General features: G+C 36.6%; 3 protein-coding genes across 12 annotated transcripts; all 3 read right to left on the reverse strand.

Annotated features, from left to right (window-relative positions):
* Positions 1-8,023: 8,023 nt before the first annotated feature.
* Positions 8,024-10,654, reverse strand: LOC120107424 (transcription factor LAF1-like). Its single transcript, XM_039120695.2, has 3 exons — positions 10,404-10,654; positions 9,925-10,054; positions 8,024-8,959 (listed from the first exon to the last, which is right to left on the reverse strand). Exons 1-3 carry the CDS (start codon positions 10,537-10,539, stop codon positions 8,416-8,418), a joined length of 810 nt encoding a protein of 269 aa, XP_038976623.1. The 5' UTR covers positions 10,540-10,654; the 3' UTR covers positions 8,024-8,415.
* Positions 10,655-31,730: 21,076 nt separating this feature from the next.
* LOC103710557 (pre-mRNA cleavage factor Im 25 kDa subunit 2) lies at positions 31,731-43,882 on the reverse strand. Of its 2 annotated transcripts, XM_026805999.3 has the most exons (8): positions 43,640-43,777; positions 40,283-40,358; positions 39,314-39,359; positions 34,910-35,003; positions 34,709-34,782; positions 32,954-33,040; positions 32,752-32,862; positions 31,731-32,130 (listed from the first exon to the last, which is right to left on the reverse strand). In XM_026805999.3, exons 2-8 carry the CDS (start codon positions 40,312-40,314, stop codon positions 32,059-32,061), a joined length of 516 nt encoding a protein of 171 aa, XP_026661800.1. In that variant the 5' UTR covers positions 40,315-40,358; positions 43,640-43,777; the 3' UTR covers positions 31,731-32,058. The 2 variants fall into 2 exon arrangements, with proteins under 2 accessions (XP_026661800.1, XP_008794550.1); XM_008796328.5 differs by lacking the exon at positions 40,283-40,358 and having other exon boundaries at positions 43,640-43,882.
* A 1,301-nt stretch (positions 43,883-45,183) lies between these two features.
* Positions 45,184-84,239, reverse strand: LOC103710558 (uncharacterized). 9 transcript variants are annotated; one of them, XR_003386347.3, is made up of 19 exons: positions 83,858-84,239; positions 79,747-79,856; positions 79,435-79,593; positions 72,215-72,277; positions 72,036-72,125; positions 71,562-71,855; positions 71,276-71,373; positions 69,030-69,065; positions 68,613-68,733; positions 68,267-68,503; positions 63,668-63,763; positions 63,483-63,548; positions 63,231-63,269; positions 62,999-63,133; positions 56,738-57,102; positions 51,284-51,381; positions 50,691-50,882; positions 47,364-47,485; positions 45,184-45,523 (listed from the first exon to the last, which is right to left on the reverse strand). XR_003386347.3 is itself a non-coding variant. In XM_008796332.5 (19 exons), exons 2-18 carry the CDS (start codon positions 79,843-79,845, stop codon positions 47,387-47,389), a joined length of 2,283 nt encoding a protein of 760 aa, XP_008794554.1. In that variant the 5' UTR covers positions 79,846-79,856; positions 83,858-84,239; the 3' UTR covers positions 45,184-45,491; positions 47,364-47,386. The 9 variants fall into 9 exon arrangements, 6 of the variants coding, with proteins under 6 accessions (XP_008794554.1, XP_026661801.1, XP_008794553.1 ...); XM_008796332.5 differs by having other exon boundaries at positions 45,184-45,491; positions 51,288-51,381; XM_026806000.3 differs by having other exon boundaries at positions 45,184-45,498; positions 51,288-51,381.
* Positions 84,240-107,005: the final 22,766 nt, after the last annotated feature.

The following is a 107,005-nucleotide window of genomic DNA, read 5'->3' on the forward strand; positions in this document are numbered from 1 at the left end:
TTAACTAAACATGTTAGACATGTTATTATAATGATAATAATTATTTTAAGATATGTCATGTAATTTGGAAAACATGATAGTTTATCCACAATAGTATTTTAATTTTGCTTGGCTTCTAAGATAATAATAAAGTTAATTATATTTTAATGATATTAAAGCATGCGAACCTAATCTGTCTATCTGAAGTGGGATTTTGAAACAAAAGAAAGTAAGTAACCTAATGCTTAAAATTATGTTTTCTGACTTTTGGTAAAGTTACAATTAGTTTGTTATCTTTGAATATAATCTTTATTTTATACTTAATTAAATGGGTCATACATGTTATTATAATGATAATAATTGTTTTAAGATATGTTATGTGATTTAGAAAATATGACTGATAAATTAAAAAATTTGTTTTATATGTATGTATTCTCAGCACGACTATGATCGAACCCCACCAATGGAATTATTCTTTGGCCCTGTCAACTTGTAATCTAAAAAACTGGTTTCGACATTGAGCCACCGGTGATTAGAATAGTGACATCTGGCACTTTGTGCTTTCTATCTCTGACCCATGCCACTAGGTTACGTGGCCATAGTCTGATGTTGGGTTTCTATTATCAGTTTATGAAAATAATAATAAATTTCAAAAGAGATACACGTATTATTCGAAAATTGATTTATTCCTAGTCATCGTCATGTTCTTTAATTATTTATTTATTTAGTATGCTTAGATTTCATTTTTTGGTGTTATGTTGCTTATTGGGCTAGTGTAGCTCATTATTCTTTCTTTCTCTATTTCTTAGATTCCGAATCATGATTGCTCGAAACTTGGAGAAGTGCACTAAATCTTCGAAAGATATTCATAATTATTGGAGCTCTAGTTTAGACTAGTGTAATTAGAATATTTTATTTGATTTGAATTAGTTAACATATTTTGACTTATGTCACTCTAGAACAATTGATTATGAGAATAATTTGTTTTAGATCACAATTAAATAAATTTTCAAGAGTCGAAGAATTATTATTGCTCTAAGATTATGATACGATCTGTAGCCATACATGCTTGAATGGTCCGCCATGCACGTATGCAGTGTCTGTTATGCTTTGAGTTTAGGGCATGACACATAGGGTGCATGCGCAATCTATATCACCATCCACGTGCAGCAGCACTTGTCACCCTGTGGCAACCCAACTCATTTCCGAGAAAGAGCCAAGCATATCATTAATTGAAATTTGGTAAGGTGCATGATTCCAAAAAAAAATCCATCTATTCTTCCATAATAAAGGAAACCTGTTTCATTTTACATCAATTGATAGAGCTTGTTTTCCTTCCATAACTCAAATTCAGATTGAGTTATATTTGGGACAAAATTAGTTGAATTTTATGCCCAGTTAGAGTTTGCAGACCCTTGATTCATATTTGAGCCATGACGGAAGGGACATGTTCAAGTTTGGGAGTTAAAACTGTGCAGTTTCTTGCTTTGATAGATCTGAATTTGAGACAAAATTACAAGCACCAGGGAAAAACAGAACTTTCCCAAACTTCTGGTCCCTCCCACCCAAGATCGATTTTGGCTTCATGAAGGCATAACTACAAGGGCGGAGCTCACAACAATTCCATTCCACCACTAAGAATTTTCGAAATAGAATTTTTTTAGAATTTGCAATTTTTTTTAATTTTTTTTTTTTTTACAACGGCTGTTCATCCTACTCTCCACTCTAGTGTAGGACCAGCCAACAGAATTAGAGACTAGAACCTGGCTCAGGTGCGAAGAAGCCCCCCCCCCCCCCCCGACCCGATGTGGCTAAAATACCTCTCCTAAGTGCTGCGCAGCGTAAGATACAACCCAGTCTACGATCCTGTTTGTCTTCCAGTGTACGTGCACTATCTGGAAGGCGTTGCAATGAGAAAATCCAAATAATTATTTAAAAACTATCCAAATAATTATAAACTTAAAATAACGCAGTAAAAATATAAAATTATTGACATTTCTGGGTATACTAATCCTGATTCATGTGCATGTGTTTGTGCTTTTTTAAAAGGAAAAAATAAACCATTAAATGGTTGGTTTGAGCCAGCCCTCATCATCCCCATGCTTTCTAAATGCAAGGTGTTAATTAATCAACTTTAAAGGCAAAGGAACTCCAACACCGAGCAATTCCACCTAACGGTTCCCATGCAACTCTAATATATTTGCACAGATAAACCTCTGAGCTGGATTTTCTTTTTTAAAATAAAGTATAACTGTTATGATGGCTGTTGTTATTACCTATAGTTGAAAACAATAAGTAAATGGAAAATCCTGTCATAATGTAAAATTTTACATTTGATTCCATGAACTACTTGAGGAGAGAGAAACAATTTTTCGTATATAACTTAACCAGAGTCTTTTTAAACTATTACAAAAACCAATTTTCAAGTCCAACATTGTTAGCTATATCTTCTCCAAACTGCATAGAATATGAACCCAAAATCTCCTCTTGCTTTCATATCACATGTAATAGAAGTATCCAAGGATATATTCCTACCACCTACCAATGGTTGTACCAATTTAATGTCCACTCCTGTACCATGTCAGATTGCTAGATGAAGTTTTGCTATAGACTTCTGATTAAGCTTGACTTTGTTTAGCATAATATGCAGCTAACAATATAAGATAGACCTATTTCCATGCTCTTGTGATACACATGTGAGTGGTGTATGCTTATTTGTCTCCTGTAACTGTTAAGAGGTTTCTATTGCAATGCAGCTACTAGCTCCTCATTTTACCAAAAAAAAAAAAACATAACATAGAGCTAACCAACCAAACCCAAGTTGGCTCCTCATTTTACATTAGAACTGGAAAAAGACTAGCTTTCCCTCTTCTACAGATACATAAAAAGCTTAATGATATACATATTCGATGCTAGATATCAACCTTTCGAGCAGAATGAGGGGGATCAAACTCTGCGCCTGAAATTCGCAACCTCTGAAATAATCCTATCAGTAGAATCTGTATTTGGTTTGCTTCTCCATGACTTGTTCTTGAACTTCTGACCAAATCCATAATAAAGAACTGAGCATTTAGGTATTCATCCTGCATAATATTAGTTTGGGTTCTGAGAAATACATAAAGCAAGAATCTAGTTAGAAGACTGCGTTAAATCAGGTTGGAACTCAAAATATTCTGTCTACGAGAAGCCCAAAAACATATTATGGAGTTTGAGATAATTATTACCTAGTACACATATCACCAAAATATGAAATGAAAGCTGGTCCATAACTGTCTACCCAACTAAAGAAAAGATAACCTCTCTATCAGAATTCACTATTAAGTAGCATAAATACTATAATACAAGATATAAATAAACAACATAAGATCCTTAGGCAGCACATAACCATAACCATATATAATATATTCTTATCCCAACTATTCAGCATCAGCTTTATGCATCTTATTCACTGAGCTTTTTCTCTTTAGGACCAACCTCTGATGCTTTGCTTGGGTAACTCAAAGAAACCTTGACGGATCTTTTATAAAAGCTTCTTGGTGTAGCATGCTATGAGCAAGGTTTTCAAAGATGTGATGCAATCGTCTCAGTAGGCGACTGATGCCAAGCTGAACCAAATATCTGATTATCTTGGCTGAGACAGAAAAGATGGGGAAATTTTGGAATGGGCCTAGATCTTCTAAGAGATGGATAGGCATTTAGGAACCAAATCGATATCTCGGCTGATATAATAAAACCAAATCTACTACCACTTGAAGACATTTATGTTGCTATTTTTGTATACCAGAAGAGTTATTGAAGTAATAAAAAAAATGAGGGAATAATCTATATTGTGTCGATTTATATATCATGACACATTCATTAATACTAGCTGAGATGATAAGGTGCCAACGTTTGAATATATTGTACTGGTGGGTGCTCAACACTGATACAAAATGATATCTCGGTCAAGATCTCAATCAAAACAAAAACTGGGTTATATACAAAAGAAAATAACGAAAAATATTTCCCTAAAAACATGGAAATAAGACAGATAAAGAACAAAACATTAGCAATCCTGCAACTTTAATATCATATATTGGTGATGAGTAACATGGGATAACGAGCTAATTAATAAAGCATAGTGCATCTTGCAGAGTCAAAATCTCAACCCAATGAAACTACACTTGCCAAAGGAAAAGAAGAAAGTTAGGTAATAGATATTTTAATTGAAGCAATGCAAAGACAAAAGTATTAAATTCTTGCAGCTTTGCCACAGTGTATCAAATAAGTAGAAACCTTATGAATTCACTAGGAACATAAAAGGATATTACTTATCCATATAAAACATTACAAACTCAATAACCTAAGAAAACTTCTCTTGAAATAAAGATAAGAAAGTCTTAAACAATTATGTTTCTGGAATTTTACTTCTTAAGTACTCATTATTAAAGATAGAGAATGGTATGTATGTACCCAAATTTCTAATATTTAGGGAGCAAGTAATCTTGGGCAAGGTATGCTGAACCGACCGAAAAGCCTGTACCGAACCGGTGCCGACGTGCACCGGTACGGTACAGCATATAAAAACAGTTCCGTACTTGTACCGGTGCGAACCGGGCCGGAGTTTGGATCGGAACCGGTTGGTTCCTTACTTGTACCGGTGCAAACTGGGCCAGTTCGCACCGGCCTAATTACTTTTTCCCCAAGCACTCACGCGCAGGAAAGCGCGCTCGAAATGTACCCACCATAGGATATATGTAACAACCAGGACCTTACCCAAAATGGCTAGCCGAAAGATATTATTTAGGTTTCTTGATCCCGTATAAATACTTAAGATCTACCTAACGAATAACCGATGTGGGACTAAACATACGCTCGCACGGGTCCTCACATACTCCCTCCGTTAAATTCTGACGTTCTCATCAGATTAAGGATTTAAATTTAATCACAAGCACTACAATCGGCCCGTGGTCAACCCCAATGAATCTGTGGTGCAGTATTTCCTAGTCCATATAGGTTATGGGCCAGATCTATTGTGATGCCATTTGTCATAACCCAGGACCTCACCCAAAAAGGCTAGTTGGAAAGTATTTTTGGGTTCCTTGATCCTATATAAATAATCAAGATATATCCACCAAATAACCAATGTGGGACTAAACATATGATCGCACGGTCCTCACATAATAAGTATCTAAGATCTTTTCAGCGAATAACTGATGTAGGACTACGCACATGCCCACACGAGTCCTCACATACTCCTTCCGTTCAAGCCCTAACGTCCTCGTCATGCTAAGGATTCAAATGTATTTAAATCTAATAACAAGCACCACAATCAACCCATGGTCAGCCTTCATGAATCTGTATTGCAGTGTCCTTTAGTCCACATAGGCTATAGGCCGAATTCGCTCTGATACCATTTGTAACAAGTCAGGATCTCACCCATAATAGCTAGCCGGAAGGTATTATTTGGATTTCTTAATCTTGTATAAATACTCAAGATCTACCCAGCGAATAACCAATGTGGGACTAAACACACGCTCGCATGGGTCCTCACAATATAAATGTAGTATTCTGGCCAACTCCGCAGTGTGGTATTCTGGCCCACTCTATAGGGTATAAGTGTTGGTATACTAGCCCACTTCGTAGGGTATAAGTATGGTATTCTAGCCCACGCTACAAGGTATAAGTGCTGTATTCTGGCCCATTTCGCAAGGTATAAATGCAGTTCTATTTTTAGCCTAGCCATAGGATATAAGTATGGCTATAGTTTAAGGCTGTTGAGTTGAATATGAATATTTGAAATATATGAATTTTAATGGATTTGTGTTTTAAAACAGAATTAATTATATCTCTGTACTGATTCACTGTAATTTATATTTATATTTTATGTTATTACATGAATTGTCTAGTTAAGGTATTCATTATTTACTGGGTTGTCTAGCTCATTATATAATTTCTTACTATTTTAACAGATCCAAAGAATTAGCTTGACTAGAAAATTTATCATGGAAGAGTGATTAGAGACAAGATTTTGATATCTTTATTTAAACTAAATTTTATTTTAGAGTTGGTGCAAGATTTTAAAATATCAATATTGGTTTTGTAAGACTTTTAGTTTTATTATTTAATTAGCATTTGAACATTATTATTTAAATTATTTCTACTACTTGTTTATGATATCATGATCAGAATGCCTTATATGCTCATGGAAAGAGTTTTCTATAAATGTACGGTTGTAGCTGTGACCCCGAGCTCACGTTCTCGGATCGAGGGGGTGATGTTATATGCCCCTTTATTTTATAAGGCTGGATGGACATGGTATTATCCTTTCCAATACATGGGTAGAAGCTAATCCCCGTGTGTGTCATTTTTTCTCCGTGTTACATTTAAGTTTGAATAATACTGCATATTTAGGGTGTAGAGAGATACTCACAAAGTGGACTAGAAATGACTCAGATATGTCAACTTCTAGTGATTTTAATTAGGTTGCTATATCTCTCATTTCCGTCTTATGCTCATGCCCATCAGTAACGCCATCATATTTCATGGGTGAGAGTTTGAACAGTAGGATGCCTGTACATGCCTTGTTAAAGATAATAATATCCACTTGTACAGTAGAATTCTTTTGCAATTCTTGTGCGATAGGATTTTCCCTACCGTTTTGTTCAAAAAAAAAAGAAAAAAGGATAAGAATTGTTGGCCTGACGAGCTTGAAAAAAATACCTCGCTCATGCTGAAGCTAGGATGAACAAAGGTTTGAAATGGAAAACCACTACATTCTTAAACTAAATGCAATATCATTATTTACATAATATACTAAATTCTTAACCATCAACACTGACCAGAACATATCAGCGGAAAACTTCAAATTTTAACCATGCATGCTCAGCAGCTCAGGCACTGCTTATAATCTGTTTTTACTTCATATACATATGTATAAATAACTATAGTCCGTTGTACTAAGTACTCTTTGGTGTAGACATGGATGCAATCTTTAATGTAGCTCATCATTAAAGGATTAGATCTTTGCATGCCATCTCTTTTCATTAGTCTAAATGGAACATAATTTTATCATTTGAAAGGCTACTTTCCTTTTCCTAAAAAAATAAAGACTAGTTTTTGTTTCATCATCCGATTGGCTTCAATTATATAAGATTGGCTATAGAACCACAATTTGGAAGATTAGTGTTCTTTGCAACATCGGTTGCCCCATCATAGTTTGACACGGAATTACAGATCGAATATACAACCATGTCTATCTCTGATTCATAGGGTATTCTAGTCTGCATTATAAGCTTCTTTTTATGAGGCAGGTGAATAATATTAGATTACTCTTCCTTTCGGGTGGACTTCATTCCCACATACCTATCACCTTTTGTTTCTAAAACAATTTACTGATCCCATCCATTGTTCTTGAGAAAAAACAATTATGTATAGTTAGAATCGTGAACATTTTTTTTTCTCAAAAAAGAATTCTGAACACTTGAATTGAATTTGTTCTCTTATTATATAACCAGCAAAGCATAGGCGAAACTTGGCTGTTTGGGAACTGTTCATCATGTTCTTCAAGAGACAAATAGATGGCCTTCTGAGCCAAAACTATTCAACCATCCAACTCTCACAAATGAGTAGTAAATAATATTTCTTTCTTGCATCTCTCTAACACTTCATTTTTTAAAGTAGTTTGTCATATTATTTAAGGGGATTTTTGTGGTCCCTTAACTACTAGTCTTTTTAGAAAAAGGAATGATGAGATGGATGCACGCTGAAACTAAAATATGTGACGAGAGTTGAAATACTCTTTACCAACTCTTTCATAAAAAATGAGCCCTTTATTTCTCATTATCATTCATAATAATTATTCAATGCCTATTATTTATACAGCGGTTCCCATAAAAAAAAAAAGGTACTGAACCAGTAATATATGCACCAACATGCTAATGAAGGGAATAGTTTCTATATGAGAGTTGGTAGGTAAAGAAAGTAAAGCCACTGATAATTCTGAATACTTACTATGACAAATGATAGAAGAATTTATGCTCATGGAAGATGAAGCTATCTTTTGGCAAGGAATGACGAAAGAATTTATAAAATGCAACCAATTTTTCCCATCCAATTTTGATCCCTAATTCATGTTTCTTGCAAGTATGAGAAATGAAAGAATTTATAAAATACAACCAATTTTTCCCATCCAATTTTGATCCCTAATTCATGTTTCTTGCAAGTGTGAGAAATTTTTTCCTTGATATATTATATCCTTTCCCATGCTTCCTGCAGAAAGCTAGTTCTGAGATAGCAGTATTTGTACATTCTCTCTCATAAAATGCATTGATGGTAAACTCTCTCTCTCTCTCACACACACACACACACAAAAAAAAAAAAAGTCAATGTGACATCTACTAACAAGTAGAACATTTGATCTCAGCTCTTACTACATTCATAATCTTATGTGATGAATCAAGTAAAACTAACCCCATTATCATCCATGGACAGATAATTGTAACATGCACCTCCCAGGATCTGACCTCCATGCTCAAACTGTAACTGAAACTCCCCACAGATGCTGCTGTCTCCAAATCCATGAAGAAAATCACTGCTAGGTGGATCATCAACTTGAAATGAACCATACTGGAAAACATCAGCATTCGAATTGGAGTCCAGTTGGCAATTCATTCCAGCATTCGAGTTTAGCAAGCTCTGGCTGGTGGTATGGTCCATGGATAACCAATCTGCAAACAGAACTTTGGGAAAGGGCGGAAGTTGTGTCCCTTCAAAAGAATCATGGTCGATACTACCTTGCATGGGTGGCTCCAGTGGCTCAAGAGATTCAGAAATCTGCCTCATCTCTGGGCTTTGGTTAGCTGAGTCTTGAGATTTGGTTGTTGAGGCATGAGAATTTGATCCCTCTAACTTTACAACCTTCTTCTTAAGGTAGGAGTTCCAGTAGTTCTTCACTTCATTATCCGTTCTTCCCGGTAGGTGCATCGCTATCTGAGACCACCTATGAGACCAAACGCTGATATCATTAAGCCGGTTTGCTCATATTGCAGTAATTTTCATAACAAAAACAAGAGATGGCATGATAGATGAATGGACATGGTGTCTTTATCACTCAGGAGGGAGAGCTATACGCGCGACTCAGCATATACATAAAGATATAAAAAGATCTTTGGAAGATCAATATCGATTGAAAGGACACTATCAGAAAAACAATGAAAGGGAGTCCAATCAGGTTGCTTAACATGGCAACTTTTATTCATTTGAAAATGAAAAATAGCTAATGAAATAAGATGAAGCTTTCGAACAATAGTCCATTCAGCTTTTTCAAACTGCATGCCGGACTAAAAATTACGATCTGTAATAAAAAAAAAGTATATTTCTGTATTTGTTAGGCTAGAGTTGCTTTTTTTTTTCTTTTTATTTTGTTTTCGGAGAAGAAGGATGGGAAGAACCCAGCCGAGATCAGGGTGAGGGTGGGATCAAACCTAGGTAGGTCACTGGCGTCCGTCATCCAGTGACTCTTGCAAATCCAAGTAAGTTCTTTTATCTTTCAAGGAACCTAGCAAACTCATTATTTATCTTAACCCTCTTAAACTCTGTCATGTATCTATCATTTTCAAAACTTTAACATCACCACAAGTGTTTAATTGGATCATGAGACTCAAACTTGGCCCCTCTCCATAGCATGTGGTAAGGAGAGAGCTGCCAACCGGCAGACTAAAGTCCGGTCGACATTTCTGGGAAGAACTAGTCCTGTCCCATGATCAAATCGTATGTTTCAATGATCTCAAACGAAGAGCGTTGCAATTCTTTAGGTAAGATCATATCTTTTCTGAAACGAGAAAAAAGAAGGAAAAGGGAGGAGGGGGAGGAAGAAGAAAGTTAAACTTGGTAACACGTAAGTGTTAACTGGTCTTGGTTAAACAGAAGACTTGGAGAGATCAGATACACTTGAGAACTGCTTACTTGTTGCCCAATATGGCATGAAGCTTTATAACTGTTTCCTCTTCCTCAGCGGAGAAAATGCCACGCTTTAGTCCTGGCCTCAGGTAGTTGATCCACCTCAATCTGCAGCTCTTTCCATTTCGTTGTAAGCCTTGAAAAGAAAAGAGAACTGGTGAGTTTCGCAGACATTGTTTGTTAAATATTATTTCAGCTGAGATTCTCAGTTCTGTCGGTTATCTCAAATCCTTCTATAAGTTCATCAACAAATAAAGCAGACTGCTCTATTTTTCATGGCAAAGACAAAGGGCTAAAGGATGGTCAATGGACCAGCTTCATGCAATCTATATCAAATACCCAAGTACAATACGTAGATAATTAAATTGGTTCTTTATGATGCAAATGAAAGCAAGTTCATCACATTGGATCTCTTGAAACATGTTTCTGAAGCAAAAGTTATTGCTGACTACCTGGAAGGCTTCGATGGAAATGGGTAGACTCACCGGCTTTGGCAGAAACAGTGCTCCAGCAGCCATGGCCATGCTTGAGGATGTAATCCCTCAGCTTCTGGTCCTCATCCGGCGACCACAACCCCTTCCGATAGCTTACCTTTGGTTTCTCGCATGTCTTGCATCTCATTGCCGCTAAATGCCTGTAGGCCAGCTATCCAATATGGATAGTTGAGCAAGTATGAGATAACTCAGCCTTTCGTGATGCACTCGGAGAAGATGGCTACAATTTAAAGGGCGATCGATCCTAGGATGGAGAATTTTCGTAACACAATAACAAATTAAACAATTACATGGAAATAAAACAATGCAATGAGAAACGAGGGAAGAAGTCTTCTGACAGTTTTAGCCACTCTTTGCACAGCACGTCTCGGAGTTTGTTTTTCCGCATTCCGTGGTTTGCGAAAGAAAAATAGATGAATATGACCTCGTTGCACATATTAAATCTAGTGTTTGTGGTCAGTCATTGTGGGGATTATCCAGCTGCTATGATGCTCGATGCCGCTTTTTAAAATGTTTCTAAACTTTCGGACTTTTAATACAAAAATAGATGGAATCTTAGGAACAAGCATAGGCGTGCTAGTTGACAAAGAGCATTTACAAAAAGAACCCACGAGCATATACTGAAGTGACTTGTAAGGCCAACTCTGTACTTCATCGTCTGTCTTTTGATGATAAGGGAGGCCAAAAAAAAAAAAATAAGGCCACCCAGTATTTCATCCAAGACAAAAACATCACCCTCCAACTAATCTCTGTGCCTTTTTATAAATTTTCACTTCAGATGCCCTCCGAATACATACTGCCGTTTGGTTACTAGAAAATATTATAGATTGTCCTCATCGACAAGGAAAATCTACCTGTCATTCTTGTCATGTCCTGAACCTACGACTTGAGCTACATGCATATGTGACATCTTATTCCTGTCATAGCTTAAATCTATGATTTGAGTTTAGCACATGTTACATAGCCATATATTCCATAAAGCCTGAGTCGAAAAAATATGCAAGTTCTAAGAAAATTCTTAATAGTATTGGAGAAGATATAAAGTATAAATATTATTTCAAAATAAAACAACCGTACTCCACCACTAACTGATAAATATATATTAACTAACAAAAAAGATTTCAAAATTTCAAAGGTTAACTAACGGATTCTAAAGATTTCTTCATTCACTAGAAATCCAAGGCCATGGAAGAGTATCTTGTTGCTCTAAAAAATTAATATTAGCGAAAAGTATGAGTTTCACAGCTCAGTAAGAATCTTCATATACAAACGTAAATTTAAATTTAAGAATTAATAACAACCATCCTACAAACAAGATAAAAATGAAAATATGATTATAGTTCCATTTACATGAAAGTTCACATGCCAGTTAACCAGTATTTGAATTATCATATCAACTACTCAAAATGTCATGATATTCGGATTGGCTCTTGTTCGTTTAGAAAATGCGGTTCGAGGAACTATATGTGGCTCCCGCCGTCTCAGCGTAAGCTACCTCACGATACTTGGAAAGCTTGGCGAAGTCAGTCTGAGACTTTCCTCGTACGTAGACAGTAAAAAGAGCCGGAATCTTCCTCAAATGAGCTTACGAAGCGGTACCGACATGGGGAAGACAGATCGATCGGAAGCGTATCATCCCTCCTGGAGATTGAAATAATAGCTGTTATTGAAATGCCACTTTCAGTGGAAGAAAAATCACAACTTGGAAAAACCAGTAGACAGACGGAAGATAAAATAACGACTTAGCAGACAGACGGAAGATACAGTAACGACTTTTTCATTATCCCCACGGTCACCGAGGGTGACCGCCCGTACAATGAGCGCTTGCTGTTTGCATCTCACACATCCAAAATCATAACTAAATTCAGCAGTTGTTCGAGTAGAGGGTTTATTGTTATTTCTTTCTGATAGGGTTCAAATTTAGTAAGACATTCCAAGAGTGTATAGAAAGAAAATTAAGAACTTTTAGCATGAGACTATCTGTGATCATGTTTCTAGCCCATGATGGGGTAATGTATACGCCACATTTTCAGCCTATAACGGATAATGGTAATGTCATATTTCCAACTTGTGATGGGGTAAAAATTATACCATATTTTTTCATTGTGATAGGGAGATATGAGTAGTAGTATAGAGCTCATACACAACCTGTCCATTCACATCATTTACAATTCTCTTTCAAATACTTGAGAAAAGACCCATCATTGTCAACATTATCAAAAACAAGAATATAATTATTTTCTATGCATTGTCAAGTTACATTTAGTGTTTCCCAATTTCATTACATTACAACAAGACTCAGGAATATTCATAAGCATTCAGAGTCAATAAGCGACATGATTTCCAAACCATAAATTTAAGGTTGGGGAATCTTGTTTTACTACAACAAGCCAAGTCAAGACAATTCGTAAGAACTCACCATCAAGAGTCATAACTAATTACACTTATATATGTGTGTGTGTGTGTGTGTGTGTGTGTGTGTGTGAAGGTTTGTCAAATTGATACCATGACCTACACCAGTCGGCTACTAGTACGATATGGTATTCGTTCGTACCATGCCATGCCAGAGTATATCAAAATAGGAGGGAGAAGGAGCAGGAAGAAGAGAGAGAAGGATGGAGAGGGGAGGAGGAAGAAGGAGATGAAGGGGGAGAGAGAGAGAAAGAAAGGGGGAGAGAGGCTTTTGCTCACTAGAAAGAGAGAGAGAATGGTCCAATATTTCAAGGAGCGAGTGGAGGCAAGGGTAGCAATATCATTAACAAGGATGAGGTTGAGGAGCAATTAAGGAGTAAATGCATGCGGATTGACATCAAGATGAAACCCTAGAGGAAAGAGAGGGAGAGGGGGAGTGGTAAAAGGAGAGGAAGGGATAGAGAGGGGGAGAGAGGGCTCTGCTCACATGAAAGAGAGGATGGTCTGATGCCATCAGGGAGCAGGATGGAGGTGAGGGTGGTGATGTCATCAATGAGGACAAGGTCGGGGAGCAATCGGAGAGCAATCATGCATAGCTTGATGTCGATATGAGATTCTAGATGAGGGATCAATTGCCGGCGATGAGTAGGACCCAACAGAGAAAGTCGTAAGTTGGTGCGAGGTGGAGAGTCTTGGAGAGAAAGCCCTCTAAGACACTCGAAGAGGTTTGAATGTCTTAGTAAAAAAAAAACATCAGAGCGATATATTTATAACCCAAACCAACCTACACAATTGAACTACCAAGTCAGTGTTGGTTTAGTTTGTTACAAGCCAAACCACCCAGTTAGGATTGATTCGACATTCCTTGGTGTATTTAATATAAGACTGCATATCTACACTCAGAAAACATAGAAAAATGATTCTTACCCATATTAGACAACAACATCCATGTGCTAATTAGTCGAAACATACACCTAACATGTCCAATTAAATTATTATTAACATTGAGTATGATTATGAAATTAAATTTTCTCATGAAATTTGAGGACCAATACAATCACCAAAATGAATACAAATCCATACGAACAAGCATAACAAATTTAATTAACTAGTTACCACTCTTCTCCAATATTTCTAATCCCAAAATCTAGGTTTCCAAAGTCAAACATAGCCCTAAGATTGCTCTGATCCCAACCTAAACCACACTATCTACACAAAATAAAAAAATAGTACTTCAAGAGTTTGCCTCAATTAAAAGCCTAAGAAGATAATGAGGTTTCGAGCTTCCTTCCTTCTTGATCCAAAAATTGCTCCTCTATGCACATCAATCACCAATAAGAATTAGGGTAAATAAAATGTAAAGAAAATTTGAGAGTAATAGAGGAAGAAGATTGAGGGATAGAGAAGAAAAATTAGACAATGGATGAGAAGAACAAGGTTTGGAAAATGTTTAGTAAAAAGGAAGGAAAGGTAGTTTGCAGATAGGAGAGAACGAGCATTAGGCGAAGGGAGAGAGAGAGCAACAAATTAGCAAATGACGAACGGTGAGAGAGAAAATGGTCAAGAGCTTAGGGAGGCTTGCACATGGGACAAGAAAGCATGAAGAGGGCCTCTCAATAGGAGAAGAAAAGAAAAGAAAGGGAGAGGTGTTGCGGGATGTGGGCCTATCAATAGGAGAAGAAAAGAAAAGAAAGGGAGAGGTGTTGCAGGATGGGAGGAAACAGAGAAAGAAAGGAAGGAGGGGAGTCGAGAGAAGCATTGCTTTGCCTCCTGGCCCGCTTGCCTAGCTTAGATCTCACCTAGGTCAACCCTAACTAAGTTGAACTTGGGCCTACAACCTTCTCTCCTCAAAAGAATTTCATCATCGAAATTGACATTCTTGAACCTTCAAAAAGCTGAGAGAAGTTAGTTCTCATCTTATCTCTGAGCTTCCAAGTAGCCTCTCTCTTAGGATAATTGCCCCATTGAATCTTAAAATAAGGAATATGGTGATATGTAAAGAATTGACATCAGTAACCACCCTTTGAAGCAAGACAACAATAAGGGGAATGGTAGCAGAGGCCTAAGACCCAATAGGATTCCAGCGTTCTTACCCTGTGATGATAGATATTATAATCAATTTGTTATTTCTACCTTTATATTTACACATGTTGTTTGATTTTCATATAGGATTCCAATGAAGGATTTCTCAGTTGTTCTTATGAGAAAGCTCAAAAGCCAATGAGATGGTATGCCCCTCAGGGCGGAGAGCAATGACACGATATGCGCGTCGTGGTGGAAAAATATGGGTACCTCCCATAGCGGTCCTTGCTTTTATTTAAGAAAGCTCTACGGGGCCAATTTATCGTACTTGCTCAGTGTGCCCCCCTTTCGTCGAGTGCCCCGCCGCTGACGTTCGACTAGCTTTCCTTTCACATGGTTCAATCTTGGTGTGAACAAAAGGCGTAAGCGCAGTTCTCTCGTTCCGGCTTAGCCTACCATGGGAAGGAACGAGCTGTGTTCAAACTTAGATAAAGAATAGAGTCAATAACAAAAAATATGATTTGTGACAAATATTATCAGGGTGTCATCTGTTTATACCTATATTTTATTTGATTTTGGTGCTACAAATTATTTTATATTTGTTAGCTGTGCTAAGAGAAATGGCATGATATTGTTTGTAACATTAGAGTTTGAATTGTGTATCCCTATCCTAAATGGAGGTACTATTTTGGTAGACTTAATTTGTAGGTTTTGTGCTATAAGTATTTGGGACACGAAGATGACGATAAATATGTAGGTCCTAGATATAGCCTTTATTGTGATCCTTAGAATGAATTAGTTGGTTGTATATTATACCACAATGGATTATTTTGGAAAGACTGTGAACTTTCAAATTCCTGAGTTTTATTTTGTGGACAACAAATTGAGTTCTTCATTTAAGATGATTTTAGCTCTGCAAATTGAATGACTCCTAAGAAAGAGTGCAAAAGATTTTTCGTCAATGTGAAAGACACTCAACAAGAAGAGTTGAAGTTGGAGGACATGCTTATAATGAGAAAATTTCCATCTTTCTTTTCAGAGGATTTGTTAGGCTACACCCATATAGGGTGAGTTCTTCATCGATTTGGTTTTAGGCACTGGCCCAATTTCTAAGGCTCCATATAGAATGGCTTCAACTGAGTTGGAGTTATTGGGTAGGAACTTCATCAAGTCCAGTGTTTCTCCTTGAGACGATTCTGTGTTATTTGTAAAGAAGAAGGATGGAGGGTTTCTCTCTATTGATTATCAGAAGCTAAACAGAATAATAGTTTAAGATATGTACCTCTTTCTAGAAATTGATAATATTTTGATTAATTGCAGGGAACATAGTTCTTCTCCAAGATTGACCTTCAATCTAGCTACTACCACCTTTAAAATAAAATATGAGAAAGTACCCAAAACAACCTTTAGAACAAGCTAGAGTGGTGATGCTGCTTGGGTTAATAAATACACTTGCAACATTTATATATCTCAAATCCTTTTTGAACCAATTGTAGTGGTATTCATTGATGATATATTGGTATATTCCAGGAGCCAAAAAAGAGCATAAGAAGGATTTGAGGATAGAGTTGCAAATTCTCAGAGTGAATAAGCTTTATGTGAAGATATAAAAATACAAGTTTTGATTATATAGTGTTTCCTTTCTTGGACATGTTATTTCCCAAAATAACATTTAGTAGATAATCTCAATACTGGCTATTCCATATAGGACAAGAGGTTTCACCATTTAAAATGATGCATCTTGAAAGAGTTTGGGATGTGTTCTAATACAAAATGAAAAAATAGTAGCTTATGCTTTTAGACAATTGAAGTTGTACGAGTGGAATTATCTGATGAATAACTTAAAGCTACTTGCTATAGTTTTTAAAATATAGAGATAATATCTGTATGGCAAAACCTGTGATATATTTTTTGATGACAAGGTCTGAAATTTATTTTCAATCAAAAGGAGTCGAACTTAAGGCAGAGGAGATGGTTAGAGCTGTTAAAGAATGATACATACCATTATTTATCACTTGAGGAAGTCAAATATTATGGTAGATGCTTTAATCAAGAAATCCTCGAATGGCTTAGTAGCTCTAATTGCTTGAAGGAAGCATATTTTGAAAGATCTGAAAAGATTGGGAATTAAGTTGTTATAGCACAATCCTGATACTCAGCTTGCTACCCTCAAAGTGCAACTTATCTTGATCAAGAGGATCAAAGCATCTAAGGAAAGAGATCCAAAATTGTAGAAAAGGGGTAAAATCTAGTACTCAATTATAATTCAGATTCGATGAGGATAGTTCCTCGGGATTTGGTAACATATATATGTTCACAAGATTCTAGGGTTGAAGAAAAAGATTTTGGAGGAGGCTCACAACTCTATTAAACCATAAAATAAGGAGGCACCAAAATGTATAGAGATTTGAGGAAGAATTTGTAGTGTAATGGAATGAAGAGGGAGATTGCCGAAAATGTCATACAATATTTGCCAAACAACATCGTTACCTAGAGGTTCTATGCAAACCAGTCACAAAGCCTATGATAATGTTCTTCTATTTCCACTAAGCAATATGGAGAGACAACAATGACCTTGCAAATTTGCATACTAGGTAACTGATAAAGAAGGTACAATTTTACTTTTCAAAATTAGTTTGTTCATGCAAAGATTGGCAAACTTGTATACAAAGTAGATCGTGAAGTCGCATGAGTTTCTAGTAATTATTGTATTGAACAAGGATACTGGATTTACATGTTATACTAGAAGAGCCTGCATAATTCCATGAGGACTAAAGTAAATTTTAGTGCAGCCTTTGACTCACAAACTGGTAGATAGATAGAGAGGACCAATTAGATCCTAGAGCACATGTTGAGAGCATATGTCTTAGACTTGCGAAGTGCATGGAATAATCCTTTGTCTCTGGTAGAATTTACTTACGATAATAGTTACCAAGCTAGTATTCAAATGGCTGCTTTTGACGTCTTTTATAACAAAAAATGTAGGTCCCCTATCTACCTGAATGATGCTGGTGAGATAAAATTGTTGGGACATGAGGTAGTGCAATAAAATATGGAAAATGTTTGGGTAATTAAAGAGTGGCTGCATATAGCTTAAAGTAGGTAGAAAAGCTATATAAATAATAGAAGGAGAGAGTTAGAACTTGAAAGAGGGTGCCACATTGTTTTGAAGGTGTTTCTTACCAAGGATGTGATGAGGTTCGAAATTCGGGACAAGTTGAGTACCTGATATTTGGGTCAATTCAAAATTTTGGATGGAGTGGTAGAAATAGAATCATGATTAGAATTACAATATGCCCTATATGGAGTGCAAGATATATTTCATGTATTAGTATTAATAAAGTATGTGTCATACCCTAGTCATGTAGTGGAGCTTAAATAATTGCAGCTTTAAGAGGATCTGATTTATGAATAGCATCCTATACGAATTGTAGACAAGAAGGAACGAGTCTCGAGATGCTGCATTATTCCTAGTATCAAGATTCAATAGAGTAATCTCACCAAGAGAGAGGCTACTTGGAAGCTGGAAGATGTGATGTGGACTCAGTATCTCAACTTTTTGATGATCCAAGTATGTCATTTTGAGGATGAAATTCTTTTAAGGAGAAAAGGATGTGAGAACTAGGCCCAGCTTTCGAGCTATCCTAGATATAGCTTTGAAAGACTAGGCAAGCGAGCTAAGGGCTTGACTGGGTGAGAACCCTTGCCTTTAAACCTCCTAGTCTTTTCTTTTCATCTCGTCCTCAATCTCTTCCTTTATTTATTCTTCTCCTCTTCTCTAGCTTCCTCACTCTTACCCCCCTCTATTATCATCATGATCTCACCAATCTTCATCTATCCCTTATCGATCTTCATTGCTGGCCACACTCAGACTGGTGAATCTATTTTCTAATCCTCGCTACTCTCTCCTACTCTCTTCTCCTCACTACCCAGTGCTATCTTACCTCTTTTGGAGCCTCCTCCACTTCGATCCAACTGGTCTTTTTATCCATTTGGCTGATCTTCACTACCAATCACCCTCAGTTAGGTAAACCCTCTCTCCGGAGCTTATTCACCTTTTTCTACTCTATTTTTCTCATCCTAGCTCACTCTCGTTGGTGCCAACCTTTTCCTTGATCTTGCTAGTTTCCCTCTTAACCTTGCCACATCTTGCAATCTAGTGCATCCAGCCATGCCTTTTGCTCCCATATCTCCACCAAGTTCCATTCCTAGGGCCATTTGACCATCACTGCCTTTCTCTCTCCCCTCCACCAACAACCCGTGCTCGGGTTCATTTAGGGCCTTAATCCTTATAAATCCTCTCCATCCTAAGTTTTTTTTGCTGAATGGTCGCCTAGAGTGGTCCAGTTGCTAGGAATTCCAATTGTCCCTAAATGCTTGCTTATTGCTTGCTTGATATTTAACCTCTTGGTCGTGAGAGGGCTAGGAAGGTCCAATTGCTAGGAACCCAGTTTCCTCAAAGTCCCTACAATATCTGCTCGCTAGAAAGCTTTTTTATTAGATACCTTTAGTTATTGTGGTAGCCAGCTTAGAGCCCTACCTTTTAAAGCTGGTTGCATATGTTGATTTTAGAAATATTATCAGATCTTGGATTTTGCAAAGCATATAAATTTGTATAATCTTGCTAGTTATTAATATTAATTTTATTGGATATGTGTAGGTGCATTGTTGGGTTGTTTGGAACATCGGGTGTTGCACATTAAATATAAAAAATTCTTTTGTATATTTTCTTAGTATAGATATGCAATCTTGTATTATGTAAATATATAATTTAATGAGTGAAATTTGTCATAACTCCTATTGATTATGAATGCTTATGAATGGTTTTGATATAGGATGTAGCAATAGAACAAAATTTCTCAACTTTAAATTATGATATGGAAACCATGCTTCTTATTGAATTTAGATACTTGTGAGTAGCCCTGAATTGAAGCGGTTATGATGGAATGGAAAATTCCAATCTGGAAATTATATTTTGGAACCCTGAATGTGATTGTGTAATGCATAGTATGGTTCTTGTATTTATCTTGGTAAAGCTAAGTGATAGGGGGCGAAATGGATCGTCCAGCCCACAGCTAAAAGACCGCCTAGTTTTGGCCCAATAAATGCCAACACCGACCGGTTAAATCCTCGGTCCAGCCCATAATCAGTTCGGCCTCGGACTCTGCCAAAAGCTCCATCGGCCTCGGATATTCACCGACTCGTCCGACCAAGTTCGGGGCATCTCTAATGTTCACCGACCCGCCTCGACCGAGCTCGGAGCGCTCACTTTAGTAATACGCCTCGACCCTCGAGCTCAGGGCGCTCCACCGAGCACACTTTTGAATCCGGAGAGCCGAGCTACCCTCAACATCTGTCTAGCCACCTCGCCAAACACATGATGCGACCTCTCAACGGTAGGGATGGCAATTGAGTCGGGTCAGGCATAAACAGGTCGGGTCAAATACAGGTCGGGTCAGAAAACTATAAATCTGAACCCGACCTGTTTATTAAACGGGTCAGAAATTGCAAACCTGAACCTGACCTGTTTATTAAACAGGTAACCCGACCCGACCCGTTTAACCTGTTTAATAAACAGGTAACCTGTTTACCCAACCCGACCTGACCTGTTTAACCTGTTTGCCCAACCTGACCCGTTTAACCTGTTTAGACCTGTTTAATCTGTCCAACCCAACCTATTTAACCTGCCTAACCCGACCTGTTTAGACCTGTTTAGATCCGTTTAACCTGTTTAACCCGTTTAACCTGTTTAGATCTGTTTAACCTGCCCAACAGTTAAACGGGTTAAACGGTTTAAACGGGTCAGACATCTAAAACCCATATCCGACCCAATTAATAAACAGGTTAAACGGGTCGACCTGTTTACGATCCGAACCTGTTTAGGTCAAATCCAAACCTGTTTATGTTGGGTCGAACACGGGTCGGGTTGGCGGGTCGGGTCATATTTTGCCACCCCTACTCAACGGGTTCGGCCTCGCCAACAACCACACCCATGTGTGCGCCCACGCCCTCCTACGTGGTCGTACATTACAATGCCACCACGCCACGCTTTGATAGCTGGCCCTCAACAGTCAAAGGACAACACCATGACTACTCCGACCATACCCTGCTACAACTATCGATACCTTACCGTTCTCGAAAACGGACAGCACCACACGCCATCGGCCAGCCTTAGTTGTGCGCCATTCGATTCAGAGCCACCCCCCTCTCATGATGAGGGTGGACAATACCTCTGCCACCTGGGCCTCTCCACCAAAACTATAAATAGCCCGGTCAAGTAACTTCTAAAGAACTTTTTGGCTGGACCAAATTTATCCCACTTTAACTTGATCGTCGGAGGGTCCTCAATGAAACACCGGTGAGGCTTTGTGCAGGTCCGCCGATGCCGTCGTGCAGGAAATGGCCCCCGTCTTCTTCCTCCAACCATCGGTAGCTCCCTCGATTCCACCAGTATGGTCGCCCTCGGGCCAAATTTGAACCACAACACTAAGAGTGATGGGTTGCTTGCAAACTAATATAAATGAGAACTGGACTAGCCATATTATTGCTATTGCCTTATCACAGGCTCAAATATAGCATTATCATTCCATCATAGGATGGACATGTGGCACTATGGTTGCCTCATCACACATAGCACCCCCCTTAAGGATTGAAAATTTATGATGATGGATAGTCCAAAGTTGAAAATTTCTTAATTTTCTTATTATATACTCTTTGAATATATTGTTGCACTTGAACCCTGTTAAAGATTTATGATAGTGATCCATCTACTCGAACAACTACTAAATGATGAAGGTATTATTTTGGTTATATGGGATGCACTAATAAATGGTGACACGTTGGATAGTTTATTGGGAATTCAAGTATTGGTTAATTGGCATATGACAATTCATGTAACTACTATTTTTTTTATTATTGTGTTCGAGAAATTTTACTTTGATGTTAAGTTCATATTTTTTCTTCTATAATTTTTTAAGGCCACAAGATATGCAGTATTTTTCTTTGCAGGAACCTCATAGAATGTATCAAATACCTTTTAGAATATTGGAATCATTGTTGTTAGTCAACTTATGTAGAGCGGTTCTTGGTGGAGTTTAGTTGCATTATTTTTGAAATAATATTTGCACTTTATACCTTCTCCAAGATTTTGTGAGATATCAGAACTTGTATATTCCCTGTGTAACGCCTTATGGAATGTGTGGCCAGGAAAAGTAGCAGGCGGATGGATCGAAGAGAGAGAGGGAGAGAATGAGAGGGAGCGAGAGAGAACGGTGGATTAGCTGTGGCCGGCGGTGGAAGAGAAGATGGCCGGCACCGTTGTGAGGTGGTGGTTGAGGAGGCTTGCAAACAGGAGGGGAGAAGAAAAGAAAGCACCGACGAGAGCTCCCAAGTAGAAAGAAAATTAAAGAATGGAGGCGTAATGAGAGGAAAGAGAGACAGGAAAAAAAAATAACTATCTTAATTCTTATGTCTAGGGAGTATAAGATTTCGTAGAATTGCTACTTCTTGGCTTAAAGTAGATATCGTAGATTACTTCAATGGCACTCCAATCCAAATCTTCAGATATGGGCACGAACTCTCTGGTGGTACTTTTTGACATCTTCTTGGATATTGGACTATTATTTGTATACAGCATGAAGCAGGAGATCTTTCTAATCTCAATTTCAATGCAAATATAAGCTGGTGAGTTGTATCTCGTAAAAAAAGAGAAAAAAAAAAAAACTTTTGTAGACTTAATTCCCAACAAAATTTTCTTCTCAGGATATCAAAACAGTTCTAAATTGCCTCGTGCATATATCTGACGGTTCACCAACATTACAACCTACCGTCTACATGCTTGCAAGAACAACCACTATTTCGGTGAGTCTCTTCCAATCGGGCCCTCTATTCTATATCTGTAGAGTCCTCTATTCATAGTCCAAATGCGTGAGCAATACAAGCAAGCTATGATGATTCATCTCTTGAATCACTGAACAAAAGTTCATATACTTATACTGCCGTAAAGCAAATTACTAAAGCTCTTCAGCCACACCGAGCTACGAACACACGAATAACTGATCTCCAAGCCTATGACTCTGATACCATGTAGAACAGTATGGTCGATCTACTCCGCATAGCATGCCGTTCATGCGATTTGACTTTCCGATATGACAGATCTCGCTCTTAGATTCTGTCCAGCCCTGCTTGTAATGGCAAAAGTGATCCATATCGAGTTAAAGAATTCTCTTGGATCAAACAAAGTGCTCCGAATTAATCCACTGTTAGTTATAATCTGCGCTATGCTTCAACTTGAGTTAGTTGCTTCTATGGTTTCATTGTGTAACTTAACATTGTCGAGAGAGAGGAAAAAGTTTTTAAATATGTCACGTATTTGACTTCAGTGGAACTTCAGTACAGATTCTGAAAAGATGCAGCCAAAGTTAATATTGCTGACGGTCTCAAGATGGGAGCTGGGTCAAGTCATGCAGTGGAAGAGTAGGCAAATTATATATTTTTCCGATTCAGGTTGCTTTTTTTAATAACCAATCAACTTGCATTTAGATAAATTAGCAAACTACATGCTCAATTATGTGCAATGCTCATGACGACCTTCTTTAATTTTTTTTTCCTCCAATCAAAACTGGGTCTTGTGGGAACAGATCATAAAAGAAAACTAGAAAAAACAAGAAATTGACACCAAAGAATGAGAGCTAATTTACATGTGACTTGTAAAATATTTTGACGCCTTTCAGACAACTGCCATGCCGTATTTTATGATTTGGAAAATCTACACGATCCAAGATTTCTGAATTTTATAATGACTATAAACTCTAGAAAGAATTGAAGAGCATTGTGGAAGCTAGTTTTTCATGCTATTGGTTCTATCTTCTACTTGTCAATAAAACAATGGCATATCCTAACTGCAAATTAAAACTATGGGAGCAGTCTTACCTTATTCTTATTAAATTCACAAATAAAAGAAGATGTTGACTTGATTTTCCCATTATCAAGTGCTATCACCTACTCATTGAAAAAATGGACAAGCTACCACACTAAGCTATTTTCTTTGAAAGGCGACTGATTAAATAAGTGGTTTCCACTTTGCTAATGAAAAGGAATTTATTGGGGAGCTTTTGATCAATGGAAGAATTTCAGTGCCCATCATAGTTTGAGAATTTGTTGACTTATACACATTCCATGTTTATAATATGATTTTAATATGATTGCCCATTTTTGTTGAAGAATAAATTAAGGAGTTAACAACACTTAAGATATTTAGAAAGGAATTGACACTTAGAGGCCTCAAAAGTATGATCTTCTAGATAGTTTAGATGTCAAAAACCTATGAATATGTGATATTAGGAATGTGGTATCAATCCAAATTAACCTTTGTTGTTGTATTGACTATTCTGCTGCTTCAATAAAACTAATTGTCATCATGACGATGGTGGGCTTGATTATTGATCTAAACCCTATTTTAAAGATTCTCAACAATTTGTTCGTAATTTGGGGCTCACTGAGATGCATGGATTGGCTCATTTAATTTAAAGCTAAGTTTCATAAAGGAAAAAAAAATTGTGGTTGAAATTGTTCATGACAAGTTGGCTGTTCATTCTGGAATTGTTTCATTCTTAGAGCAAGATTTTTCCCATGGGTTCTCTCTGAAGTTTTAGCGATCCTCGGATCGAGAGAAGGATTATTAATGTATCTTCATTAAGAAATATTTGGGAGGCAGAAATTAAGAAATCTCCTACATCTAGTGTGAAAATCATGTTTCTTACATGACTGGTACATTTGGAAGGAATAAAAACAAAATCACTTCTTAAAAAGCTTAAGTAACTCAATGGCCTTTGACATGATTTCTCCAAGGATATTGAGGAAGATGTTGCCCAATTCAAACTTATCAATTCTCCTCACCTATTTTTTTTTTTTTTTCATTCAAAGATATTATCCAATTAATATGATCCTCATTGTTAATCCTGAACCTTTTTGGACAAGGATGCCTCCTCTCTTCAGAAATTATAAACATTACATATATATTTTTTATTTTGTGTTGTTTTTTGTATTGGAAGTTTGGAAGAACTGGTGGTCCCAAGATATAAATCATATAGTTTTATGTAAGACTAAAAATCAACTTGTGCGTGCGAATCATCATATCTAATATCAACATATGTTAAAACTTGAATTGGTAGAAATCAATTACCTTTGTCTATCCAAATGATGGAACTTCACATAATTTGTTTTCTCATAAAAAAATTGTGCATTTTGTGATAATATTTTCTCTTTGACCATAGTTAGCCTTTACCAGTCCTGATCATTGACCATGTCCATCCATAATTGAAAGCATATGTTGGTATCCCATATTCTTTCTTTGTTTTTCGATAGAAGACCAATATTCTTTCTTTTTAATCTGAGTAACAGTAATTAATCAATGTTTTTTGAGGGAAAGTAATTTATCAGAGTTGACATGCCATTTTGTTGCTTATGGAAGTCATGCTGAATACTTGGAATTAGAATGAGGATCCATAGAAATTTCTTCTATCACTTTACGCATAAATGCAATCACATAAGCCGCTAGAGAGTGGAGTGAGGATTCATTTAGTTCACAGGAAGATTTTTTTCTCACTGAAATGTCTTTTCTAAAAAGATTTCTAGAAATATGATGCCTGAAAAAATGGTTTTAGCATATTTTGTTGGTTATAAAAAAGTGACACATATCAGAGTGGCTTATATTTGATTGAGCATCTACTTTTTTAAAAAAGTTGTATGAAATACCTATTATACTCTTAATAAAAGTAAAGATCTTATTCATGGATTTTGATATCTTGAGGATCCTTTTGAAAAAAAAAAAAAGACTTCAATTCTAAACCGGTAGAAAAGTAGCTTTCCTATGTCCTCCATGAGTTTTTCTTTTCCATATCCTCCACTTGTTTTTCTTTCTCATGAAATATGGAAATCTTATCCCTATAGAAATGCTTTTTTTCTCATCTCTCTTCTTTGAAAACTCGAACCAAATAAGAGGTATTTCTTTATTTTCCAGTTGACCATATTTTTCCTCCTTTTTCTACAAACCAAACGAGTCCTAAATTTCTAGCATAAGAAAAAAAATATTCTCTCATTATGCATAGGCTAAAACGATTAAACAGTCAAAAAGAATCAAAGAAAAGGGTACAAAATGTTTGCATATTATGATACAGGTAATCAACTTGGCAGCATGATTGGACATTTAAGCACTTTGGGAGAGGGATAGTTGAAGGAGAAAATGAGGATCTTCTGAATATTTCACTCGCTACTGTTTCTTCTTGACACTGCTCAAAAACTTTATTATTACATAACGCGCACAGCAAACACCAGCTCTTCTTTGGAGAGAGAGGAAGTGTTTAGAAACCCACACCAGGATTTGCTGATCAAATGTCTACATGTGTTGCTTGGGAAGGTTTGTCTTATAGGACTACTGTACTTACCATTATATTGGATGATGACTTGAAAACTGTGATTAACTAGATCAAAGCCAGATGCTCATGTGAATGGTACCACCTGTTACTTTATAATATTTAGAGGGTTGCATCTTCTCTAAGTTTCTCTGGGTTGACATGTATCTACAGAGAGTTTAATAGTGCTATAGATTGGGTCGCATTGTCTGCGAACCATTCGAAATGTGTCCTCTGGTACTCTTCCTCCTCTGTTCCCCATCAGCTTTATAAACGTATAGTGTATGACTCTAATGGATGTACTTACACTAGAGTTGTATAATATATTAGTTTATCAAAAAAGCAAGTCGAGAGTAACGGGTTAATACGCAACCACCTCTTAAGGTTATACATTAAACATTCTCAAAGGGTAGAATTTTCGAGTCGTAGAAGAAAAATAAATCGAGTGCAACCTCACAGTGGGAGATGATATGCATCCAATCCTTTTTTTCATGGAACATTATTGGAATTTTATAGTTATTAATTCGAATTTTCAATGTTGTTATAATTCAAAATTTCTATTATTTTGTATTTTATATTTTATATTTTGTAGGATGCTTATCGTTGGAGAATATTGTAGTTATTCTCCTATCTTTCCTTCTTGTGACAGCTTTTATTTATTTAAAGAATTGCATAATGAGATTCTTCTAAAACATCACCTTTTAACATTTCTCCATTTTGAAACCTACAAATAGGGGGTTATAGCTAGGATAGCATTAGTATGACCAATGAGAGATAAAAAGAAACAAGAGGTATTTCTTTATTTTCTTGTTGACCATATTTTTTTCATCTTTTTCTACGAATCAAATGAGTCCTAAATACCTATTTAGTGGTGCAGACACCAGTTCCAGATCATCGATCAGACACGTGTACAGCGTAGGCATAGAAGGGCAGCCCACCCAGGGACACTTTGGCTAGGTGAGATTATGAGAGAATTTTTTTTTTATGTTTTATTTGTTGGGTACGGAATATTTTGGTTTGACTTTTCTTTTTAATTTTTGCTTGCATGAAGGCTTGTAAGACTTTGTTAAAGGGATGATGATTAGTTTTGAGAGTTTCCTCATATTTTTTTTATTAGTGGATTCCAACACTCCGTTGATGGATTCCGCGAGTTTAGTTACCAGTGTTCGGTGAATTCCGGACGCCCTATTGGTAAATTTCTAAAATTTGCATCGTCCGAGACGTTGTTCTACATCATTTAGCCTATGTGGATAGAGATTTCACAAAACGGCAATGCAAACAGAAGCTAAGGCATCAGGGAACTGCTGCTATTACCACTGCATTCCCTGTTTGTTCCATGTGGCAGTCGGGGATTGGTTCGAGACACAAGAAGATTAGTATCATTGCGAGTTGGGCCATTCTAAAAGTGCCACACCAGCAGTGAGGAACGGGGAGGTTGGTATTTTTCAGGATATAATTGAGAAGATCCAAAGGGCAGGCCAGAACAATATCAGTTGGGTAGCTGATGTAGCAGGGAAAAAAAAAAAGGGAGCTCGGTTATTGTTTAAATACTAACGAAATTGATAAACTATCAAGACTAACAAGAATATCGTAGCCTAAAATTTCAATGTCTGAACGCTGGAAAGCTGTTACACGACCTGATACCTGACCTGGTTTCCAGCGTTCAGCACCTGACACCTGACCTGCTTCTATCCCATATCGAATATTTACCGTGTAGATCTTGGATACTTATATAGGATCAAGAAACCTAAATAATACCTTATGGCTAACCTTTTTGAGTAAGGTCCTGGATTGTTACAAATAATATAAGAGCAAATTCAACCCATAACGTATATGGACTAAGAAATACTGCAGCACGGATTCATTAGGGTTGACTACAAGCCGATCATGGTGCTTGTGATTAGATTTGAATGGATTTGAATCCTTAGCCTGACGAGGACGTCAGAGCTTAAACGGGAGAGTATGTAAGGCCCCATGCAGGCATGTATTTAGTCTCGCATCAGTTATTCGCTGAATAGATCTTGGGTACTTATGCAGAATCATGGAACTCAAATAATACCTTCTAACTAGCCTTTTTAGATGAGGTCTTAAGTTTTTATACATCTCCTACGAACGACTTGTTATTCATTGCATGGTATTTCTATTCATCATGGTAGGATGGTTATGCGAAAAATTTTAAAAGAGGTTCAAAATCAGAACTGGGGCATTGATAATGAGATTGGAAATGAACTAGTAAATCCTAGTTCTGTTGCTATTATTGGAATTATGATCATGTGCTTATGCATCCTACATTTGTAATTGGTTGATGCCTATCGTGGGACAAATTATGACAATTGCCTGATACTTGTCACGGTGCAAATTGTGAGACCTGATTAATTGTTGTATACTTGTATCTCATTTATTTGTGCCATAAAATAGAAACTATAAGTTATTTTGCTTGTCAACACAGTGGTAAAATATATATTGTATTCAAAATATATTATTGTATTATGTATCTTATGATTTAAAAAGGGAGAAGTGTGTTCCAATTGATTAATCTCATATATGATTGCTTCGATTTTTTTTGTTTTTAAGTGGTGAGTACGTGTGGTTGATTGAGAATTTACCAGGGGTAAAACGTAGAGATTGCTATTGAAGTGATAAGCGGCATAGCTGAGATAAATATTGATCTTTTCTTTCATTTGAGAATTTATTGAACCTTGTGTTGAAGTAGCTTCATTGGCATTATGTTTCTTGTGGAATTATGAGTTAGAAACTATCATGAATCATATTTGGAATTCTTTTGATTTCATTGGACATTGAGTTATACTTGTTGACTTTTTTTTAACTCTTTTTTATTTTTGTAGCATTGACCGTTGAACCTTGTAAAAAGCCTTGCGAGTATCCAAGTTGGAATTCGATCAAGATGGAATCCCTGAGTTCTCATCATGCTGCTCGATATGCTCAACTAGATTTGAGCGAAGAAAGAAACGATCACCAAATTTGAGCAAAGAAAGCGATATCACATATCCTTGAGCATAATCATGTCATTCGCAATGTTATCTTCTTCATCGTCTCATTTTATAAGAATCTTAATACTTCTTGAAACATACCGAACTTAATTTCAACTACAAATCTAAAATAGTGAACAGATTAAGTTATTCACAAAATTTTGGTTTCATCCAATATTTCACAACTTGTTCTACAATGAACAATCTTATGAATTGAAACATTAAAAATGTTTGGTAAACACTACTTGTAAGGAAGAATACATAAGAAAGTTTTTTGAAAGTTCATTGTTGCAGATTTTAACTTCCCCAACAATATCTTACAAAGTAATTTTTGAATAGTAAATTCCATTATTTTGTAAAATGCAAAAACTCGTGCTAAATAAATTAAGCAATCATACTAAAGAAATGACCAAATAAGAAACACGCGTTATTGTAGAGTTATGACATTCTTACTCGGGCAAATTTGTCAGTTGGCAAATAACAAATTTGCCTCCTACGTATTTCATTCCGCGTCTGCCATTAAAGTATTGAAAGATGAAGCTATTACTGTCAAACAATGACAGGCATATCCCAAATGACAAAAATAACCCATGCATGCAATATAACGAAGGAAGTAACTTGTGGTCTAGTAATGCAATTACCCCTTGCTTAATCAAAAGTTTTAAACCTCCCGGATGAGTTTAGAACTAAAACATTGTATGATTGCTACTTTTTTTTTTTTTGTTGCTAAAATAAAGAGGAAGAGGGAGGAAGGGACAAGCCCACCCCCGCGTAGCAGCCCCCACCCCATCAGGAGAATGTTCGATGTGGGCAGAAATAACCGTGGGCCGGCTCGTTACTCTTCTAGGCTCCGACACAGTTACCCTCTGTTTGAGTATGTCACACCTAGTACCATCGAGGCTACCAGCGGACCAATAAGTCCTCCCAAATTTCGTATCCGAGCAGGAAGTATCCGATCGCCACAATTTAATCGACGCCCGCGCGTTTCGAACTCGGAACCACTTAGTTAGAAGTAAGGCCCAGTTCCACTGAGCTACTACCTCAATGGCATGTTTTCTACTTGACCTAGCCAAATTATAAAATATTACACCTGAAATAGGACAAATATTAGATGACATGATTTCATCGAGGTGGTCTATCTAAACTGACTCAACCTAAAATCTATTGGCTTTGAAATCCCTAACCTTTTGCTATTATGTTGGATATTAAGGCTTTCTATTCTAAATAGAGTCAAGAAAAGTTGAGGTTACTTTAGGTATTAAGTATTAAGGTCTATTTTGGAAAATTTTTGGAGGGTCAAAAAGTACTTTCCAACCATCAAAAAATACTTTTAGATGAAATAGAGATATTTGGTAATATTTTTGGAAAGCTGTGAAAGTTAAAACAGCTTTTTGGAAGAAGCTCCATGATAGAACTTCTCTGAAAAAACACTTTTAAAAATTGTCAGAAAGCTATTTTGAGTTATAACATTTTTTTTGGACCAAAATACCTATAATAAAATAAAAAAATTACAAAAAATGTATTATATGATATAATTATCATATTTTATACCTTTATTATTATATTATACTATAAATGTTATATTATATTAGATTATAATATATTAATATGTTATGTTAAATAATTTAATATTACGTTATATCATCCCATAGTCATCAAGAGATAGAAAATTAATTTACGCTAATAATTATAATATTTTATACCTTTATTATTATATTATACTCTAAATATAATATTATATTACATTAAATCATAATACATTAATATGTTATGTTAAATAATTTAATATTATATTAAATTATTATGCTATACTATACAATATTATATTACTATATTATAATAGCATGATATTATATTATATTAATATTATACTATATCATATATTTATGTATTAATATATATTATATTTTATTATGCTCTGTTGTAATAATGGATCATCTAAATTCATATGACTGATCTAGAGTTGCACCCCTAAAAATGTTCAGAAAATAATAGTCATATCTTTGAGACAGTTCTAATCATGCATCAAGAGGATACAAAAATGGACCATACTAGCTGTGTTATTACGCAAAAATAAATAGTTGAAAAGCTAGGAAACCATGCTAATTAGTTTTGCAGACGGGCTTCGCATCTCAGAGACTGGCTCTTTGTGGTTTCTTAAGAAAACCAAATTTATTTTCCTATACCATCCCTTAAAAGATCCATGCCAATTCCCTTCTCTCGTCTCTCCCAGAAACCAAGAACTAATCAGTCATGACTGCCTATTGATCTACCTTTTCCTGTAGCAGAGAGTATTTCGTCCATGGCAAGTAGATATGGACTGCACATGAAAAGAAGAAAAGCAACGGGCAAGGGGTGGATCTTTTGAGGGATAATATATATAGGAAGGAACATGGAAGCTCCTGCAATACAACTTCCAAAGTTTCTCCAACCAGTTCCCATCCAACACCAGAAGCTAAATTAACATTATAGCTTACCAAGGATAAGTGAACTGATCATAAGGCGATCAGTGATTTGCACTTAATGATTCCTATAAACACCATCACAAATACAGGCCTTCTTAGGCATTCATAATGTGGTCTTTGTTTGCTAAATAATCCAACCTTCCAACGCATGGAACGTGGAGGATAAACAAGAGTTATGAACCAACTAAAAATCAATCTGCAATTATACGTGCATACAAGTAAGATGCAATACTAACCAAACACTATATTTATTTGAGAAGCTCCGATATTTGCATCATCTTGACAGTCAAACTTCGATATCTTTGTCAAATAACCTTGCAAAATTTCCTCTTTACCCTCCCCAGTTTCATGCATTAACCATGTTGAACTGGAACCTAGACAATTGTTGTGGAATTGTGGAAATAACAGGCCCATATCTCTGCATCCATGTTAGAAAAGTACTTTAGAAGGCATAATATCAGAGCTTTGAACATTTTAAGATAAGTTCTGGCATCTAAAAGAGAATATATATATATATATATAATAATAATAATAAAAAATTTAATTAGAACTATATGATAATGATTGCAGTGATGTTCTATAATTATTATTATAGGATAATGATTGCAAGTGTGTTCTACCTTCCCAACTGACCAAACATCATGCAGCTTTAGATTTAGGATGAACAAATAAAAGCAAAGGCTACTAATATAATTATTATTATATGAACCAAAACTGAGGTTAAAAATCCAAAGTACATAGACATAAACTGAAGTGCATGACATGCAAGCTGGGCCTTCCACCAATCTAATTCAAGGTTGACTATTTTACTAAATGATTGCACGGATTGAATGTAAAAATGATGCAAGAAACTGCATTCATTTTAAGAGGGAGAAAAAGAACCCCGCCACCCATCATAGAGAAGTTCATGGTTAAACCAAGTAAAATCAGGAAATCAACTAATATCTTCATGGGCATTTAGAAAGGCAAGCCTTACAAAAGAAGAAAAGATTTCACCAAGTGTAGGTTGTGCTAGAGGAGGAAAGATGATGAATGATACCTGAACATTGTCATAGAGCTCAAACAATGGAACAGCAAGCAATTTCAAGTTTTTGGGTACAGCAAAATATTCCCTTTCAGACAAGTGAACAAGGAAGAGCTTCTTACACTCCTGAAGACAGGAAAATAAATTCTGATTTAGGAATAGTTAGCCACAAGTATTAAAAGCAATGTAGGGCCTTTAAGCTCCAAATTAAGTTTACCTTTGGCTTGGTGATGTGGGGAGGACAGTATGGGTACATTACTGTTTCAAAGTTCGGCCTCCACCAGACAGCAACGCACTCTCCAACCTGCAAGTGGCATAGAGTTGTTGCAAATTAAGATATCCATCCATAATGGTCTTCAGTTAAGGCACTGTATGACATATCTCCACACGGCATCTCAACCAAACTAAATGGTGTCTATTTTTTTCAATTGTAAAAATAACAGAAGGTTGGGAGGCAACCACCATAATTTTTTTCTTCAGAAGGGACAATACAAAGAGATGGAATGCAGCACTACTGCACCAATTCAAACACGGTAACTTCTCAAAGATATGACCTTCGCAAGCAGAAAATACTAAGGCCAACATCAGCCCTACACAAAGCTGAACAATACAGGCCCGGCAACTTATAAAAACAGCAAGAGAAGAAAGCTAACCCTCTTAACATGAACAACCAAGAAAGAGCATTGCAAGCAATTCATTGAATTACAGAGCAACTGACCCACAACCCTTTCACTTTCAACACCGGAAAGAAGTCTACAATAACATGAAGACACCAAAATCTGAATTTGCTTTCAAGAAGCATTAACCAACAGAAGCACTTGAGCATAATGTCCTGAAGAGCGGGTTCATATTATAGATTGTAGAGGTGATTGGATAGGATCAGGTCATGAATAAGATTGCAGAACAAAGATTTTTTTTTCGATTTCTTCCCAATATTAATAAAGGTCAAAAAATGTGGCATGCAAGAAGCATGATTTTGGGTAAAAAAAAAAAAAGACATGCACTGATAAGGTTTAAACAATCAATTTACTCATACATGATTGTTGATATTACTTTTAAGACATTTAAACCGTAAAAACTAGGGTATGTCTGGCATATCTAATTTTATTTTCATAAAATAAGTTTTCAACATCTTAAGATTCTTAACTAATAGTTGAAAATTTGTTCTCCAAAACTTTTTCTTTTCATATTTTGAAATTGCTGAGCTACCACACTGCCCTGACCATACACCACTGCCGACTTTATCACTCCTGACGTCACCAGCAGCATGACACCATTACAGTTAGACACCACCATCACCACCACTGCCATCATCACCAGAACCACTACTTGCATCTTCACCGCCATCATTGTCACCACAACAATTATTGCTGCCATCCCACCATCACCATCACCATCAGCAATGCTACCAATGCCACCAATGCAGACACTGTCACACACCATTGTAGTTTCCATCACACCTTCCATCCCTTCTACCACCAAGAGTGTTTTTTCTACTCTTGAGACAATCAGGGAAGGCAACCAGAGCATATATTAAATGTCTTTTGCCTAGCAAGACACACCCAGCAGGATTTAGTGGCATGCAGTGATGTAGGGAAAGGAGAAACAACTTGCAGTTTCCAGGTGCAAAGTAGAAGCATCTCAGCATAGGGAGGAAGAGTAACAGATGGAAAACACAGGATACTATTGTAGGTGACACAATATGGTACGGCACAAGCCTGTAACCATTAGCATGAAGGTGCAGGGAAACTAGCAGAGTTACAGGATGATTACACAATCATACTCAAGCCTCACAGTTTTTAACTCCTAGGTACTCTGTGATGTCAGCTGGCTGGTGGATGAGCTAATTTAGTCTGGACAAGGAGTAATTAGCTGAAACACTAATACACTAGCAGTTGTTACCTGCAAACCTCGTTCCTTTTTTAATTCCAATAAGTCAAATGTATCAAGGTACATTTTAATAAAAGCGCACCTGCCAATTTGGCTGATGGGATGCTGAGTTAGCAGCAAGCTTACTAGACAGCTTTCGCTTCAAGCCCTCAATTTCTGCAAATTTCAGTCATATGAAGCCAACGTCACAAATTCATTGAAAAACTTCACATAGGTACAGCTTACATGTAGCACTCAAGCAAGCTCAAGTGGTTCAAATTGCAGTATAAACACAACATCCCACCATTCTCTCCAGGCTTCAGGCGTCCACCAGGGAGTTTACAAAATGTATTTCCAATTTGCAGTAACAATATATGAGGATGATTGTGCTCCTGTACCTGCAAATCAAGCCAATTTGTTAAACCTAAACATTAGGATCATATCTCATTACCAAAAAAATCGAAAAAAAAAAGAAAAAAAAACATTAGGGGCGTATCTGTCACAAGAACCAGGAGATATTGCAACTAGCATGCAGCTTTCAAGTTCATAACAACACACTCAAGGAAACCATTCTGGCAGTCATTTAAATAAAAACACATTGGAACAGAAACTGCTATGAGGAATTAACCAAGTCAAATCAGCCCCCTTCTTTTTGCCTTTTTTTAACAAGAAACAATGAATTTATTAAAGAGCAGAAGATATGGCAAAAGGTAAGCAAGCAAGACAACAAAGGGTGGACTCCTAGCAAGCCCGCTGCAAGCAATAAAAATCCAGGCGTAGGTCAGGAAACAGGAAAATATTATACTAGATACATAAGATTTATGAGTATCTATGGGATCATCACACCTTAAGCTATTTGTGAGCCATATGTTCCTAAGGTTAACCAAGCAATAGATATGTGATCCCACAAATACTGGCATGCTCAGCAGGTGGTGTCTCACCTTTAAGAGTAGAGGTAAGATGTCAAAAGAGAGGATGAGAGTACACAATCTTTTCATATCTCTAAGAGAACATTTATAAAAGATTTATAGATAACCACTTGGCAGCCGGTTATTTCATAGTTTGCTACTCTCCTTGCCACCCAATTACAAGAAAGCTTCTTTTAATCTCTTCAGATGAGTGGTTCTTCCCATCTTTGAAGAACAATTTCATAGTTTTTCTAACCATTAAAAGCCATAAGAACCTGCTTGAGATAGGTAATTTGGGACATAACACAACAAGAGCCATTAGATTCTAAGTGTTGCTTATACAGCTGTGAGATTGTAAGTTTCTTCCACAAGATTGTAAACATGTCTTCTAAAACATCATATTGTAAAAGCTCTTTTTAATAGCCCTTAGATTATAAGATTCATCTTATTAATTCAACACAATCCATTGGATCATAAGTAAAGCCTTCTATAAATGCAGGATGATAAGTTTCATCCAATAAATAGACCAGATAAATAAATTGGTCCATTGATTAATCCACAGGGCTCGTAGAACCACCATACTGAGTACCTTTAGTTTGATCCATTGATCGATTGTGCAGGGCTTTTAGAGGTATTGGATCAAAAGTGACCAATTAAATGAACCAAACAATTTTATCTGGTCCATTGACTGATCTACAAGGCTTTTAGAACCATCAGATCATAAGTGGCTTTAGTTAAATAAACCAAATGACTTTATCTGGTCCATTGATTAATCTGTAAGAAATTTTAGAGTCATTGTGTTGTGACTTTAGTTAAATAAACCAAATGACTTAATCTGATCCATTGATTGATCCTCATGGCTTTCATAAGTTATTTTAATTAGATGGACTAGATAAATTGATCTAGTCCATCCATTGACCCATAAGGCTTTCAGAGCCATGGGATCATAAGTTCTTTTTGTTGGTTATTGGTGATATGGCCTAATCTAGCACCTTCATCCATCTATATAGGTTTTTTTTTAAGCCAATGGGTAATAAGTTTCATCTATTAAAATAAATAAAGCTATCAAATCCACACCATTTATTCATTAGAAAGTTCCTAATGATCGTTGGATGATTAGTTTTGTATATAAGAAGATTAGATATAAATCCAAACCATCCATATCATCGCAGCAGTTGGATTTCATGAATCTGGTTATCCAATCATCCCAAACAGTCACATTTGCAAAATATCACATGTTAGTGGTGCTAACAGCCTATTAGTTAATGTTGTTGATAAATACTGAACATTTAACAGTAGATTAAATTAAAAAATCATTTTAAAATCAAAGCACAATCAATCAAAGATAGTCGGGTTAGATTTCAAACTGCCTCTATATTTAGATCTCAAGATATTGATTCCAAGAAATTGCAGAACATGTACCAGAAGATTTCTAAAGCAAAGTATCATACATATCTCTGAGATTGGTCAGGTTGCTGGTGCATGCAAAGTGCAAAACTTGTCAAAAACAGGTCAAATCCAAGCCTACTAAACTCATGTAACACCATAGCCTCAATAATTGCTCCTTTTTTTTTTTTGCTTAATAGGAGAACAGAAAATGTAGAATGACAAGATTTTAACTTTGTAGGTAAATGATGTGAGTAATTACCGAGAATGGACCCAAAAAGAGTGACATGATTTGGAATTCTTGATAGTGTTGAGCCAGATACTCAACCCATGTTTCTAGTTGGTCAATGGCTATGACATGAATCCTTTGGTGCAACAATGGCTAAAAATGGCTTAATGACTTGTCAAAAGAAATAACTTACTGAGACGAACGGACATTGTGCAATGGTTGAAGCACATAGTAAGTAGCTTAAATGAGTTTCTTATTGGAAAGCAGCTGCTCCAGAAAAGATTAAATCTTCTCCGTGCTACAATCAAAAACAAAATCCATGCTAAAAAAAATAAGAAATTATGGCAAGAAAAGGATGGGTTGTCCCAGGTGGTTGTATTTTACAAGGATTTTACAATGTTACAAGGATTTGGAGATCGTTGAAGCTCAAACTTGGGGTCCAAGGTCTCGCTCCATCCCTCCTTTGATTGTAGACTGAGTGGAAAAGAAGAAGAGTGCCTAAAGCTATTAGACTTGGTTGGGATCAACTGGTTATGGCTACCTGTTGGTACATGTGGAAGAGAAATAACAGCATTTTCTTGAGCAGAAATCATCAAAGAATCATCTTCCCGTATTTTGAAGAGTCTTCTCAGCTTAGTCAACAAATGGAAGAACTGCTTTAATTCTAAGAACCTACTAAGCTTTGAGAGGGTTATTCAGCTATTGGAGGTGTAATGTAGAGCTACTTTCTACCTCCCAATGGGAGTTTGTTGTATTCTTTTTATTCTTTAATAAATAGTGGACTTCGGCTCTCCTTTTTCCTTCCCAGAAGAAAAAAAAGAAGAAGTTACTTATGCTCAACCATTTATAAACAAAGCAAAGAACAAATAACCAATCCACACTTGTGGATAGAAGCTTATGCATCATTCATTTATCACTACAGATAGTTACTTTGGCACTAAAAGCATCTGCAACAAAATGCTGCCTTAATGTTTTTAAGCATAAATAAAATTTAACGTCCAGTAACAAAATAGACCAGTTTATGTTTTGCATGATGCCTCGTATTTATTTTTATACAATGTTTAAAAATAGATGCAACATGAACAACAGTTTTTCAGGCCAGTCATGCACTTGCTTAAGCAAAGCACATCTCTGGACAGGTAAGCTACACCATAATGAAATTCTTACCTTTCCAATTCAAATATCCAGAATATTTCTTAAGCAGCTCTCTTGACTTGCATGCAAGCCACTCCTTCATACTTAAGTAGCAATTACCATTTTGAATTAACTATCAACACTCATGAGATTTATAATCCACAGTTTCTACAAGTTTTTCTCTCGCTCAGGCAACAATACTCTTTTTTCCTCCAGAATTATTCATAGTTACCTCTCATCACACCAAAAAACCTACAAATGGATGTCACAATAAATTGATTTGGGAATCACCTGATGAAAACTGTGGTGGTTTATGACTTTATTTTCAGGTGATACCTTTGCTATGTTTGTAGAATAACAGCTTCACATTAATAAAATTGTTCCAAACACAGCCAAAGAGAATGTATCCTTCATCTTCCAACAATTACCTGCAACCCTTGGAGAAATTAAAGGTTCTCCTTTTTGCTAATAAATTGAAAGGTTCTTTTAGTTCCAGTTATTTTAAAAAAAAGGAATGATCTTAGGAACAACTCAGCAACCAAAAAAAGAAATAGTGTGGTCCTTTGCAAAGTTCTTTCGGAGAAAATTGGAAATAAACTGCCACAAAAATCCAAAGCCCTACACCTACTAGGTGAAAGAATCATGATAAGTTGATAACATCGATGGAATTGTTTCTCTTACAATACTAAGCATGTTACACAAAAATCTCTCAATATCTAAGCATGTTAATTCATCTCATAGAGATGTTGCATATCAATGTAAAACAAACTTCATATCATTTAATTGTTTCTCAATACTCCACTAGATGAGGGCAACAGTTTTTGCAAACATATCACAGTTGCTAAATCTATATCAATATATTTGTCTTTCTTTGAATTTACATATCATATCTTCTAGGCAGCCAGCTTACATCTTTGATATTTCAACTAGTGATTAACATGGCTGACAGAAAAGACAACACCAAATGAATGCCTTCTAGAACTAGGATATTATAATAGTCAAAAAAGGAAATTGTTTTAACCAACAATTCAACTAGATATAGGATATTTACCAGCAAAATTGCTTCCACACTTGTACGCATACCTTCTTTCATGTAACTGCCATCCAAAACAAAGAGGAATCAAATATCAACCGCATAGAAGCAGCACTCTCGAGCCTTCTCAAATCCAAATTGTCATGTCAACAATATGAGGTTTCAGCGAACATCAACTTATACAAGGTTATGTGAATAAAAAAGAAACCAATTTCAGTAAAGGGGTATCTGGACCAGAAAATTCATGATGTATTAATAAACTTTTCCATATTTTGTGCATTTAAATTATTCCAAAAGCATAAAATTTTATTTTATTAAAAAAATCTACTCTGATTAGAAGTCCATGAGTTCTATAAAATTTCTATGCCTTAGTCATCTTCAATTACTAGATGCAAGCAAACAACTAGCTTCTAGAAAGTCTCAACTTCTCAATCTCCTATAGTCTTTGAGCTCAATTCTGAATTCCAAATTATTAGGTTCAACAAACCCCAAAAGAAAAATCACCAATTTTGTTGTCTAAATAAGCAACAAGTTATTTTTTATCAATAGATAAAAGCGACATGATGAGGTAATGAGCTCTATTATCTAGCCATGGCATCTCTCTAGAATATGTAATATGTTTTACCCAATAATCCTACAAGAACAAGCATATAAAAGATGTCATTGTTAACATAAGACCTTAGGCAACTAAAAGAATGCGTCAATATTAACCTACAACATGAGACGACTAACAGCATCTTATGCAAGCATATGCTGTTCTAAACGACAGGTCGACACATATTGTTATGGTTGTAACATAGAAAAACACAAAAGCCTAGAAAAATTTAGAAAATTAAGAGGAAACAAAATTGGGAAGTCTGAAAATACTCAAGAAAGGCTGGTAAAAACAAAGTTCTAAATGCCGGTGGCATAGCAGGGCATCCCACTATCATGAGTGTCGAGATAGGACAAGTTAGGAAATGGATCAAAATAGGATGAGACATCCACCTTCCAGGGTGTTGGTACATGAGGCATCCCATTCCACAGAAAACCGGGAAGGGTCCCGTCTCACACAATTTAAAACCTTTGGTTAAAAAAAAAAAAGAAGCAAAGTTAATACTAGCATCATAAGATTATACCAAAATTCTATAATGCATATCATCATCAGATAAAGTTAAAGCGAAGTAAAGGAGGAAGGAGCAAACACACTTGATGGCATCAAATATAAGCAGCTACTATATGGTTCCAATTCCAATATGGGAAGCCCTTAGGCCAATGTAACTTTTTCCCCTCTTCATCACATTAAATTTGGATTTTTGGAAATCAAAAAGCAAGGGATGACAAGAAACATGCATTTACTTCATTTAGATATGAAATTCATAATTTTTCTTTTTAAAAAAAAACTTTAGAGAGAGAGCAAACAACAGTCACTCAAAACTCAGATACTAGAAAGGATTAAGTGCCCACTGAGCTGCAGAGCAAAATCCATTACAATTATAAGGCAATTCTAGGCCTCTTCAGTTAAAGATCTCAGCAAGACAGCCATATACTCTAACTTGAATGAGTGCAGGATTAACAAGGCCAGCTAGTGAAAAACTTGGAGAGAGATTTTTCCTTTTTTCTCCACAAACTACAGGATTTAAGGATCATAGGGCCAAGCATAGCTAATAATAAGTTTAGCATTGTATAAGACAATAATCAAGCAGTACACAACAGCAATACAAGTGGATAACAGTGATACAAGTAAAGCTATTGTATGACAACATGGGAGGAGAATGAGAGCAATTTTAAGTACTGGAGTGAGGAAAGGATGCTACAAAGTCAAAAAAAAAATATGACACCATGAAACCCTATGATGCTAGGAAAATAATATCAACGGGCGTTGTCCTCTTAAAATTAGTGGAAAGGGCAATGATTTTGTTACAGGTCTTTTGCTCGATCAAGAGCAATAAAATTCATTTTTATATAAACTGACTATTATATAGAGCTAGACAGAACTCATAGGTACTCTTCTAAACCTATAATATTTTTTTTCCCAAAGAAATGATTAAACTACATTACTTTCCCCATCCATCACTTTGAAATCAATCACCTCTCTCATTGGTAGTTATCTCGTTCATCCAAACATCATGGGCCTTCCTCCCAAAGCCCCACCTCTTCCATCACTTCCTTTTCGGCCAGCTCTTCAAGGCTTTCCACTCAATGACCCACCATCATCGTCAACAAGTATTATGGCTCCCTACCAACAACCTCTACAACTCGACCCAATACCTCTGCTTTCACTGTCACTGTCGTACCTTATTTCTGGCCCATCATCCCCATCATCCACCTCTACAAGGCCCAACATTTTACCCATCCATTTCCTCCCCTGCCTTCCGCACCACCAACTCCTTCCAAGGTATCCCCCCCCAATGGACCTCTTGCACTATCAAATGCTCTCGCTCAACCACCTTCTCGCCATATAGCAACTACTACTCTACCACTAAGCACCATTTCTTCGAGTCGTCCTTCTACCGTTGCCATTGCCATGTTATCCACTCCTTATACATCTCCCACCTCCTCGACAAGGATGCATGGCTTTGATTCAAGGCTACTGAAAGCTACTCTATGCCAATTATACCACCTAGAATGAAAGCATACCACCTGTGTCCTCCGTCCTCTTTGCACAACCCTTTGGAGGGTAACCCCAACCAATCATAATAATAGTGGTCATCTTTTCCTTTATCTTTTGGCTTTCTCTTCCTATATCAAATCAAGCAAACTGAAGTAGTTTTTGATGTAGCTGAAGTTAGAAGTATATAACACATAAATTGGTAAGGTGCATCACAAGAGAGAGAGAGAGAGAGAAGCTTAGAGAACAAGTGACATGAGAGAGAGGATGGAAAAGTACTGCTGACCGAACGCTCTTGGTCAAGTAGATGTGGTACACCACTGAGAAAGGCACCACCATGGGACGCCACTACCCTAAGGCTATAGTGAGCCTTCTCCCTCACTTTCCCCACTCTTTTCACCGACCCCTCCAAGGAAAGCCTGAAGGAGGCACCACCACACCAGAATCAGCAATGTGGCAAAAGGACAAAGGTGTTGGAGATAGCCTTTTACATACGAGTGAGCTCCGCAACATGGAGACAATGCGAATTGAGAGGGTGTCATGGAGCAGCCAATTGCCAATCGGAATGGTCACCAAAGGGGTAAGAGTGGTGCTATGGTCAATGGTCCTGCTAAGACACAGCAATTGGCTGGGAAGGAAGAGACAAATTTAAGAATTAAAAGAGACAAAATGGGTGGGAAGGAAGAGTAATTTAAGAATTAAATGAGACAAAAATCAGCCTTTTGCTTTGGAGGGCTATAATAGTCCATTTTCATAAGAATAAATATGGTTGCTCGAGAAGAGTGAAATAGATCTCAGCAATATCAATCCCCTTTAGATTACTTGGAAATTGTAGTCTAGCAAAAAACAAAGTCCAAGAGTCAAAATGGCAAAGATAAATTCATAACTCGACAAATAATATGGAGGAATGTTAATCAAATGTTGGAGATTCAGACTATTAGAAAATTGTCAATCTACACCACAACCATGCCTTTCTGAATGCAGTTTTGTAATAACTTTTGTGATTCATAAAATTCTTTTAATTCATAAAACCTGAAAAACAAGCTCAACCGAAAACAAGTCCCATCAGGTTTTTTATTCTGTAGGCTTTTGGATAACTTAAAAGCCTATCAAAGTACCACAGGTTCCAATAAGGGTGCAGTTTAATATCCAGGTTTGATTATCCAAAGAAAAAAGTTATCTGCAAATATCATGGCTAAGGAATTACACATTCAGGTAGACATATCAATACAACAAGAGAATTCATAAATCTCAATCGCAGTTCAAGAAACGCCTTTTCGTTCAAATTACAGCTATAATGGAATGAACAAAAAGGTTCAATTAGCAATTTCGCTGAGAACCTAATTTTTCGCACGCACCTCAAGCCACGTATAATGGGCCAAAACGGATTCTCACTACGTGACAACACTAATCCATAGGTTCAAATACATGTATAAGAACGAAAAACACACTACGGACTTTCTATATTTTATGTTTTCATATGTTGCACACTGAAAATTCTACATCATAAGCTAACGCGTTATTAACATTTTAAGAAGGAATAAAAAAAACGATTTCGATTCTAGATTCTGTCTCCAATCACAAAAGTTTCGATCCTTATTGGAATCCACTAAAAAAGAGCAAAGGAATTCATTCATGGCCCCATCTTCTCCAAATTAGAAAGAAATAACAGAAGGAAAGGGGAAAACCAAATCAAGTTAGGGTTTTTCCGAGTCCTTTCGATCTAGGGTTTTAGGGAATGGAAAGGAGCCCACTTGACTTTCATACGGGCGAGGCGATCGGCGACGGAGGTGTCCTTCTCCATCTTCGGCTCCTTCGTCCCGAACGTATAGCTCGACAGCGGGTATGTGTTCACCACCGGCAAGACTCCCATCTTTCACCCCTTCTTCGCCCCTCTCTCTCACTCTCTCTCTCTCTCAACCGAGGGACGGAACGCCGGAAAATAAGTCCGAAGGCAGCGCTTTTAGCTCTCGTTCGCGGAAATGGGAATCGTGGAGTCACGTGTAAGATTATTACTTTACTCCTTCAGCTTTCCTTAATGACGTTTAAGTCCTTTCTAGTTTCTTATCGTAAAAAGGGAGGAGTTCCAAAGGTAGAAACTAGGTCACCAAGATGGTAGCCTAGTGGTAGGGGGGCGATAATTCCACCCAAGTTGTTCAGGTTCGAAACATACAAACGTCGATTAAATTAGAAAACCGGATGCCCCACGTCCGGATGTCAAGGTGGCGCTTTGGATGACGTACCCACACGTGTGGTGGTGAGTCCACGGATTGGAGAAGGCACGCGAAACCTGCGACCTGTATCGAACATTTTCGGGTGGAAGGAGGTCTAGTGGGAGCTGCTACGCGGATGGGCTGGTCCCTCCCCCTCCCCTCCTATTTTTCACCAAAAAAAAAAAAAAAAAAGGTAGAAACTGGGACTTGGAAAAGAGAACACCATTATTATTGCTAAGCTATAAGATATTTCCATTTTAAAGTAGAAAGATTGTTCTGGGCCACCGGTTCGTCGTCCTTCTTGCCAAACTTACAGTCCTTGGCCATATGCATAAATCCGACCCCAAGAAAAGCAATAAATTGGTACATGTCCATAGGTGAACTGCTGCTGGAACTTCCCCTTCACTTCAAAGTCAATACGAGCCACTGGAGGCTCCGTCAAGGTTCACCAAGGCACAATCGCTCACATAATCCAATTTCAACAAAGTATCATTTCAGTTATTAAGCCACCATGTTCTGTTTCTCTTTTAGGGCTAGAGATGGCAATTGGGTTCGATTAGAGCAAATACGGGTTAGGTTAAATATATAATAGTTCAAAAATCTGCCAATCCGAATCCAACTTATTTATTAAATAGATCAAAAATTTACTCCTGAATCCGACTCTTTTATTAAATAGATAATATAATCTAATTTACAATGGGTTGAAATAAGTTAAATAAGTTAAATAGTTAAGTAGTGTCATCCTGGCAACAACTTGAAGGATGGTATCTCTTTTCCGGTATTCCAATAAGAGGTCAAAAAGATACATCCAAATAGTAGCTAGTTGATTAAAGAGATCAGGGCAATATTTTTCACATGAAAGAAAGAAGGATTTTCCTTCCTTCTTGCGAATCCATCACTAGATCCTGCAACGATCACTTCAAGTTTTGTGCAGGGAGATGGACGAAGGAGTTCGGAATACTTTGAGATCTATGCTGGATGCGATCCAGCAATCGATATTATGAAAGAAGGTCAATCATTCTTTGGCATGCAAGTTTTCATCATTATGAACTAAAAACCTGACCTCTTACCATGCAAGGACCATCTAGGAGGAATGATGACTATAAATTCATAAACAGAGAAATTCAGTGATGCTAAATGGCAAGAAATATTACAAAGAAAACAACTATTTTGAAGACCGTAGAAATTATCCGCCTTTGGCCCCCATCCCCATGGCCATGTCATTGTTGCCTTTGCCAGCCAAGTGCAAGTAAACCGACGAAAATGGCATGAAGAAGAAGCAATTAAGCGAGTGTTGGATGCCCGTCACTCTTCTGCTAGTTTATGGATGACATCCAGGGATTGCCCGCAGGAACTTAAAGAGAGTCCGTATTTTGATATTGCCCGGAAGTACCTATAGTCTCCATGTATGAATTGCAAGTCCATCTACCTCAGCAAAATAAAAATAAAAATAAAAATAAAAATAAAAGCAAACAATGGATCATACATATTTAGATGTCAAAAATTGTAAACTGTCAGTTTTTTCAGTACTTGGGCTGCTGGACATGCTTTAATGCATTTAGGAGAATTAAAAGACTAGATGTCTTAACATTTCAACAATCAGAAGGTCCCCAACTACAGGGCATGGATGTCCATAAAGTAGATCTTATATGCAATTATAGTTAGATTTCTTATAAATTGTTATTGCATCCCTCCCAGCCTTAGTTTGCCAAGTGTGAACATGCTTCCACCTAAGGCCAAATTTTTCATTTAATGCAGTGTTTAATAATGCTACCGAGACAAGCTGGCTAGATCACAAATTGGTAGTGGAAGATCGACCTGCAAGTCATACAGATTAAGCTGGATATCCAAATGGTCAGTCATCACAGATATTCTCTTGCCAGACATCTATTGGAAGACAAACTCCTATATTACAAAGAAGACAGACATTGAATTGTCTTCATTGAGATCAATCCAGCAGACTAGATGAGTGGTGCCCACTGAACTAGCAATCCAAGGGTAGGGGAACTGGTGGAACTTCCCAAGGGCAAACCATGCACTAGAGAGTTATCTCAAGATGTGCAGCCTGAATTTGTACGGGAGCGAGCACAATGGAGCACCCCAGATAGTACGACAAAAGTTCATCAAAATTCTTTTGCAACCCTATAAACTTGGGCCAAACAAGAAATATTCAAGTGCTATTTATTTCAAAGGAATTACTTTCATATGCTTGTTTTTAAACCTTCATTCACCACTAGGTAACTTTTGACATCATCTCTAGTCTCTTTTGAGATATTTGAACAATTCCTTGGCAACCCATAACTTTGTTGGCTCACAGTGCCCCAGTGTCTCCATGATTGAAACTGGGAGCTGTTTGGCTTGAGATGTTTTCCACAGGCCAAGGCCATGTAACCAAGCGAATGTGAGAATTGCAAGCCGCTAAAGTTAAGGCATGTGAAGCTTCCATGGCAACCCAATTGTAACTGGTAAAAAGAATAATGAGCTTCGTCTAAGGGCTTTTCAACATTTACATGAAAAATCAGTTGGGATGCAACCAGAAAGCATGCTTAAGGATGATTACATCAGGGATGATACATTCAAGCAAAGCAAGCTCTCCATCGCTAGCTGGACATCCCTAGCTTCACAAGCAACCACACAAACAGCGATAAGAGCAATATCAGGAATATCAGATGTGGAAACAAGTTAGGACGCAACATGTTGACTTTCTAATAGCGCATAACATAAAAACCTTGTGATTCAAGAATTGAAATATCAAGTGCTAGTGGTGTGCCAACCTTGCATTGACATGTTACATGCCATGCTGAGCCAGGCCATTCATTGGCACATACCCTGACACCACAGCATGCCCAAGTATTGGCATTCAACTAATACCATGTTAGTGCCATGTGCCATTGAGGCATTGGCATATGTATTGTGCAATGCCGTGCTGAATGGCACTCAAGTCCATGTCTGATTCATGTCATGAAATATCTTTTGTGCAGACAAGAATTGCTAAGCAGACAAATGGATGGAAGAGAGGTGGGAAGTGATTGGTGGAGGCGATTTTTCCTCAAAACTCAGGTTTCTGCGTACCAGATTATGCCTAATAAGATGATTCAAATAATCCTAAAAAATCTGAGACTCCAGGATCTTTGGCCTCCCATATTCTCTCTCTTTCCATATTCTCTCCATATTTTCCCACTCATAGAGGAAAGATCACATGGATAAACATTGTTAGACATCCAATTTGGCACTGAAATTGTTAGCAGATTTGAAATGCGCTAACCTTTCTGAAACCGATGTCCATAATCATCTGGTCTGCACCACTCTGTAATTGAGCACCAAATCTTCAGGCTTCTTCCATATGTAAGTTCTGACCGTGGCCAAACTCATTTCAGGTGATAAGACCTACATCATATGGAACTGCATTAGAAGTAGATCAAAGGGGGAAAAAATCTATGCAGCAAACAGAGAATGAAGACAATTTTAAGCTCACTATTTTTAAAACTTCACCCTTTTTAAAGGGAATTCAAGCATGCACCTTTACAAACCCAATACAGATTTCTGAGACGAAGGGAGACCCAACCACACTTAATTACCCAAGTCCATATTTTTGGGATGCCCCCCCAGACCCAACCCCACTTAATTACCCAAGTCCAGATTTTTGTGATGCACCACCCAAGAATCAAACCCAGAACCTCTTGTTGCTAAGCAGATGGGTGTAACCATTGGGGCAACCCCAGTTCACAAACCCAATAGAGATCATAGAGTACAAAATGCAATCATTTTTTATATGCTACATTTACTCTGCAGCATGTTCATATTCTAGCTTTTTTGGGAATGACTAATCAACGAACTTCAAAACTAAATGCCAAAATTAAAAGAACAAACTATGTTGATGTGTTCTCCAAATGCCTTAGGGTAATCATATATATTCCATGATATGGTAATACTTTCGATTCCTCATACTAACTCTATATTAACAACATAATAATATTATAAGTAGATATCAAAGATGAGAAATGAAAATGAATGATGAGCAAAGAATCAACATAGAGCAGACTAAACTAAAATTACGACAAATATCAATAGCAGAAGCACTTTATCAGTTACTATTAGAGCCAAAAATAGATCGAACACGGATATAAAATCAGATATCAGTCATATTCATATTTGTGAGAAACAGATATGAGCATGAGAAAAACAAATCAGATATAAGATGTATCCATATTCACTTGAAATAAATTCTGATATGATTCCAACATTAGTTACACTAATGTGCATTTTAGGTTATTGTTATTTGCGAAGTGCAACCTGAGAAGTATCATCTTAATAGTGGAATTATATTTGCATCAACGATACATTCTTAATATGAGAATCAACAAGGTTCACAATTCTAGTTTCTGTACCCATACCGGCACTATGGTGTTATAATGTTGATAAAGATTGGTTCCAACACATGGTACACTTTTTGTATTGAGTATTAATTCTTGTATGATATGATATGCTTGTTACAGAGCACTATGCACCAGTATAAAGAACCTTGCATGTCACAATCATATATTCCCATAAAAGTCACAAAATGAGTACATTTGTGAACTACCCGAACATAAAAATTAAAATTTTCTCCAATATAATCCCCATGCTCTCACACATTGGATCTCAACCCTAGATGTTAAATTTCATGAGAATCTCTCTGAGTCTGTAACATTGTTCGAAAGCAAAAATTAAATTTGTTTGATTTTTAAAACAACTGGAATGTGTTACATAATATTCAAGCCTTCACAGACTAAAAATTGCATTTCTAAGAAAATAACCTGACGAGTCAACTTATCCAAGACAGTATTTCAAAATTCTCTGGAAAATCAAAACAATCAAGACCACTCACATCAATTTCATCCAAATAGTCAAGTTTTTGTGCCCAAAACTCTTCATTCTGACTTTGCTTCTTTCTAGTCCTCTTGCAGAACTTTCTAACACCAAAAAAAAAAGAGAAAAAAACTAGGGCCTATCTGGCATTGCTTTCATTTCTTGTTTCATATTTTAAAAACAAAATTATAAAAATCAAGACAAAAAAAAACATGTTTAGTACTATTATTTTAATTTTCTATTTTTCAAAATCACCTTCATCATTTTCAGAAATAATGAAAGTAAGAAATCTTTCAATATTTTTAAAAATAAGAAATTCATTTTGTTTACCGCCACCTCCAACACTGTCGCCGCCACCATACCATTACTACCATTGTCGCTGCCTCCGCCATGTTGCCAGTGCCTCTACCACCACCACCACCACCATTGCCACCATTGTCATTGCCATCACCTCCTCTACCGCTATCATCACCATCGCCACCTCCACCACATCACTGCTGCCATCATTGTCGCCTTTGCCACATCATTGGCACCCTCGCCACCATACCATCACCTCCACCACACCACCGCCACCGCCATCATCACCCGCCACCACCATCGCCGCCTCCACCACACCGCCGCTGCCGCCATCATCACCCGCCACCACCATCGCCGCCTCCACCACACCACCGCTGCCACTGTTACCTCCACTATATCGCTGCCAAACTTGCTACCAACACTGACACTACCTCCACTGCAAGTACTGTCATCTTCATCATCATCATGTTTCTTTTTTAAAAAATATTTGAATATACCAAACATGTTTATAGTTCAAAAAATAGAAAAAGAGAAATAAAATTTTTATTTTTTGTTTCTGAAAATAGAAAAATGAAAATGATGCCAAATAGCACCCCAATATCCTCTTGTTTTTGAAAACTTCCAGAAGTTTCATTAATTTTCTAATATTGGTAATGCCATTGCACAAAACCAACTTCAATTCAAGACTCCCTTACCTCATTTCCCTCTCCCTTTAAATTAATATAACACTGGTACTATTTTGGTAAGAGCATTTTATTACGGTACTCCTTGCCCCAAACCTTCTTCCTCAAGAATGGTGAGGAGTGAACAGAAAGGATACGAGAGAGAATGGCATCAGTCTCCTGTAGATCAAGGACAAGGTGGAAGCAAATCTAAGTGTTCGAGCCTTTGGATACAAGGTTGGACAGAGCACAAACGAACACCAGAGTTAGAAGGGCTGTGGATGGAGGTTGGAGAGGATATGAATGGAATCTAGGGCAGAGGGAAGAAGTTGAGAAACAAAAGAGGAAAGGTCACAATCTGGCTAGTCATAGATCATATTTGTTATTTTTAAATATTCCATTTAGCTATGCAAAAAGATATTCAGATCTGATCAGGAAAAGACCCTTGGATTTGGTTCTGTATCTGGATCCAGGAATTCTACAAGGCCTCTAACCAGATCCATATCTGAATTTTAGCTTGGTTCATGAGTTCATGCCCATATTTGACCAATTCTGATACATAACCAGATTCAGCCAGAGTTTATCCATCCAGTTTCCAGTACTAGCTACGAAGAAAACGTTAAGCATCACGTTGTGGCCAACAATCTCGCTATTCAATTCTAGAATAGAGAAGCCTCAAGATGCCAATTTGTCTCATGACTGCAGTCAATAATCTCAGGGCTTTCAGTCCTATAACAGAAAACAAAGCCTTACAATTCCATTCTGGACAGTTTCTCCGAACTTGCCTGATTATTGCACAAGATTTCTATAGATGGCTTTAGCTTTTGCCGTGGCTTTGTCCCTGACCGTACATAGCCATCTGAAGTGGATGAAAGCTGCGATTGTCCAGTACTCAATCCCAAACCAACTGATCCATCAGAGCTACCACCATCAATTGGTTTATCAAGGACAATTTTCTCGGTCGCATAGTGTATCACCTACAGAGTAAAGAAAAGGCACCTGTCAATAACAAAACTAAGAAATGCACAGGAAGTTAACAAACAAATTTTAACCTACTGGAAAAGTCGGGGAAAAATAGGACTTCTCATAGAAAGGGGATAAGAAAAGGTCATATTAAGTAGCATGCTCATATTCGGCAATTATCACATGCTGATAGCATGCATGAAACAAACACGAGAATTGCAAAGCCTTTTAGAGTTGCCACTATTGCTAAAAAATTTGAATGCTTGATCGACAAAGTTAAGATTCTCCAGTTTCAGACAAATAATTTTCCCAACAAGATAGTTTAGGAAATATAGCTGGATAAATAACTCAGGCAACAGATCTTATGATAATGTAGTCAATGGGTGCTTAACAACCAAGGAAACCAACTGATTACCTACTTTGTGTATCCGCAATATCCGGGGAGCGCTCAATTTCCCCTGTGTGTGGATTTGCGCGTTCGAACCTTCACAAGGTTGCAAATAAAAGCTACACCTGCAGGGGGAGAAAACAGCATGAACCTGACAATATAATCAAGATCACTGAAGAATGAAGTCAAGCTAACACTTGCAAAAGAAAGTTCAATATAACCTTTCTTTTTATTTCTTGTTCTAGGAAGGTGGGTGTTACCTTTAATAAAGACTACTATCATTATCTCCACCTATGTATAACAAAAGAGCCATAACCAAAAATCTGAAGTCAGAACAAAATGTAAAAAAGAAAGGGGAACTCTAGGATGTTGAAACCTGGAGGCTAAAACCAAACAGAACATTACCATGGTTACCACTTCATAACTGAGCCACATGAATACCAGGCTAAGATACTGACTATAGACTGTGGTTCTAGAAATGTGGGCAAGTTGGGATTTTACAAAGGGAAAGATTAGATCAAGTTAGGGAAATAAATTTATATATATATATATTTCATAACATTTGTGAGATATCTATCTTGTAGAGTATCTAATAATTGAATTAAGCACATCCCAGATTACAGAAAATATTAGATAATACAGGATTTTATGAAAGGAAGCATTAGACCAAGCTGGGCATATAAATCAAAATTTAGATTCTTATGCACTTTTGTGAAAAACTTCCTCTTATGCTCAGTTGTCATGACACACACGCTCATATAGAAAGATCTTGCATTCATGAATATACTAATAACTTATATCATACTAGTCTCAAAATACAATATCTAGATCTTGTTTCTCTTTCCCAGACAAGAAACATGCCTACAGAAATCATAATAACTGGGGGAAGTATTAGGGAGGCAGAGGTGAAGAATGAAAGTAGTAAAGCAAGCAGACAGGTTTTTCGAGGTAAATTCATGTCAAGCATGCATGGTATGTGTCCCTAACAAGAAGTGCTGTACAAGGAAAGCCAAAGGATTGGACCATTCTAGGCAAAAGAAAAGTGCTTAGGTGGATATCCAGGCATATAATAGTTAGATAATATTCAAAGATTATTAGAAATCAATAAGCTTATAAAACAGGAGTATTAAAAATAAATCAGAACTAAAAGAAAAAAAAGTAAGGGGATCATGATTGATAATTTTATAAAATCAAGTTAGTTAAAAATACTGTCCGTTATAAACATAATGCAATAAGAAACTTAACAAAATGACAATAAACAATATAGAGTTAGGATGGAAACAACTTGTGAAAAATTAGTAAATTTTGTAAATTGTAACGTACTAGTCAGGCAAAGGAGGTCATAACTTGCCCATTAGACCCACCTAACATCCCAAACTGCCCCCACATAACCCCTGTCCTCCACTTCCCAACACACATACACACAAGCACACAGGTGCACCTGCACCAAAAAGAAAAACTTGCCAAGGCTAGCTAGGCTTGTCAAGCCTCTTGAGCACATACAAGGTATCGTGCCACATATAGGAACCACCTGGGGGATCCACCTAACATCCCAAACTACCCTCACATATCCCCTGCCCTCCACCCCCCAACATGCATAAACACAAGCGCACACACAGACGCCCGCACCAAAATGAGAAACTTGCCAAGTCTGGCTAGGCTTGTTAAGCCTCTTGAGCACATACATGGTATCATTCCACATATAGAAACCACCTAGAGGACTGAGCATAAGAAAGTAAACCAAGGGGCACATACACACGCAAACCATCCAAAATAGAAAAACTTGCCAAGTCTGGCTAGGCTTGTCAAGCCTCTTGAGCACCTACAAGGTGCCATGCACATATAGGAACCACCTAGGGGACTAAGCATAAGAAAGTAGACCAAGGGCCAAACATAAGTTTATCCCATTGGATAGGTGAAGCACTCAATTCCACACACTGAAGACTTCTGCAATTGAACCTTCATAAGGGTGAAAATAATAGATATGCCTACAGTGGGAAAGAGAAACCTCACGAAGATGATAATATTACCATGGCAAGTAAAGCACCAAATTCAAACTATACCACACAAGAAGACACATGGACATACTTTAGTGGAAGATATAACATCCATCCATGTCAAGTGAATCGCCAATAACAAGCTTTATAAAAAAAATAAAAAAGTTAGAAAAGGAACCTACGATCTAGTAAAATGCTAAATTATGGATGATACCACAAACTCAATCCTTTTATAATGATTAACAATTAATTTAGTGTATGGCATACTAAGACAAAATTAAATGACAGGTCTGGATATGTGGATGTGTCACGGTGTCGGCATGTTTTGAATGGAACGGTTAGATCAACCCTGGCACATAGGAAAAACTAGGCAAAAAACTAGTCTCCTAATATACTTTTTGTAAGATGTAACAGAACCCCCTCCCCATATATTTGTTTATGTAGAGAGAGAGAGAGAGAGAGAGAGCTAGACTTGGCTAGACTCGAGCGAATCTCTATTCAGATCCAATCAGTCTAAATTAGATGATGAGGGTCCCACATCGATAATCTGCGCTGTCAGATGCAATCTACTACCTATAAATTTCTTACATATCAACAATCATATGATTTGGAGAATAGTCAAAAAAAGGATAGTCTAAATGGCATTAAATGCCACTGAGATGGTAGCTCAGTCGTACCATGGCCTTACTTCCAACCAAGTAGTTCCGAGTTCGAAACGCGCGAGCGTCGATTAAATTGCGGAGACCGAATGCTCCCTGCTCGGACACGGGGTCTGAAAAGGCGTGTTGGTCTGCTGGTAGCCTCGGTGGTGCCAAATGTGACGTACTCACACGAAGAGTTCGTGCTGGAGCCCAGAGGGGTAAATGAGCCGGGCCTACGGGTGGGGAGGATATGAGTAAAACCAGCCGGAATGCCCAACACATGGTCATTTCTGTCCGCATCGAACATTCTCCTGGCGGGGTGGGGGCTGCTACGCAGGGGTGGGCTTGTCCCTTCCTCCCCCCTTCCCCTATTTTGTTTAGCAAAAAAAAAAAGCATTAAATTATATATCTAATCTCTTGATATATAAGCTAAGGGTCTCAAAATCATATGATTTTTGGTTTGTAAGTAGTTTAGAAGTAGTAGATCACATCCAATGACTCGAATTATTAATATGGGACTCCTATTGTAACAACCCAGAATTTTACCCAAAAAGACATGCCGGAAAATATTATTTGGGTTTCTTAATCCTATACAAGTGCCCAAGATCTACCAAATGAATAACTGATGTGGGACTAAACACACGCTCGCACGGGTCCTCACATAATCACCCCGTTTAAGCCCCGACGTCCTCCTCGGTCTAAAGATTCAAATCCATATAAATCTAATCATAAGAAACACGATCAGCCCGTGGTTAGCACCAATGGATCCATGCTGCAGTGTCTCATAGTCCACATAGGTTATGGGCCGGGTCCGTTCGATACCATTTGTAACAACCCAGAATCTCACCCAAAAAGGCTGACCGAAAGGCATTATTTGGATTTCTTGATCCTGTATAAATACCCAAGATCTACCCAATGAATAACCGATGTAGAACTAAACACATGCCTACACGGATCCTCACACCTTTTATCCCATGTAGACCTGACCGGATCTGAGTGGGGATCCACTCAAGTGCAGCCAAGTCCAACTCTATCTACATATGCATATACATATAAACATCCATGCATGCATGCATATGTGTAATTTTGCATACTTTGACTATAAACGTATCAACACATCGTGTTGTACTATATTTTCAAGAAATAGTCTAGAGCATGCTTCCTTCCTGAAACAAGAAACCTGGGTACATCAATCAGGAATAACTAGGCAGGATCTTTCAATGAATGTGAAGAAAGGTAGGAAAAGTAATGAATGCAGGACTGGGAAAGACAAAGCAAGCAAGCTAACAGAGGTGAACTAGGAGTATAAAATGCATTGAGTATAGAAATGAGGCTAAACAGATTTCTACCTTCAGAAAGGCATTTATGATGTTTATGTTCTAAATCAATTCGAGTTTCAACTTGAACTCTTCATTCTATGATTTTTCACTCCTAATATCAGAGGGGTAATAGCACTCTATTTGATAAACTTGCCTGACTGCTACGTGCCTATTAAGTGTTAATGTAAATTAGGAATTATATAACATACTAATTGCATATTGGAAGAATGTAGACCAAATAAGAAAAATGCAATGAAGATACAACAATAATCTTGGTTGAAACAAGGAATAAATGTGGGAGACAAATTGCCTAACAAGATATCAGGTTTCAAACAAAACATGTCAAACATGTCAAACTTTCCAAATTTGTTGTTATAATTACTTCTATCTATACTATATGCTGGCACATATAGTATAGATACAGGGAATCACGATACACATGCATGCCCAATGCTGGCACCAGCCTGTCATAGCATCGCACAGTGGAACATGCCAACACTTCTATCTATACTATCTCAAGCATCATAATTACTTGGAAATTCTGAGAAGTGATTTTTTTTTGAAAACTTTCTCTATCTATGACATAAAAACAGCATAAAAATTAAATTTACCAGTTAGCTACACCACTAAGACCACATCCCCAAGCATCTCTCTCATGTTGATACAGCAGAAAAGTAAAATTTATGAATTCATTCAGCATTCAAATTTTCAAATTGTTCCCCAGTACTTTCTTAGTCTGCTAATATCTAAGAACGTTAGGAAGACAATATTTAAGAGCATCGCAGTTATTATCTTTTAATAACGAAAAACAACAGCAATCCAATTATTATTTAGTATGATCACCGAATCTCCAAGATCTCCCAGGAAGCTACAAAGGAGGAGCGTAACGGAACGAAAGGAAGATAAAATAATCTCACATAATAATTAAAAATGATCTAGAGAAAAAAAAGAGAAGTATCATGAGCGGAAGAATAGTGCAACAAAGTCTATGCAGCAAGACTTATCCAAACAAACATAGATGTCTACTGAGCTGCTAACTTTCATTAGCCACGCTATTATGATTCTAACATTAACTAATTAGAAAACAGATACAGCAATAGTATGTCGTTTCCTATTTTTCTGGAGGAAAAGATGCTTTAATATGGATGCTTATGCCACTTGAAAAATCATCACATGGTCACATAATCAAATTTTAGAAGCATTCTGCACTCTTTACTTCCTAATGACGTTCAATGCAATAAATAAATAAAGAGAAAAACAAAAGCAAGGTTGTATAATAATACAAAGGCTCTTTATAAATTTCTTTCCTAGTAAATTTCCTAAAATGTTGACACTCGTTATCTTAAGAAGTCCAATGCATTTTGCATTTATACCTGCAAGAAAAATCAGGAATAGTAAATCAAGAAGGATAACTTGAGTGTGCGAATACATGGTGACAAACACATGAAAGGACGTCGAAGGCAAATAAATAAATAAAGAAACAAGATGTTTCAGGCAAAAGAATGCAGGAGAGTCAGCAATTACTTTGTATTTTCTCTTGAAGGCAAGCAACCATTCAAAACACAATCCATGCACCACATTGGAAGAGCCTTCTCATCTTCCATCCCATCTAAATCAGTAATTTTCTTTCTCCAAGGACCTCCATGAGAGCCCTCTGTAATAATTGAAGGAGGCGAAGATGTTGCAAACTCAAAAGAAGGGAGCACCATGGATGTTTGGTTTTCAGTTCCATCATCAACCTCAACCCTTGAATGGGAGAGATTTCTAACAGAGACATCCTTCCCTAATGCAATATCACCATTAGATGAAACCTGGAATCCGGACCTCTGTCTTCTTTTAGCCAACCAATGAGCCAATAAACCACGAAGAGTCTCCTGAGCTAGATTAATCTGAAATAATTTATGAAAACATAATTGAAAACTTCACACTGGCTAATCATATAAAAGAATAAATTTAAATTATCCTCCAAAAGATAGCCTCAACATTCCACCAAAAGATTGTTAACAAGTAAAGATGATTGCTCTTGTCCTATCTATTATACAGCATTTCCTGGAAGATTCCAAAATACGATCTAAACAAGAAATATTTTGAATAAAACATATAACAAAAACCAATGGCCAACCAAGATGGGAAACCTCTGAAGCTATCCAGACACTGGGACTTTACTCAAAGCACCATCTTCAATTTATGTTAATATAGGAAAACAAAAATTCTAGTTCTCCAATCACTCAACGCCAATATTCTCTGGCACACAGAACAGCTAAGGTGAAATGTTAGTACTTGCGCTGATGTGCTGTTTGACAAGACATTAAAAAATTTGGGCCTAGAGTCGACCTCTGGGGTAACTAAAGCACATCGCTGCATTAAAAAAGCACCAAGAAATGTGATGCCATCATGACCACTATCCAAGAGTCAGCACCTCAAAATTCCTAAGAATTGAAGTATCCTAGTAACACCAATCATTTGAAATATCATTGTATACCATGTTTGTGTGTTAAATATTATTTAGGTGATTGTTATAGCGAGAATTAAATAGGCAGCTGTGTAATCATTGAAACCAGAGAACAGTAATCAATTACACGGAATATCTGTACTTCTTTGCATAATCCAATTACTTATGTAGTCACTGTGGTATTTTTATCTCATTACTTATATCTAAGATACCAAATGAACTCTATCAATCTTAAGTGCTCTGATGATTTGCTGGACACAATATGCACATGTTTATAAGTTTCCTATAGCAGTTGCCCTGGCAATTCTATGCGGAGAGTGGTCTCATATGATGATAGTGAAGGAAACAGAGCTCTTTGTGAGTCGATCTTGCATGGCCCTATTGATAGACTAACCTTAGCAGTTAGCTCATCCACCTAAAAATCTCAGTTGGTTGAAATCACCTCACCGCATACTTACTTTTTAGTAACAAGACAATATAAATGCATGCCCTAAGATTGCTTGTTACTAACATCTACTGGTAATGGGCCAGATGGGCATGTCAATGTTATGAAATCCAGCAACAATAACCAGATAGGAACCACTGTCAAATAATTGTGCGGATGCAGGTGAATCATTTGTTTTCCCTCAACATGATGAGAAGGCTTCCAGAAGAATTTTCATATGAAAGTCAGCATAAAGCATGTGTTGCACAATGAGACCAACCCTCTAGGTTGTCCCGACAGATAAAAGGATAATGAAGAATGAAGGTTATCAAGGCAATCTTGTATGCTGTGACATTGCCTTCCACCTTGGCAAGTATCACAGCAATTTTGATCTATCTTCCATGCAGCTGTGCTAGCCCACCAAGTATTGATGAATGATCTTTCAAATCTAAGATCATGGGGTCACAATGCTCGATGAGTATCATATTCTTTGTCTTAATAATCAACAGATAGCAAGCCTTCACAATTATAAGTCAAATAAATTAAATTAGTCTAAGTTGGAAAAGTTCTACTTTCCTATATGCCTTCTTGTACACATCCTATAGGCTTGTGGTATTCATGTGCCAATTTATAACAAACTTGTGTTTGGGGAAAAAACACATGGACAGAACATACCATATGACATATTGTTTCTAAGATCAATAGTTTATAGGTACTAAAAAGGCAACCAGGAAATTAGATATATAGAATGTAGATCCCTTGTTTGCTGGATCAACAGTAAGATATAAGCAGAAAAAACTAAGATGGTTTTTGCAAATGATAACAGTTCAAGTTTATAGAAAAATTAAATTTAAATAAATTTATTATTAGCTTTCAATCAACACTATGTGAGGTAGTATAGAAGGAACCCACGGTCATATTTAAGAATACCTTACCTAATAATCAAGCAATAAGAACAAGCCATATCTAAAACTAAAAAAGTCAAAGTTCACATTTTTAAGCCAGATATTTTTATCCATGAAGAAAGCCACATCATGCTATCATTCTTAAATATACTGCACATATATCACTCATTGTCATATCTGCCACGTTCAACTCATCCAGTGAGAACCCTTTTTCACCCATCATCTTGAACCATATATCAATGCATGGATCATGTTTTATAAATTTTTTACTTGTCATTAAAATGAATTGATCAGATAACACCTGAAAAGAACCTCCCATATCACCCATCCATTTATAATTCTATAAGATATGTCTTCATCTATCTCTCTACTCTTTCATTCCAAGATAAAATGATTGCAATTTGGCGTTTCTTGGTCATTAATTTGGATTGTCATTTCCATTGCAATGGCATTACATATGCTCGTTCTTTGCTCATTCAACATTTATGTACTTTACGCCTTTTGCCCACAATATGCAATAATATATGTGAGAAAACATTATCCTGAATATTAGCAACAAGTTCATTTATAAGTAGCGTAAAAAATCTTGAGCATGGTGCCAACAATTGTTCTGTGCCCATTATGACTAGAAATTCACTTATCTCACAACAACAACTTTTGTTCTAGTCTGTATTCCAACATACATGTCGATAATATAGGAGTACCATTTATCCACATCTTTCTTCCGACACCCAGATGTCATATGCCCTCGACAAGTCAATGAAGACCATGTCTCGATTCTCTTTCTTTTTTCGAATTCTTTTCTCTATAGATATGAACAAAAAAATCACCTCCATTTAGGCATTTCTAGAATAAATATCAATTGTTTCCATCAATAGTTTTTGTCTGAAACTTTTTTTCTATTACGCTAATCCATTTCATCATGGCGTGCTCCCTAATAAAATAAGTACACAACATTGATAGTTGGTGAAACATTGTGCAATAACTAATTTTTATGGATGGGTACCATGAAACTTCTCCTATAGTCATTTAGCATATTTCTGATTCTCACCAAAAATGTAAGCTACTTAACCAAAGTGACCAACTTCCCATAATTATCCATATCCCAAAAAATGGCATTCCATACAACAACAATGTTTGCATTTTTTTAAATCTTTGCATCAGATATTTGAATAGGAACAAATACCTGGCAACTAGATAAATGTTCTATATCTAAACACAATCCTATACTACAATCTCCATTCAACATTTTCTAGCATTAGCTTCTGTATCTTTCTTAACCTTCTCATCTATCAACAAATCCTATATGATAGTTTGTGATGCATTTTGCTCAATCTACAATCTATAGAATTCATGCTTCTCATTCTTTCAAATATGAGATCAACATGGACTAAGAAAAAAGGTCAAAAAGATTCGAACCACACTTTAGCACAGTTAATAAGTACACACTCAAAGGTTATGAAAGCAAATACAATGCTTATGTGAGGCTTGCAAGGAGACCTAGCACCCCAAGAACCCTAATAATGGTAGAAAATAAACAAAAATTAACAATAGCTAACCAAAAGTTATTTATATGACAACAAACCAAACTACTACGGTACTACTATTACAAAATGTTCTATTTGTTTCAAGTGGTTTAACCGTGCTTGATGGCCAAACTTCTGCTCTATTTAACAAAGCACATAGAAGAAGAAGTAATTTGATAATCCAACTATAGACATTGTATAAACAAGAGACAGGGGCATGTTAGAATGATGATTTGTAATGCAATAACCAGTAGTGGAGAGCTTCTGGAACCATAAGTGTAATTAATTTAGCAATTTATTGATTTTGTGGTTCTTGGGAATGAAATGCCTGAATACACACATATATTGGATTAAGCCAATGTACTAAAAAGCAGATAGCAAGTATGTAGTGGCTAGGCAGTTTCATAGCAGATAGCAGGCACTATAACAGGCGTCATATACACAAAGCAAGCTGCTAAAACATACCAAGACTAATTCTTGCTAGGTATCAAGAATGAATATTTTACGTCAACTTCATGCAAGAAAAAGGCAAAGCAATAGAAGTATCATCCATCTAACATCATAGGATCATGTCAATATCCATATAATGTCAAGATGATAATATTGTTATCCACTAAACACAATAGCATCCCTCAAAAGGTAAAAAGGTCCTCAATCACATAACATTAATCATAAAATAAAGATATCCATGATCACATAACATCAACCATGGAAGAGAGATGTCCACAACTATATAATTTAATTCACCAAACAAAAACATCATCATCATCATCAATAGATAATAAACTTCTTTAGACCAAAAAGTTAAATGACAAAATGATAATCGACTATCTCAATGATTAATCATCATCTGTTACTTCTTGAAAGCCTGACCCTTGAGCATCAAAACTAGAGGTGCCCGAGTCTTCCATCTTAACATATGCCTCCTCCTCATCCTCCTCACCTAACTCCGACCACTCAAACTCAATCTCATCAGTGTTTCAGATTTGATTCTTTGGTTTCTTTGACTCTGAAGATGAAGCGACTCTAGCATTTTAGGCTAGCTCTTCTTGTATACCTCTTAGGCTCAATGAATGCTGGACCGGTCTACCTGGAAAATGGTCCAGTCTGCTGTAAACTCGTAGCATAGCAGTTGCTACAAGTCTGATGCATCAACTGATTCATGCCTAAGTGCCATATAGTGCCACTATAATACTCAGCATAGCAATTTTGGGCTGAAACCGCTATAGTGGCTACTATAGTAGTCATAGTAGCTAATTTAAATGAGAAGAGTTCAGATCCCTTCCAATTTGTACATGAATTGTAGAGGGCCAGTTCTCCAATCACAGTAGTCCATGAATGGCACCACGGTTGTGATTGAATGGACCCCACACCATACATGGGGCAGCATATTGGCGAATCTTATCCAATCACAACTGTCGTGCCAATCATGAACCGGGATTGGAGAACCAGCCCTCTCCAATTCATGTAAGAAGTGGGGAGGATCTCAACTCAAATGAGAATAGTTGCACATTCTGATAGATTGTTAAAAATCAACAGAAATTAGTCCTAAATTAGTAGCACAATCCATGTAACTAGTTTTCTTCATATCCTTGATGATTTAGTCATTTCTTGCAGCACATATATTTTCCTCATTCATTATTCTTTTTTCAAGAAGTTATCAACTCAAAGACAACCTTGCTGTGAATTGATGAAGGTCAGAGAACTGCTCTCACTTTGCAATCATTTGCTCAATTTTGTTAGTATATCATGAATCTTATCCCTGGACTTTTAGCAAACGCCACAGGACATAGATGATACAGATCATGATGAGAAAATGCAGCAACTTGCCCATGTTAGCGAAGCAACGATGTGAACTATGAAATTTCACAAAAATAAACATAGTTTGCCCTTTGATTCCACTAAGCAACAATCATAGTTTGCCCTTTGATTCCACCAAGCAACAATTTTGAAGTTTCAACTACATAACAAAATTCTACCATGTCACTTGCTGAATTAATTTTTAAAGATGTATCTATTATAGGAAATTCCTGCACTTAGGAAAACTGTCAACAGTTAATTGGCTGGATATATAGCATGGCCTCCAAAAAGCAAAGGGTGAACTAAAAGCCTGGTCAAATTTCTTGTTGCAGGTGCATAATCGTGTGAGATAACAGAGGCAATCTCATTATCCCAATGAAAAATTTATGAAAATCCACTTATTCAATGTTTTCATGTTCAAAAACCTTTTTCGATACAAGCAACACACGTATTCTAAACCAAGATCAACGTTTCGGTACCGGTCCCCATACCAGTCCTACGCTGGTACAGTATTGGTATGTACCCAGTACAGGTTCAGTTCGGCATATTGAGACTTGGTAAGCCCTCCCATTTCGAGTCTGGGTTCGGTACTAGTACAACATTGCCCAGTACAGGGTAGTACACACTAGCACAGTCAAATTTTGTAAGTCTGAAAAATAAGAGGAGATGTGCATTTACCTTGAGATCTTCAGGTGCACCTGATACATTCAAGTCCACAGCATACATCTCCACATAAAAGCATTGAGGAGTATCCAAGTGGATAGACAAGCTTCCAAGCCGAGTGTCCATAGTAAACCATGCAGGTATGCTCACCTGAAAAAATAAAACAGATAGGTTTGGCAAAATGCTTCTGATACAGCAGTTTATGACAGATTTAACACAATAATATCAATCGTAGATAATACAGAACCATTTCAAATAGCTCTTCCTTCTTTTGCTCAAAAGAAACCTGCAAACATTAATGCATAGATTGAGAATAAAAGTTAAGATCCTTGAAGTGTAAGCTAGCAACCTGCTATGGATTCCCATGCCCACACATTTACAACAAATTCAAATAACAGGTTAAACTTGGGCTATTCATTTCTTATTTTGTTGTTCTAGTAATGGAAAGAACAAATTCAAGATATATTACAAAAGCAGTACCAAAAAGGATGAACAGAACCTTGCCATAATTCTCAATTACGTCTCCCCTGGTAATATCCCACAGCTTAACCAAACCTGCTGTGTCCTGTGAGAGATGCATGGAGGTCATATTGAAAAACAAAGAGCTGCATTTGCTCATTATAGTCAAAAGTCAAAACTATCAATATATCTTGGGAGCATACAAAAATTAAATTTCATAATCACCTTAGTCAAGACATGCCTTCTATTATTCAAGATTTCATGTTGTACAATTCCTGGAATTCCAGGTATAGTGAAAGACGGTTCTTGGTATACAGGAACCTGTTATAAAAGAAGGAAAAAGTCAAGGACTTCGCCATTGATACCTAAATTTCCCAGATGAAGATTGTATTATCATAAGAGAGAAACAATATCACCATACTAAGCACAAGAAATTATAAATAGAAGAAAATGAATCAAGAATTGAAACTTTAAGCATTTTGTCCCAGACTATCTTTTTCCATTCTCATGTCTACAGATAACTTTTGTAGAAGGTACACCAAGCCCCGCTTACAAGGAACTATCTAGCATCCAAGATTCTATTGCACCTTGTCTTACGTATAATGAACTCATACACCCATCCCTATATGGCAGAAGACACCATATGTTTTTTCTTACAATGGCTAAAGAGCGATAGACACTATTTGAGATTATTAACAAAATATGAGGCAGAAATCTTACTCTGCAAGAACACTGCAAGAATGGTGAATATGAAAAATTATAATAGTTTAAAGATCGGTAGATTTGTGTAGTGCACTCATTTACAGGATTTTGACAAACTATGATTACGTGTGGCATCACTTTCATTTTTCCTTTTTCTGACAAAGCCAAAATTTGCTTTTTCTTTATTTTAACTTTTTGAACAACACAAACATGCTTGATGTAGTCAACTATTGTTATCATTGTTATTTTTATAAATAAAAAAAATCAAAAACCAACCTTCTTCCATCCTTTCCAATGGCAGAAGGGGCTATAGCTGCAGCAGCGTCAATAGTGAGGGCAGCAACAATGGTGCTGGTAGTGGTGGTGGAGGTTACAGCAACAATGGCATCAATGGTGGAGGCAATGGTGGTAGAAGCAGTTGTGGTGATGGAGGTGAACGGCGAAGGCAGCAATGGAGGTGATAGTGGCAGCAGGCAATGGAGGTGGCTGCAGTGGTGGCAACAATGGTGGAGTTGGCGGCGATAGGAGCAGTGGAGACAGCAGTAAAGATGGTAGCAACAGCGGCAGCTATGGAAGCTGTGGTGGGAATGTCAAAGGCAGCAGTGGTGGTGGCCGTGGCCATGGCAGTGGTAGAAAGGGCAACGATGAGTGGAGATTCCCCTTGAAAAAACGTCAGTTTTCGCTTCAAAAAATAATGAAAGCAAGATTTTATTGCTTTCAAATTTTTCAGAAATCATGCGAATAGTTTTTAAAATAGAAAATAGGAATAGTAGTAGCAAGCATTTCCTTTCTCTCAGTTTCCAGATTTTTGTCTTTTAAAACAGAAAACAGGGGAAGAGGCAACACCAAACATGTTTGACAATTTTTGTTGTGACAAGCTACCTATTCCAAGAGGCAAAGGAAGGCCCAAAAAATTGGAAAACGTGATTTTAGACTCCTCTACCTTATCGTTGCTTCTAAATGTGCTTAGAGAAGTATTTCACATATTAAAGCAATATATTATCAAATGGCTAACAGATTTACTCAAGTTCAATCAATTGGTAAAAGTTAAGATATTTATAACTTCAGGGCTAAACTACAGACCGAACAAAACAATAAGATGCAAACAGTGATAATATCGAATAGAATATCAGATTAGGAGTAAAGACGAAGCTTTTTTCTAAACTCTATTAATAATAACACTGCAGATAGCATTAAGTATAGTAAAGTTTGGCAATAAAGTTCTTGACTTCACTGTGACATAAAAGGCAAGTACTGTAAACTCTATCAAAGATTGTCGCACCATGTAACCTAGTGTGGTATCACTTTATTGAAAAAGGCAAATTGAGCTCATATCAGCGAACCCATGGTCACACAATAGACGTAGCTGAGCCTTACAAATAATCAAAACACAACCAATCTTTTACCTCCAAAAAAACCCTAAAAGTGGTAAGCGAAAGATATTAGCCATCTGATATGGATATAAAGTATTGACCAAGCTCGGGAGTCCAGATTGCAAATATAAAAAAATAAAATAGACAGCAAAATGACCATAGGCAGGGAGGGAAATTGGCTCAGGAATTTTCCAAGCCACAAAAACTAAGTATGTAACAGATTATTGTGAACGCTTATTCGAAGGCAAAAGGTTATGTGTGGTGCAAGGTATGCTGTACCAATACTGGTAGGCGTACCGGTCGCCTACCGGACGGTTTCAGTTTGGACCAGTTTGAATCAGTACCGAACCGGCCAACAGAGCACACGGAAAAAAGCCCACGTAAGCGCGCACAGGCACGCACCTCGTTAAATGCCCCGCGCGGGCGCACTGCCCAGCATGGGGAACCGCGCGCCAGCTCGCGCCTGCAAGGGCGCGTTGCCCAGCGCAAGGAACTGCACGTGGGCGCGGTTCCCAACGCGTGGGCGCACTGCCCCGCACGCGCAACCAGTGCCAACCGGTCCGGTTCGCACCGGTACCAGGCTTGTACCGCTCAGTTCTGACCCCTTTGGGGCCGGAACCGTTTTCCACGCTTGAACCGGACTGGTCCGGTACATGCTAAATTAGCTAGTACGGACTGGTTCAGCATACCATAGTGTGGTGTGTGTGTGTTTCTGTAATGATATTTGTTTCTTTACGGTCACATGCTTCTGTTTCTAAGCAACATGCATTGCCCATGAAACTGTAACTTGATCAAACGAACGCGCTTGATTATCAACTGCTCAAACTCATATCATCAATCACACATACACTCTATCAGAAGTTCAGAACTTTGGTCACATGTCACATTCATGCCCACCTTCTCTCCATGGAATCTTATTTTTCTTGACCTTTTGGATAACAATTACCTCCTACAAATGTATTGGATCAACCTATAGTATAAAACATGTAATTTGACGAAAGTTTACAGAAGTGACTGGACATCATTGTCAGAATTCTCGCACAAAGGCTGAAACACAAATTACCTAATCTTATGTAAATCAGCAGTAAGAGGTCATAATTAAAGGAGATATCTATCTAAAAACGACTTGCATTGAAGTTTAAGGCCCTGAAAATAATTCTTTAGACATAACAAAAGAAAGTGGACCTGCAGCCTCATGGAGGTTGCAGATTATTCAAGGGATTTTTTGCATCTAGGCCCCCCTACAAATTTCAGCAGTATAGATAGATCCGCACTTATTTTACATTCCATTTAAAAATGGAACATTATATGGATATTTATCTGCAATATCCAGATACAAGTAGTCAAAAAATTTATGAATGACAACTTTTACCTTGATCTTTTCAGCCTGTTTGGATGCATATATCGCATCCGCAGAATATTTTCACTAGATGGTTCTTCAATAAAGGCATGTAGACTGGGAGCTGCAAAATCCAGTGAGGCTCGCGTCGTTCAATTCCAGGATTTCAGGATACAATAATTCACCTCTTAAATAGAATCCTGCAGCCCTGAAATTTCAAGATGGGCAATCTTATCATATATCCATGGCACTACTCCCTCTCTCTCTCCCTCCCCCCTCACTTCCTGTCCATGTGAACTTATCTTACGGATATAGAATGCAGCCACCAAAAAATCCTTCATGTTTTGACTTTTCATCTTTCAGCCTGTTAGGATTTGCTAGTCATACACACTGAACCACTACTGGTGATACACATGCTGACAGCCATCTGAGTCATTTTTGCCTTAGCAAACAACTTATTTTCAAACAGTTTGACTTGTTAATAGTGTGCATATGTCTACCAGAATGGGTGTCTATCTATATAATTTTAAAGTTTTATTCAGTGGTATCTACTAAAATCCGTTCCAGTATATATACTTGGTTCATGAATTACCCCACAGCTATAAACAAGGGTTTTACCATCCCAATCTTGATATTCATCTCAGTCCATGTCTGGGGCGGGATGCAGGATGCCACAAGGGCATTCCCCTCCCGGCTCTTCAGATGGGTGACCACCCTTTTATATATATATTTTTTTTTACCATTTTTGTCATAATTTAGGATTTAGGGTAGGTTTTCTTTAATGATGATTGGGTTCATTGTACCGATAGTGATACCAACACTAGGAGGTGAAAAAATATAAATTTGAATGAACATGACTTATCAATTGTATCATGAACAAAAAGGTTATGTAAATAAAATAACAAGAAAGTCTCCAAATAACCATTAAAAATAAGAAAGAAGAAATAAAATTTATAAAAAAAAACTCAAAAAGTTGGTGTCCTGGTGAACTACCAAGATGCTAGGACATCCCATGTCTCAATGTGCACCAGTCCTAGTCCATCCTGGGTGGACAGACCGAGACAAACCAAGATGACCCAATCTTGAGAGATACTAGGTCTCACCCCCATATCAGGACCTAGTCTCCCTTTAGTCCAATCCAGGATGATCAAGACTGATTCGGTCAGACCAGGTCTCAACTTTTCGTTTGAAAAATATTAAATTAGAAATAGCAAGGAGTTATATCCAAAAAAATCAGTGAAGTGGACTGCCTAGAATCTTCCCAAACAATATTATAATACATTCAAGTACACCAACAAAATGAATGCATATCAAATTAAAGTGAGCAATGATAGTGGCCAAGTTATAGAAATGAGTTTGCTCTTGAAATGACATCCCATCAATAAAGAACTTATAGCAAAGTATGCTTACAGGAGCAGATCCTTCCAAAGAAGCCCTTGCCCTTGTGAAAGACAAATTTCCAGCTAAGAATGAGCCACCTCTTTGAAAAACCTTCTGAGGATTATGCCCTTCAGCTGGCCATTTATGTACAGAAGAATCTGTTGTTGCAACCCATATACTGTCATCTTCTAAGGCCATTTGTAGAATTGGATGCTCTTTCATGCAAAGCAAAATGCTCTCTCTTGTCGACAAGTCTGTCAGGTACAACTGAGGTTTCCACAGTCATGCAGACAAGAAACAGATCAGGCACGGATCAGATTGTAATACTTTGTAGAGAAACCTCTTCCATAATAACCAGTCAAAACATTTCACTTACAGAAAGGTCCCTTCCACCGCTGTAAACATGGGTGAACGATGAAGTACTAGCAAGCGCCCAGACTGAGTCCGTATGCACAGCATATGAATGTACACAACGCTGTTGGCCAAGATCCCATAGACTGCCCGAAACAACAATACATAGATTGTATCAACTAAAAATTCAGAAGGAAGATCCTCAGATGAAAACAGTTGAGAGAGTAAGGAACAGTTTTCATCATTTTCATCTTCAACTATAAATAACAGTAACCAAGTACCCAACATTATCTAAAAAGAAGTTTTAGGTAAAATAAGGATCATTTGGAAAAAGATGTCAGGCACAATCCTTGCAAGACTGCTAAAATTAAACCTCGACAAAGCATGCTCAGAAGCATGTGAAAGACACGAGAGAGGGAGAAGAAGAAGAAGAATTTGCTACCGAATCATTGAGTCAGACGACCCTGATAAGCAAAACCTGCAAAGAGAGATTAATAAGTTGTTTAGAAGCACGAAAAAAAATTCCAAATGCTTGCAGCAATATCATAGAAACAGAAAAAGCAACAGAATTCTGTGTTTGTAGGGCAGGGTTATAAAGCACATAAGCATATTGCAGAGGTTTGTACATGTGTAAATATCCCTAGTCATATTTCAACACATTTACAAATAAGCAGGGTATTCAGGCAACATTATCAATACAGTAGTGCCTCATCACTAGTTATAAGCTCAACTTCTTGGTTGAACTGAATACACTGTAATATAGTTAGAACACACTACCAGCTTTAGGCTCATGGGAATAAGACACTGTTCAACTGTCCAAAGAAATCTCATGTGTATTATAACCCAGCATGTATGCGTCTTTATTAGACTACAAAGGCCATTGTATGACTTATTACTAGTGTTCAAACCACCAAGGTCATAACATTGTACAGACAGGAAGAAAAGGGGAAAGAAAAAGAAAAACTCTCTTTTTTTTTTGAGACAACAACAACGGTTTTCTGGCCCCCAACCAATTTATTGGGGTAACAAACTTATAATAGTGGTGCAGGCAAGACTCCAAACAAGGTCATTGGTAACCAACCCCAAAAGTCTTTACCAACTAAACATGATGGGACCCAGGAAAAAACCTTTATGATCATAAAACAATCCATCATTCTCACATGGAACTGACTAATTGAATTTAATGGTTGCCCTGCACTGGAAAATCACATTTACATAAGATGATCGACATGAATAATTATACTTTCAACGTTACCATGAATAATTTTATATTATCTCTACATATGCTGTTGTAGAGAAGTTCTATTAATATCACATTTTAGGTTTATGAGCATGCTGTATGGACCACAGAACGAGTCCAGGCTTTTATTGGATCACTGCATTTTATGCCAGATGAATTCAGGAAGAAAGGGGGAAAGAAAAAGAAAAACTATCTTTTGATCTTTTTTGAGACAGCAAGGAACAGTTTTCTGGCCCCCAACCAATTTATTGAGGTAACAAACTTAAAATAGTGGTGCAGGCAGGACTCCAACCATGGTCATTGGTACCCATTTTTCCTTACCAACTAAACAAGCTGGCACCCAGGGAGAAAAAAAAAACTTTATTATCATAAAACAATCCATCAATCTGACATGGTAGCGAGTAGTGACTAATTGAATTTAAAGGTTGCCCTACACTGGAAAATCACATTTACATAAGATGATCTACATGAATAATTATAGCTTCAATGTTACCATGAATAATTTTATATTATCTCTATATACGATGTTGTAGAGATGTTCTCTATTAATATCACATTTTAGATTTATGAGCATGCTGTATGGACCACTGGACCGCAGAATGACTCAAGGCTTTTATAGGACTATTGCATTTATATAAGACGTATTCAGATTATGTTCAGGAAATATGACAGCTGATAGTCTTATAGAAGATATATTATTCAAACCAAATAAGATCCTGCAATAGTTTGACTACAACTTGAAGCATGATGGAATTGTAAAAGCAGTTAACTTAGTAATGGTTTTGGCTAGCTTCAAATGTTATTACTATTAATGAGGACATATTGGACAAGTATGTCAACATGACTTTGAACAATGTTGTATTTAAGTTCATTTATGTGTCTTTAGTGAGTATTTACAGCTTTCACATAATTTTTTATCATATAACAGGCCTGCAACTATGGATATTCAAGCACATCTCGATGTAAAAGACTTCATAACTAAATGTTTCCACAATTTATGTGAAAGACTCTTTCAAGAGAAATTCTTGTTCATATAATCTAAAAATAATATTCCCCATGAGGTCTACAGTTTTATGTCCAGGTCAATTGATTCTTTTTAAGGTTCATGGCTTGAGAAGAATCATACGATCGATATCACGGAAATAACAAGCTCTTATATGCTTAAAAACAAATAAGTCTTTAATAGGGGGCTGAACTTCAATGAGTTGACCTGATAATGATCAAGGCCCACTTCGGTTTAGCAGCCTGCAGATTCTATGAAGCAAGCCTCTTAGGAGTATAATGACAAGTTTGAATCATATTCAACGAGAATTTCAGAAACATTGAATAGTTCCTTAGTTGGCAAATACTGAGATTTGAATTCCGATCAACTTATCTTGTTATGAAATGAAAACAATCCAAACCAATTTGATTTACAGATCCAGTGGAAACAAAGCACAAATACAAACCTTCCAGTTGAATCAAGAAGCAATGTTCTGATGTTATCAGTATGCCCTCTTAGCTTCATATTCTTTGAACCAGTTCTTGGATCCCAAACACGTACAACCTATAAAGAATCACTAATAATTTAAGAAACATATTCCGCAGAAATGTTAAACAATGGTCTTCAATATAACTGTCACACAAGATGTAACAATAAAACTATAAAAAAGGTAGGTGGAAAACTTGCAGTTTCCAAGGCCATCCAAGTACTATGTAAGCTAACACAATAAGAAAAAAGAATCTGAACTGTACCTTTTCAGTTCCACCTGAAACAAGTAAGGTTCCACTATCATTCATTGCAAGGGCATAAACTGACTCCTTATGGCCTTTGGCAGCAATTGGACTATACCCATGTGATTGATTGTGATGCAAAGATATGTTATTGCTTGTATTGATACAGCGCAAACTTGTCATAGGAATCCCAGTGTTTCCATATGAAATTTCATCTTCTGTTGCATCAACAGACTTAGCAGTTGGTAGAAGAGCTGCCTCGATATCCCATATGAAGACCTCCCCACCAAGGCCTCCAGAGGCCACAATATTGCTCTAAAATGCATGGTGTTAAAAAGAATCAGACATCTAGATATATGGTGCATTTTGATTATAAGGAATAAGAAATTATTTACTCATGGAAAAACTAAAAAAAGATTAGCAGATATTAAATTGCATGCCTAAAAAGTCACATGCTTGCGCATTAAGAAATTATTCAAAAAATAAATAGATTACATTTTTTTCGGCCGCAGCAAGACAAATAACATAGTCAGAATGTTGACGGAGCGTTCTCGTACAAGCACCATCAGATAAGCAATTCCATGTCTGGAAAAAAGTTATATATGTACAGATTTATAGAGTGAAACGTAATCTACTGATTGCAAAATGGCAAGAATTTACTGGAGGAAAAGAACCTTCACAGTGGTGTCCGATGAACATGAAACAAGAGTGTTACCAGCCAGAACAGCATCATTAACCTGCATAATAAAGATCAAATATAAGACAGCAAAAGGAGTGTGAAATTAGTTTACTTGAAATTTGATGGCATTATCGTAGATAAACTAAAAGAAGAATTATCCGCACATATGCGTATATATGACAGCAAAACAAATGTATAGAATCTATCAATGAATCTTGATTCCTAATTGACATACATTTTCATGAAATTTAGATTTCAAATGTAGTTACATGCAACCTTTTATACATCACATAGCCTTACCTGTCGTGTCAGCATGGTCAAATACTGTGACAGCTACGTGCCTATCATGTGCCAGGGGCCCATTTCAAATAATTAGTGACAATCATGCAGAACAGCACTAAACAGCATAGGCAAGCACACAAGATACAGTGATACAAACTACTACACCTTGCTATATACTTATGCATGACCCATAGCAAGGTTCGCTGTCTCGGTACCAGACCCCGTACCGGTGCCACATTAGCATAGTGTCGGTATGGTACGGTATAAGATTTTTTGGCGTACCGAGTGTCGATATGCCACCCGTACCGGATACTGGTATCGAACTGGTATGGTACAATACGCCACATACCGTCCAGTTCGAGCTGATACGGCATACGATGATCCATAAGGTCTGGGCCCATATAGCAAAGTTTCAAAAGAAGATGTAAAGGAAGCATAGCTTGTTATATCATATCAAAACTTGGTATTTAATTGATGATGCCTAGTCTTAAGTGCAATGGTAACAGAGAAAAGTGAAAACATATCATAGTCATTATGTTGGGATTATATGACAATGTATATAATCGAGAGAGGGTTGCTAGTGTGTCAGGTGAGGTATGGGTCTGACTTGAACCAGATCCAACCAAAACTATTTTCACGTCAAAGATTAAGACTCAAAGAAGAAATACCACAAGGCATGCCTTGATTGGTTCTTCTAGGCCAGTTTTGGTTGGATTTAGGTTTGAAAGGTTAGATCTAGGTTTTTAGTTAACAATTGTCAGGCTGAATCAAATTCCGTTCAGGTCACTTCCAATTATTTGAGATCCATACTCGACCCACATTAAGTTTTTATTTAAGACCCATGGATCTAATTTTCAAGCATGGACTGGGTCTAAGGTTGGATACATGTTAGCATTGGTCCTGCGCAACCTGATTACAGCCCTGATTTGAGATGTATATAGTATCCTACATCGACCATTCAAGTCCTTAGTTTAGACCCTTTCCAAGTATAAAGGATATGTGGGAGGCCTGCCACATGTTGCAGGAGTAAGCTATGTAGTATGTATACAGTAAGAAATGGGATTCTGCGATGGTACATCTTATTAGAAGAAAACAAATACATGTAGACCTAATTGTGCAACGAGAAAAGATAATTTCATAACTTACTTGCCTCACTAGGAGAACTGCTTAGGCGTGAAAGGCAGATACCTAGCTGATGCGGGAAGGGAAGCCATGATCAAGCATGAAGAGCAATGGTAGGATAATCTCAACAACACTGCCACTAGGGATTAGAAGGCACTACAAAGGAAACAAACCCTCTTTGAGAAGATCCAAATCTATGACTATCCACACACTTCTGCTCTCATGCTTCAGTGACCAAATCAGAGGCTGCTCTTAATTCTCTATAGGTTGGCAAAATTAAGAGCAAAGTCCATCTTCAAACTATGCTTAGCGAAGCAAAGGCCTTGTTTGGTCATCGGACATTGTTAGTGACTAGTAGCTTCCCATGTTCTCCTCTGTAAGAATGGACTTATTTTTTAGGTTGCAACTCTTTAAGAACGAACTTTGTCACTAAATTTGGAAGGGGGAAAGCAGAGAGAGAGAGAGAGGGAGAGCTTTTGTAAATTACATAAAACTACAGCATTTTGGTAGAAGTAGAGATCAAAGAAGCGACCACAAGAATCATCAAAACCAGATTGCATATTTGCAAGATGAGAATGAGGTTTTGGGTATAGTTAGCATCCATTTGTTGTCTGCCTTCTTCCCTTATTTTCTTCCTTCGAGAACTTCATACAGTACCCAAGGTTCGTCGAATCATCTTGAACCGCCCAATACAGGGCATACCGCACCGAACCAACGAGAAACTAGGATGGTTCAGCATTTCAAAATAGTATAGAAGTCCATAATGGCCCAGTTCGCCAGGTAAAACCAACGAGCCTCTTATAAATCCTGTCCCCACCTTCCCATCGACCCCAAACCCAAAATCCCTCAAGCAAGGTCCACCAAACCGGTACTGGGTCCCGAACCTATCGGCGGACGGGTTCGGTGCCGTATCGAGTACCGACACACAGTACACTTGGGCGTGCCGGTTCACATGGTATGCTTGAGTGTGTTAGTTTTGAGTTTTTCAAATTTACTTAATTGGTAATCAATCTTTTTCAACTTTTTCAATGATTTTAAGTCTACTTTGATTTTTTTTTATTTTGTTTGATATTTTTTGATTTTTTTTATGTTTCTATGGTCCCGATTTAACCTAAAGATGCATTTTGTTATTTTAAAGTGATACAAAATATAAAATAATTAGTGAGATGTTGTATGATACAAGAAGCAATATGAAATAACCTCAAATCAATTAGTGAGGTAAAAAATATAAAATAATACAATTAATTAGATAAATTTAAAGTACATTATACATATCGATATCTAAAATTTCGTCAAGTGGCGATGCCTCTTGAAGATATCCGGATCATTAGCATAGTCAGAAGACACATTAGCCCACCCCTCTAACCGAGCATGTTGTAGTCTTATATATTCATTCCTTAATTATAAATACTCTCGGATCTCTCATTGAAGCTCTGACTCTGAGAGGTGTCCTTTGGCTGATAAAATGGTTGTGAAGGGACCCATCCGAATAAGTCGGTAGTAAAATCTGATCCGTAAAATGCTCCAAACTGCGTAGAATAGTAGCCACCAGAAAATATCTAAGACGCACCATATCCATATCCGTATAGGTCATAAGTTGCATGTGGTTGTGGTTAATAGGATCCAATTTATGACTCGAAATCTAATACGTCTATGAATCCTACTCCACAAACAAGATCATTTGCAGTGGCATCATGTCCTCCTGAATGACCTCAAGGAGCCAGTCTCCTATATGCAATCGTATTTTCGCGAGTTGTACCAAATCGTGCACTGTGGTCCCTATCCTGTGGACATGCATCAAAGGCTACCTTTCTCAATTTTTTCTAAATTTAGGCCTAAGCCGCTGTATGCATGATCGCATCAAAACATGAATAAATGAACACCAAATTTTGCTGGAGAGTAGCTTGCATGCCCCTAAATACGTTTATGATTTTACATTTTTTTAAAAATTTTATTTTTTTTATTTTTTATTTTTAATCTAAAAATATATTTTTATTTTTAAAAATTATGTATAATCCGAAAATTAAAAGTTTTTAAGCATTGTGTATATCAACCATAGATTTACAACTTAACATAAAATCAAGCCCAAATCAAAAAATTTGGCATAATCTTTTCTTATTTTGCAACTTTTGAGCTATTTTTTGGAGCCCAAAAAAATAAAGAAAATGAAATAGGAGAGAGGAAGCACACCTTATTAGGCTTGGATCTTTTTTCAATCGCGTTGAATCGGTGTGATTTTGCAAATTGGGGGAAAAGAGAGCCGTTAGAGTGTACGTGTTACAGAGAAGCAATATTGGGAAGGCGTCGAGCCTTCCCAACCTCTTCTTTAACAAAAGAAAAAAAGGAAGAGGGGCTCCAGTTCCGAATCGGGCCGACTCGGTGCTAACCGGACAGTTCGCACCGAGTACGTATGGAACCAGCCAGTTCCAAATGGTTCCAGCCGGTTCGCGACCAATTCTGGCCGGTTCGGGCCAGACCCGATATTATTAGGCGAATCAACCTGATCCTCGCCCTCCTCCTTTCTTGTAGCTAGACGTCGATGCTCGATGCCACTCTATCCTCTCTCCAATCTCTCCGCCTCGCCCTCCTTATGAGTCTGATAGCCAGGTGCCCTACTTCGACCCCTCCCTCTTGCCATGCCAACCACCAAGTACCATAGCTCACCAAAACCCTTGTACCTCCACACATCACCTCCTCTGTCGAGAGTCTCTCTAGATTGAGCCTGAAATGGTTGTACCAGCATCAAACCGACACCAGACTACATACTGTGTGTCAGTATGGTACCTGACTATATGGGTCACGGTATTGAATCAATGGACCTTGGCAGTGCCTTTTTCTTTTTCCAACTCTGGTGGTGCTAAAAAGATTAAGCAACAGGAGACTTGATTCATTCTCCCCAAAGAGAAGAGGAATGGTTTAAGTAGGCTTCATGACTGAATTAGATGATAGAGGCTACCATCTTTCAAATGAAGTGGGCAGAGTCCCTTATCCAAGGCTTTCTCCTATAGAGACCTAAAGAGAGAAAGAAGTCATTTAAAAGCCCTCTATTGTTTTTAAAGAATTATGTAAATCTAATAACACTAATCGATACCATTAGGTTTTTGATGTCATATGCAGTTTCAACAAGTTAAAGCAAATAGGCCATTGGATCCAAATAAATGGATGAACAGGTGAAGGAAAATGTCCTATGTAAAACTCAAAGAACTATTGTCTCTCCAAAATACCTAGCATACGTCCCATAGCACGCCTCAATGCCCTAGAATTGATTGGCAATAACGGCATTAGGATGGCAGCTAACCATAAAGTTGTAAAACTTTAAAGGATCATTTTAGGAACAATAATCCCAACCATTATAGAATGGAGACACTAGCAGTTTATTTTTTGGGCTTTAGGCTTACAAAGATGACTTAGAGGATAAAGGTAGATGATAAAAGTAGAAGGCATAAAAATCAAAAATACTCAAAGTCAAGGAAGTGCTCAAATTCCTCATCTTTGCAGCAAAATAAGGAAGTTATGTATTTGCACTATTAGACTACTAAATTTACTTGGGCCTTAAATTCTCTATGAAATAAAACTGACAAACCTTCCAGAGAACTTTAGGTATAGGGCAAGTTGGGTGATGACAAACTCAACTCAACTAAGGCTTAATACCAAACTAGTTAGAGTCAGCCACATGAATCCTTTTCCTCCCTTCCAATTTTGCAAAGCATGGAGTTTTTTAATTGTAAAAAACATTGAACAGATTTGTCAACTACATCAAATCCACATTAGAGATATTAAAATAAACCTAACAGCAGGTGAAACTCAAACTAACCTAATGCATTCATATGTCTAAATAAATCTCTTTCAAATAGAGAAGTGCCCGCAATAACAAACACACAATTTCCATACTAAACTAGAAACAATCTAACAACTTTTGAAATGATGACAAGACCCAACTAACCCCTCCAAAGTAGAGGGTGCCAACTAGCTCAATTGGTAAAGTCGCTGGTTTTGATGCTAGTGGCATGGGTTCAAATCCTAACATCACCCAATTCCTCCCATCCTAGTTCTCAAAAGAAGAGAGAGAGAGAGAGAGAGAGAGAGAGAGAGAGAGAGAGAATATGGCACAACATGGCCACATATGAATGCCTAGTTCCATTAGAATATGGACCTCTGATATGCTAGGTTTTGTTCACAACTGAGGTTCCACTATTAGTTTCTTTGCCTAGTTGGCCCACACACTGCTTCAACATCAAATACTATCGAGTATCTCAAAGTATTGCTTATTCTTGCATAAGCTTCCTAGGTGAAGACGTTAAATATTTTGTATTTGGTCAAGTATAAGCTCCCCTTTTTCTATCACAAACATCTTCGCAAACAAGCAACAACAAGGTTCGCCTTCTCGATATCAGACCCCGTACCGGTACTATCCTGATACTTCCTATACCTATGAATTCCATTGGACCCAGAAATGAGACATTGGAAGAATCTTTTTAGTCTTCCAATATCAATAGGTTGATTGTTTCGCTCCTGTATCTTCTAAAAGGGAAAAAGATTTCTGATCCAATTCGATTCAGTGGGATCTTTCACTCACATTTTTTTCCACCAAGAACGTTTTATGAAACTCTTTGACCCCCGAATTCAATGTCGCTACATTGGATACGGAGGTCAATTTGGTGTATCGACACTTGGTGTGCCTCCTGTACTGCGTACCAATTTAGTACTAGTATGGTCGGTATACACCGGTACCTACGGCATAATATGAGCAACAAAATTTGAACCAAAAAAGTGATAGACTAAAGTAGATATCTTTATCATCTTCATAATTCATTTTTCTTTCTTTCCTTTTGACCTGCATGCAAGACTACATATCATACCCACAGATATTGGTCACATTTATACATGTTAAACAAAGAGGGGATAGAAACCACCCTCTCTCAAATGTGAAGAAAAGCCAGCGGAAAAAAAAAGAGGAAAAGACATCATTCCTCCTGCTCAAACCTGCACCTCTTCCTCCTTGGATGCAATTTGGGGTTGTGTCAAGTTAGGGCCAACCAACGAAATACCCAACCTTAACTTGATCTGACCCATCAACTTAACTAAACTACATAAGTTTAGTTAGGTCATGTAAGGTTGGTCAAGTTCTGTTGGCTCAAGAGACAATTACTAATGAAAAGTTTGTAGTTTATCAGACACAGACTACAATTGGGTTCGTTGGCTAGAAGCTTTAGAACTATAGGTTTTATAGGTTGGGTTGGTTAAAAAGTACATAAATATACATTAAAATATGAGTGAGACTGGATGGGAGCCTTTGGTAGAAATTTAGATCGGATTCACAATAGGTCAAGTAATACAAACACCAATGCATTGTGTATATAAAAGTTTGAGACCACAAGTTGATGTATAACTAACTAAGCCAAAATTGATAAAATAGTGTAAGAACATCACAAAATTACCACATAACTGAGAGTCTCCTACAAAGTAAGAGTCACCAATGGATAGGTCTACTTAAATAATAAAATCAAATAAATTTCAAAAGCATGAACAAATTCATTGTATATGACATAAATGAATAAAGACTCTTATTTCAAACTAAGCATTTGGAAGATAATAAAAGTAGTCGTCACCTTGGGTAAAGGACATAAGTGGCAGAATAGTTGAAATTATTTCATTGTGATTAAGACATCCATTTTACAAAGGATAGAAGATGTAAAGTGGATGAGAAATAACAATCTGATAACAATAAAAACATACCATGCACAAACAGAAAAGATGATTTCTTATTATATATGTAGAAAAGAATCCAAGGTAAGGTGTAGGAACATATACCCAGTCAACATGTGACTCAAATGTTGCCGAGTAGGTAGCATCATTATCAGTCAAAGCCCATCTCTTCAGTGTCCCATCACGGCTCCCAGTGAAAAGATAATCACAGCCATCAGGAGACAGAGATTTTAAAACAGCCAGGCAGTTCACACCTGCACAATGCTGCAGAAAAGACAATACCTGAAGTGGAACAATATGTCCAACACCTACATCCACAACTTAATCTTGAAACCCAAAGCAATGATCATTTTATACCAAGGTGGTGCTAGAAAGGATGATAAGGAGAATAAGTGAAGGGGGAGAAAAACACCATACCTTCGTGTCATCGGCATCATTCAGCACATATGTTAAGCGTTTTTCTTTTCTAGGACGTGATGAATTTGATGTGTTACCAGCACTTCCCACACGATGCATTGCAAGTGTCCCTAAAACAAATGACATCAATACTGTCAAAGAAACCATCTTCATATTTGTTTACTTTTTAAATAAATGAAAAGGGCAAAACTAACAGGAAGAAGCAATGAATAATAACGGTACAGCAAAACAGTGATAACATGTCAGCACACATGCAGTAAACCAATCCTTCATTCAAAAAAGAATTTGCAGGTTGTGATTCACATATCAACATTTCATTTGGTGATAAAAATTTCAAGCCCGATGCTTTGCACAAAAGTTCTTGCAAGTTGCCTGCTGCTTTGTTTTGTAAAAATCATTCATAAATCCACATGTTACTTAGGGCTCGTTTGGTTCGCGGGAAAAGAAGGGGGGAAAGTGTGGTCAACGGGAAAGTAATGAGATGCCTCTTGTTTGGTTGGAGTTTTCAAAGGAGAGAGAAGGAAAAGTTGAATTCCCATGGGAATATGATTCCCACATTTCGGGCTCGTTTGGTTCGCAGGAAAAGGAGGGGGGAAAGTGTGGTCAACGGGAAAGTAATGAAATGCCTCTTGTTTGGTTGGAGTTTTCAAAGGAGAGAGATGGGAAAGTTGTATTCCCATGGGAATATGATTCCCACATTTCATGGGAAAGTCTTTCCCATGAGAAACATGGGAAAGTTACTTTCCCATGAGGTGGGAATCACTCTTTTTTTATTTTTTCCCAAAAAGACCCTTCAGCATTAAAGAAGCATTAAAGAGGCATTAAAGACCTAATTTTTATTAAGGGCATAAAAGAAATTATACTTAACTTTCCTAGGAAAGTGGATGGTCAACCAAACATAACCACTTTGGAAATTTGTCACTTTCCCATAGTTAACCAAACATGCCAAAAGTACTTTCCTAGGTATCCTCTTCCTAGGAATCTGATTTCCAGGAATCATATTCCTAGGAGGGAAAATACTTCCCGCGAACCAAACGAGCCCTTCATGGGAAAGTCTTTCCCAAAAGAAACATGGAAAAGTTACTTTCCCATGAGGCAGGAATTACTCCATTTTTACTTTTTTCCAAAAAGTCCTTTCAGCATTAAAGAAGCATTAAAGAGACATTAAAAACCTAATTTTTATTAAGGGCATAATAGAAATTATACATAACTTTCCTAGGAAAGTGGATGGCCAACCAAACATAAGTACTTTAGAAATTTGCCATTTTTCCATGGTCAACCAAACATGCCAAAAGTACTTTCCTAGGCATCCTTTTCCTAGGAATTTGTTTCCCAGGAATCATATTCCTAGGAGGAAAAATGCTTCCCGCGAACCAAACGAGCCCTTAGTGATAAGAATGATTCAAGCCCTATCTTTGCACACACACATGAACACACACAAAAAAAATGTAAATCATGGTTCACCCTAAAATTTATGATGCTATAACTACAAAATAATTAAGTGTTCTTTATACTACATATTACCTATGATGCATTATATAGGTAATAGTGCCCATGATTTCGTCATATCAGAATTATTCGGTTATTTTCCAATTACAGTGGCCTGAAACCGGTGCTGTGACACAGCAAGAGGGGATTTCAAAAAAAATAGCATAATACCATTCCATTATGAATGTTATAGCTCCGAATGACAATTTTGGCCATCAACATTATATGGCTAAAATAGTGGTATTGAGTATTAACACCATGACCAACACACTATATTAACAAATTGCCAATCAGTTCAAGATAAGTGTTTCCTTAAAGTCAGCATTTTGAGTTCTGCACAAAAAAAAAAAAATCTGTCTACTGGCAATCAAGCCCATGAACAAATAAAAATCAACTTTTAAAACTCATCTACAATTTTTCCCTGACATGCACCAGATTCACTTTGTTTTACTTAAAAATCAAGCTTTGTTAATATGATTACTAACATTTAACAAATCAAGATAAAGTTGTTTTGGTACATTAATAAATTAAGATAAACTTGGCACGATGGTAAGGTTTGCTCCAATGTGACCTGGATATCATAGATTTAAAACACGGAAATAGCTTCTTCACACATGGGAGTAAGATTGCATACACCTGACCCTTCTTAAACCTTGCAATGTCGGAAGCCTCATACACTGAATGATACTTTTTTTTTAATAAATTAAGATTAAATTTAAGGGAAAAAGGCTTCCACTGGTGATAATGCATTCTTTCAAAACATGAGCTCATATTACTTAATTTAAGAAGGTAAGGAACATTTGTTTGATAATATATGAGTAAACTAGCATGCCTCATAAGTCCTTGCTGGCATTTTTGGGAGGATGAAGCCTATAAACATGCTCTGCCTACCACCTCAACAGGTTGCTTGAGCTAGGTTGACCATAGTGTAGACCAAGGTTCGTCTACCATACCAAACCCGGGGTACGGAGCGTACCGTACCGTACTGATTCAGTACCGGTACATGGTATGCCGAATCGGCTCCATACCATATTGTACCGTCATAGTGATAGTGTGGCACAGGTACTGGGGCCGATACTAAGACGATATACCTTCATGTAGACACATGTTCCTTTTGAAAAGGTTTTCAAGAATCATATGGTCAAGATGGGATAGAAAAAGATCAACAACTACGGTTTTAAATACCGATGGAATAGAAAAGTGTCCCACCGTCCTGAGCATCTGGATGGAGCCATGTCCCAAGTGTCAAAATGGCACTAGTCAGAAAAAATGGACTAGGATGGGATAGGACATTCACCATCCTTAGTGTCACGATGCAGAGCACATCATTCTAAGGATAAATTGGGAGGATGCCATCCCACAATATTTAAAACTTTGCTAACAACTGTGGCTATATTGTAATCTAAAATGTCCATGGTTCAGCACAAGGTCAGCCAGAAAATACCGCATTGTCCCAACTGGTTATGCAAGGGCAGTCAACTAATCATTTGCACCTAGTATACACACCCGGCTAATCATGTTAGTTGTCATGCAATATAAAGTGAACAAGAGGTTGAGAGCATGTTTTTTTTTGCAGTCTAAAAATGTTGTATTAGAGTCTCAAACATAATTCAATATCACTACGTAGCAATCCAAATTATCCAAGATTAGAACTAAAACATTTTCCTCACGCATATATTAATAGTTGTAGAGTAATTGCAAAAAGAATTCTGCATCTATAGATGTTGATGCCTAGCATAACATGCTATAGTTTGACCATCACAAACAGCGAAGGTAATAAATACAAAATGTTAAATAGTTTTTGTAGTTGATAAATGAAGGATAAAGTTGGACAGTTCCATGGTTGTTTGGACTGTCCACAAGAACATGAAGAATTGTTGTGATAACATAACATAACAACTTGTGATCTTATATAGCCTTAGAAACAAGTCTATTCGGAAAAATACACACAAGAACAAAAGAAACGTGAAATCCATTATAAAATAAGTCACCAGATTAACTGGATCTACATTAAAGCGAACTCGGTTAACCTATAACAGTCATCAGATGTTATGTATAATTGAATATAAACATTAGCAGTACAAGGACTAATTTCAAACTGATAGTGATTGATCATTAAGCATAAGCAAGTTAAATTTTTCAACTGATAGCTTTCCAGTCATTAGATGTTTCTTCCATAGCACATACTTTGAAGGCAAATAGAAGAATGTGCACTTAGTAGGGCCCAACCTTTCAGAATAGGATCTCAATTCGCAAAATTTATCATTTCTTCTATAAAAGGACTTCTAGAAGATTATCATAGAAGAGAACCTAGTAATCAGCTACGTGCAGGTTAAGATTAAATTCCTAACACGCCCCGCATGATGATTCCCCGAGTACTACTAATCTAGGAAACCAGAATTAGCTCCAAAAATGAATCGACCGAAAGAATCAACGTCTTTTTGCAACAAAACCCTCGATACCAGATGGAATCGAGTCGAGAAATCGAAGACCCGGACAGTTTACACCATGATTAAAAGTATCCGATCACGGCGATCGATCGACTCAAGAACCTGATCGTTCAAGATGACGAGGGTTAGGGTTTGGGGCGAGGGAAGGAGCGGTGAGAGAAGAGAGGACGTACTGAGACGAAACGATGGCGATTGATCCCCAGTGCCGTTCGGAATGGCGGAGAGGGCTCGATGAGAGAGACGACGACGGGCCACCCCAGTCCCCAGGAAGGGTAGTTTTTACTTTTTTCCTTTTTCTCGTTTTAGCTTTTTTGGAGGCTCCATTTTTGACTTGGTGCGTTCCGGGGTGCCGCTTGGCCCGCGTTGATCCCCAACCAAATCCATAGTTTGCGTTTGGTCGAGACCAGTGTATATTAGACTTCAGCGCGTCTTGGAAACATACGTACCCTGCCGTCAATAGATCCCTCGGAAATAAGATGCCACCAAACTACATCACGGAGAAATTTTAGTTGCAGAAAGGGAACAGGCGAGGGGAAGAAAAGACGGTGGATTCCCTGGAAGAATACGATGATTGGGCTTATCCAGTCGGGCCTGGGCCTGGGCCTGGGCTTGGGCTCGGGCCTGGTTCAGCTCAAGATTTGAAAAAAAAAATAGTTTATGAATAATGAATATCCTCCTAAGAATTCAAATTTGCACGAATATTTTTTTAAATTTATATTTATTATTGCACCTTCATAAAATACTGTTTTTGCACAAATATCCCTAAATAACAGTTCTTCTAACACCGTTAATAAGGATCATATATTTTAATTAAAAATAAATTAAAATTTTGAAATTTTTTTTTTTATCTCCTATCGCTATCGCCTTATAAATGTTTCTTTTTGTGCATCTACCCATTAAAGTTATTTTAGTTATTTTAATTTGAAACTGTTATTTTTTAATGGCGTTAGATGGCGTAGGTACATATGCAAAAACAAGGATAAAAAAATATAGAATAGCAGAGCCAGTATTTTACGGGGGTATACATGCAAATATCAATTTTGGAAGGTATTTATGCAAAATTCGATATTTAGGAAGGTATTCAAATAAAAAAAACCTAAAAAAAAAACTTCAAATCTCCAAAAATCTTTGGGCCAGCTCATATGGCCTGGCCAAGTCCAAACGATTCCAGCCTTGCAAAAGAGAGAGCAATGCACGTGGACAATTGTCTTGCCATGGGGCTAGAGATGATTGGTATACTTATGGATGGTTAAAAATTAGAAATAAATAGACATAAATAAAAAAACATTGATTAATAATGATGTATCTAGAAAATGCTAAATAATAGTAGTCCTTGTGGACTACCTTCAAAATCAAAGGAGGAGAGGGTCCGACATCATTAACAAAAGTAAATAAAAATAAGAGGGATGGGGGGTTAGAGTAAATATGATTTTATTTTTGTGTAAGCAGCTGGTGTACCCAAAAAAAAAAAAGATTTTAGAAATCTTCTTTTAATATGGCCATTGCATCTCAATCTAGCAATTATAGCTACATATATATCACATCTTGTATCTAAATTATATCCCTCTAAGAAAATTTATAAATATACATTGTAAATATTGCTGCAGATTTCAAATTCCTCCCCTCTTGCACATATGTTTAAAATTTGAATTTAAATCAGATTTGGTTGAGATCTGATTTGGGTTGTTCCTATTCCTTTGCATGCGCCAACTAAAGGAGATTTTCTGAAGATAAATTTCGAATTTTGAATGAAAATTCGGAGGCCATTAAAAAGGGTCAAACATGGGCACCAAAAACACATCGATTTTAGCCTTCTTCCTCACACGCCTCCTCCTCCTCTTCTTCTCCATTTTAGATAGGGTTTTCAGGGTGAATATCTAGAAGATTCAAGATCAGATCTGAGTCCTCTACTTTTCTTACAAACCTCATCTCCATCTGCTTCAAGACGATTGATCAAGAGTTGATTGAATTCCGGCGAGCAGATTTCAGCTTTCAAGTGTTCTGCAGCTGCTAGTACTGTTGCGGAAGAAGATCCTTCAGGGCTTCGCGTGTACTTCTCGTAGAGGCCATTCGTGTGCGTGGCTGCGAAGTCAAGGATCGGATCCACAACTTTCATCCATCATAAAAGGTATTAATCTAGCATTAATCATTTATTATGGTGTCAAGGTCTAGGTCCGATTCCCCGAGGTTTTACCCTCTTTTGGGGCTCCTCACGGAGATATCTCTAGAATTCATTCGATGGATATTCAGAGATTAATTGGAATAGAATTCTTAAGTTTCAGATCTGATAATTAATCATGCATAAAAGTTTTAGCATAATTGTTTAAACGATTCCGGCATAATCCTATGTGTTCTTAATGTGCTGATTTCTAGATTTGATCTTGTAAGCATGCATGAATTAAATTGTTTGATTCATTTTTCCGCTGCATTTTTGAAACTTAAAAAGAACTACGTGTGGCTTGATCCCCCTTGTGAAGGGGTACGTAGGCAACCCGATCAGGTTCAGCCATGGTTTAAAAAAAAAAAATTCAGCATGCTAAACACCGAAGAACCTAGGATGCACTTTCAGTGGTATCAGAGCCAGGTTTATATTTAAACTTTTATGTTTTAATTATTGCAATTAAATATGAAATCATTAACATGTTTAGATTAGATCTAAAGTGCTTTTTATGATTGATTTAATTGCTGATTATGCATGATTAAGTAGATCTGAAATTTTGGATGCATATAATGCATGTTTGTGTTAGGATTAGTAACATGAATAAATCTGAAATCATAATATTGTTTAGATTAGATCTAAATAAAGTTTATGATTCATATGATCTCTGATTTTAATGAACAAATCAGATCTGAAAATAAAAGTAAAAAAATAAATACATAAGATGTATGTTGTTTGTATTAATTCATGTTGTTATGTATATGTGATGCATGAACATAAAACATAATGACTTAAACATGAATTAAATCTGATTACATGTGATTAATTACAAAAACTCATATCTAAAAATGTGTTTTAAGAACTGAAAGATTGAAATTAATATGTAATTAAAAAAAAATATGCAATGATCAAAACTTTCATAAGTCTAAACTTAATTAAGAATTAAGTGTTATGAAATAGAATTGTAACTCAATTAATTGACATTGCATAATTCTTTGGGCATATGGATTAGCTTGAATCAAGTTCTTAGGATTGGGTTAGACCTAAGGTTAGAATCATACATGGACTAATAGAATTAATTGATCAAATCTAATTAAGTAGTAACTAGATTAGGTCAAGAAAATTCTAGGTCAATTTACAATAGTTGTAGATGGATCAAGTCCATGTCTTTGATTAGACCAAGATGGAACTTGATTTAGGCTCAGTGGTGCAGCCCGAGATATTTGAGTAATCAAATCGAAATTGATTAACCAGTCGGTGTCTAAGATAAGTTTGACAGACTCGACCAGTGGTTTTTAATTGGGAGCTACTCGCACTGATTCGTCTTTGTCGAGTTAATAGTATATCCCTTCCACCGATCTCACTTACCTGGCCGACATGGTCAATCACATTTTGATTGGATCACTTAATGATTTGAGTTAGTCCATGCCTTAAGAAAAATCAGTATGACTGATTTAGGTGTCTTCTTAATCGGTTTCAGTCTAATCTGATTTGGTGAAGTCAGTGGGAGAAATTAGACTAACCGGATCTTCTCATCTATCCTAATTATGAAATCCTCTAAAATTATTAGGTCCTTAAAATGAAATGGTTATGGGGATAACTAAGTCATAGCCTCCCATTAAGTTGGGTGATAATGGGTCCAATATTTTGATAATTATTAGAGGCGCCACACGCCTGGTACTTATCAAGCATTGGAATTGTTATTCAATATATGATGAGTTAAGTGTACCTTCAATAGGCGGTCAAGTGAGCCGAGCCACACTCGGGCTTGGTCGTCTATTAGTTGATTAGACTTAACCCTATCATTTAATGGTTGGACCTGACTAGGGTATTCGGTGGAGGCGCCACACGCCTGCCGAAAAACCTAGGGCAAAATTATCACTAGAAGTTGCTTATTGAAGCAATTGGTTAAGAACCTACCAATAGGTGCAATGGGTTGGCCGAGCCACACTCGGGCCTATATGCGATCTATTGGGTTCTAGTGCCCACTAAAGAATTAGGAGTAATTTTTCGAATTAGAGGTAGAGGCTACCAATTTGTATAAAATAGTGGGAGTACCTTTAGACTAAAGTCCAAGTCTATTGAGTTTAGTCAATTCATATACTAATAGCCAAAAAAAAATTTTATGCAAAAATGGCCATTTTGTCACTTCGCTCATTGTTGGACAATGACAAGTTGACTGGTCCAAATTTCAATAATTGGCATAGAAAACTGAAAATAATGCTAGAGCATGAGAGGATCCTTTATGTGATAACGGATCAAGCACCTAAGCAGCCCGCTGCTAATGCATCAAGATCGGCTAGAGACACTTATCAGAAGTGGCTCAGTGATCGGATCACTGTTCGATGCATCATGTTGGCAGCAATGAGTGATGAGTTTAGTAGGCATTTTGAGAATACGCAGCCGGAAGATATCATTCAAGTGTTGAATGAATCATTCGGCGTTCCTGACGATGTTGAGAGGCACAAAACTAGTTGTGCCATCTTCAGCGCCCGAATGAAAGATGGAACCTCGGTAACTGATCATGTACTGTATATGATTGAGTTGATCGAGCATCTAAGCTCTCTTGGATTTTCCCTTCATGATCAATTGGGAAAGGATGCCATACTAAACTCATTGCCTAGATCATATCGTCCTTTTCTCACACATTTTCGTATGACGAAATCTGTAGTGAATTATCACCAATTATTGGGGTTACTATAGACGTTTGAGAATGATCACCAACTTCTTAAGAAGATGGTGAACTTAGTGGGAGGTTCATCCAAGGGTCGCCCCTTTAAAAAAGGAAAAAAAAATAAAATCCAAAAGAAACAGGTGCACCATGCTCAGCGCCTCAGCCTAGTCAGAAAAAGAATAAAAAGACTGATCAGAGAAAGGCGGAGTGCTTCTTCTGCAAGAAGCAAGGACATTGGAAGAGGAACTGTCCTCTTTACATTGCATCCCTCGATCCGAACCGGCCTAAGAAAAGTGGGCAATCAGTTGCCAATCAAGGTACTTATATGATAACACCTTGCAATTTATCTATTTGTGATAATTCGACCTGGGTATTGGATACCGGTAGTCCTTTTAATATTTGCAATTTGTTGCAGTGGCTACAAGTCAGTAAGGGGTTTGAAGAAGGAGAAAGGTTCCTGAATGTTGGAGATGGAAGACCAGTTCCAGTTCTAGCTTTAGAAATTCTTAAACTTGAATTCAGCTCTCATGTAAATGTCCTTAGTGATTGTCACTATTGTCCAAGTTTTCTATTGAATATCATTTCTGTAGGCCTTCTGGCCAAAAATGGTTATGAAATATCAATAAAAAAGGATTATTGCAATGTCATTTGGAATGATGTTGTTGTAATGAATGGAATTCTGAGTAATGGCATTTACATTTTGTCACAGCCTGTTCATGTAATGTATAAATCCAATAAGCGCCATAGAATAGATAATGTCACGGATGTCTACCTTTGGCATCATAGGCTAGGTCATATTAACAAGAACAGGATGAACAGGTTAAGTAAAGAGGGAATCCTCAATGTTAATGATTGCGAATCATTGACAACCTGTGAATCATGCCTTCTTGGTAAAATAACTAAATCACCTTTTACCGAAAAAGGTGAACGAGCCAGTGATTTATTGACCCTTGTACATTCTGATGTATGTGGGCCAATGATGTATGGACATTAGTTGACCCACTCGAAGGGATTAAACCCATAGGGTGTAAGTGGATATTCAAAAGGAAACGGGGCGCAGACGGAAAGGTAGAGACCTATAAAGCCCGTTTGGTTGCCAAGGGATATCGTCGATATTATGGTATTGACTATGACAAGACGTTTTCTCCTGTGGCAATGCTCCAGTCCATTCGGATTGTGCTTGCGATAGCAGCACATTTAGACTATGAAATCTGGCAAATGGATGTAAAGACCGCATTTCTAAATGGAGATTTAGAAGAGGAAGTGTATATGATACAACCTGAAGGTTTTACATCTGCTGATGAGTCTAAAGTATGCAAGCTTCAAAAATCCATTTATGGATTAAAGCAAGATTCACGGAGTTGGAATATATGTTTTGATAAGGTAATCAAAACATATGGCTTCATTAAGAATGAAGAGGAACCTTGCATTTATAAATGGGCAAATAGTTCCGTTATTATATTCCTTATTTTATATGTGGATGACGTTCTTTTAATCGGAAATGACATTCCTGCATTACAAAGAATAAAGGTTTGGCTATCATCTCAATTTGCCATGAAGGATTTGGGAGAAACATCTTACATCCTAGGGATGAAGATCTATAGAGATAGATCTAGAAGATTGCTTGGATTATCCCAATCCACATACATTGATACTATACTGAAGAGGTTCAGTATGATTAATTCTAAAAAAGGCTATCTTCCGATGGACCATGGAATTAACCTCTCTAAAAGGGATTGTCCGACAACCCCTTAGGAAAGAGAGAGTACGGATAAAATTTCATATGCTTCGGCAGTGGGATCTATAATGTATGCCATGACATGTACTAGACCAGACGTGGTATACTCACTAGGAGTAGTGAGCAGATACCAGTCTGATCCAGGTAGCAACCACTGGAAGGTTGTAAAAATCATCCTTAAGTATTTGAGAAATACTAAAGATCAGTGGCTTGTCTATGGTGATTCTGACTGAAAACTTGAGGGATATACTAATTCAAGTTTTCAGTCAGATCAAGATGATAGCAAGAGCGTGTCAGGATATATCTTCACTCTTAAGGGTGGGGCCATCTGCTGAAAGAGTTCCAAGCAGCATACAGTGGCAGATTCTACATGTGAAGCAGAATATATCGCAACATCTGATGCTGCCAAGGAAGCTGTATGGTTGTGGAAGTTCATTACCGAGCTTGGAGTGACACCCTCCATTGATAGTCCAGTGCCTGTATTTTGTGACAATACTGGGGCCATAGCTCAAGCAAAAGAACCCAAAGCACATCAGCGGACCAAGCATATTCTACGTCGCTACCACCTGGTTCGAGAGATCATCGATCGAGGTGATATTGATCTTCAGAAGATTGACACAAAAGAGAATCTGGCTGACCAATTTACTAAAGTCCTCGGTATCAAAGAGTTCGACGAACACAAGTCGAATATGGTTGTTAGATACTGTGCCGATTGGCATTAGGCTAAGTGAGAGTTGTTAGGATTTGTATCCTAAATATCAATCGTCAGCATATTGATGATTGAATTTTGTAAATGAATTGACAAATTAATAAAGTGTTATTTGGCATTATTCATCATTTCATCTTCAAATGAACTCTTATATGAGGAAGTCCTTAGGACTTATGTTATGATAAAGGAGGATTTTTTTTTGAGTCCTTAAACTTGTTCGCGACCAAATGATATGTTGTTACTAGGACGACAGCATTATCGAGATTAAGTCGTTGTGTGACATATACGTTGGTTGTCCTCTTAACCAAGGAGTGTGGAGACACTGGTTGTTGCCCAAGGTGACAACCCAAGAGGGGGGGGTGAATTGGGTTTTCTAAAAATTATGTTCCCTAATTTTTACTTTGAATAGACTGCAGCAGAATAATAGGATGTTATTTACTTAAGCTCTAGGCAATTACAAGTAAAGCAGTGGAAGATTAAGCTAGAGCAATTATACTATGGCTTTAGGGTGCAATTGATCTAAAATTAACTTATAGTTGTATGATCAATCTTAATCTATGTGTATGGTAAGAATGGAGTGGAAGCTAAGCAAATCACTTATAACTCTATAGAAAACAAAGCTAGAGATATTACACAATCAAGCATGAATGGAAGGCATGAAATACAAGAGATAAAGCATCACAAACACAAAGATGTATAGTGGTTCGGTGCACCCCAGCACCTACATCCACTCCCCAAGACCTCTTGGGAATTTCACTATAATCCCTTAGATTACAGTCGGTTGTTTTACAAGCTCACAACCCAACTTGTTGTTTTGCGAGATCACAACGAACTCGGTCGGTTTTCACAGGCTCACCGACTAGAACCAACCGATTGTTTTCACGGGCTCACAATCCAACCCAGTTGGTTTTCCCAAAGGCTCACCAACCACAACCTTACAATGATTGTTTTCCGGGTTCACAATCAACCCAGTTGGTTTTCCCCAAAGGCTCACCAACCACAACCTTACAACGTTGGTTTTTCCCTTTGGCTCACCAACAAACCTTATCCCCTTGATTCAATCCCTTGATTGAATCAAGTTACAAGATATTAGAACAAGAGTTTGAATCAAATACAAGCTTCTCAAATAAGCAAATATAGCAAATGTAAATAAGTAAAGAAAAGAGAAGAAGCCCTCAAACTAATTTGTAGATGGAGGAACTCGGCTTCTTCTTTACTTGATCCTCCTCTGATTTGGCATGAAGTAGAGGATCCCCGAGGCAGCACACGGATGGAGAGGAAGCTTTCGGATTCACTTGGATGCTCTTCTTCTCTCTATTTCGTTTTGGATGGCCCTTTTTGTGCTTATGGGAGATTTCCTTTGTAATCTCTTTGAGATCTCTTTCCTAGATGATCTCTCCCACTTCCATGACTTCTCTCCTAGCTCTCTTCTTGTTTTTATAGCTTTAGATGGCGTGGAAACAAGAATATAGCCGTTAGAGACAAGAAAAAGAGCCGTTGGACACAGTCTGCACTTTCTGACAATATTACCGTTGGGATCGGAGTCGACTCGCGCGATCAGGAGTCGACTCGCCTGTTGCAGGAGTCGGCTCGTGCTTTACTGGAGACGACTCGGCTACTGTTCCAAATTTGAATTAAAGTGCATGCCTTGACTGGGAGTCGACTCGACTTAACCCGGAGTCGACTCGCCAACATCTGGAGCTGACTTGGCATCTTCGGAGTCGGCTCATCCCATGAATCCAGAGGACATACTTTCTGATTTTCTTCCTCGAGTCGACTCGGATTCTCTTGGAGTCGACTCGGCTCTCAGAGCCCGAAAACTGATCCTCTGCATTTTTGGGGTCGCGCTGCCTTGGAGTCGACTCGAACTGTCTGGGAGCCGACTCGAATCTCAGAGGCAGTAACTTGGTTTTCTGTCTGTTGATGGTCGCGGAGTCGACTCGTGCAATGCGGGAGTCGACTCGAATCTCAGAGTCCCAAAAATGCTCTCTGACTTTTTCCTTGTGTTCCGCTGAGAGTCGACTCTTGCTTTCTTTGGAGTCGACCTACCAACCATCGGAGTCGACTCGCGTTCCACTGGAGTCGACTCGAATCTCAGACCCGAAAACTGCTCTCTGACTTTTCTGCCTGTGACTCCTAGGAGTCGACTCATACTTCTCCGGAGTCGACTCATACTTCTCCGGAGTCGACTCGAATTCCACTGGAGTCGACTCGAAGACTGTTCTTTTGAATTTTTCTTTTGATTTTACTCCTCCAATTTGAATCCTTTGAACTTTAAACTTTGGGCCAATAAATTGTAGCTTTCTTCCAACTTGAGAGCTTTGGAGGCCTTCTTATGTTCTTCCAACTTGCTATGTTCCTTGCAAAATAAATATCTTTCTCCTTGCAACATAAACATTAGTATCTATACTTCAAGGTTTTGTGATCATCAAAATCAATCTATGAATCAATCTTTGGGTCATCAATCTCTCCCTTTTTTGATGATGACAAAACTTGGAGTATATGCAATATAAAAGATATTGATTTCTAGAAGTAATACATAGCTAAGTTGCATGAAGTAGAAAACATATATATTTAAAAACATACTTCATGATAATGCTTTAGATTTAATCAGCTTAACACAATCAACATATTTAAATTTTAAGCTGATTTGTATTCAATTCAAAGTAATAAAGCATTCTGAGTATATAGCATATACTTAGATATTTCTCCCCCTTTTTGACAACATCAAAAAGATAGTGAAACATTAAGTACAAAGATCAGAGCAGAACACATCGAGTGTGAATTCAAGAGGTTTTTTAATTTGATACCACAGATAGTTTTCTAATCAAGTGTAGGTGGAATCTTCCTTAGGTTAATTCAAGAAGTACCACAAATGATAGTCAAGGAAAAATATGAGTGGAAATCTAACCTCTCTTCACTAAGTATGAAAGCTTGTTCATTTAAGACCTTTTGCCCAATCTATTAAGTATTTTATCAACATGAGAGCAATTTAATTAATTTTCAGAGTAAAAGATCAAAACTTATATATTTGGAAAAATATATCATCATGTTGGATCATTAATTCTTAATGACTTCAAAGTTCTTTTATGATAATAAGAGCATTGGGGGCACAAATACCAAAATATGAGTTTATGCAATTTTTGATACATCTTTGAGCTCTTTTAAAGACTTTCTTTTATTCCTTTAGAAAATAAGCACAATTTGATACATAAAATAATGAATTGGCACAAAATAGAAGTTCTAAAGAGCAAGCCAATTAAAACTCATTAGTGAGGTTCAAAATAGATTTTCTAAGAGATACTCAAGAAAATTTAATACATTGTTCTCCCCCTGTTTTATTAAATTAGAGGCTCTTAAGATTTGTAATTTGGTTCATGAGTGATGCATAAGATATACTAACCAAATAACACGCCTCAAGGTGTATCATAAAGATTTTGAGATTTAAATTTCAGATGATACATATTGGAGAGTATTAGGATCACTTTTCATTTAGTATTCTTTCCCTCTCCTATAGATTCATGTAATTAAGTTCCATAAGACCTCTCCTTCTGAAATTTTCTTTCTCCCCCTCAATTGATCATTCCATTTAAGAGTTTAGAATCCTAAGATAATGTTCAACAAAATTGTCAATCTCAAAAATATATTTTCTATAAGTTTCAGCTTATTTTCATAAGACTCAAGGTTTGAGATAAGACAACCTTTATAGAACTCATCTTAAGGTAATTAAAGCATGTCTTGCAATATAAGGAGGTTCATCAAAATCAATCCATAAAATTCAAAGCATGCATCAAAATAAAGTGTCTTTGGGATAGGATACTGAATATCTAAAGCTCCCCCTCAAAAGATGCATTCTTCTTTAATCATTTTAAATTGTTGAATTTCAGATTATAGTGATAAACGTGAATAACACTGAAATCCTGTAATATCGAGAATGTAGAGTAATCTAGTATTATTCCAAAATTTGTAGTAATTACTCTTTCTAATCTTTTACGAACAAGTTATGCTTTCTCTTAATCTTAGAGAAAATGTATAGAAATATCAATCAGAAAATGATTCATTTGAAGCTTAGTTTCTTTCAACCGCATTTACATTTTCTTTCTTTTAGAATCATTTGAGTGAGCTGAAATATTTCTAGTTTTAAGATCATTCACTCTATTGATGGAAGTTTTTTTAATAATGTAGGGGAGAAAAACATATAGATGATCATTGAGGTATAGATATTTATAGAACTCAATTTCTTAATCATAGTTTTTCAGCAATGTATACATGAGACACAATAAATCCTTTTAATATCAAAATAAAATCATATATTTAGAAATTTTTGTTTGCAATCAAGATCATCGAAAAACACATCATTTGAACCAATATTAGTATACTTTGAAAATAAGAAATGATATGTTTCGGATGCGTATCGGAGCAATCAACCAAGGCATCAAAATTAATTCTATTTTTCTTACATTAAGAATTTATTTAAAAATCATATTGAGTTTAAGCTTTTATATAAAATCAGATTATGAAATTTCATAAGTATTTCCAAGAAGGCTTTCAAAATTATAATTTAAGATATGTATCTTCTACATTGTAGCTCATCTTAATTTACTAAGATTGAAAACACATATTTCAATAACATTAGAGCACTTTCAGAATATTTGTATTTAATTTTGAGTTTTGATACAAAATGGAGGATATTTTAACAAGTATTAGGATATTATGTATCAAAGTTAGGCAAGTAGAAAGATCAAGATTAATTCATTTTGCCTAAATAGAGATATCTTTCTCTTCTCCTTTTTACAAATTTATTTAACTTTCAGATTTTAAAGATGATTGTGAACGACAAATCTGAAATTTCTTTTCAATAATACCCAAAAATTTATGCAGTATTTCGAACATTCAATCAAATTATCTAAGCATGGAGCATTACAAAATATTGAGAACCCATAATTCAAAACATCATTCCACATGCAACATATATTATGTGTTTAGTCATGCATTAGAATATTAAGAGTAAGCATGTCAAGGATCAAAATCAATTCTTTTCAAATAAACTCCCCCTATTTAATTATAATCTTGCACTGATTTCATCCTTAAGGTGTGTTTCTAAGTGACTAAAAATTTGAATTGATTCTTCTTATATATTTTCATTTACTTTGTCTTTCTTTTTTTACTTTCTTATGCTCTATACTCTATTTGCTCCCTATCCGGTGGAGTTGGAAGGGGCACGAGGTACTACCACTAGCCTCCCTCTTGTGCCGTCCCTAATATACCCTACACCGAATAGTTGGGTCAAATAGTGCCGGGTACTACCACTAGCCTCCCCATTGGCACCATCCCTATGATGAGCAATATAGAAAGGTTAAAATGTTCACTCCAAACTCTCCCTGTTTGAGTGTAATTAATTATAGATTTTATCCCTTCCAAATGTGCCGAATATATTATGCTTGTTTTGCTTTTCCTTAAGATTGAAGTACTTGCCTTTGCTCAGATTTTTCATCTCTTGAACAATGTCCATTTTCTTTTCTTTATCTCTCTCTCTTTTTGTCATTCTCAAGTGATTTACATGAAAGAGTAGAATAAAGAGATAATCTTATGTATCATATAGATGTATATTATGCAAACAACATTTTCATTGTGCTCAAGGATTCATAACTTCTCACAAGTTATTTTACATCAAAATTTTAAGCATATACTTGTGTATTTCATGGTTATGATATAAGCTAAGAAATCATTTAGTTTGGGCAAACCATGAAACAATTTCCAAAAGCATAAGTCAATTAATACATATATGGACATGATATCAAAAGATTAACAATTAATGATTTTAACCATGTCATAATAAGATTTAAAGTTATTGACTTTGCTCAGTTAATTTATGAGAGAGATATCTAGAATTACTTATTCATTATATGTTCTTCAAGCCAAACTAGATTTCTTATGTGTGAACTTTTGGCTGAAGAAGATCCTCTCTCTTGTTTGCATGTGAATGTTTATTGTATCTTATGTGGAGGTGTCCTTCAAGCTGAAATCACTCATTTTCTTGCTCAAGGATTTTGCATTATTACCAAATTCCTTTTCTTTCTTGAAAGAAAGTCTTTAGTTTCTTTAAGATACAAAACATTCATATAGCATATTTCTTAACTAGGTAACTCAACCTAAGATATGATAATAATTGAATGTTGAGTCACTTTACTCAAGAAATTGCCTAAACATAAGCAAACATATGTCACTTGAACTAAAGAGATAGTTTCATTAACCAAGACTGTTCAAGGACAAGCATGTGAAGCAATAGGAAGATTCATCAAGGTCAAATTAATTTCTTATTTTCAACATCAATTTAGCTTAGATTCTATTTGTTTAAGATAATTATCAATAAGGCATGCTAGCTAAGTTTTGATCAAATTGCCTTAAACATTTGTTTCTATCAAAATTCAGATTATGATTTATTTGTTATCAATAAGATATGATTAATTAAAGTTAGATTGAAGTCTTGCACAAGGTCACATAATGAGCATACAATCTGGTCTACTAGCTGTATGATAAAATAATTATTCTATCATGCTTCAATACAGCTTTAACACAATAGATCTACTTTGCTCATCCTTTTCAAATTCTACAAGATGGGGTCATAGATATACCTTCTTCATGCCAATCTTCTATAAGAGTTTTCTTGTGGACTAACGTTGGTCAATGAAGATCCCCTTTCCTGTTTGTCTTAATTTGGAGTTTGAGAGAAGATGTTAATTCATTCATCATATTTCAAACTCACTTTGCAATATAACTCTTCATTAGTAGAACCAAAAATGATGTCATCAATGCATACTTTGAGCAAATAAGATATCACAAATTCATCTTTTTGATGCATAGATTTATCACTATTACTTTCTATCAAAAAGGTTGCTTAAGCTTTTATATATCATGCTTTTGATGCTTGTTCTAAATCACATATTGCTTTATCATATATGTAATGTGTATTTTTAAATATGGTGGTTATTTTTCATAGATCTCCTTTTTAATGAAGTAACCACATAGGAGTGAATTCTACACATTCATTTGACAGAATATAAACCTCATGAAGCAAGCACATGATAATGATGATCTTTACTTCTAATCATGCAAGAATCTTTATCAAGATCTATTTTCTCTTTTCTTGATTTAGTCTTTTAGTAGTCATTAATTTTTCTTCATTAAGTGCATATGTAAAAGATTAACCATATAATTTGATTTTAGTATTTTGATAATAAATCATTAGTCTTATAAGGAATAAAATGAATTGATACTTCTACAACTAGAATTTTTCATGAATGTTCTATATGCATTGCTTGATGAATGATATCCAAAGATAGAAATATCTTTATTAGATTTGGCATTATTTTTCAAGAGAACATATCAAGCATAACATGTACGACTGAAAAATATGAGAGATACGCAATAGTTCGTTTTCTATTTTTCAGAAGATCAAAAGAAGTTTTCATCAAAGATAGATCTAATAGAAGTCATATGTATGACAAGCAGTGATGATAGCTTTTAAAAATCATTTAAGTAGATGACTATCATACAACATTGCCTTTTTCAATTCTTCAAAGATTCTATTAATCCTATTTTACCTAAGGTGTCCTTGGTGCTGAAATAATCGAATTTAATATTATTTTCTGTGCACAACTTGACATAAAATTGGTTTTCAAAACTATGCCATGATACATTACTTTCATAGTTTGCAAACCTTTATCATTTGATCGCTTTTTGTGAGTTTGTGTCAATGCAGAAAATATTTTAATTTGAGTGCCAAGAACAAGACTAATGTAAACTTTTGAAAACTTAGTGTTGGAAACAACATCTTTAGATTTAGAAATTGATTCTTGTTTGTTTCCTTAGTTAACATGCATAGCAAACTTTGACCTTTCAGAAGATAATCTAAGTAAGCCAATGGCAAGGTCTTTTGAGATTAAGTACATACTAGCATGAGTTGATTTTATATGCCAAGGATGGTTTCTTGGTATTCATAGTGCATATATTCAAAAGCATACCAAGTACACATTATCATATCTATGATCAATAAACAATAATGCCATGGATAATAACTATCAATCAAGCATATAGAGAATTCATAGAGTTATTCTTAACAAATTGATTAATCATTTAGCAACTTATCCAATAGTGAGTAAAGTATACTATAAATGAAATGATTTGATTATATTTCCAAAAGTATTTTCTATATCACAAAATTGATCACTACTAGCAATTTTTATATCAAATACTAAGCAAAAATAATGATGAGATGCAAGGATTACTGATTTTTGTTAATAACTTTTCATAAGTATATTTTAAGTTTCTTTTGTTCCATGGGTATCTTGGTACACCTATGTGTTCATCCTCATTTTCTCATTTTGGGTACCCAAGCTTGCTTGGGTCCTTGAGAGTTAGGACATATGGTTCCTTTTGGAACCCATATCTGTTTAATATTAATAACTTTACCATTTGATTTAATTGTGTTAGAACGATAGGTAAAGTTGTTATGCCCATTCTTTTCGTTTTTGAAATAAGTTATCTTATTTAATGGTTTGTTTGGTGAATTAATAATCTTTTTCTCTAGAGATTTATTGTTAAGTACAGAAGTCAAGCCAAGTTTTGATTTATCATAAGTAACATATTGGCTTTCAAACATCATTTTTAATCGTTCTGAACTTACGGTGAATTTGTTAATAAAAGATTTTAATTGATTAATTTCTTTACTTAAGTTTTGATTTTCTTTAATTAAGCTATGATTTTTCTGAATCAATTCTTCTGAAAATGACCTTAAGCTTTCATTTTCAGAATTTAGTTTCTTAAGATTTTTATTCTTTACAGTTAATTTTCTACATTCACTATACAACTCATGAAAAGCATTTAATAATTCATCATAAGAGAATTCTTCTTGAAAATCATTTGAGGTAAGAGTAGATTCAGATTTTACCTTGTCTTCTTGTGCCATAAAGCACAAGTCAGTTACCTCTTGTAGTTTCTTGGAGCTAATATCATCATTGTTGCTCCTAACCTTTATTTTTTGGCTTGACTCTTTCTTGGTCAAGGCTTTCTTCCTTTTTATCTCTTTCTTCCTTTCTTCTTGCTTCCTCTTTTTCCTTGTCTTTCGGAAGCTGATTTGCTTCGGAGTCGACTCGGACCTTATTGGAGTCGACTCGGCTAGCTTGGGAGTCGACTCGGAACTACTTGGAGTCGACTCGTTCACAGGGTCTTCAAGACTGTGTCTCTGCCTTTCAGACTGTTCTCCTCTAGGAGTCAACTCGGACGAACTGGGAGTCGACTCGGCTACTGTGGAGGATTCTGCAATCTCATTGTTAGTACGCAATTGAAGCACATGTGAGCTAATCTGAGATTTATCATAAATAATTTCTAAAGTATCCCAGATCTCCTTAGCAGATAAGCATGCAGAAATTTCATTAAACTTCGTTTCATGAATAGCACAATATAATATGTTCATAGCATTAGCATTCAATTGTGCTAAGTCCTTTTCATTAATAGTTTTAGAGAGTGTATGAAGGTCATTTATTATGATCTTCCATAAATAATAGTTTTGTGATTGAATAAAAATGCGCATGCGTGCTTTCCAATATGTGTAGTCTATGCCATTAAACAGTGGAGGCCTATCAATTAACTGTCCTTCTCCTAGAAAACTATCTATTTGAGTTGTCATGATCTTTGGCTCCTGATCGTGAGATCAATAATTAATCTTAGAGCACCTGCTCTGATACCACTTGTTGCCCAAGGTGACAACCCAAGAGGGGGGGGGTGAATTGGATTTTCTAAAAATTATGTTCCCTAATTTTTACTTTGAATAGACTGCAGCAGAATAATAGGATGTTATTTACTTAAGCTCTAGGCAATTACAAGTAAAGCAGTGGAAGATTAAGCTAGAGCAATTATACTATGGCTTTAGGGTGCAATTGATCTAAAATTAACTTATAGTTGTATGATCAATCTTAATCTATGTGTATGGTAAGAATGGAGTGGAAGCTAAGCAAATCACTTATAACTCTATAGAAAACAAAGCTAGAGATATTACACAATCAAGCATGAATGGAAGGCATGAAATACAAGAGATAAGGCATCACAAACACAAAGATGTATAGTGGTTCGGTGCACCCCAGCACCTACATCCACTCCCCAAGACCTCTTGAGAATTTCACTATAATCCCTTAGATTACAGTCGGTTGTTTTACAAGCTCACAACCCAACTTGTTGTTTTGCGAGATCACAACGAACTCGGTTGGTTTTCACAGGCTCACCGACTAGAACCAACCGATTGTTTTCACGGGCTCACAATCCAACCCAGTTGGTTTTCCCAAAGGCTCACCAACCACAACCTTACAATGATTGTTTTCCGGGTTCACAATCAACCCAGTTGGTTTTCCCCAAAGGCTCACCAACCACAACCTTACAACGTTGGTTTTTCCCTTTGGCTCACCAACAAACCTTATCCCCTTGATTCAATCCCTTGATTGAATCAAGTTACAAGATATTAGAACAAGAGTTTGAATCAAATACAAGCTTCTCAAATAAGCAAATATAGCAAATGTAAATAAGTAAAGAAAAGAGAAGAAGCCCTCAAACTAATTTGTAGATGGAGGAACTCGGCTTCTTCTTTACTTGATCCTCCTCTGATTTGGCATGAAGTAGAGGATCCCCGAGGCAGCACACGGATGGAGAGGAAGCTTTCGGATTCACTTGGATGCTCTTCTTCTCTCTATTTCGTTTTGGATGGCCCTTTTTGTGCTTATGGGAGATTTCCTTTGTAATCTCTTTGAGATCTCTTTCCTAGATGATCTCTCCCACTTCCATGACTTCTCTCCTAGCTCTCTTCTTGTTTTTATAGCTTTAGATGGCGTGGAAACAAGAATATAGCCGTTAGAGACAAGAAAAAGAGCCGTTGGACACAGTCTGCACTTCCTGATAATATTACCGTTGGGATCGGAGTCGACTCGCGCGATCAGGAGTCGACTCGCCTGTTGCAGGAGTCGGCTCGTGCTTTACTGGAGACGACTCGGCTACTGTTCCAAATTTGAATTAAAGTGCATGCCTTGACTGGGAGTCGACTCGACTTAACCCGGAGTCGACTCGCCAACATCTGGAGCTGACTTGGCATCTTCGGAGTCGGCTCATCCCATGAATCCAGAGGACATACTTTCTGATTTTCTTCCTCGAGTCGACTCGGATTCTCTTGGAGTCGACTCGGCTCTCAGAGCCCAAAAACTGATCCTCTGCATTTTTGGGGTCGCGCTGCCTTGGAGTCGACTCGAACTGTCTGGGAGCCGACTCGAATCTCAGAGGCAGTAACTTGGTTTTCTGTCTGTTGATGGTCGCGGAGTCGACTCGTGCAATGCGGGAGTCGACTCGAATCTCAGAGTCCCAAAAATGCTCTCTGACTTTTTTCTTGTGTTCCGCTGAGAGTCGACTCTTGCTTTCTTTGGAGTCGATCTACCAACCATCGGAGTCGACTCGCGTTCCACTGGAGTCGACTCGAATCTCAGACCCGAAAACTGCTCTCTGACTTTTCTGCCTGTGACTCCTAGGAGTCGACTCATACTTCTCCGGAGTCGACTCATACTTCTCCGGAGTCGACTCGAATTCCACTGGAGTCGACTCGAAGACTGTTCTTTTGAATTTTTCTTTTGATTTTACTCCTCCAATTTGAATCCTTTGAACTTTAAACTTTGGGCCAATAAATTGTAGCTTTCTTCCAACTTGAGAGCTTTGGAGGCCTTCTTGTGTTCTTCCAACTTGCTATGTTCCTTGCAAAATAAATATCTTTCTCCTTGCAACATAAACATTAGTATCTATACTTCAAGGTTTTGTGATCATCAAAATCAATCTATGAATCAATCTTTGGGTCATCAATCTCCCCCTTTTTGATGATGACAAAACTTGGAGTATATGCAATATAAAAGATATTGATTTCTAGAAGTAATACATAGCTAAGTTGCATGAAGCAGAAAACATATATATTTAAAAACATACTTCATGATAATGCTTTAGATTTAATCAGCTTAACACAATCAACATATTTAAATTTTAAGCTGATTTGTATTCAATTCAAAGTAATAAAGCATTCTGAGTATATAGCATATACTTAGATATTTCTCCCCCTTTTTGACAACATCAAAAAGATAGTGAAACATTAAGTACAAAGATCAGAGCAGAACACATCGAGTGTGAATTCAAGAGGTTTTTTAATTTGATACCACAGATAGTTTTCTAATCAAGTGTAGGTGGAATCTTCCTTAGGTTAATTCAAGAAGTACCACAAATGATAGTCAAGAAAAAATATGAGTGAAAATCTAACCTCTCTTCACTAAGTATAAAAGCTTGTTCATTTAAGACCTTTTGCCCAATCTATTAAGTATTTATCAACATGAGAGCAATTTAATTAATTTTCAGAGTAAAAGATCAAAACTTATATATTTGGAAAAACATATCATCATGTTGGATCATTAATTCTTAATGACTTCAAAGTTCTTTTATGATAATAAGAGCATTGGGGGCACAAATACCAAAATATGAGTTTATGCAATTTTTGATACATCTTTGAGCTCTTTTAAAGACTTTCTTTTATTCCTTTAGAAAATAAGCACAATTTGATACATAAAATAATGAATTGGCACAAAATAGAAGTTCTAAAGAGCAAGCCAATTAAAACTCATTAGTGAGGTTCAAAATAGATTTTCTAAGAGATACTCAAGAAAATTTAATACATTGTTCTCCCCCTGTTTTATTAAATTAGAGGCTCTTAAGATTTGTAATTTGGTTCATGAGTGATGCATAAGATATACTAACCAAATAACACGCCTCAAGGTGTATCATAAAGATTTTGAGATTTAAATTTCAGATGATACATATTGGAGAGTATTAGGATCACTTTTCATTTAGTATTCTTTCCCTCTCCTATAGATTCATGTAATTAAGTTCCATAAGACCTCTCCTTCTGAAATTTTCTTTCTCCCCCTCAATTGATCATTCCATTTAAGAGTTTAGAATCCTAAGATAATGTTCAACAAAATTGTCAATCTCAAAAATATATTTTCTATAAGTTTCAGCTTATTTTCATAAGACTCAAGGTTTGAGATAAGACAACCTTTATAGAACTCATCTTAAGGTAATTAAAGCATGTCTTGCAATATAAGGAGGTTCATCAAAATCAATCCATAAAATTCAAAGCATGCATCAAAATAAAGTGTCTTTGGGATAGGATACTGAATATCTAAAGCTCCCCCTCAAAAGATGCATTCTTCTTTAATCATTTTAAATTGTTGAATTTCAGATTATAGTGATAAACGTGAATAACACTGAAATCCTGTAATATCGAGAATGTAGAGTAATCTAGTATTATTCCAAAATTTGTAGTATTAAGCAATCCGAGTTCAAATCAAACTCTTAGATCATGAGATTTGTATTAGATTGGGATGTAACAATATGCTTATATATAATTTCCGGTGCAAGTATTGGTTATTATACATATCAGATATTGAGAATATGATTAGATGAACCAAGATATCTTGAATTTTACAGACATGTGATAATTAATTTGATAAGAGTAATAGGTAAATTAAGTATATAAGATATGGTTTAAATTAACTTCATCATTGCCGCCACAGGCTTATGCATGGAAGACACTATGAGTGGGATAGCCGCCACGAGTTTATGCGTGGAAGCTACTACGAGTACGATAGCCGCTACGGGCTTATGCATGGAAGCCACTACGAGTGGGATAGCCGACACGGGCTTATGCGTGGAAGCCACTATGAGTGGGATAGCGGACATAGGCTTATGCATAAAAGCCACTACGAGTGGAATAGCTGACATCGGCTTATGCGTGAAAAACTACTACGAGTGGGATAGCCACCATAGGTTATAACCTGGTATAGTATCAATCATAGACCGAATCAAGAACTTGGTTAGTCCAAAGCTAGAAAAGAAAAGTGACATGGAACTTGAAAATCAAATTAATGAGAATGAATAACATGACTTAAGAAATTGTTGTTGAACAATGGATTATATATGAAATATTTATATATGTTTGTATATGCTTCTTTGAAAAAATGTTAATAAAAACTTATATACATGCTATTTATGAGTTTTTTGACTATTGATACGATATTCATTTATCTGGATTTATAAGTTGATTATTTTCTTATTATCTATAGTGTAACAATTTGAAATTCTTATTGAGCTGTGAAGCTCATAACCTTCTTCTTCTTTCTCTTTTTTAGAGTTGAAGGTTGCATAGTATATGACTGTGGTTGAAATTACAAGTGGAGAGGATGCTTAGATAAAACATCACTAATACTGGTTGGAAAATTAAATTTTGTAATTGGAACAGTTTTGTTATCTGTCATAAGATGAGATCATTTTGGTCTACGAATATTAAAATTGTGATAAATTTTTAAGCCTAATATATTCTCTAGGGCTCTGCTCTAAAAAGTATGCAGCTGTATTACATTTCAGACTCAGATGCTAGATTCGGGGCATGACAAAAACAAAATAATAAATTATTTCTATTTTCTTATTTTGATTTAGATAAATATATATATAGATAATAAAAAAGAAATTTAGAATACAAAACAAAAATATAAATAAAACTAAGGAAAACAAATTGTAATTAAACAGAAAACTTAAAACAAAATAAAGATAAAATGACATAAGAAAACATATATTACTAAAGTAAAAATGGATCGCTTTAAAAAAAAAAGAATAAAGAGAAACTTGAAAGTTTCTATTGTATATCTAAAATGCAAAATAATCCATGAAGTAAAGTGGTAAGCATGCAGAGGAAGAAAAAAGAAAATAATATAATAAGATACAAATAAAACCAAATCAATGACACAAAACAAAAATTGAGAAATTATATAAATGAATTAAAAATAGAAAGAGAAGTTAATGGAGTTAGAAGAAAAGAAATAAAAAAAGAAATTATCAAATTTATATATTTATAAGTTAGATGATAAAGTTTTAAATAAAAATAAATATATAAATAGGAGTAAGAAATTTGGCAAAAGTTAAATCTTGTGAAAACAAAATGAAACATAAGCATGCATAGAACATGAATGAAAATGGATCCTCTGCAAGATAAATAAATGATCAAAAATTAAATATACAATGCAAACCTAAAAACTCTAAAAAGGATATTCAATAAAATAAAATTTATGAAAAAAAGAAATGAAGAAAAATATAAAACATAGACATTTTTTTGAGAAAAATATAATTAATATATTAAAAAATAAAAAGTGAAAATAAGTTAGAAAAGGGCTTGTGGTTGGGGGCTAAAGAGAGCGGACCTATGGGGGAGGAAAGAGAAGAGCCCTGGGATGGAGGAGGGCAATATTTTTTCTTTGTTTTAATATATATATATATATATATATATATATATATATATATATATATATATATAATTAAAATCGCGTATAATATTATATCTAAGAGCATTAAGCTGATTTATATAGCTTACATTTACACTATGGGTTTTCACTTACTCTTGTTGATTAAATTTACTATTTTTGATAGATAATAGTACATTAAACATTATATGTCAAGATTTATCATAAATAGTATAATTAGGTATTTTTGTTGTTGAAAGAGACAATTATGCCACCAAGATGGTAGCACAATTGGAACGGAGCTTTGTTTCCACCGACATGGTCCAGGTTCGAAACGCGCGACGTCGATTAAATATTGGAGACTGTATGTTCTTTGCCTGGATACACTCTGTAACAACCCAAGACCTCACCCAAAATGGCTAGCCGGAAGGTATTATTTGGTTCCTTGATCCTGTATAAGTACCCAAGATCTACCCAGCAAATAACCGATGTGGGACTAAACACACGCCCGCACGGGTCCTCACATACTCCCTCCGTTCAAGCCCTGACGTCCTCGTCAGGCTAAGGGTTCATATCTATTCAAATCTAATCACAAACACCACGATTGGCCCGTGGTCAGCCCCAATAGATCCGTGCTGCAGTGTCCCCTAGTCCACATAGGTTATGGGCCGGGTCCGCTC

Source organism: Phoenix dactylifera, chromosome 3 (assembly GCF_051530095.1).
Source record: "Phoenix dactylifera cultivar Ajwa chromosome 3, Ajwa_hap1_PhDact_Kaust_v1.1, whole genome shotgun sequence".
Classification (NCBI taxonomy): Eukaryota; Viridiplantae; Streptophyta; class Magnoliopsida; order Arecales; family Arecaceae; genus Phoenix; species Phoenix dactylifera.

Bases quoted from the DNA above. Each gene is read 5' to 3' on its own strand.
- LOC120107424 (XM_039120695.2), bottom strand. From the start codon at position 10,539: ATGAGATGCAAGACATGCGAGAAACCAAAGGTAAGCTATCGGAAGGGG. The intron at 10,055-10,403 runs GTGAGTCTACCC...TTTCTTTTCAAG, and splicing joins CACTGTTTCTGCCAAAGCCG to GCTTACAACGAAATGGAAAG. The intron at 8,960-9,924 runs GTAAGCAGTTCT...TTGGTCTCATAG, and splicing joins CATGCCATATTGGGCAACAA to GTGGTCTCAGATAGCGATGC.
- LOC103710558 (XM_008796332.5), bottom strand. From the start codon at position 79,845: ATGCATCGTGTGGGAAGTGCTGGTAACACATCAAATTCATCACGTCCT. The intron at 57,103-62,998 runs GTAAATGCACAT...AAATTATTTCAG, and splicing joins GTGCACCTGAAGATCTCAAG to ATTAATCTAGCTCAGGAGAC. The intron at 51,382-56,737 runs GTAATTGCTGAC...CTCCCCCTGCAG, and splicing joins CCTTCAAGAGAAAATACAAA to GTGTAGCTTTTATTTGCAAC.
- LOC103710557 (XM_008796328.5), bottom strand. From the start codon at position 43,758: ATGGGAGTCTTGCCGGTGGTGAACACATACCCGCTGTCGAGCTATACG. The intron at 39,360-43,639 runs GTGGGCTCCTTT...TTTGGATGGCAG, and splicing joins CTCGCCCGTATGAAAGTCAA to TTACATGAAAGAAGGTATGC. The intron at 33,041-34,708 runs GTGCGCTTTTAT...TGCCACTTGCAG, and splicing joins CCCATCAGCCAAATTGGCAG to GTTGGAGAGTGCGTTGCTGT.